This window comes from Nelusetta ayraudi, unplaced genomic scaffold (assembly GCF_046127955.1).
Source record: "Nelusetta ayraudi isolate G7.1 ecotype Tasmania unplaced genomic scaffold, CSIRO-AGI_Nayr_v1 ptg000017l, whole genome shotgun sequence".
NCBI lineage: Eukaryota > Metazoa > Chordata > Actinopteri > Tetraodontiformes > Monacanthidae > Nelusetta > Nelusetta ayraudi.
The window spans coordinates 1,827,919-1,961,399 of NW_027466067.1; the positions used below are offsets into that span (position 1 = coordinate 1,827,919).

General features: G+C 42.8%; 9 protein-coding genes across 19 annotated transcripts; 2 read left to right on the plus strand and 7 right to left on the minus strand.

Moving 5' to 3' along the window:
* The first annotated feature begins 1,379 nt into the window (after window positions 1–1,379).
* On the plus strand, window positions 1,380–3,539 carry LOC142887183 (thiol S-methyltransferase TMT1A-like). The gene is made up of 2 exons (XM_076024634.1): window positions 1,380–1,942; window positions 2,635–3,539. The coding sequence occupies exons 1-2, from the start codon at window positions 1,448–1,450 to the stop codon at window positions 2,866–2,868; spliced, it is 729 nt and encodes a 242-aa protein (XP_075880749.1). The 5' UTR covers window positions 1,380–1,447; the 3' UTR covers window positions 2,869–3,539.
* Window positions 3,540–3,678: 139 nt separating this feature from the next.
* LOC142887185 (thiol S-methyltransferase TMT1A-like) lies at window positions 3,679–6,270 on the plus strand. The gene is made up of 2 exons (XM_076024639.1): window positions 3,679–4,246; window positions 5,582–6,270. Exons 1-2 carry the CDS (start codon window positions 3,758–3,760, stop codon window positions 5,816–5,818), a joined length of 726 nt encoding a protein of 241 aa, XP_075880754.1. The 5' UTR covers window positions 3,679–3,757; the 3' UTR covers window positions 5,819–6,270.
* A 27-nt stretch (window positions 6,271–6,297) lies between these two features.
* On the minus strand, window positions 6,298–13,346 carry atf1 (activating transcription factor 1). Of its 3 annotated transcripts, none has more exons than XM_076024638.1 (7): window positions 13,163–13,346; window positions 10,978–11,100; window positions 10,753–10,850; window positions 10,565–10,677; window positions 8,941–9,114; window positions 8,332–8,485; window positions 6,298–6,786 (listed from the first exon to the last, which is right to left on the minus strand). In XM_076024638.1, exons 2-7 carry the CDS (start codon window positions 11,098–11,100, stop codon window positions 6,642–6,644), a joined length of 807 nt encoding a protein of 268 aa, XP_075880753.1. In that variant the 5' UTR covers window positions 13,163–13,346; the 3' UTR covers window positions 6,298–6,641. The 3 variants fall into 3 exon arrangements, with proteins under 3 accessions (XP_075880753.1, XP_075880752.1, XP_075880751.1); XM_076024637.1 differs by lacking the exon at window positions 13,163–13,346 and adding an exon at window positions 12,250–12,471 and having other exon boundaries at window positions 8,332–8,479; XM_076024636.1 differs by lacking the exon at window positions 13,163–13,346 and adding an exon at window positions 12,250–12,468.
* Window positions 13,347–14,043: 697 nt separating this feature from the next.
* dip2bb (disco-interacting protein 2 homolog Bb) lies at window positions 14,044–58,830 on the minus strand. 4 transcript variants are annotated; one of them, XM_076024629.1, is made up of 39 exons: window positions 58,315–58,830; window positions 40,919–40,990; window positions 39,617–39,769; window positions 36,752–36,877; window positions 35,804–36,220; window positions 35,037–35,162; window positions 34,331–34,450; window positions 32,579–32,776; window positions 31,528–31,619; window positions 30,639–30,749; window positions 29,961–30,084; window positions 29,610–29,719; window positions 29,416–29,518; window positions 29,275–29,339; window positions 27,984–28,077; window positions 27,403–27,522; window positions 27,205–27,319; window positions 26,963–27,102; window positions 26,180–26,316; window positions 26,010–26,090; window positions 25,787–25,914; window positions 25,182–25,296; window positions 24,092–24,293; window positions 23,883–23,995; window positions 23,364–23,387; window positions 22,818–22,898; window positions 22,573–22,696; window positions 22,352–22,473; window positions 21,508–21,619; window positions 21,166–21,275; window positions 20,727–20,857; window positions 20,447–20,615; window positions 19,730–19,900; window positions 19,547–19,608; window positions 19,000–19,057; window positions 18,835–18,909; window positions 18,544–18,718; window positions 18,318–18,441; window positions 14,044–17,167 (listed from the first exon to the last, which is right to left on the minus strand). In XM_076024629.1, the coding sequence occupies exons 1-39, from the start codon at window positions 58,397–58,399 to the stop codon at window positions 16,915–16,917; spliced, it is 4,938 nt and encodes a 1,645-aa protein (XP_075880744.1). In that variant the 5' UTR covers window positions 58,400–58,830; the 3' UTR covers window positions 14,044–16,914. The 4 variants fall into 4 exon arrangements, with proteins under 4 accessions (XP_075880744.1, XP_075880743.1, XP_075880746.1 ...); XM_076024628.1 differs by having other exon boundaries at window positions 35,037–35,171; XM_076024631.1 differs by lacking the exon at window positions 23,364–23,387 and having other exon boundaries at window positions 58,315–58,829.
* Window positions 58,831–60,737: 1,907 nt separating this feature from the next.
* atf7b (activating transcription factor 7b) lies at window positions 60,738–68,914 on the minus strand. Of its 5 annotated transcripts, none has more exons than XM_076024625.1 (12): window positions 68,725–68,914; window positions 67,718–67,779; window positions 67,214–67,310; window positions 66,998–67,125; window positions 66,728–66,865; window positions 66,421–66,581; window positions 65,933–66,029; window positions 65,407–65,526; window positions 65,089–65,244; window positions 64,595–64,783; window positions 64,072–64,177; window positions 60,738–63,778 (listed from the first exon to the last, which is right to left on the minus strand). In XM_076024625.1, exons 2-12 carry the CDS (start codon window positions 67,763–67,765, stop codon window positions 63,501–63,503), a joined length of 1,518 nt encoding a protein of 505 aa, XP_075880740.1. In that variant the 5' UTR covers window positions 67,766–67,779; window positions 68,725–68,914; the 3' UTR covers window positions 60,738–63,500. The 5 variants fall into 5 exon arrangements, with proteins under 5 accessions (XP_075880740.1, XP_075880738.1, XP_075880741.1 ...); XM_076024623.1 differs by having other exon boundaries at window positions 66,986–67,125; XM_076024626.1 differs by having other exon boundaries at window positions 66,421–66,578; window positions 68,725–68,913.
* Window positions 68,915–69,798: 884 nt separating this feature from the next.
* Window positions 69,799–80,351, minus strand: larp4ab (La ribonucleoprotein 4Ab). 2 transcript variants are annotated; one of them, XM_076024632.1, is made up of 15 exons: window positions 79,888–80,351; window positions 78,281–78,422; window positions 77,701–77,935; window positions 77,449–77,585; window positions 76,847–76,950; window positions 76,553–76,663; window positions 76,288–76,341; window positions 75,589–75,804; window positions 75,327–75,445; window positions 73,937–74,152; window positions 73,805–73,856; window positions 73,546–73,710; window positions 73,342–73,460; window positions 73,081–73,252; window positions 69,799–72,620 (listed from the first exon to the last, which is right to left on the minus strand). In XM_076024632.1, the coding sequence occupies exons 1-15, from the start codon at window positions 79,888–79,890 to the stop codon at window positions 72,252–72,254; spliced, it is 2,214 nt and encodes a 737-aa protein (XP_075880747.1). In that variant the 5' UTR covers window positions 79,891–80,351; the 3' UTR covers window positions 69,799–72,251. The 2 variants fall into 2 exon arrangements, with proteins under 2 accessions (XP_075880747.1, XP_075880748.1); XM_076024633.1 differs by lacking the exon at window positions 79,888–80,351 and adding an exon at window positions 79,764–79,860.
* A 1,186-nt stretch (window positions 80,352–81,537) lies between these two features.
* Window positions 81,538–83,627, minus strand: pfdn5 (prefoldin 5). Its single transcript, XM_076024640.1, has 6 exons — window positions 83,508–83,627; window positions 83,085–83,187; window positions 82,840–82,871; window positions 82,377–82,451; window positions 82,180–82,285; window positions 81,538–81,887 (listed from the first exon to the last, which is right to left on the minus strand). The coding sequence occupies exons 1-6, from the start codon at window positions 83,571–83,573 to the stop codon at window positions 81,802–81,804; spliced, it is 468 nt and encodes a 155-aa protein (XP_075880755.1). The 5' UTR covers window positions 83,574–83,627; the 3' UTR covers window positions 81,538–81,801.
* Window positions 83,628–84,386: 759 nt separating this feature from the next.
* On the minus strand, window positions 84,387–98,552 carry espl1 (extra spindle pole bodies like 1, separase). Its single transcript, XM_076024641.1, has 31 exons — window positions 98,158–98,552; window positions 97,654–97,956; window positions 96,823–97,554; window positions 96,394–96,495; window positions 96,182–96,293; window positions 95,954–96,081; window positions 95,592–95,785; window positions 95,235–95,477; window positions 94,831–94,975; window positions 94,531–94,690; window positions 94,270–94,409; window positions 93,874–94,008; window positions 93,658–93,774; window positions 93,052–93,223; window positions 92,284–92,412; window positions 91,995–92,151; window positions 91,540–91,649; window positions 89,983–91,136; window positions 88,950–89,355; window positions 88,710–88,823; window positions 87,913–88,126; window positions 87,617–87,810; window positions 87,240–87,367; window positions 87,037–87,159; window positions 86,767–86,916; window positions 86,514–86,681; window positions 86,275–86,379; window positions 86,081–86,196; window positions 85,460–85,543; window positions 85,062–85,226; window positions 84,387–84,867 (listed from the first exon to the last, which is right to left on the minus strand). Exons 1-31 carry the CDS (start codon window positions 98,236–98,238, stop codon window positions 84,666–84,668), a joined length of 6,483 nt encoding a protein of 2,160 aa, XP_075880756.1. The 5' UTR covers window positions 98,239–98,552; the 3' UTR covers window positions 84,387–84,665.
* Window positions 98,553–100,497: 1,945 nt separating this feature from the next.
* pfkmb (phosphofructokinase, muscle b) lies at window positions 100,498–108,513 on the minus strand. The gene is made up of 22 exons (XM_076024642.1): window positions 108,345–108,513; window positions 106,787–106,860; window positions 106,228–106,305; window positions 105,882–106,071; window positions 105,360–105,525; window positions 105,241–105,285; window positions 105,023–105,131; window positions 104,836–104,931; window positions 104,664–104,756; window positions 104,440–104,565; window positions 103,959–104,023; window positions 103,810–103,873; window positions 103,376–103,522; window positions 103,190–103,260; window positions 102,304–102,391; window positions 102,046–102,198; window positions 101,787–101,951; window positions 101,616–101,677; window positions 101,427–101,538; window positions 101,215–101,314; window positions 101,005–101,110; window positions 100,498–100,703 (listed from the first exon to the last, which is right to left on the minus strand). The coding sequence occupies exons 1-22, from the start codon at window positions 108,427–108,429 to the stop codon at window positions 100,562–100,564; spliced, it is 2,337 nt and encodes a 778-aa protein (XP_075880757.1). The 5' UTR covers window positions 108,430–108,513; the 3' UTR covers window positions 100,498–100,561.
* Window positions 108,514–133,481: the final 24,968 nt, after the last annotated feature.

The window sequence follows — 133,481 nt, forward strand, 5'->3', positions numbered from 1 at the left end:
GTGTCCTGTGTGTGTGTGTGTGTGTGTGTGTGTGTGTGTGTGAGTGAGTGAATGAGTGTGTGTGAGTGTGTAAACACACAAATGGAACCACCTGGCACACAAACGGCAAACACGTGTTGCCACACGTGCACACACGTGCATACTGAGTACTACACATAAACATAGTGACACTTCCGCCAGCCTTTCAAATCATACACGTGCACATGACAGAAGGTCACTGACCAAAACTCCAGTATCCGGAACATAAAGTTGAATTTGAAGATAAAGTAAAAATGTTCTTAGAATGTATTAAAAAAAATGATAGGGGAGGGTGGGGGGGACCATTTATGAAGACAAAGTGTGGCGAAAGAAAGAATCTTGAGCAGACACAGAAAAGTAGAAATAGGGAAAAGGACAGTAAAATAATAGATGACTAATAATAGAAACTGTTAGTGTATTGAGACTATCAACTTTTAATAAGTCACTGAGAGGGAGAAAACGCAGGTGTCCAAAGAAAACATGAAGCCATTGCTGCCAGTTCAGCGTGTTTATTGACCCTTTCACCTGAGTTGAGCTGTCAGCTTTCCATGCTATGCAGGACTCTCAGGTGGTAAGTAGCTTAATATCGACACGCTGCCTCACCCTCATTCTCAAACAAACACACCGACCAGGACAGGTGATATCAGTCAGGCAACCACTTTGCCCCAGTGACACACCCCGCTCACACACACACACACACACACACACACACACACACACACACACACACACACACACACACACGCTCTCTCTCTCACACACACACACACACACACACACACACACTGACACACCTCCACACAGACACTCCCTACATGACAAGGTGAAAAGACACAACTCTGCTCCTACAAATGGAACTTAAGTATTGATTGTTGGCTTTGTTGTACTATTTTTGAATTATTAACACAGTTGAAAGAATGTCTGATCATCAGACAAGACTGAAGTTTTTTTTGTTTTTTTTTTAAAGAGAGAGAGAATAAATTATTATTATTGTTGCAAACCTTCAACTTAAAAAATTATGAGACCTAAAACTTTAACTGAGGTAGGACAAAATGTTGGGAAAAGACGATAGAATGGAACAAAAACGTTACCGCATAATAGAGAATAAACAATGGAAATGGGATGGAGTTGTATTTATTAAGCAGACAGCTTAATAGAGGTGGTGCAGGAATTATTCCTTCCATTTTATTATCAGGTGTCATTTAACTGTATCTGCACTCCACGCCACAAGATGGCAGTATTGTACTTGGCCGCTTGTAGCCACCTGTTTCGCACAACCACCGCCACATGTGGTTACATAACAAGAGAAGAAGAAGAAGACGGTGGCCAAGGAGGAGTGGCTGCGTGTGTGCGTGCGATAAAGTTGCAGGGGGCTGCTGCCGTGAAGCGAGTCAGGCTGGTTGTTTACTGGGAGACGACGGCCGTCAAAATGGCTCTTATCATGCAGTGCTGCACCTTCGTGGTCAACGTGCTGTGCGTGCCTCTGCACCTCATCGACGCTCTGGGCCTCTTCAAAATATACAAGCGCATCTTCCCGATCATCCTGAACGGCTTCGCCCTCTCCTACAACAAGAAGATGCACGAGGAGAAGAAGGAGTTGTTCCGCTCGCTGTCCGACTTCGCGCCGGCCGGCAGGAAGCTGACGCTGCTGGAGTTGGGCTGCGGCACGGGCACCAACTTTGAGTTCTACCCGGCGGGCTGCAAGGTGATCTGCACCGACCCCAACCCGCAGTTCCAGAGGTTCCTCACGACCAACATGGCGAAGAATGACCAGCTGGCGTACGAGAAGTTCGTGGTGGCGTCGGGCGAGGACATGAGTTCAGTCGAGGACAACTCTGTTGACGTGGTGGTTTGCACCCTGGTGCTCTGCACCGTCGGCAGCGTCCCGCAAACTCTGCGCGAGATTCACCGCGTCCTGAGGCCTGTAAGTCACTCGACGAGATTGCAGGGATGTTTCTCATTTTCCTGACAAATGTTGCGACCGTCTACACGCGTACTGTAAGCTGCTGCTGCTGCAGCGATGTGCTGTGCCACTGCCCCCCCCTCAGGGTCACTGAGTTGTGCACACAATTCAGTTCAGTGCTGTGTGTGTGTGAAGAATGACCTTTGTATCAGAAAGTGTGCAAGAAAGTAATACTGTTGTAATTCACCTAAAAAATGTAATTATATTAATAAAACAGTTCAATATAGTGTGATGAATAAAAAAAATATATAATATTGATATATAATAATAATAATAATAATAATAATAATAATAATAATGTGTGAACAGCAACCTGCAGGTAACTCAACCACTTGTTTCCCCCCTAAAGATTCTATGGTGTTTTTTCCCGAACAATTTTAAATGAGAGGTGTGTGTGTGTGTGTGTGTGTGTGTGTGTGTGTGTGTGTGTGTGTGTGTGTGTGTGTGTGTGTGTGTGTGTGTGTAAGGTGGAGATAACGTCTGCATACGTTATGTAATACTTCAGTAGACCGTGTTCATTGCGGTCGAATAGGAGTCATAATTCACAGAGAAAACTTGTATGGACACCTGCTTTTACTGACGGATGGAAATGATCGATGGATGTTTTTCCGTTATACAAGTTGTGCACATTTAACACAGTGATTATGTTGCAGGGTGGAGCCTTCTTTTTCATTGAGCATGTTGTGGCAGCACCCTCGACGTGGACGTTCTTCTTCCAGCATGTCCTTCAGCCAGCGTGGTACTATTTTGGTGATGGATGCCAGATCGTCCGGGAGACCTGGAAAGATCTGGAGGAGGCTGGTTTCTCCGAACTCAAATTGAGGCACATCCAAGCCCCACTTGTCGCCTTAATCAAGCCACATATTATTGGCTATTCTGTGAAATAGATTCAGACTTTGCTTTGAGCACATAAACAGTGTGCAGTGTTCTCCACGACTTAGTGCCAGCGTCAGGTTTTATGCAAGAATAAAATCTCAGTTGTATAATTACAAAAGAAATAAAAAACAAAGTGGCTGAACTTAATGAGCACCTATTAAATGTGATAAATGTAGACACAGAAGAATACATACGCAACATTATGGAAGGAGTTGATTTGTAAATATATGCACAAGTTACTTTTTTTTTTTTTTTTTCGAAAAAACCCAACAACTCTATGTAAACCTAAAAAGGTAAGTCAACAACTATATTTTGTACAGTTGCCTGTGGAGTCTACAAAACAGGTGCAATTTGTTTTATTTTTAGTTGTATGCATCTTTAAAGCACAGGCATTGGTGATCACTGGTGATGAGTATTTCATAATACCACTAACATTCTCAATTAGTGTGCCACCATATTAGTCTGAAGAATGCACCAAGTGGTATAATCACCGATAATGATCGCACCTCTCACTGTGATACTTTTATTTTTGTAATAAAAGGGCTTTTTGCCTTTGGTGGAGTTGAAAAGCTAACTTGATTGCAGTTTCTTTCACTTATTCTAGTGCATATCAGCTATTTGTCAGCGTTTCCTGTGTGCTGTGATTTTGTAAGTGATTAAAACTTCAATGATGATAAAAGCACGACGTCTCCCTCTGTAACTCTTTACCATGACTAGATTCGATCTACTAGACTTGTGAATCCTATTGGGGGGGGGGACCCTTCGTCCAGTGGTAGGCGAGAGCGCGCCATCGTGTGGTGAAAACGAGCACCGTCCTTCACAGCTTTACGTGTCGTAAATCTTTTGATCTTCTCACGTCGTCGCTCTTCTACCAGACCTACCGGATCGCCGCCAGCTACGATGAGATTCTGTCTAATGGTGATATGCAAACTTATCTGCCACGTGATCACCTGGCCCCTAACCCTCGTGCGGGTCACAGGTGTATACAGACGCCTGTTTCCCGCGCTCGCCTACAACATCACGTTCTCGTACAATGAGAAGATGCACCACACGAAGAGGGACCTTTTCCGAAGCGTGACCAAGTTCGCGAACCCGGACGGGACCCTCCGCCTGCTGGAGATCGGCTGCGGCAGCGGGGCAAACTTCAGGTTTTACCCCTACGGATGCACCGTGGTCTGCACCGACCCCAACCCACACTTCCAAAAGTACCTGCGGCGCAGCATGGACGCCAACGCGCACCTGACCTACGGCGACTTCCTGGTGGTGGCGGCAGAAGACATGCCGGCGGTGGACGACGAGTCGGTGGACGTGGTCGTCTGCACTCTGGTCCTGTGCTCAGTCAGGGACGTCCGGACGGTTCTGCAGGAGGTCCGACGAATCCTAAGACCCGTGAGTTTGGCCAACCTAAAAGCTGCCTTCACAGGCTGTGGGAAATGTGAAATGGGTGCGTTTGCAACTTGACGTGTGTGATTGACCACAAACCGTAAGCACTGTTCCAAAGTAGTCTGACCACAAAGACAATTTCACGACTGGCTTTTTCCATGGTAAATGCACCCGGGACAAGGTCATGGGTCATTACGCTCCAAAAAGCCTTATTGTAACAGAAACACTACAATACAAATTTGTCCTTTTTTCTTAAACCAGATACCCTGTTTAGGTGTTGCAAACGCTCCTTTAACAACCCAAATAGTCCAAATGTAAGTATTATATTTAATATGACACGGTGGTAATTGATTCATTCCATCACCTTTCACTGCTTCTCCCACACTTTGGGTGGTGGGGGCTCTGGACCTGGTCTTTTCGTTAGAGCAGGGGTCACCAACACGATGCTCACGGGCACTTGGTAGCCCCCCCCCACCAACCCCCTCAAGGACCACATTAGTAGTCCACAGGACATCTTGTTGATGTGCTACCTCATTTTAACCAACCTTTTATAGTCGTTGTTGATAATTATTGAGAACTCAGTACCGTGATCGTTGTCTTTACATAGATCAGGATCGTTAATGATCACATACAACTCAAGGCTAACTGAGTTATTACAGGAGAGTGTAGCAAACTGGTTGCCCTTCATATGACTCAGTACTCATGAAGTAGCTCTCAGGTTCAAAAAGGTTGGTGACCCCTGGGTGAGAGCCTCCACTGTTTATCATACACAACACCATGATGCCTTTGGCCAATTTAAAGTCACCCATTAACTTAATATCTGTGGGAAGAAGCTGTGCATTATTTAAGAAACAAACACATTCATTTCAAAGTTTTTGCAATGGCTTAGTGTATAAAAGTAATGATTCTTGTGTCTCAGGATGGTGACGTATTACACTGATAGATTTGCTTTCACAAATAAAGTGCAATTCTTTTTAAAACCAGCCAGCCCCGATTGATAGTATATAGGTAGATTGATAGTATTTAATGACTCTTTACCCCCTTTGTGGTTTCTATTAAACCTTTTTAAAAAATAACTGATTAAATGTAATTAGAGAAACTGTTTTAGATGTGCACCATATACAGGGTATACATGTACCTGTATATACGATCTTGTTTTAAAATGTGAATCTCTTCTTTTTGCCTTTTATAAATGTCACCACAAACTGAGCGTGTTTCTGTAGTTTCTGTGCACTGCAGCAATAATTGAGAGGAAAGAGGAAAAGGAAGAAAGAAAGAAATCACAGCCACTGTGGTCACAGTTTCATGATGAAACCTCTTTTTCTTGGCTGCGTCCTTCAGGGAGGGGCCTTCTACTTTCTGGAACACGTCGTTTCAGATCCATCGACCTGGACATACTTCTTCCAGCATGTGCTGGAACGCCTGTGGTTCTTTCTTGGGGACGGATGCGTCATCACCAGAGCAACGTGGAAAGACCTCCAAGCAGCTGGTTTCTCTGACATTCACTTAAAGCACATTGAGGCGCATGATGTCACCTTTCTCATTAGACCTCATATTATGGGATACGCCATTAAATGACTGGTTGGAGAGCGAAGTGCTTCGTAGACTTTGCAGCATTTTTACAGAGAAGAAAAACAGATATGTTACAGCAAACAAGGATAATTGCCACGGTGCATTTACTGAGTAAAAATATATTTATTTACTTACAGAATAAGCAACAATTCACTGTTTGTTCTTCTCCCCTACCCCACCAAAGATGTACATAATAAATATTACCTGGACAGTGTGTTTGTTTTTTTTTTTCCCTGATTGTCTAAGTAACTGCCGAGACACAATCAAACAATCCACCTTTCGGTTACCCTTTATATTCCATTGCACAAAAATAAGGAATGACAATTGTAACATCTCCTGATAGGGGACTGAGGGGAAAATGTTGGTTCACAAAATAGGGAATAACTTCTGTGTGGTAAATATACAGGCAAAACTTCACAAATGCTGGTAAAGGTTTTAAAAAAAACAAAAAAAACAAACAGCACTCTGAAGCAGCATTTAAAAAAAAAAAATGCATTGAAAAAGAAAAGGGACACAATACGAAACTGAGACTCGAATTTAAAGCCCACAATTTCAAAACCCTCCCAGTATTAAAAATCTATGCGGCTTAATGTTAAAATATCTGTTTTTAAAACTGCAGGTGGAAAAAAATGGCCAGTTTTGTTTGCTGAGTATATTTTACTGCCATTACAAGTCACTTTTATATCAAACAGTAAAAAAAAAACGGAAAAAAAACAAAAAAACTGGAGAATCTCAGTCTGGATTACATGTTCCCAGAAACCCAGTTCATGTCCAAATGACTGAGCTTTGCTCCCACGTTATGTCTCAATACTCACCCCGTGTTCAGAGTTTATCCTGTTTTAACGCAGTAAAGGTCCTTTAAAGTTTTGAGTTCTTCAATCAGTGTCTTGTTTTGGTTTTCGAGGACAGCAACACGGTTTTCCAGGCATTTCACATATTCCTTTTTCTTCCGCCGACATTCACGGGCCGCCTCCCTGAAAATTAGGACATAAATATAAAATAGAAGTCAGGCAGGGAAGTTATGAAACAAGGACCAATGATTAGCCACAACACAATATAATGACATTGTAGTGTCAACGCATGCAATATATCACGTATCTGAGAACTGTTGAGAAGTGTGCCTAGCAATAGGTTACATTCAGTGCACTATCTGATCATGTTTTTGCCAAACAAAATATAATGACAATAATATTGTTGAATATATTTTTGAAACATTAGATGAAACACTACAGTCCTAGGAGGCAGCCACGCTTGGAGACGCTCGAGGCAAAGGCGAGTGACAAGTGACTTCAAGGACAGAACGCTGAAATGATGGGGAGGTGGGGCATATTTTCAGGTGGCATTATAATGATCTGTGTTTAATGAATCAAGACACTATTGTGTCACGTGACCAAGGTATATATCAGGGTTTTAGTTTTTCCTTTTTTAAATGTATCACTCAATTGCAACATGCTTATTGTAGACTACTGCATGTTCTAATATTGTGTAGCACTGATGTTCCAATGACGACATACAGCAATTATCTAATGAGCCAAATGAAAGAAGTCCATTTTAATTGAATCCAACCAACTGTCTCAAACTGCTGCTGTGAGAATTATACATACATATATGTATATATATATATATATATATATATATATATATATATATATATATATATATATATATTTGAACCTACTGACGAGCAAAGGCAATATTGTAGTGTAAAAATAATTAAAAGTACAGATATAATCAAACCACAAACTATAATTAAAAAAAACTTGTGCACTATCAGTTCATATTAAATATAAAGTTTATGACTATCCAATAAAAATAAACAAAATTACAGCCGAGTCAAGTCAAAATGGGATTTTTCTCTCTTACAAATGGTGAAATATTTATTTCTTATATGTTGAAAATAAATTTCATATGTATATATACTATTACACTTGTTAATATTGTCGTCTCAGCGATCTAATGTTAATAAGTTAGTTAAACGCATAGGTTACGTACTGCATACGCCCCTGACACGGATGTCATGAAAGCGCCGAGCGGCACCACAACAAACACAGAGGAGAAAGATTAGAGAGTTTTAGGACGACTGGAAAGAACTTTGAATGGTTCTGTTCTCTTAGGCTGCAATATTCTACTACTTGTTTGCCCAAACAGAGACACTCGGGTTAATGTGGTAACTGCGTTAAGTTATTGTATTCTGTTGGTTGTTGTTTCATGCACTTTGCACTTGGAAGTGACATTCGCCTGCTGAGGCTGTTTGCAACCACCTTTTTTGACAGAATAAAAGAAGCCATGTTCAAAAATACAGTAGTGTATTTAATGACAGTGGATTGTGGGCTGAGGCGGGTTGTGATAATTGATGTGGTTGTGCGGGTCAACAAGTCGTGCATCACCAGTCTCAGCTCCTGACTGGATCCACTGACACAACATGCGGTTTTTGATACAAGTTTTGTGACTGGCCGAAGCGTAGCGAAATACCGCCGGGTGCCGTTGTCTACCGAACCACTACAGAAATGTTTCACTACCTGTTCTTGGCAAGTCTGATCTCCCTCTTCATGGTGGGGTCATCAGTCTTGCCTGGAGTCAGTCCCACAGAAGACGCCATGACGACAGTTTGGGGCAGCGAGCTGGACGCAGACGCTGTGCGGATCTGGTATGTTTGCAGCTCCCCTCCTGCTCCTGGCAAAAACACCGCAAGCTGTATGTGCCTTCATATCGTCTCCATCTCACTGGTAGTTGTTGACCATAAACATTAACAGTGAGTTTTGCATAAGGCATTGAAAACTGAGTAAGTTTAGGCTAGAATAAAATCACCTGACAGTGAAATGAAGAACACACACAGGAAATGAAGAACAGGCTGTCAAACCAGACAGTCTGAGGCTGCATGCTGGTATTATATAATGTGTTTTCTTGCTTCAGTGAACTGTTGCACAGTCAGGGTCAGACTCATGTCAAGAGCACGCATGACGCTAACAATGCAATGCAATGCAATTTCCTGAGACATTACTGATGAAATGCTCGACACCTAAAGAGGGAGTCGATAATCTGGACCCAAAATTCTGCAGGTTGTGTGGATTTTTACATTTTTTCTTCTTTTTTTTTTTGCTCCAGAGAGCATTTCCGAGTAGACTGACCTTGTACAACGACCTGATTGCTGGGAACAAGGATCTGTTGACCATCGGGTGTCTGTGCATACTGAAGGACGGTGGTGCTCTGCTGGGCTCCACCAGTGGTGACTGTCTGCAGACCCTGGAGGCCTTCAGATCCTGGGGTTGCCAGCTGGATTGTGCCATTAGCAGAGATAGTAACTAAAATGAGGAAAATAAAGCATAGCATAAGCATAATAAATGACATCATCAATAATGCTATCATGACCCCTGTCATCACGAAATGCAAAACATATATTGGCCATTCGCTATTGATCAGTGTTATAAGCAGTGTTGGGAAGTAATCTTTTACTAAGTAATCCAATACTTAATTAAACTACTTTTTAAGTAACAGGGTAATGTAACTCCATTACTGTGGCAAAAACTATAATTATATCATACTTACTTTATGAAGTAACGATTTCGTTACTTTTCCAAAATCTTCTTTTTTTATTCTAATTATTTTAACACTATGGGCTGTGCAAAAGGCACCAGTGCTGTACATGAGTTTGTTCTGTGAAATATGCAGTTTGTGAGCAAAAATTCATTCATGTTAAGAGCACAGAGGCAATATTTGCAATTGCAAAATTTGCACTTTAATAAAGTTCATTCCAAAGTACTGAGCAACTGCTAATTTAACTTTTTTTTTTTAAATTAAAGTAATCAGTAATGGATTTCTTATGAAACAAAGTAGTTAAAGAAGTAATTAGATTGCTTTAATAAGAAGTAATCGGTAGTTGCATTACTTTTAATGAGTAATCCCAACAACACAGGTTATAAGTGTATTATCTGTAAGTTATGACACTTAAATCACTCTTACAGTAAAATAAATAAATAAATAAATAATAAATGCTGAATTTGCTGATTTCTCATTCACATAGACAGGGGTTGACATGTGGTCAAGCTCATCTCAAATTGCACAATCCCTCACAAACTGGGCTGAGTGCATCATGTGGTGCTCTCTGCATATCATCGGCACAATCTATGTGGTAAATACAGTCTTGATGGTATATTTTGCAATGATAGTAAACATGTTGAGTCTTGTTGATTTTACATAAAACCTAATAAAACAACCTCGAGTTAAGGCAGCTGGCACCTATACCTCACTGAAGGGGGCGTGTGTGAGCTCAAAGAGAGAAGGAGCTTCTCCTCTGTGCAGAGACAGCAAGGGGCCAATGCACTCTGCTCTACTCTACAGCTAAAAGGCACAAATCTCTCCAGACTGCACTTTCAATCAAAACAGGAGGTGAGAAACACAGACGAAGGTTTCGTGCCAGGTCATCATTTCTAAAGAAACAGAGACACTTTTCAAACGACAAGAACTTTTAGACAAAGTCACAGAGATTCACAATGACCTTTCTTCACAGTTTGACATTACTCACACAAGAATAGCAGCTTTCACAGTTAGTTTTCTGGGAGGCTCAGCAACATAAAACTGCAGAGTTATGATTAATACATAAACCACTGGGCCTATCCCAGATGTGCTCTCTATAGAATAAGAGTCTAAAAAAATCCAATGTAAATGGTGTACTGTAACTGTAAAGACATGCCAGTGACCCCAGTTTGGAGTTCATTCTCTCGTGTGGGTGCAACAGAATGCAAAGGTTCATACAATACTGCCCGCCGCTGGTCTGGTAGATCTGGGTCGTGGGGACTGTAACGCCTGCGGAAGCCGGGCTGCCGTCCTTTCCCAACTCCTCAGATGAAAGGTCGTTTAGGATTTTTCTACAAGGTTAGAATGAACACTGTCAAGACTCCATTTCACAGAGGCTGCCTGTGGACGGTCTGCAGGTGTGTTACCTGTATGACGGCCTTCTAGCCAGAATTTCTCTGGTCTTTTGGGCGCTGACTCCACTGTCCGACGAGTCCTGTGAATCTTCACTGTCTGTGCCAGGGGCCTTAACAGAGCACAAGTCGGTTTTATCAAAGCAATAAGAGGCCGATGTTCAGCAAACGCAGCAAAGACGGTCATTATGCGGAAGGCGATTGATTCGTGTCAGTTTTAGGAGAATCAAGTGGACTAACTTGAGCAGCTTGCACCTGCGGGGACTGAATCACTGAAGACTGTGCAGACTGGATCACTCCCTGAACCTGAAACTGGCCACCTGGAAGCTGAACAACAGCCACAGAAGAACCTCCCAGTGACATCTAGGGGGAAAAAAAAACAGGTAGAGACGCACAAAAACAAATGTCCATGAGGATGAATGCATTCAGCTTAGACAACAACAACGCTCTCAACAGAAGTAAAGAACAGATGGCTGAGCGAAGATATTTCACCAAAACTGGTGGAGTAATAAAAATCTGGCTTCGTCACCTGCAGTGATACTAACTGTGCTTAGAATTAAGATTTCCACCGCGATAAAAAAGAAGACATTCAAAAGTGCTGATATAAACAGAATATGTGAACAGATTTTTATTAATACTTCACAAGAGCAAAAGAAAAAGAAAAAAAAAGCCTTCATTATCAAATCCTTGATATAAAAAAAATAAATCTTAATTCACAGAAAAATTAAAGTGAGATTTTAAATAAAAATGTACAACAACAACTTTGCATTTAACTGAAAACATCATCTTGTCAAGATGATTACGTATAAGTCCATTTACATGCATTTTCCATTTCCACACATACATTTCTGGTCCACTAACAGTACCTAAACTGTCACAGGAGACCAGAATCAGACAACGCCCTGATTTGACTGACCACCGCATTTAATCTAAAATGTATGCTTGCGCTGCTACAGGATAGCAGCAATCGACAACACAAAGGTGCCACCAGGCTGCATTACATACAGTATAAAGTTCAATCCATAAGGTCTCTCCTTTCACCATGACATTGATTTAGACCAGGCATGGGCAAACTACAGCCCGAGGGCCATATGAAGCCCGTCAAAAATTGAAGAAATTATATTAATATTAGACAAGTCATAAAATAGCTGTATTTCATCCATCCCCCCCCCCCCCCCCCCCCTTTGTGTTTTCAGTCATTTCAATAAAGAGCTAAACACCGTGGGGCTTCAAAGACATATTTTGTTGTAACTTTGCTTTTGTTTATTTTCAATTGATATTAAAGCATATGTTTTCCCACATATCCCGTGATAGTTTCCCGTATATATATATATGATCCCGTATAGTTTCTCTCCTATGAGATGGGTCACCATCCATCTGCTGCTGTTCTGGCTCCCAATGAATTCTGTCAAATTTCGCAAAGTTTGCCCGCCATCCGATTTTAGACGATCACCTTTTGCGAGTGTTTATGCGACTGTTTTCGACTCGGCGAATACAAAGTGCTCGGTTTACCTGTTGGACTATCTGTGACAACCGAGAGCCTGTGAAGGTGCTGGGCGTGACGGCTGCCTGCGACTCGGCGCCGTCGCTGCCCTGTTGCGCTTCCCCCATCAGAAATCTAGCAGCAAATAAATCAATGCGACCGTTCCGCACCAACTACCGACACCGCGCCGTGGCTTTGCGTCTATGGCGTCTGCAAAGTAACCACACTAACTAACACTCAACCTGTGGCCTGAGCGCAACTTATTAACCTCTTTAGGGTTCAGACACAGCAGCGCATTCAAATGGTCGGAACGGAGAGATAATCCCTCCAAAAGAGTGTCATTAATAAATAGCGACTTCCTCGTCAGTATTAGCTAATCCAACTAACGTTCACACGGAGTTGCAGGACAGAGTCTAGGCCCCGACACTATATAACGGCAACTTTCACCGTTTGCGAATTGAATATTTATAAACGTTTTCACGACGCATACGGCTTCGGCCCGACGTAACTTTGGCAAGTGAAATGCAAAGTTGCTCCGAGTCGTTGACGCTACTTTGCCCGCAGTTCTCAACCCTCAAGCAACCGGATGACTGCTAGTCAATGGCAGCTAACAATTAGTTTAACGGCTGTGAAGCTGTTGGTTTTTTTTTTTTTTTTTTTTTTAAACCGATCAAAAATGTCATCTTCAAAGTGCAAAGGAGAGTTCCATTTCTCTCCCGGTCGGTCGGGCTTTTGTCTCTCAGTGAGTAAATATGTGTATCGCTGTCACTAGCACGCACACTTGCCGCGTCAATAGACGTCAGCGGTTACGAGGGAGCCATTAAGCTAACTACACCTTCCCTTTTCGTAGAACGGCGAGGAGTTGACGGAGCAACAGCCGCCATTAGCGCCGCCGCCGTAGCGCAGAAAGTAACACTCGGGGCCAGACACGATTCATTTTACCTTCTCGAAGGCCGCGATGTCGTTCCCGTTCACAGCGAGGAAGTCGCGCAAGTTGCTTTGTACACTTCCACCCCCAAGACAAAAAAAAACTGCCTCGAAAACTTACTTAGCAATAACGGCTAACAGCTAAAAATACAAAGATGTCAGCTAAAAAATAGCACTTTTTTTCCTTAGAGGAAGTGGGCGGGGCTGGCTGGAGAAGACATTACGTAATACTCTCATTCGGCCTTTATGATTGGTGAGAAGAGTTTGACTGGAAAGAGTTGAAACACACAAAAAAACTGGAGTTGCAAAGTTATCTTGTCGAAGACGGAATAGTTTGTTTATAAAAGAAAGCGTTGTTTTCTCCTAAATCAATAACAACAAAAACAACTTTATTTTTGTCGCTTAAATTGCTTTCGACTTTATACCCTTAAAAAACCAAGTGAGAACATGATATATTTGCCATCCTGAATACAGTTGAGGGTCCTTCACAGTTTAATGTTATTCGTCACAATATTTTTTTTTTATATTGCTGGGCCCTCTGAGTTTGGTCGTTTCCCTGTAAACAAGCCCTGTGACTAATGCTTCATATTATGTAATATTTGCAGTCGTGTAACAAAGCACGGAGTGTTATTTTTGTCAGACCAATACTACATGTTTTTTTATGCAGCAAAATATATATAACATTTCAGAACAATATTGATTGTAGGGTAAATTAATATTTACACGAGTTTCCGAAGTATGATTGCTACGCCATTTTGGACCATTATGTTTTTCTGACAAATTCTTAAATGATTGATTGATTAAATGAGTGACTGTCAGCATGTTTGGAATCTATTCTATAGGACTGACTAACTAGAACATGAATAACAAATGTCATTGAAATCAAGAGACATAAGTTGATTAAATGCTTGTTTATTCTGTATTACTTTTACATACAGTATAAAACAAAGTTCAACAAACCAAAAATTTCAGATGAGAAAAACAAAATGGGAAAGGGTGTACCACCTTGATTTCTCAACTATATTAGTTAAAACATTAAAGATTTTTCAGTGTTGTACACCTTAATGGAACAGTTTAGAATACACAAATAATTCATGTTCAACATACCAAGAGTGCATACACAAAATATTAGAGCTCAAGAGTATACTATTTGTAAAATCCTATCAGTCCGATCTTCTGAATCAATACAAAATGTATTAGCATATATATATGTATGTATATATAGATATACATACATATATATGTATATATATGTATGTATATATCAATATATAACAATATATATATATATATCTCAACCAGACTGTGCAAGCTTTGAAATTAAATTGCACTGTCATCAGAATTGCATAGTGTGAAACTAATGGAAGCCATCATGAGCTTCCCAGCCAGTAAAGCAGATCAATGGACACTTGCTTGTCTTCGCTATCTCTTTTTGCTCATTGGGTTAACAAGGGCTGTCTTAATTACAAGGTTTGTTTTGACAAACATCAACATTTTATGGGCATTATTCACAGATTGCACCAAGGGACCACCTGGTCCATCCCTGTCTTATGAGTTATGCTCCCTGAATATTAAATTACATAGATTCCCCCAGACACACAAGTGTGCGTGCTCGCTAGCTTGCACACACACACGCACGCACACGCACACACACATACACTCAAGCCTGGAAATGAGATATGCTAAGAGCTGATTACTGTGCTTGGCTGAGTCATGCAAACATTCTGCAACACGAGTCAATGTTAAAGCTAAAATGAAGTGCTATTTGATTTGTTCTCTCAAGGTGGACTTAAAACCTGGCAAAACAAATTGTCAAGCGTTATTTATTTATTTTAAATTATCACATTTAATGTTAGATGAAGCGGGAATGATAGAATCATTGGGCCCCAACAGTAGAAACCAGTTTCACCAGTGCAAAGTGCAGTAATTCAATGTTTTATCCTAAAATGAGTTCATATCTTTCTCACGCTAGTGTCTGTGTTGTAACTGAACAATTGCAAAAGTCAAAAAATATATATATAATTATTTACAAGTTAACATTAAGGGTTCAGTGCTGAAATAGAGTACAACCCAGATCAAGAACCAAGAACCTAGGAGTTATGGCAAAGAGCACAGGGAATGCACATGATACCAGGAAACCAAAAACATTTCACAACCACATCTGGATTTTTTTTGTACCCTTTTTCTTTTTTTTATACACTCATTTTTAATGGTCAATTGATGTGCAGATGTGGCTTAGCTTTGCAACTGCATTCACAAACGCTTTTACATCCAGTGACTAAACACAATAAAAAAAATAAAATAAAATAATAATAATAATAATAAAGAGACACAACTGACATGCCTCTGCCTCTGATTACAGTATCAACAGTAAGCCTGCTGGAATTTAAACACATTTTAACACTGAACATAGTTTAAACACAGTTTCAATGAAGAGAATGCATGCATATTAAGCAATACCAAACTGAGAAGGGGGTGGGACGACTGACTGCTCAGCAACACAAATAACAATGGCCATGATATTAGATGACGGTTGTAGACAGTTGTAGGGTTAGGTTTTTACAAAATCACCCCAAAGGTTGAAAACAGTCGTTATCATAGTAATAAGTTTTAGTCTTCTTATACTATTTCCTATTTCTGGACATTTTTTTGAACAAAAAAAGGTCAAATTCCTGACAATTAGAGTGCAAGTCCTCCCAGTAGACACTCCAAACTTGTCGAGCAGGAATCCTCACAAGAGTTTGTACCTGAAGCCTTTCTCTGACAATGCCACACGCTCTAATAAAATAGACATGTTTCTGAGGAAGTGCAATTTTACATCTTAACTGACAAACAATGCTTTGACGTTATTCACGTGATTAGCTAATATTCCTCTTACAATTATTATCAAAGCTGTTGGATGTCTTATTTACATGTTTTTTCTGCTACTGAAGCTCCCAGCTGTGTTAACTGTCCAGAAGCCATCAACCAAGGTGACTGATAAGTTGTTGTTTTTTTTTTTTTTTACATTTTTACAAATAAAAATATCTTTACAGTAACATACAGTATCTAAAATACAAGAGGCTAATAATAATAAAGGTACAGTACAGAATATGGCCTCTTTTCTATTTCATTTCAATCCCTTTGGATTCGGTGGGGTTTGCACGACAAGCCAAAACCAAAGGGGGATAAACAGGTGCTCATCGCTGATTCAATTAAAAAAAAACTTGGACAGGAATGTTTGGCTAAAACTTCATAAGGCAGGAGATATATCAGAGCAGGAAAATTGATTTGGCTTTATCATTATGAGACAAGATGAGCTTTCTAAATAAGCAGATAGGCCTTGACTGACTGACTTCTCTTTTAATGTTTTGCTTTCTTCAACGCCGCTTCCGCGTCAGCGAGAAATGGCTGAACTAGTGCATAATTACTGCTATGCAGGATGTGTGCACACAACTAAATATTTGTAATGTATAGACTGAAAAGATGGAGCACAGAGAGAGAAAGCGCTTCTCTCTCTCTGCTGCTTCTCCCATTCAACCCAAAAGTGCAACAGGGGCTTTTTTCCCCAATACGAAGCACATTGTTTGCAAAATAAAATGTTTAAAACACAGTGAAACAACTGGTGGCGGCTCCAATCACAGACATGCAGTGGCCGAGATACGCTGGTGATGCAGAGCTGGCTGGCAAACGCGCGCTGCACGGTTGCCTCTTGTTGCACTATGTGCTGCAAAGACTGCAGAGTGTGGAGGACGACTGCCAGGTGAGTCAAGGCCGCAGTGGCCCCCTCACATGTTGTAAGCCACGTAGATGGGGTCCAGCTGGTCGGCCAGGAACGAGTCCCGGAGGTGCATGCGCTGCTTCTCCCCCCTGGAGTTGATGGGAATCACCCCGGGGTCCACGATGACCACCACGCCTACGATGAGGTGGTGCTCCTCCAGCACCACGTTGGTTATTAAAGGGACCAGGTCCAGCGCGTCCTGCTCCGAGCCGCACAGCTCCGACACCACCACCAGCAGGTTGGTCCAGGTAAACACAGCACTGTTGGCAGTCGAGAGCACAGTGGCGTTACACAATCCAGGCCGACGGATGTGTTCACATCTCTTGTTGTGACTTAGGACAAATGACTTCAATCCTAATCTCGACCCACGTACATTTAAGGTCAAGTGTGTAATATTTGGCCTGATTTTACGATTTCTATATTGGTAAAAGCTTAATAAACAGCCTTTAAATACATTAATAAAAGTGTCTCGCACTTTTATTAATGTACAATAGCAGTACAATAAAAGTAATTTGGTTTTTTTCATAGAATGGTTCTTATTTATATATAACAATAAACATAAAACAAGGGTCTTGCTCCCAGTTAGCTGCCATCTTAGACTGCCATATTTCAGTTTTTTTTTAATATTTCATATTAACATTTCAAATAAAACAAAGAAGGCAGGTTGGTATCCTGGTTTGGGTGCTCAGGTCACCGTTCAGAGGGAGAGAGACGGAGAGTGAAAAAGCCAAGCAATCTAAAATGTAACCACTTGATGTCGCTGTTTCTTCTCAAAAGCTCCAAATATTACACACTTCACCTTTAAATACGAAACTTTGTGGGGAACTTTTGATTCCTTGGCAACAATCAGATATGATTTCAATCAGTAAGCTTTGATATCTGTTCAATAATCATGCATAGATGGCAGAAAATTGCAGGTACTAATGGCAGGGGTACGGAAAAATGAAACTGCAGTGGCCAAATTTGGCCAAATGGTGGCGTCTATCAGAGGAACAAAGTCTTGGAACACACTGCCAGCTCATGTTAAGAGACTGTGACATTAAAGCCACCTTCGAAAAGACTTTGAAATAGTGGCTGTAAACACGCTAGACCTGCTCTCATGAGTAACCTCTTGGTCTTTTCTATTTTTCTATGTAATTTTAGCTTTTATGTGATTCTGGACTTATCTTTCATGTAAGATTTCTCCATGTTTGATCCATTTGTTATGGTGTTTTGCATGTGTGTTTTTTTTTGATACCTGTCTTGGGACAGGAAGGATGAAATCAAGCGACTGTGCTACCGCCGGCATTTTAACAATGATGCCTTTCGCTGATATGTCGATTAATGCGCATTGTCCTCATCAAATGAATAAATAAAGTCAAGTCAAGTGAAACTAAAAATGTGCAGATATGTATGAATAAATTATGTCACCTCTCAGCGATACTGCGGTGAGCTCGGGACACTGAGGTTTCGATGTCAATGGGGTGGTAGCGCAACCCTCTGAGCTCCAGCGTCTCGTCCAGCGAACCCACCACAAAGAGGGCATCGTGTCGGTCTGAGCGGAGGAAAGCAGCAAGGACAGAAGCATTGAGAGTGGACGTCGTTTGGAGCTTCATTGTTTGTACAATATCTTTTTTCTTTATATTATTTTCTTTACCTCCACTGGCATCCAAGAGATCAGTTCTCTTCACAAAACCCAAGTACCCTGTCCTGGCCCATAGCGTCTGCGGGTCACCAAAGCTGAGCTTGGTGTTGAAGTGGTTGGCCTGAAGGCTCTCCTCTCCGTAGATGGTGTAGTAACCACTGGCGTTGTGAGGGCTGTTCACCCAGATCTAAGAGGAAAGTGGTCGAAAAGTAATGTGCACCACATTACAGACAGCTTTGCTCTTCACATGACAGCAACACATGTCCTTCTGAAGGGAGCGTCTGCTCAAGACCATCACCCTACCTCTCCAAGGTGAGAGTCCCCCAGCGGGCCTCTAGTCTCTGGATTTACAATGATGACTCTCACACCTGGCAGAATCTGCACGGATGGAAACACAAACCAATGAATAAACATGAACACAACTGAAAGATGTATTTAACCAGCTGGTAAACACAAGCAAATGCTCACCTTGCCAGACTCCATCAGAGGGAGACTCTGAGGTGCTCCCCTTTCCACCAGCCTGACTCTGCAAAACACATTGTGGCTTTTACAAAGCAAATCCTTTTGGTTTTGTTGTTCAAAATATCGTTCAATGCACTAAAACAGCAACAACTCTTTGGTTATTGTCCAATAAACCTGCAGAGCTTCAGAGATTTATTGAACAGCTTTCTTTTAAAAATGATAAATTCCTTGGATGTCTCACAAGACCGAGCACAGTAACACATCCCACAATCTTGTCAGGAAACCCAGCATCATATCCACAACCCCAAATTGCACCAAGTGCATTTATCTGGCATCTGTCAACACTATTGGTCTGGTTAGCTGCTTTATCTATTGCAGATTTGATGTCTGAACAGAATATTTTCATTGACTGCTCATTAAGAGAAATTTAATTTGAAGACTGAAGTTTCTGTACACTGTGAGATAAAAATGAATTCCTACAGATTTCAAAATCAACCACACATGAACCCTACAAGACCCTCGGCTTCATCTGTGTGAATCCATGTATTTGTACCTGTCATGACGAAGGGACTTCATGTCCACATACACCGTACAAGGATCGGGACCAGTAGTTCCCTGGAGCACGCAAAAAAACAAACAAACAAACAAACATGAAAAAACAGATACACTCGGGTTCTATTTTTCCACTTCATGTTGCAGGGCAGTATTTGCATTGGGGTCACACTGTTGGCTGTACCTGCAGACAGACAGCCAGGTTCACCCTGGAGCCAAAGGCGGTGCTGACTGCTCTGGGCGACAAGCCCACGTCTTTGAAGAGCTTAGAGAAGGAGTGCGTGAGGGCGAGACGGGGCCGCTCCTCTGCTATCACCACGCAGCTTCGAACACACGACAGGTTCACTCCACGGGCCTGCAAATGCACCCACACAGGTTCCTGGTGAAGTGCTCACACTGACTGCATTGCACTTGCTTTGACCAACTTCTAATTATAGTCAGTAGAAAAACACTGAAAACACTGCGCAGGAGTTATGCTAACATTTAAAAGTCTAGTGTGTAAAATTTGGCTTGATTTATGTTTTTTATATAGGTGAAACTTAATATACTGCTTGGTGTACTGCGATTGGTACATACATACAGTACACATATATATATATATATAATATATATATACACATAAACACACAAACACACACACAATTCAGGTCGCCTGACAGCACATTTCATCATTAGGATGAATGCTCGCATTCTTAAATAAACCAGCAAAGAAGAAGGTGGACGAGGCAGGTAGTTCACTGGCGAGCTCGGGAGAGGGAGGGGGAGTAAAAGAGCGCAGCAAAATGTAAAAAAAATGTCAAATGTAACCACTTGATGTCGCTGTTTCTTCTCAAAATCTCTAAAAGTTACACACTGGACCTTCAAAAAGGGGATGAATAACCTTTACCATGCGCCTTCCTACCTTGAGCAGCTCAGTTTGAGTTCCCAGCCCTTTAGTGCAGAGCTCCATGACAGAGTAGGAACAGAAGGTGTCCCTGATGCGGTACTGACTGAGTGTGCTCAGCCACAGTGGCAGGCAGCTCTCCAGCTCGAAGGGAGGAATCAGGATGGACTGGTGACCTGAGTAAACACTGAAAGGCGAAATGCAAAAGTGTGTAAAACAACAAGGCAAGGAACTGCAGAGCGGAGATGATGGAGTTTTATGTGTGGCGTGGCAGTAACAGTGGGGAGCGTTGGTTCACCTTGCGAGGCACCACAAAACAAAACCCAGACCGCAGTAGGGATCCAGGCAGATGGCTATTTGGCGGGACGAGTAGAGTTCACACTGCAGCTTTATGGAGCGACACAGTGCACTGACCGCTGCATGAGATATCTGCAACACACATACCCGAGATAGGAGCTCAGCAGCTGGTATAAGTGACTGCACATAGCATAAAATAAAATAAGACACACAAAACTGGCTGCTGCAGGATTTTTTTCATTTTAAAGGATTTTGTTTATTATTAAACCGTGACTAAAATATTTATACAATCAGGTTTTTTTTTCTTCTACAAAATAGAAATATATTTTTCTTAAAAGGGAAAAAAAAGTTTTTGCTGGAGAAAACAAATATGCAAATAAAGGTACCAGATTAATCACTGAATCCCTGTCATGCTTTAAAGTGATAATGATGTGCCTCACCTTTACACCAGTCAGCATGCCTGTCGTGGACACACTGAAGTCCAGATAGGCAATCATCTCTGCCGTTGGCGGCTTGTACATCTGCGGAGGCCGACGACGTGGAAGATCATCTGTCAACCCGAGCGGTTTTAAAGAGAGCACAGGACAAAAATATTATTCGCCAGATAGCCACTTACACTGGAAATCAATATGCAAGCACAAGTGCAGCACACAACTAGAAGCTAAACCATTAAACCACAAGTCTGCCTCTCCGCTGCAAAGCAATGATGAGAACTGTGAGGAAGCTTCTTACTTCCTGTTTGAATGCAAACTCAACTCAGCAACACTTTGTTGCTGTCATACCTGTGTCAATAATGGTCGGCCATGTCTTAATGTTGACGGAGGCAGCAGCCTCTTTGGAGCGAAGAGTCCTCATGAGGTGTTGAGTGGTTAGGATGCACGCAGCTTTACTAACCTATGAATGAGACAAAACAGTCTTCAGAACTTAAAATGTTAAGAATGCCATACAACTACAGGTATATGCACACATACTGCCAATCCATACATTAACTAATGACCATGGCCATAATCTTTGTGGTTTTGTTTGATTGCCAAACTTTTTGGGAGCTAAAATTCTTCAATCAACACTTGGTGACTGGAAAGTCTGACTTTTAAAAGCCAGAACCAGTGGAGCATATTTTGACGCTGGAGGAATAGTCATGTATTTGCTTTTCAGGCAAATTTGATTCTATATGAAATTATGTGAAACTTTAGAAGATAAAAAAGAACCAATTTTCAGAGGGGTTGATTAAAAGTACAGTGGTGGGAAAACTTTTTGGACACCTCATGTATTTGTGATGTACTGTATTGCACTAAGAATCCGTCTTAAGTCTCCAAGTGCAGTTGATTTTAGTGCAGTCAACAGCACTAACCAACATGCTGCATGTGCACTGTTCCATCCAGCTCTGCTTGCAACACATCCAGAGTACAAGAGTGCATGAACTTCAAGAATTTAGTTTTCTCTTGATGGACAAAAGAAAATGTATTTATGTGTTTTTTTGAAACACATAAAAAAAGCCCAAAATTCCAAAATATATAAAATGACAATAAATGTGATTGAGTACTTTTTAAATTTTATTTTTGGTCAATTAAAATATCAAACATGCCAGACACAATAGTTGTATCCCTGACAATGCCGTGAACTCACATCAATAATCATGCGGACGGTCGGCAGCGTGGCTGCGAGGTTCTGCGGGTGCGGAGGTCTGACGTTGACCGGAACACAGCCGACATAGAGGCAGCCGTAGAAGGCTGCAACCAAATCAATCCCTGGTGGAGGGAGACAAGCACACAAGTCGTGTTTAAAATACAGTGGAGACGAGCGTCGTAAATTTCTGGGACAGTTGGACAGAGGGAGGCAGAGCCCACCGGGGGGGTAGAGCAGCACCACGTTCTCCCCCGTGTTGATGCTGCCTTTCTCGGTCAGCGCCGCCGCAATCTTCTCCGCCCGCTTGTGCAGCTGCACACAGGTTGCTGTGCTCACTGCCACCCCCTGGAGGACGGCGGCGGCGGCGGGGGGAAAAAAAACAAAAACACCCGTTAGTTACAGTCAAATGGAGAGGCATTGCCTTTTTCTTTCTGAGGAAACAAGGAATTACTAGAATTATTATTACCTTGGCATTAAGCAGCACAAAGAGGACATGGTCTGCGTCCGTCTGCGCCCTCCAGTGAAGAGCCTCCGTCAAGTACTGATGCTGAGGAGAAGAGGAGGGAACGCAGGGTGATGGACGGTAATGCTGCAGCAGAGCATCACACGGCACAACTCGGCCGTCCAAACTCAATGTGACAGAGAGAAAATCACAGCGGAGGAACACTGTGACACCCTCAAAGTTTTACCACGTCACCATAGAAGCAACTGGGGAGAAAAAGTATCCATGCATGCAAACATAACTACAACATCTCAGCCAACTAAGATTGTTGAGACTGGGAATTTTATAGTGAACAGTGGGTTGTAAGGTAAAGGAAAGTACACGGCAACACAGCATAGCCTGAACGTGCACATTTTTACGCTATGCAATCCATTTTATCACAAGCACACGCACACACACACGCGTACACGTCAAGATAAAAAAAGAATCAGCATGGTGACGATAAACCAATAACGAGAAGCCACAACACAACGATGAAGGTGTAGGGGAGGGAGGGGCCATCGTTCTTACCATCACCGTTGGCCACATACAGAGCTACGTCCGCGAGAGCAGGAAGAGAGAAGATTTCTTTTTCACGGTTGCAAAACCAAGCAGTGGCCAAGGCTTCATATCAAGATACGCAGTCGTCAATGATCCTCATAGTTCTGATGGCGTCCTTTACTTGTGCAGTTAGTTAATGGGGGTCTACGTTTAGATCATGATTGCAGATTTGTTGGTTTTTCATTTTGAAAATAATCAATAACCAAATAACGCGAGACTTTTTGTTCCAACAGCTGAGCACATCTGTTCACTGTGGTATTGTGAGAAAGGTAATTTCTATTCCTTCGTATGTCTGGTACATGTGGAGAAATAAAACTGAACTGAACTAAACTTCAGTCTTGCCAACAAAAAAATCTCCTGTTTGAGAATTTCATAAGAATCTGACCCACTGCTGATCAGCACTTTGGGTTTCCTGCCATAAACTGCATGTTTTGCTTGCACACAGTGCACAGCTGGTGTGTGAGTTCCTATGTTTGTGCTTGTGCTCACCTTCCGTACGAGATCCTGGTCCTCAATCACGCCGAGGTCCCTGCCCGCGGCCTGGGCGATCCTCTTCCCCGCCACCAGGTTGCCCACCATCACAGAAGCCGGACCGACGCCGACTACAGGGCGAGGAAAAGAGCACGAGAGGTCTGTGAGATCTGTGAAATGAAAGGAGCTCAACTCCACTGTCTGAGCTGTGGGTGCGTATCTCCTACCAGGCTGCTTCTGGCGAGGTTTAGGCAGGTTTGTGACGCACGTGTGTGGACACATGAGGATGTTGCAGGGGTGCAGGCTGCCGTCCAGGAAGGACTGCTTGGCGTCAGAGATGTGGATGCCACCCAGAGGCGTTTTAGGGAGTGTGTTGGCAGGAACCAGGGAGAGGCAATACAGGCCCACCTGGTGGATGCTGTCGATAGCCTGAAGCCAGGATCAGATGTGAAGGTCAGGGGAAAACACAGCGAAGACTCAGTACATTTTTATACACAAAACATGGGTCGCATCCCAAAATCCCAAACATGTACTGCACACTTATTTAAAGGTCCAGCGTGTAATAGTTAGCTTGATTTGTGATTTGATTTTTATATTGGTAAAAGTTAAATATACTGCCCATAAATACATTAATAACAGTGTATAATCACAATACAATAAAAGTCATTTGGTTTCCTTCATAACATGGCTCTTATTTTTATATAAGAACATACACAGATAAAGGTCTAGCTCCCGGTTAGCTGCCATCTTGCACTGCCATATTTCTAAGGAAGCCTGGTTTGGACAATCCAGGTTGCCTGACAATGTGTTTCATATTTTAGGTGAACACTCGCGTCCTCAAACAAAGCAACGAAGAAAAAGGTGAATGAGGTATCCAGGTTCCAGTGTGCAGGCCACCGTAGTTCACAGGGAGAGAGGAGGGAGAGTGAAGGATGCTACAATCTTATATGTAACCACTTGATGTCGCTGTTTCTCCTTCAAAATCTCAAATCATTATACATTTAACCTTGAAGGGATAATTCAATATTTCACTTGTTTACTTTTCCCCTTGATGTCAGCCCTGGCAACAATTCCTTGCAACGACTGGCAGAATGGAGATTTATTTTGCTTGCTTGTTTGTTGGTTTTTAGAGTCTTTGGCCTCAATAGACATCCACAGAGGTGGAATTCTACTTCCATGACACTCAAGAGTGCTGTTGTGAATTAGAAAATACCACCATACCCTAAATCAAGATTGTGGTGAGCAGCTAATCTGCAATTTTGAGTGAACTGTCCTTCACGTTTAGTTGAATTGTACACATCTACTCATGAAGCTCACCTGAAGCACCCTGCTCATCCACTGGAAGCTGTCCTCCTCGCTGGCATCGGGCCTCTGCTCCGCCACAATCACAACCCTCTCATCATAGAACACAGTGACTGAAAACACGGCAATCCTGAGAGACACACAAATTAAAAAAAAAAAAAGCTTCAGGCTGTGGAAGATTAAGCACTTTTATTTTTATCTTACGTGGGCGTCTTCACATTGACATTATGCCTCATTTCAAACGTGCGAGGTCTCATTTATACCACCAGGTGTCAGTAGTGACCCACAAGTGTAGCCCACCATGTAAGAAAGCTCACTGTATTTGTTACTTAGCTGAGTGTAAGGTTCATTATTCAATAGAATAGAGTAGAATGCCTTTCCCACATTGAGGAACTTTGCACAGCTACAGCAGCATAAACAGTGCAAAGAAAAGAAGAAAATATTATATTGCATGTATTAAAAATAAATAAAATAAAATGAAATATTTATAGAGTAAGACCGGAAAAAAATATTTACATCTATTTGGATGGTTTGATTATTTACAAATTATTTACATAACATTGAATACAAATAAGTGTTTTATTGCACTTTATGAAAAAGTAGTGTTTGTTTCCTCTCACCTTCCTCGATACACAGTTTTGACCGGCTCCACGGCCAGAGCGGTGGCCACCAGGTCGTCGGCGTTGTGCCGGCGCCCGCTCACCATGAGCAGGCCCTCAATCTTCCCCACCACAAAGATCAGGCTGCCCTACACCAGGCAGAAGAGTAGGTCATTACACCACCCAGTATAAAGCTATACAGCATTAGAACAAAAACCCTCCGTAGTGAGACAATCTGACTTACTGGGCCGACAAACCCCAGGAGTCCCGACCGCACGAACGGAATCTCTCCGATGGGAACGCCGTTGGCATTAACGGGGATCACCTGAAGAAGACGAGCACGACAGGACACAAATGAGTGTTTGAGTTTGTATGGGGTTGAGTCAGAGCACACTGCGGTTGTGACAGACTTGCCTCAAAGGTGTTTTTTGTGACTCCAGGCAGCCCGTAGTACATGTTGCCTCCAGCACGAGAGTTGACAATAATCTCTCCGATCTCGTCGGTTTTACACAGCTGGGGCGGCCCGTCGGGCTTCACGATGCACATCAGAGCTGGAGACACACAGAGGTATTATTATTATTATTATTATTATTATTATTATTATTATTATTATTATTATCATCATTATTATTATTATTATTACATTATTATTAAGACATGGTATAGACCAACATGGGCAAACTACGGCCCGGAGGCCATATGTGGTCCGTTAAGCTTTTTAATCCGGCCAGCCAAACTTGAAGAAATGAAATTAATAGTAAGTCATAGAATAGCTGTATTTCATCCAATTTTTTTCTGTGTTTTAAAAGTCATTTCAATAAAGAGCTAAATACTGTGGGGTTTCAAAGACACATATTTTGTTGTACGGTAACTTTGCTTTTGTTCATTTTCAATTGACATTAAAGCACATGTTTTCTTCATATCCCATGATATATTTTTCCCTCCTATGAGGTGGGTCATCAAAACACTCCATCCATCCGTTTCTGCACAGGCCCCTCTGTCAAATTTTAGAACCCATTGTAGTCCACCAGTCAAAACGTTAGCCCACCTCTGGTTTAGCCAATAACCCTGATGTCCCAGTATGGTTAAAAAAAAAAAAAAAAAAAAAAACATAAATAGATTTTGAGGTTCAGGTTTAAGAGGTAGACAGATAGCTTATTTGTTTTGCCAAATCTTGCTCTCCCTTCTTCTGCTCACCTCCAGGCATGACGTGTCCCACGTCTTGTACAGTCAAGGCAGAGTTCTTGTCCTCTGTGTTGACCCTGATCACGCCGTGACTGAGGCCGCCCATGGACAGGATAGCACGAGCAGGGAGAGGAGCACCCGGGACTCCCGGCCTACACAAGCGCGTGATCAACAAATAACATTTCTTATTTATTTCTTACTTAAACTACATGATCCTAGTCGTGAACAACAGTGAGTGTGTGCCACAGACATACCTGCGGATGGCGACGGTCATGGCCTCTGGAGAGGTGGCACAGGGGCAGATGACCTCCGGCTTCAGGCCGTGGGACTGGAACACGTTCAGGAAGGCGTCGCAGGAAGACACTGACCCTGAAGATGTGACATTGGAGGTCATTAAATCTCGGCTATTTTCTAAAATATGGACAAGAGATTGGAGGACAGGAGGCACTCACAGGGGTTAGCACCGTCGGCAACGATCAGCATGCGTAAGGAAGCCAGGCTGATGTCCCTCTGCTCCCGATGAGCCATCATGGCCCAGTGTAAGTCCCGGCATTTGACCAGAGCCACACGAGCTGCACAGAAATCACACCGGCGTGTGAACCGTCAAGTGCGGGGGTGGTGAAAGCTTCGGCCCGGGGGCCATAAGCGGCCCGTTAATCTTTTTAATCCGGCCCGCAGAACTTGAAGAAATTATATTTATAGTAAGTAAGTCATAAAATCGCTGTATTTCATCCATTTTTTCAGTGTTTCAATCAAGAGCTAAATACTGTGGAGCTTCAAAGACACATATTTTGTTGTCACTTTGCTTTGGTTCATTTTCAATTGACATTAAAACACGTTTTCTACATATCCCATGATGTATTGTTTTCTCCTATGAGGTGGGTCACTAAAACACTCCATCCATCTGTTCCTGCTCCGGGCCTCTGTCAAATTTCAGAACCCATTGTGGTCCACCAGGATTGCCCACCTCTGGTCTTGTGTGTTGTTGTTTTTTTTTTCCTGAGAGAACTTCAGCTGGGTCACTGTGAAATACCTTTTTGGACGTGGACCCTCTGGACCCAAGACAGGGGGCAGGCCTTCATGACTGCATAAGGAACACTGATGGTGTGTATCCTGTTCATCACAGCCTGCAAACACAATGGTGAAAAAACTGAGACAAGTCAAATCAAATCAAGACCATTTGATAATAAGAAAAATAAGCAGAATCAGATCCTAGTTGGTTTAGTTGTGAAAATAGAGGGAAGTAAATGCTACTCTATATTCAATGACAAATGCTTTCAAGTGATCAATGACCAGATCAGTCATTGATCTTTGACCAGATCAGTCATTGATAGATAAGCAAAAAAACATACATTTCTATCTGAATAAAAAATATGTAGTCTAAAGCCTCTTCTCGACTAAAATTAGAGCGTTGTCGCTATGTTTTTTGAACGCGGGACGTCGCGCAATCGATCGGCCCCTGCGCTTTCACCGCTGCGTGTCAGCTGACGTCATCGCGCTGAGATCGCGTAGACGAAAGGTGACAGAATTCAGGAGTCCGGCGGTGGCCAGTGTTCTTAGTTGTTGGGCACTTTTGGCTGTAGAATGGTGTCGTTCACGCCAGACTTGAAGCGGCGCGTGCCTCCGCGGCCGGCTCGCGGCGTGCAGCGATCGTTTCGGCGTTTGGTCCATTCTGTGCGCGAGCCGCGAGCGAAAAAGCCAGCGGACAATGAACAATTATCGAGCGCTGATGGAACGTGATAGGAAACTTTTGCATCAGTGCTTGATATACGCCGCGACTGGCGCGATATTATGACTTAGCGAACGCTCAACGTCATCCTGTGCGGCAGGTAAAAAAAAATGTGGTGATGTCGCGGGTGTTCCAACTAAGTGAGTGACAGTAAAAGTTAAAAGTAACAACAGCTCAGCTGGACGACACCAGGCTATAAAAAAAAAACACACATGAAAGACGTCATTATGTATGAAGCACGTTCTAAGGTTGAAATAAACTAATAATGGTAAATGGTCAGTTATCAGTGACATAAAAAACATGAACTTCAATAAATAGCTTTAAAAACAAATGTAAAACTTCCAAATAGTCCATACGAACTGTCATCAAGGTCTTCAATAAACATGTATTAATATTTATTTATTTAACAGACCATAACAAAAATACAGACTCTTAAGCTTGCACTAATTAACAAGCATTCTAATCGGGCAGCAGGAGAGAAAAAAACAACAACTTTGCTGTCGCTTTAGTCTGTATCATCCCGTCACTGAACGGCCGACAAGAGTCAATGTAACCAGCTTTTCTCCTGCTCGTGAATTAATCCACACAGGCTTACCGTGAGAACTCCATGCCACAGGCCAATATCCTTTTTAAAGTCCAGGACATTTACCAGTGTTTCTCCTAAACATGGGGACGGGCAGAAACAGCTTTAGAGTGAAGTTGTAAAAAGATGCTGAGAAGTCAAGTCTTGACTCACCCTCGCAGTAGTTACAGGCCTGAGTGAGAGCTTGGCAGTGGGTCAGCATCGCTACTTTGGACACAGCCACACCCACTACAGTGCCATCTTTACTGGCCTTGTACTAAGCAAAGAGGAAACAAGGAGAAGAATATTTAAAAATGTATGTATTTTTTCGGTGTGTTTTTTGCCAGACAGCGGCTGTAAGCAGTAACCTCAATATATGCAGGGTCAGTGTTGGCCGTAGGGATGTGAGGCTGCCAGTCTTTGGAAGGCTTGGTTAGGTATTTGGAGTCTGTCACCACCCATTTTAGTCGAGGCCAGCCTGTTGAAAAAGACAGAATGGAGAATATTATTATTAAAATGAAAAATAATATCCTTAAATTATCAACAAAAAAAAAAATGCCAGGGCGTCAGAAATGCATTAACATGCTCTCTTATAACAACTGTTAAATTACCTGTAGCTAACTCTAAAACACTTTGGGGCATCATTTCTATGTGTAAAAAGCAGTTTAAAAAAAAAAAAATCCTTTGTGTTCTAATGATTTCTGAAAGAGCTTCCTAACCTTTGTACTGCATTATCTCCCCAGTGGGTGTCTTGGGTAAGCCCTTCAGACAGATCTCACTGGTCAGAGCCAGTCCGACACCACAGCTGCCCAGCAGGAACCCCACCTGGCTGATACCGGCGTCCTTAAAGCAACACCATTGAAAACAGTCACCAATCATTTTACAACATAACAGACTCAGTCAGAGCAAAACCAGGCGTGAAAATGTGTCAGGAGTGAAAAAAGTGAGAATAATATGAAGCTTATACAGAGGTCTGGGAGGTATGGGGGGGCGTTCCAAAAGAAAAAAATGTTTGAATATTTCATATTTAATAGCATCAATCTGATGCATTTTGATATAAAAATCAAGCAGAATTACAACACAGCATGAATGTATAATAAAGTGTGTATCTATTCAGGTTAACATTATGACGCGCGCACACATACACACACACACACACACACACAGCCTCAGCATCATCCACATGTCCTAAAAATGAGTTGCAGACATTTTGGAAAGGAATCAGCGTTAATCACTGTTTACTTTTCAGCTAGCTAACTAGCTTTAATCGCTATTAGTTTACATTATGAAAAAAAAAATTCTCATTGTGTCTACACGAAACACGTGGGTCACCAATTTTGCCTTCAAAACTTTGGCCAGAAAGAGGAGTCACTATCCTCCCTGTGCGAAACTGGTACCTTGCGAGACAGTGGAACTTCAATGGGGACAGGAATGACTTCAGCCAGGAGGCAACCGTAGAAGGCCACCCAGAACATTCCAGGGTCGCTGTTGGGGTACACCAACGCCACCTACACAGGCAAACAGAATGTTGATCAGAGACAATACTGCATTTGATGAGGTGTGGCAGTAGCTCAGGAGGAACAGTGGGTCAACCCACAAACGAAAGGGTTGGCTGCACTGGCTCCACCCGCACTCGTGTGAATGCGAGTGAGGGGTCGGAGAGATTGTAGATCTGCCCCAGGGCAGCTGTCTTATGATATGTATCTGGCCATCACTAGTATGACTGTGGTGCATAAAGAGCAGTTGCTATGTGAGCACCTTTAGTGCCATGAAAATAGTGATAAAATAAGAAATCTAAAACATTGATTTTGAAGCAAAATAAAATAAAATCAGCAAATTAAAAAAATTTGCTTGCTACTTTTTTGGCTTCAACACTATAAAGATCCAGTGTGTAAAACTTGGCTTGATTTATGATTTTTATATTGGTATAAGCTTAATATGCTGCCCATAAAAACATTAATAACAGTGTATAGTCGAAGTGCAATATCTGGTTTTCCTCCTCATATATATAAAAATGTACATACAACACAGAGGGTCTTCCTACAGGTTAGCTCCCATCCTGTCCTAAATATCAAATGCGCTGTCCTTTCAACGAGGTCGCTGAAGATGTTTCCATGCACACATTTTCAAAACTACATCAGCAGAGTGAGACGTAACTTGCTGTGAAAAGCTGCATTCCTTTGCAGCAAATGAATGAGTCAGGATGACGACCCAACAGTGCGCCTGGTGTGTGTGTGTGCGTGTCGTGAGCGTATCTGCTTCCTGTCAGCGTGTCGGCGCTCTCACCCGGTCTCCAGGTTTGAGGATTTGTTCGTTCTTAGTGCCAAGCTTGTTGAGGAGAGTGTATGCCAACTTCACGCTGCGGCTCCACAGTTTCCCTGACGGACAGAAGGTAGAGCGGGACGGGGGTTGGGGGGGGGTTTAGATGGACGGTTATGTGTCCTCTCGTGTACATACAGTGCAGTTCCTTCCACCAGCAGGAGGAGCAGTGCTGGGAAGATTCCTTGTCAATGTAATTGGTTAATATTGCAAGTTACCCTCTTGAAAATGTAAAGGTTATAATAGTTAATAGTTGTGTTTTACAGTTATTTTATCAAAGTAATAGTAACTAATTACATTTGATTACCTTTTCATTGCTTTTCTAAATTTTGAATACAGGTTGTCAACTGTTTAGACCTGACAGTGTTTCGCTTCCAGCGGGACTCAAAACAACAACAATAACAAAACAGCCATAACAGGCAACAACAGGCCATAACTAACACTTACTGTGAGATCATTCTGAGATACAGAAGCAGGGCAGCATAATCTACTGTATTTTAAATTAGCAAAATCAATGACATTTTTGCAAAGATATGCCTGCTAAACCAACCACTTAACATTTTGTTTAGCATCAAATGTAAATATAACTGCGTACATTTTTGCGTGATTTTCAAATGCGTGTATGCTATCTCTTTTTGCCAATTTCTTTGCGGCAATTTCAAAAATGACAGGAGAACCAATCAGAAGCATCAGAATGGTATCAAACTGTCATCTGTGGAAGGACGGCGCTCGTGCTGGGCCAATGGACACAAAAACTAAGCCAAGCAAAAGAAATAAGAACGATGAAGCCCAAAAAATTGCTTGTATGAAATTAAAATTGTAATCATGAATAACTCCACAAGTAACTGTAATTTAATTACACATTTCTTCCAGTAACGTAACCAAATACAATCATCTTTATTTTGTAATTTCAATTACGCAAACAACGTAGCATGCAGCTCGTTACTCCCCACCAGGGGGCACCAAGTGTGACGTCAGCGCTAGCTGATTTGAAGCAGCTCGTAGCCTCTTTACTCACCATAGGTCAGCGTGTACATTGGTTTTCCCGTGATGTCGAGAGCGGTGAGGGCGGGGCTCTTCCCCTGTGTGGCCCCCCAGCGCGCCAGCGCCGCCTGCAGGGCCGGAGGCCAGTTGCTGACCACGCCCAGCGGCTCCCCCTTGACCGGGATGATCTGGCGGCCCTCCGGCTTTGGCGTGTTGGGGTCCGGCTGCGGCACTGAGGAGGCACCACAACGTAACGAGAGATATAAGATACGAGATATGACATCGCTGCTGTTATTCATCCGTGACTTTGCCAGTGGTCTCAAATACGTTTGTACGCTATAACGTATACAACGGCTTTCATTTTAGATTTATTGACTGACTACCATGAGCAACAGCATTATGATAAAAAAAAAAGATGCCTAGGATTATGCAAGCTGCAAAAACCTCTCAGAGAGCCGTATACAAACAAATTATGCTAACCACTTTTTACTCCCTCACTGTGCAAACAATTTATCCCCATGCTGCTTGCAGGATTCCCGCCATAAAAAACTGGTATAAACAATGTCAAGGCCAGTGGCCACATTCAGCAGTTATTTGATCCTATGGTGAAGAATCACTTGTTCAGCTCCTCATACACCCCGACGACCTCACAATGATCCTCTGATCCACATCAAGCGTACGTACAGAATATAATGAGTACAACTCCTTAAAAAAAACAACCTGTGATTGTACTACCTATAGTGACATGTTCCTTGAGAACAAGTGTTGACTTATACAGTGTTTTTTTGCCATTTAAATTCTTCATATTATGTACATACCGGTATATATGTATATATATAAATTCTTTGTTTGCTATTTACTGTCTGTTTTTTTACTGAAGCTTCTTTGTTTTTGCTATCCACTTTGCTGCTGTAATGCTGGAAATTTCCCCACTTTGGGACTTGTAAAGGATTATTTTATTTTATCTTATCTTATCTTATCTTAAAAACAGACTTTTCTAGAGACACTGAAGTAAAGTTAAAGCATGCTCACTGCAGCTGTGGGCTGTGTCCTACTCTCAGCTCAGAAAGAGAAAAGAAACAAGCAAGCAAAGCACAATCACATCTATTTGGCCACCGTCTCAGCTAGACTGTTGTTCCAAGTTGGGCCAAGTTTAAGCATCAGCATGTTCTGGATGCAGACAACTTCAAAAGCAAATCCGAAAAAAGTGACATTTCATTTGTTGAAATTATTAGAAAATTCTAGATTTTTATCCCACGGTGTTACTGGAGGACTTAACAGCTGTGTGGAATAACAAGTGTTTTTACATTGGACAGGCCTTCCTTTGTACAGGCTTGGTGAGCGGCACGAAGTGGAGGATCATGGAGCACCCCCTAGAGGCTGCATTTTTGGTCTGACCTGGCAGGGAATTGAAGACTTCTGTTTTATTTCATTTTCTATTGATTTTCATATATGACATTCTTCAACAATGTTAATTTTCTCATGGTATGTGCTCAGTGATGTTGCGTGAACTTCACTAATTGGCTGGATGAAGTCACACGGTCCTGCCCCTGCTTTGGGAGAAGTGGGGACATCTCTCAAATCTCACTGTAGTTCCAGCCCTCACCCTCTAAAGGGTCAGCATGACGTCACGTGTTAACCTCTGTGGCTGGAGTTGATATTATTACAGCGATTTAAACATATTGATGGGTTCCAAACGCACCACACCTTTTGTACTCTAGGAGCGTTTGATGCAGCACTGCCATAATGAGAACACATAATGGGGTGAGAATTTGCCCTCAGGTACCTTCCACGATTTCCTCCGAGTCGTCGGTGAAGAAGTCGCTGAGCGGGGGTCTCTTGGGCCTCTTCAGCGTGTTGAGCAGCTGCTGGATCTTGGTGGACACTCTGCTGCTGACGGGAACCCCTGCAGTCAGGAACCCAGTGGGAGAGTGACCGACCAATCGTGGCACGGGACAGCCACACGGCTGACCATCTTACGGTCTGCTGCTCTTCACCCCCCCACCGTGTTACCAGACAAGAGGATTTGTTTTGAGGTGGTCTTGGTTATCTACTGGGTTGTGGGGGTGAAAAGGAGCACACCTGGGTGGCAACAGGACGAGGAGGACACAGTGAGAAGTGGGGTGGAGGATACGTTTGTTTGGGGATCGGACGTGAGGATTGTCTGCGTGCGGCAGTCGGCCTTGCGGTGATTTCCGCAATCTCTGATTTGAAACAGGAGGGACAGCAGGGGCCGGAACAGCAAACACACCAGGCTACAGACACTAAATAGATGAAGGAGTTTCCTTACTCTGCAAATTACCTCTCGCTACCAGCCAGTCAAACAAAACATGTGACAGGGTGGAGAAAGATCGAGAAGAAGAAGAGATTGTGATGATTAATTTTCGCCTTGATGTTGATGACAGTTATTTTCAAATGAAAAGAGATTGTGTGAGGAGAGTCGGTCAAACGCTGCCCCGGATGTGCAGCAACGGGAAGAGGTTGGCGGTTACCGTCAGCGGTCTCCATCATGCTGGAACGGCTCTGGCCGCGGCTCATCCCTCGGACCGTGGCGTCCACCCGGGGGCCCCGAGCCGCAGGGGCCACGCCCGTCACATCAGGGGCCTGGCTGTTGTTCTCTGAGGGTGCTGAAGGTAAAGCCATCAAACTCAGCTCAGTTTAAGCGCAATGGGTTTTTTTACCTCCACGAAGGGCAAATGGTTTTGCAGCGAGACAAACCAATGACAACTGCCTGCTGAATATAAGAAAACTGGACAGCAAAGTATCTTTTAAGAGCCTTCTGAGAATGTTTTATTTAAATTTGTCTGATTAAGTGGGGAATGGACACATATACTGTATGAATGTAATAATAAATGCATTGCTGTAATAACTTATTTTGAATATTTCTATGTTGTTTTATAACGTCTTCAATGTTTTACTACTTTTAGATTTTCATTTTTACGGGATCTGTTTTTATTTTTCTCTGTCTCTTCCTGTGGGGCCAAGGAAGATTAGCTCGTACATCTTCTGCGACAGCCAATGTGGACCCTTTTAACTAGGGATACCCATACCAATACCGGTATCAGGTATCGGCACAGATACCGGGGTTGAGTATTCGACTTGTACTTGTAAAATATGTGCCAATACCACAACACCGATACCAATTGTATGTGTAAATGCCTATTTTGATACATTTTTGTTTGTACTGCAGTGACGCTTGGAACAGTAACAGTAACAGTTAAGTAATATTATAATGTGTAATACAAATATCAACTCTCACCGATGCGGCTCTGCGCTAGCATGTTGGTGACGGCAGCGGCGTGCGGGTGCTCCTGCTGCTGCTGCTGCTGCTGCTGCTGCTGCTGCTGCTGCTGCTGCTGCTGCTGCTGTTGCCGCTGCTGCTGCTGCTGGCTGTGGTGGTGATGCTGCTGTGGCTGGTGGTGCGGCTGGTACAGAGGCTGGTACTGAGGCTTGTACTGCGGCTGAGGCTGAGGCGGAGGGTGGCTTGGGTGCTGCAGCTTGGCCTCGCCGTGGGAGAGGGTGGAGGAGGCCGAGGATGAGGTGGACGAGCCCTGGACGGTCCGGTTGATCCAGGCGTCGGGGCTCTGCAGGCTGGAGTTGAGCTGAGGGGGCGGGACGACAACAGACGAGTGCCGGGGCACGGCGGACGTCTCGTCGTCAGAGCCGGAAGACGAGTCTAAGGTGGTGGAGGAGGAGGAGGAGGAAAGAATGATTGAATGAGCTATGCTTTACAGATTGAAAGGCAAAGAGGGAAACGGAATGAGCTATTTGGGTTGAGTTATACAAGGCAGACCAAAAAGTGAATGCAGCACCTCTTCTATTTTGTGGACCGGATTTCTTATTATTTGGACTCTTATGTTTGTTTACACGGTACAAACTTTACGACACGTCATGGATGTACACATCAAAACCAAAACAACTCATGGACATACACTCGCTATGTTCCTTAAAAGTGCTGTGTGTAAAATTCTGCCACACAATGTGAACAATTCTGCAATCTAGTGGTCAGATTTGAAGTTGCAGCACTCATTCGCTCACCCTCCCTCTCCCGAGCTTGCCAGTAACCTACAGTGGCCTGCGTACACAAACCTGGATACCTCGTCCACCTTCTTCTTTGTTGGTTTATTTGAGGACGTGAGCCTTCACTCTAAATGTTAAAAGTGCTGTCAGGTGACCTCTTTTCAGTCAGCAGCTCTTTGCGTCCTACCTGGCGGCGTCCGCGTCTCGATGGGGGACGGCACGTAGGTGGAGCGGCGCTTGGTGGGCATTGGAAGAGCCATCTTCTCTTCTTTATGTTTAGCCAGGGCGGCTTGAACAGCTTCTGTGTGGATGTCTGTAATAAAAGGAAAAACACAAACTTCAGTTTGATTTTGGGGACACAAAGTCGAGATGCCGGAAGCCAAAGAGTGAAATCCAGCAGCAGTTCGGGGCCTCCATCAAATCCCTGCTGTCAGCTGCCACAAAGGGTATGTCAGGTGTTTATCAGGCTTTTTTCTTTCTCTTTCTTTATTATTGGGCAGAAAGAAAAACAATGAAACAGATGTGTGGTATTTTGTGTAGTTTAAGAGCTAAAAGTACACATTAAACACAGCAGTTTTTTAAATTTTGCTCAGATTTTTTGCTCCTTTGATTTTGCCTCCCACATTCTGTTTAGAATGCGGGAAGCAGCGCCTGGAAGAGCTGCTTTGATTCATTCCTTTTCCTTATCTCAGCTCATACAGAAGCTGTAAAATACGGCCAGAAAATAAACATCACATTTAGTTGAAGTGATAATAAGCTGACACGTTTTGGTGGCCGCTGTGGATCTGTGTGTGTGCAGTGTTTGCCAAGACTGTGACTTCTCCATAACATGGGGAAGTGACAAATTAGCCCCCGACCCACACACACACACACACACACACACACACACACACACACACACACACACACACAGACTGTGAAAAACGCCAGGCACTGAAGATAGGTGGCGCCCACTGACTCGTTAAAACAGACTTGCGCATGTGAACGGCCAGGCGCTGAAGCCACGCAACCGAACACGTGCACCAAAACAAAAAAAACAAAACTACCCAGTCGCCGACGGACCCATTTATTAACACCGTCGACACCAACAAGGAGAGCGACGCATCTGAATAAATGATAGAGCTCGGCTCGTTACGCAGCAGCAACAGCAGCAGCACCAGGGGAGCGCCGTTACGCAAGTGGCATTATGTTTGGTCTGAATCATCCTGCCTGTGAGCGCAGCCCCACACACTCACACACACACACACACACACACACACACACACACACACACACACACTCTCACACACACACACAGGTGGGTCAGAGGAGGCCGTTGTCTGGCGTCTCAGAGAAGACTGAAGGCCTGAGTGGAGGGGAGCCGGTAGAGTGTTACACCTCAGCTCCACCAATCAGCTCTGGGAAAAAGAGAAGTTGTCAGGGGGAATAACGAGACAGCCTGGGGTAGCTTGAGGACAGGAAGGAAAAAAACAAACGCTGCAGCTCATAAAAAACAAGCATTTGAATTGCTTGCGTTTCTAGCTGCTGCTGTTTTCTTCTCGCTCTCAGTTCCTCTGACCTTTTATTACTCGTTGCGCTTTAAGGCTTTTTTCTTCTTGTTTAGCTGTGTTGGCGGCATTCTCTATCCAATATTTAGCCAGTAGTAGATGAAATACCATCGCAATTAACTTTAAACATTTGTAATGTTCCTTTGAGATGGATACCAGGATCTTAAGGGATGGAATCCTTCCCAAATTAGTTACATTTGTAATATGTCCTTTCGTTTTTTTGGGCTTATTTTAGTATAAGACAGAGGACAAATGCATAACAGCATGCAAAAATGTGGGATGTGTGTGTAATATATTTATATTCATGTTTTGTTGATTAATGTTTTGTTTTTCAAGCTGCTAATTGGCTGTGAGTATCTTCCAATTGTGAGACCTCTTTTTTTCAAAATAGATTTTAAATCCCTCTGTAACACAGTCAACAAACACATTCACAATGCTTGTGCAGAACAGACATCATGGCCATACGCCATTACAGCATCCAAACAGAAATGCTTCATCATTTTTCCAACTTTATTCTACAACAATCATCATATTATCTGCATCGGTCAGCATCAAGTATTTTTTCTGACAAAAAAATGACCTTAAGAGGTTAAGCTTGTCCTCTCCCATCCTAAAACTTCCTCCTCTTCACTTGGGAACTTGTGTTGAGGCTGAACAATTTGCAGCTTCCTTTATTCGTTCATTGTACATCTGGTGTGAAAAAAGGCTTTTGAGTCTGGAGTGCAGCACTGCAGACTTTGAGGCAAATTTGGGGTTTATGCTCATTACAGCTCTGCTTCCCTGCACACTGCAACTCTGATCCTCTCATTCCAAATCCCTCTGACTGGTCAGCTTTTCTCCGACCACCAACTCGGCTAAATGACGGTTTCCAGACTTCTGTTTAACACGGATTAGTAGGCCAGGTATTTTTTTTTTTACAATTAAAAAAAAAAAAGGGATGGAGAAGTAAGAAAGGATGAGAGCTGGAGGGGGGAAACACTTTCACAGTCTGAAGCTAATCTCCCTCACATGTTCGCTGCTCTTTCACCTCCTGCTCCACTGCTCTGCTTTCTTCATCCTCGGATCTCACACACACATACACACACACACACACTCCCCTGTAACGCCTCTGAGCTGCCACTGTTCTCCTCACACATAGCCAGTCGTTGACATCACTCAGGTTGGGGGTCCTCAGGAAGGGGCTCCCCAGCTGCAAGACGCTGCACAATCATCTTTCTCTCTCCCGAGCCTTCACACACACACACACACACACACACACACACACACACACACACACACACACACACACACACACACACACACACACGGACTGAACTTGCTTTAATTAGTCCCTTTGAAACAACCCAGTGTCTGAACATGGAAACCACTTGGCCATTCTAATTAAGACAGAGTCCACAGTGTCAAAAATAAAACTGTTACTGAGAAACTGTCCACTCAAGAGTTTCTCCTCAGCCACAGCACCGAAGCAGTTGAAGGAGTGACTGTATAACGCCACGGAGGGTCACCTGATCTGTAGCGGTCGTCCCTGGTTCCGCCACTGCGATGCGTCCTGCGGGAGCGGCGCTCTCGGTACCGAGACGAGCTGGAGGGGTGTGGTGCGTGCCTGGAGGAGGAGCTGGGAGCCTCAGGGGGCGCGTCATTCTGACGGGGCGGCTCCACTGTCAAACACATGGAAAATAATTCATTATTAAAGGAAGAAAGAAAGAAACAAAAGGAGGAAAAAATAAAAGGCTGCACAAATCAAACAACAATTTGCGCAGTAGAACAGAACAGAAGACTAATGGGGAAAGGAAATAATCATTGCCAAGTTGTTTTTAAGCATTCTTATTTTAGTGCTCAAATGTTTATTTTATAAATAGCCAATAGTTATAAGAAATTAAGTACAGCATACAGCAAATTCATTAGAATAGTTGACATATAGGTTTCACTTGTTTTTGTTGAACTGGCCATTAAAGAAAATATATTCAGTCATCATGATGTTCTATAAACCAGAGAAGAGATCCATCATTTTCCTTTGCCTCTCATCCAAGGGGCTTCTTCAGTTTGCCTCTCATCCAAGGGGCTTCTTCAGTTCAGATCTGAACTGAAGAAGCCCCACTGAAGCCCCCTAAGATCTCAAAACAAGTCCAGTTGCCCTAACTCAACCCTTCTATCTCAAGATGTCCTGGATGACTGAGAACCTTCACAGACATACTTGTCTAATCACTGTCAGGTGTGCTTGTTGTTGAGTTAGTAGTGATGCAATAGTCTTAAGAAACAGATGTGTGGTTATAAATAATTCTAGTCACACATACAGTATGTGATTACATAACAAATGTTTAAGTTGAAAGTATATTACAAAAAAAAAACAGTCTGCCGAACTTAATTTGTTGTTTGTTATTTTCAGAGCAACATCTGCAAGTTCATATAAATTCATGATTTGGAGGCAAATATGCTATAATGATTTTGAAATTGCAAGGATTACTTGGAATATGTAAGATAAAGTGTATGTATTTATGCTCCTCAATTGCAAAAAAGGTAGGTTCATACTACCACTAGGAGGCAGCCATGAGTGGCATCAGGTTTCCATTGTTATTTACATTACCGCCATCAACCACTAGTTCACCATTAACCAGGTGTTCCGCAAATTAGTTATATTCACTAGACTGACAAATACGATCCAAATTTTACAGGCCAGATTTGAAATTAAATTACATGTAATAAAAATAAAACATATATCAAGCAGGAATAGTAAACTCATGTCTTGACAGTCTTATTTTAACATTTTTGGCAGAAGTAAACAAAATGCAGGCCCGGGAAGCACGCACCTGGAGTGTGGATGATGTAGGGAGCCAAGAGCTTGGTCCTCTTCTTCTCGTAGCCCTTCTGTGTGATGTCACCTGCAAACAGTCCACAAGAAAAGATGAGACTTCACAAAAGATCAAGTAAAGATCTTGGAACAAATGTCTTCCCTTTCACTCTACAACTACATGGTGCACACTCAATAGAACATGAATCTGAGTATCATTACGTTTGATCAAAGTGTTCAACAGTGAAAAGGAACAACTGAGCACAGTGTGAGATGATTCAGACAGAATCACTTCCACTCTGATTTGTATTTTTTGAACATGGCAGTTAAACTGCTGAGATTTTAAGTCCAAAGTCTGACACAAGCATCTTGAAAACTCTTTGTCTGGATTGTCTTCGGACAGCTGGAATAAATCCAGGCCAATCAGCAGGATTTTTTTCAGTAACGGACGGGGCCTTAATTGCAACAGAAACTGCGAGCCGGCAAACAACGGCTGACGCAGCGTGGACGCTGCCAGGACAGCAGTTTCCTGAGAGTTTGGATTTATTCATTAAAACAAAGACAAAGAAGAACTGCGGAAAGGAAAGAAGTCTGCTAACAAAGCGTGGAGCACCGAGGCTCACTGCTGCGCCACTCACGCCAACGTCACAATAGTGATGAAGGAATCAGATTGGTTGGTGCTGGGTATGACACGCTGAGGGTTCATCAAATCAGCTTCCAGTCTGATTTCCCGAATTTTTCGCACACACTTCCTGTTGGAGTCGAAATATTAATTTTCTTGCCCTTCGATTTTTTCAATCGTTATTATTTAATTAGCTCATTAACCACCGTAAGCAGGTGACTGTCAGTACCTGCACGATACAGGAGGGGCTAATGATTAATTAATCAATCTCTTTTGTGGAATGCATCCGTATGCTTTCAGATTGCTGTCAAGCGTTTCATTTGGGTTATGGGTTTTGGAGTTTTGTAAAACAATTTTTTGAGATTTCATGGAAGCAATCCGTGCCGCATTGGTTAGAAAATGCCGGATTGCCGCAGAGTCCAGAGTTTTTGTACGGCCCGTCGCTAGGGGGCATCAAACTGAACTGAAGAGCAGAGCCCGATGTTTTAATAGGGAAAATTGGGCTTTTACTGCCCGCACCTCTTTCCCAGATGTCTGGACAAGTGGAGTGAGCCCAGTGCTTGATGTGTACAACATGAAGTGAAGGAAGGCGCTCCAGCAGTCACGATGACACTGAGGCAGAAATGAAAACAAAAAGCTAAATTTGTAAAGAAAAGAAAAAACCATCGGAAGTGTGGGCGGCGAAAGGATGAATCACGGAGGAGAGGTGGCGAGGCGTCGACGAGGAGGTGGGAGACGACGAGTGTGCGAGGGAGCGTTTATATGAATTTTCTGAAGCGGTAAGAGGGTATGATGGGTACGATGATGTTCCTCTGATTGTGTGTCCTGCCCCCTGCTGGCGTCCCATCTGCAGCCTGCTCCCCTCCTCCTCCACACACAACACCACCCTGCATCCAAACTCCTCCGTGGGTGAAGCCCTCATACGTTCACACCAATTTGGCTGCCAGCTGGACATTCACTGTTTTTTGTCTGTTTGTTTGTTTGTTTTGACCAATTGTGTCTCCAAAGGAAGATTCAGCCAGCATTTCAGGAAGTTTTATCCACTTCATGATGGCCCACCAATTTCAGCAAACCACTGGAAGATAAGAAGACCGCTCGAGAAGGAAATGATGAGGTGATCCAACTCGGTTGGATGACCGTGACGACTGTGACTGCCCTGCAGATTAAAACGTCTTAAGGTTGCTCCGAAATTGAATCCCTGATTAAAGATTCGGCACCTTAAATACGCAAAGGTAATGCAGTGACCATCTGCTGCCCAAGTGGCCTTTTTGCAGCGCCGCGAAAGAAGACAGTAACAGATTTGACTTCACTGCCTCTACACACAGACGTCACCTGCAAGGATCACTGGCACACGTGTGTTACAGAAACAAGGAGGCCAAATTCTAATAAACTCTGATTCAAACAGTCCACTTGCAAAGAGTGTCTGAAAAGTGCTCATGGCACTGGGCTGTAACTGAATGTTTGCAATGGGCTACATCTCATAACCTGACATGCATATATATATATATATATGTATATATATATATATATATACACATATATATATATATATATATACACATGTATACATGTGTGTGTGTGTGTGTGTGTGTGTGTGTGTGTGTGTGTGTGTGTGTATATATATATATATATATATATATATATATATATATATATATATATATATATGCATATACATATGCTTGTGTGTATATATACATATATATACACAATATACATATGTATTATTATTAGTAGTAGTAGTAGCAGTAGCAGTGGTAGTGTAGTATGTAGTATGGCATTGTATTGTCTTTAACACTCACACCCTTTCTTAAGTTTACTTTTCATTTCTTTTAATCCCTATATTTGCTATTGGCACAGCAACATTTCTTGTAATGTGACACGTAATGAAATCCTTGAATGTTTCAACTTGGCAGACACAACCATGCAAAGAAACGACTCCGAGTGACAAACGACATCTGCTGAGGAGGATCCTGGGATGGCGGTGCTCCAACTACAAGGTAAACAACAAGGCTTCATGTGAGCTGATGCACAGGAAGGCAGCAGCAGCAAATCACATGCCGTTGTCACAGGACTGCACTAAGCCAGGCTCACCCTCCTCACTGGCCTTCACTTCTGGAGCCCCTCTGATGGATGAAGGTTGAGAAAGCACCGTGCAGTTTATATACTTTAACACAAGTGATTTCACAACTCATTGACGCATCTGGCTGGCCTGGTTCAGCATTATGGAACTTTAGTTGTCTGCCTGAGAACACAGCCGTCCTCGTCCCTTCTGCACCTCCTCTTTCCTCTTTTGCACCTGCTGAGACGACCTTGTCTTTGGTACATGTAGCTTTCAAAACAGGCTAATGAGCTAGCTTGTGACGGGAGCCTGGGCGAGAGGTGTTGCCGTTGGTTTGTGAAGTGTTGTCATTGCTATCATGCTATTGTGCAGGAGTGGCAGGCAGGCAGCCAGGCAGGCAGGCTACCAAAGTTACACAGTCCTTTATCAGGCCAGCAAAGAACACTTGGTTGACCCGGCCAGGGTGCTAATCTGAAAGGCCTTGCCAGTGAATTGATAAACCAAATAATGTTGAACACAAGAGAAAAAAAAATGTCACGATTAGATCAAAGACTAAGTTGTAATAAAAGTATAAATATAAGTATGTTTGGGTTTGTAAACCAGGTTGTTTGAGTTCATTGTTGATATTGTTTTGCTGAGTTTTCGTTTTGAGGGAGCTGAGCTTTCAGTTCTCCAAAAAAAAGATGAAATTAATAGAAATGCGCAGAAAAACGGGCCAATCAACAAATAAGCTGATATTCACCAGGTTTGCTGCTTTTGGGTTGGGGTGAGACAATTACACAACTAGTACAACTAACCCATGGCTGGTGGTTAGCTAACTGTATGGTGAAGATAATATTCATGGAGCAGCTTGAAAAAAAAACCCTGTGGATTTGGTTGGTGTATGCAGCCAAGAGGGGCTAGAAGCGATCAAATGTGGGGATATCTGGACTGTAAAAGATCATAATGGATGGATAGTTGGATGGATGGAAGACTGAGATTAATAATAATAATAATAACTAAAGGGTCACTTTTGGACAATGCAAACAATTATTGTTTTGTTGTTTCTTCACATAAAAAAAACTGACAACATAAAAAATAAAAAAAAAATAAAAAAAAACAGCACTGGTTTTAGGAACAGTGATAACCAGTCTCTCAAATTGAGGCAAACACTTCTGAACAATTCAGATTTAAAAACAAACAATTGAGGCCCTTTTAAGTTTTTAGGACAATAAAGCACTCAGGATGGGCGCAAAATGATCCAATTAAAATATCTTTGATCATGCAAAACAACAAGGAGATCCAACCCCAGAGGCTGATCGACTCTTTAGTATCTATCACCACTAATCCTCAACTGATCCCTCAACTCATCTGCAAGGTGGGGGTCCAGGGGTGGGGGAGGGGCGGGCGGTGTGCTCCCAGCTGTCAGTGGGTGAAGACGGGGTTCGCCCTGGAAGAGGCTCCACTCATCAAACGACTGACATATGGAGATTAAAAAAAACAAATCCACCAATGGTCACATCCATAGCTAGCTACCGCTTGACATTTTGTTTTGTTTTTTTTTTTGGGGGGGGGGGGGGGGCCTTGGGAACCGGAGGAAGTGACAGCGCCCCCGATGGGGAGAACATGCTAACGTCGCACAGGCGACCCAGCTGGCAGCCAAAGCCTGCAAAGTGCACATCCACAAACTGCTGACACACTGAAGACAAGCTGACAGGAGAGGGGCAGAGAGAGAGAGAGAGAGAGAGAGAGAGAGAGAGGGAGAGAGAGCTGCTCGTGTCGGGAGGATTTTGCCCGACAACTCGGCCCAACACAATATCTACTCTGGGAGCCGGGGCTCGTTTTTTTTTTTTTTTCTTCCTTTTTTTCCCGAGGAAAGAATGGAAGAAAAAGCAAACACTTCCATAAGTAATGCATGAGCGGTACAGTTGGCCTCACTCAGTCACATGATTTATTTTTAGCTCATGTGAACAGGCAGTTTCTCTGCAGAAAGATACACAGAGGAAGAGAGGGAGGGAGGAGGGTGGGAGAGATGCAGTCAGTGATGGGGGAGGGGTTCTGGCACGGTATTAAATGGAAAAAAAGCAATCACCCTTCCATCTGGACGATATATGAAATGCATCTGTTTCCATGGCTGGACTGAGAAACAGTCGCAGCTAAAGGGTTAAAAACTCCTCATGAGGCAACTGGCTGCAGCGTCTCGGCCAGGAAATGAAAATAAGGCAGATTTTTTTTTTTTTTTAATTTGTCTGAGATGTCGATCAAGCAGTGAGTGAGAGTGATAGATAGATAGATAGATAGATAGATAGATAGATAGATAGATAGATTTATCCTGATGGAAATTCATTTTCTCGACTGCACAGTCATTCACCAGCAAATTAGTTCATTATAATACAGCATAGACAATAAGAGCATCATTAAAATAAGGAATCCCAGGTGATGAATTGTCATTTGAAATCCTGCACAGAGAATCTGTTGCAAGACGAGTAAACAGGAAGACCTGTTTAAAAGGCAAAGCACATCTCTGCAGAGACGACGGACTGACGGACGGACGGACGGACAAACAGGGGCCTCTCTCTCTCCCTCTCTCTCTCTCTCACTCCCTCTCTCTCTCTCTTTCCCTCTCTCTCTCTCCTGTTAACCCACTTTCGCACGCTGGGCCAATCACGTCCGTCCGTCCGTCCTCGCGCTACGAGTCGCAGTCAGGCTGTCTCGACTCGTCCGACACGCCGCAGGAGTTAAAAATCAGATGCGTGTTCCCCCAACAGCACAGCTGTATTTCTGTTTCCACAACACTACGACGAGAGGGACATCAAAGCTTCCCTGTAAGTGTGCGACATCGCTCTCTCTCTCTCCCATGCTGGTTAGACCAGGATTTATTTGAATTGCAGCCAGACAAACTCCCCACTTCTGCCCCACAGGCACTTTGTCGGAATAGCAATTAGCTAGCGACCTCTATTCCCTCCCCCTCTAGAGTTTCTCCTCTCACTTTCCATGTCATTTAGCTGCTTTCTCAGATCTGCTTTTACCTTTCAATGCATTTTTTTTTTTTTTTTTACCCAAAAGCCCTCCTCCATTTACATTTGGTATAAATCTTTAAGTTTACTGAAGAACATCATGGTCCTCATGCAGTTTAAACATCTCATTCTCCAAGACGACTGTTAGTATTTTTCTTCTTTAAGAGACACACAAATACTTTAGATCTATTTTCTCTTTCTATTTCTATTTTAGATAGTCTAGTTTGTACCTTTGCATGTAAAGCATGTAAAGGTACGACGATAACATCTAAAACATTATGTTGTCTGTTATAGAAGAAACATCCTAACAATTGTAAATATTAAATGAAGACACAATGATTCCCGTTCAGTTTTCTCATCGTTCTCTTCCAGTTTCACATGGACACTTTGATGAGAGCAAATGAAGAGCGAACTCATGTGTTCTTAAGCCACATTTCTATCAGGCCTCTTGGCGTTGGCTACCAAGAGGAACCTTTAGCTATCATCCGTTTTGTCTTCTTTTTTTTGAATTCTCTTTTTCTTTAATGGCTCTTGCCGCTGGCTGGACAGTTTCGTCTGTTTTTTCAGCCACCTCATCTTCCCGTCACCAGCTTGGAGCCACGAGACGTGACTAATTTATCACCCCAGAGTTTGTAGTATGTGGAATGGACTTAATCTGGTGGCCACCAGAACCCCTGCATCTTCCTTTCATTTATGCAATTTCATATCATTTCACTTGATCTGGATGTCTACCCATCCCAGAGAGAAGGAGCCCTCTTCTGAGGTTTCTCCTTTATTCCCTGTTTGGGGTGTTTTAGTTTTTCAAGTTCAATTCAGGACAAAGGGTGTAAACTGTAACTGCCTTTAAGAAATAAGGCTATCCAAATAAAATTGGATTTCTCCCCAACCAAATTAATGTGTCTTTACGTCTGTGCACCTGTAGATACTGTTTATTGGTCAATTGGATGTCATTGAAAACACCCAACATGCATTTTAAGAGTCCAGTGTGTCAAATTTGGCCTGAATTAAGATTTCCATATTGGTAAAAGCTAAATATACTGCCCATAAATACATTAATAACAGTGTGTACCCACAGTACAATAAAGGTCACTTGGTTTTCCTACCCTTACAATAGTTCTTATTTATAAATAAGAATATACATACATCAATAAGGATCTTACTGTATTGATCCTCCTTTTTAGCTGCCATCTTGCACCGCTACTATTTCTAAGGAAGCCCAGTGTGGACTGGCCTGACATTACATATCGTAATTAGGGTGAACACTCACGTCTTCAAATAACCCAGCGAAGAAGAGGGCGGACTTGGTATCCAGGTTTGTGTGCACAGGCCACCGTAGTTCCCTGGCAAACTCGGGAGAGGGAGGGTGAGAGGGTGGGTACTGCGATCTAAAACGTAACCACTTGATGTTGCGGTTTCTTCTCAAAATCTCCAAATATTACACACTTAACTTTAAGAAGCAGTAGCAGAATGCAGGTTCTCTTGCTACGACAAATATCAGCACATTAATGACATTGTATCAACCAATCCAGAGGAAACATAACTAGACTTCAGTGAAAGAAACAGGTACCATGGTGGCAAACGGGTTTAACTTAAAGCTGGAGAATGCACACTCCTGGCAGTTGGGGTAAACTACTGCTAAGTAAACTACATCCATGTGACGCTCTTGTACCTGTTTCCTGTGCCGAAGGGTGAGATAATGTTGTCCAGCATTCAGATTCGCATCCAACTCCATCCAACATTGCTTTCCCACTGATTTGGCAAAACAATGCCAGATATGTGTTTTGTTTTTGTTGTTGTTTTTTTTTACTATGCAGAGCTAACCAACCAATCATCTTTTCCCCTACCAAAAAAAAGCAGCTGCGCGTCTGTGCACGCATTCGCATGCTGCCCTTTTATGAGCCAACGGTTCAAACCGCACGTCCAGACACGACTGCAGAGGGAACATAAGACAAGTATGTAGTAAGGTTATAAGAGTGATCTGATTTCACACTTTGAAACATGGCTCGCCAAAGGCAACTGTGCTAACTTGAAAACTGTTCCACTCTAGTGATAATAAGCTTTGAATGCATTTTCACAGCTGGATCACAAGAAATGTGGGAAACGCTTTGTAAAGTTCCGCTGTGCGTCTTCATTTGAATCTTTCCTTCTTTGATCAAATATTATTTGAAAGCGACAAAGACAGACTAGAGGAATAAAGAGGAAGCATTCTGCAAGGGGGGGGACTTTCACTACTACTTTTATGGCTCAATGATAGCAGTGTATGATGCCAAAGGGTCAGACTGTGTGACCAAGGGACAATGGCACTGTGTCCCTTTGACTCACTTCAAGCTCTTGAACTATAGTCAAGCGTGCTTTGCCAACCTGGTGCGGACAAAGTTGACTTACAGAGTTCTTGTTTTTTCGACCGACGTAGCCAATGAGTGACCAAATACAGTGAAGTATAGAAAAAGAAAGAGTCTCAACATGCTAATGTCACTCAATAGTAAAGAATGAAGATTGTATTTATTAACCATGATCTTCTTTAGAAGGACTGACAACAGACGTGCAAACAACGACTCAGGCCAAACTGGTACGACGGGGTCTATATGGGGAGTAAACCACTAAAGAGTTTTCAAGGCTGAGGACACACACACACACACACACACACACACACACACACACACACACACACACACACACACACACACACACCCACACTCAAAGGTCTCAAATGATTCTCTTTCACTGAAATAGCAGCAGGTAAGGTGTGGCCAACCCCAGGTAATGTACTCCAGTGTCAACCCACTCAATCACCTTAAAAACACAGCCAGCTGCTCACTCTGACACACACACACACACACACACACACACACACACACACACAGGTAATCCAGTGATTCAGCCGCCGGCTCTCCTCCATCCGTCAGTGTTGAGGCTCTGCTCCTTGTATCTGGGGGAGTGAGTGAGTGTGAGAGGAGGTGGAGGAGTGGGAGGAGGTGGAGGAGGAGGTGGAGGGCCTGGCCAGCCGACACACCTGACACCCAACACTTCACACTTCACACTTCACGCACTTGAGCAGCGAGGCCACTTTCACACCGCATGAAACAGGCAGAGCAAATCCTCCTTTTTTTGCGCTCCACGCGACGCTTCCACGGCACCGCATGAGGTGATTCACCTCAAGAGAGATGAACACAGAGTTTCTTATGAAATAATGTATCAGTACTGGCAACTGTATTATTCCTCTTTTATCTTTAAGTAAGACTTTAGATATGAATCTTTCAGGGACTTTTAAACATAAAGGAAGTCAGTAGCTAAACTGTGATAATGGTCAGATAAGATTCAGAATTAGGTCACATTTTCATTTTCTTCATGATGTGGAAAGTGTTAGAACGCTGAAAGGGAACCTTTTGTTTCCTCTGGAACGAGCTTAACGCTGCCAGTGTGGCTCCAGCGTGTGGCCGCTGTAATCGAAAAGGGTTTATGGAATATTGGCAAATAAACGTGCAAGGGGTTGGGTGTGTGCGTGCTGGGGGGTGGCGGGCAGGCCACAGGGGGCTCGGCCATGGCAACCCGGGACATGTGGGAGGCTCGACGGAACACGAGAACAGAACAGCATGAAAATGATGCAGGCGAGCACGAAGGTGTAGAGTTTGACAGTGAAGTAAGGATGAGCCAAGGCTTAGGTAAAAAAAAATAAAATCTGAATTTGTAACTTTTACAAATTGTTTTAATCTTTGGGCAACTTTGTTTAACAAAAGAAATGAAACTGAGCGCTCTGTTGTTAATCAGCAACAGTTTAAAGGTCGAAAGTGGAAAACTTTTCAGGATCCCTGGTATTTAAGGAGGCCCACCCGACCGTGCGTTGTGTATTTACAACACTGTCAGACCGGCTTCCTTATAAAAAATGATGGTGGCAGCTAACTAGGAGTAAGAGTAACAGTTCTAAAGGTCAACCAAATGACTTGACTAACGTATTTATGGGCAGTATCTTAAGCTTGAATCAATATAAAAATAAAAAATCAAGCCAAATTTTACATTCTGGCCCATTGACGCACAAAACTACTCAGAGCATGACATAAAAGCAAGCCCATCTGTAGACATAATATGAAAAGCAAAGTAACTGGTGTGCACAAAGTGCAGCACGTGCTGCTGGCAGCTACTTCCACTTGGCACTTTTCAATAATTCAGTGGCCAGTGCGGTGACCAGTCGTCATCCCCGCCTCGCCAACTGGCTCTGTCATCTCTCTGAGTGCTACTACATTCAGCCACGAGCTGCAGGAAATAAAAGAACAAACAGATCAGGGCTGATTGATTCTGTTTTTATTGAAGCTGGGCTTCAAAGCCGTGTGAACCGCAGAGCCCACCTGCAGTTGGCTGTGCTCTTCACCCAGCCACAGTGTCTGTGTTTCATCTAAATTATTCAGCCTGCTCCAGCACAAGAGACTCCAATAGCCTTCATGTTTACGGCTGCGCTGATGGGGCGCAGGGGCAAAATAAGATGCGAGGGATGTTACATAATTTAGGACAATTAAATACTATCTGGTTGATGTGAGGGGTTTGTTTGTAGAGAGTGGAACATGAAGTGAGAGGCCTGGAGTGCTGGCTTCTTCTGAGGGACATTATGCACTTCATTCAAATACTAAGAGGCTACATGAGTGTCCATCAAGCTATAACTGAAGCTGGCTGAACTCCTTGGTAACCTTCATGTCCATCCAAGAAGCCCGACAGGACAAACATGGTGGCTAAATTTCATGTGTACCTGACCTGTCGTAAACAGCACCAAGAGAATCACTACCTGCTGTGCATTATTCCAACTGACAAGTATTGCGTGTGCAAAGGACCAATCATAAACTGTTTGAAGAAAAGATAAGCTAGCCTCGTTTTGTCACAAAAAATGTTAACTATCCTCACAGTGGTGTGGAAGAAAGTTTCTGGACACTTTGTGCATTAGTGATGTACTGTATTGCGCCAATAATCAGCCTCAGGTCTACAAGCGCAGTTCATTTTCGTGCAGTCACCAACATGTACCCACATGCTTCACGTGCTGCACTGTTCCATCCAGCTCGCAACTGGATGTTTCAGCAAGATGACGACGTCCCTTTGCAACACATCCAGAGTGCAAGAACAAGAAATTTGGTTTTCTTATTTGGTCTTAACAATAAACAACAAAATGATTTCCATGTGTGTGCCTCTCATGCAAACACAAATATTGTATGACAACAATTAGGACGAACATTTTAAGGTTGGTTCTTCAAACTTTTTACCACTACTGTGGGCCACAACAAAAGAATGGAACCTTTCAGTGAGTCAGAAATGGTCAAAACTGTGAAATGCTTTCTGTTATTTGTAAAAGAAAGTCTTTTCCTTCAGAAAAGGGCTTCAAGCCCAAAGCCTACGTGCAAATGGCTTCTATTCATACCGTGTTGTGATGAAGGCATCGGTAAAACACTACAAAGACACTGGAAAACCGAGGTTATGTTCTGATATGTAAAAGATGTTTCACTAGACGACGACCAAGATATAAATTCCATGATCTGAACTGATTATTCTAAACTGCACGTCGTTACAATCTTACTAAACCTGGACTTGGCGGTGACATCCATGTCAGGTTATGTAATCACCACTAAAAAAAAAAAGAGCATTTAAAAAAAAAAAAAATAAAGACAAACAGTACGAACATGAGGTTGATGAGCAGCAGGGGTGCTTGTGATGATGGGAGAGAGAGAGAGAGAGAGAGAGAGAGAGACAGAGAGAGAGAGAGAGATCCCAGGCCGCTGTGACTCACTGGCTAAATGAGCCAGGCGTGTTGCCCCCTGATGCTCTGTGACCTAGATTGACAGACACAGGGAAGAGCGTAATCTCTCATTCCTCCACTACCCTTCTGCTCTTGTGCGGAACAGAGGCCCAAGATGAGCAGCTGAGATGAAAGGACACGGCCGCCCTCCTCCTCCTCCTCCGAGAGGAAAGAGGAAGAGACCGCCGGTCAGTCAGTCAGTCAAAACAAGATCCAGCTCGACCTCTCGGAGGCAGACAGAAAAGGAAAGTGTTTGCCGCGCGCCAGACAATCCCAGGCTGCGGGCACATGCGCGCTGTCGGGCTGCGCAAACGGCCGGAATCATGGGAGAGCAGCGCCGTGAATCACTGTGACATCTACAGCTGCTGATGCCACCGCGTGCTGACTTCCATTTGTTCATCTTCTAGCGTCGAGCAGCGAGGGAGCGACAATATTTACTATGGTTTTGCATCATGTCAACAACGATAACGGGTCCTTCAAATTGAATGTTTCCACGTGAGGTGTCGAAGACCAGACGGTGTAAACAAATTCCACCCTGTGACATTGAAGCATGATTCTGATTCTGTTGTGATTGTGATTCTTCTGGAATGGCAGGGCTGACAAAAACACACAAAGCCGCCGATGGTGTTCACGTTAGCCAGCTTGCTGTCAACTTAAGTTAACATCCTATGTGCATGGTCACATAAATAACACGCACATAAGCGGTGCCTATGAGACAGAGAAGGTTCTTGCTGTGTGGCTTTTTTACTAAGAACTTAAAGGTCCAGTGTGTAAACTTTGGCTTGATTTATAATTTGGATGATTTATGATTTTTATATTGGTAAAAGCTTTACATACTGCCCATAAACACATTAATAAAAGTGTATACTTGCAATACAATAAAAGTAATTTGGTTTTCTACCCTCGGAATGGTTCTCAGATATAGAGCAATAAAGGTCTCGCTCCCAGGTAGCCGCCATCTTGCGCCGCCATATCTTTAAGGAAATTTGGCTGACAGTGTTCAAAATACGAAACACGCTGAAAAATGACTTCATTAAAAAGCGATATCAAACATCCAGCATTGATACCCTGCATCCATGTACACACAAAACAAACCCAGTGAAAGTCAGTCAACTGAGCCGCCGTTACGACCGTCATTAAAAAGTTTATTGTATTTACTACTGTGGTCGGCGGCGGATAAAACCTCAGCGCTGACAGCCAACCTTTGGCCTCCACTGGGCAGGCTGGGGTGTGACAGACGCCAGAGACAGTGGTGCCTTTCACTGTCACAGCACAGACACATATGCTTGACGGTTGGCAATTGTTTTTTTTCCACAGTAGAGCAGTCAGGAGGAGGTCGGCGAATATGATGTCATATCGAAAGAACATTCATCTCCCCCCCCCTTTTTTTTATATTTGCGTTTTCTAGCTGATGTCATTTCCCAGCAGAGGTGGGAAGTAACAAAGTACAGTAGATTTTTCAAGTATCTGTACTTTACTTGAGTATTTCTTTTTTTGATGACTTTTTCTACCTAGATTTGGACACAAATAGCTGTACTTTCTACTCCTTACATTGGAAAACATGCTTTTTACTGTTCTGTTCAAAGTAACTCACTTATTATTTAATACAGATGCGTTGCTTTAAGTAGAGCTACTGGCACTGTTGTGTAATTCAATACTAAAATGGATGATATATTACGGGGAGATTATTTGAGAGTACCTCGGCTTTGGGGTCACAGTTCAGTACTGTTTCAGTACAGAGAAAAATAAAACATTTTGAAAATGACATTGATATTTGTAATAAGTGTAAATATCCAATAATGGTTCACTGGTCATAACTATGACTGAGTTACAGTTTGGTTGTGCTGACAAAGAAAGCAAAGCAGTTAAAAAGTATCCATGCCAGTCATTTCAGTCCAGATTATTCTTATAACTTTTTCATTTTTGCAATCAACAAAACATTTTTACTTTTTACGTAAGAATGTCTCAGAAACTGTCCTTTCTTACTTTTTCTTGGGTAAAGGAGTTGAATCAGAACTTTTACTTTTACTAGAGTATTTTTTTTTTTTACATAACTATCCATACTTGTAGTACAAAATGTGAATACTTTCACCACCTCCGTTTCCCACTTCTCACTGTTGTTTTGTGAGTTTGTAACTCTTACCTAGTTTCCTTTGTTGCACAGCACTGGGCTACTCTTTAAAAGTAGCCAGACAGTGAGTGACGGATGATTGAAATAATACCTACAGAGCTGCTCTCATGGCTGCAGCAGAGTAACACCAACTGAATGAAAACTCGTCGTGCACTTGCTGCTTCGGCCCCGCGTTGAATCAGCATGTGGTGGCTGCATGTGCACAACCAAAAACCGAACATTACTCCAGCCGGAGCTCAAGCTATGAGCTGCTTATTCAACAATCATTCAAGAGAAACAAACTCCTCAAATCTAAAACACTTGCGATCAGCAATGTTTGGGAGAATGATGAAGAGCAGCTACAAGGCAACGTTGAATAGAATGAATATAGTATTCTGAAGCTGGTGGAGGGTGGTGGTGGGGGGGGGGTGCATTCTACCAGGGTGTGGACAGAGTTGACCCAGAGCCGTCCATCACTGGTTCGCTCGCCCACCACTCACATGCATGATAAACACTGAGGCAGCTGAGCCGGCAGTGCCCACGGGCTCCTGAGCTGAGCAGCTTAAACAGTTGTAGTTCAGTGCTCCAAATTCCAGTCGGGCTCAATCACCAACAACACTTTGATCCCCTCAATAGCTTTCTTTGTGTCCTTACAGTCACGGAGGTCAGAGTTTCTCTCTCTCTCTCCTTCTCTCTCTCTCTGTGTCTCTCTCTCTCTCTCTCCCCGTCGATCGCACTGCACTCGAAAACAGACTCGCGCTCATCGTTGCCGTTAAGAATTCATTGATGCACATTTTCCGTCCGCTCGCTGCAAACACGGCGGTCCCATGTGTCAGGACAAACAATGCGCTGATTGTTTCCTTGTAAAAGATACCCATGAGAACATTAAGGGACTTATGGGGAAGCCAGCTGCCGCTCACTCTGCTCCGTCCCGTCAGCGCTGCGTGTCGAGCCGCCGTTGCAAGCGGAAAAGAGCATCATCGCGCCGGATTGGATGATGCGGAAATACGAGCGCAGCAGCATCTGGACGACGCAAACCTTCATCATTATTGAGACTTCACCCACCACTGAGCTCTGCCTGCCATCCCCCAGAGGCCGAGGCCAGAGACACTTTACCTCTCGCCCTGCCCGGCTGCCGTTGGGCAGTGTTGTTGGGATTACTCCATGAGAGTAATCCAACTACTGATTACAGAGTACTCCTTACAAAGTAATCTAATTACTTCTTTAACTACTTTTTTTCATAAGTAATCAATTACTTATTACTAATCACTTTAGTTAAAAGAAGCAACAGTTGCTCAGTGCTTTGGAATGAACTTTATTGCAAATATTGCCTCTGTCCTCTTACCATGAATGAATGTTTGCTCTCTGAACACAAACTCTACATTCCACAAAACAAAGTCATGCACAGCACTGGTACCTTTTGCCCATATCGTTAAAATAATCTGCGACATCGCTGTCTTAGGTTGTTTTTCTAAATTTCAGACATTTTGTAGATAATAAGACATTTACAGCTTGCAAAATATTTCGGAAAAGTAACGGACACGTTACTTGATAAAGCAATTATGATATAATTACCATCTCGCTACACTACTCCGTTATTGAAAAAGTAGTTTAATTACAGTCGTGGATTACTTAGTAATATATTACTCTCCAACACTGCCGTTGGGAGGGGAGGTGGTGGTGGGGGTCACATGACTTTATGAGAATTCTGGCACAAGTCATCTTGGAAAACTCAGCCAAACCTGTAAGACTTCAGAATCCAGCTGTAATCCAACCTCAAAAGCGTCAAACCCTCAGCAATCGTGTAATTGTGCCACAGGCTGTCTGCGTCTCCAACTGCCATTAGCTATTTTAGTTAAGTTGTTTTTTTTAGCTCCTTAAAAATGGAGTTTATAAGCTGCTATGTTAAATCAATCTTAGATGAAATAGACATCATGAAAAAGAGCCCTACAGCAAAGTATTACTAAGTATTATTTGGTTATTAAGAGAAAAAAAAAGCACATGGTTTTGTTGAAACGCTAACAAAACGTTGTGACCCAGAGGGATGCAAATACATCACTAGATCCTGTCAATAGTGGAGCTGGTTAAAGCATTTCAACTACCTGTGCTTATGCGTAAACAAACCTATGATGCTTTCATGTGATTTCCATAAGGAACCACGTACTTGCTGATTTGTCCCCCCCTTCGCGCTACCTTTCAACCCTTCCTTTGCAACGCCTTCATCCTCTCAAACCACAAGTGTTTTTATTTCCTTGTAAATGTGTGTGATTGATGTGGGACAAACGTGGTTAATGACTGATAGCACTGTCTGCCACTATCAAGTGCACACTTGATTGCGCCATGATTTCCCTTCAGCCACTGCTTCTCACTCCCCCTGTGCTGAGCGGAGCGTCAACATCCCAGCCTTCATTAACTGCACTCATTATCACGTACTTAATTGCTGCCTATTATTACACAAAAACCTTGAAATGTAGCAGCAGTTAAGGTCAAACCGCAAAAAAAAAAAACCTTGCTAGACTCCGATCATTGACGAATTAATTAAAATATATTTCCTGGGGATTTTTTTCACAGCTGAGTCGTCGATGTGTTGCAATTTCGACAATGCCCCACTTATTATGTGGCTTCTTACTCTAATGTGTCTTAATGAGTCCGAGAACATTATGGGTCGTGTAAACACAGGCCCACAGGCCCAGGCACAGAAAAACAATATGTTTTTGCTGATGTATTTTGTATTTATTTTAATGTCAGGCGACCTTGAGTGCCACGTAGTGCCCTACAAATAAAATATATTATCATTATCATTATCATTATTACTGTAATATTGACGCATCTGTTCCTGGAACTAAGTGTTGTGAAGAGGTTGAACAAGTGGAGGTGGATGGTGCTGACGACCTGCGTCCCGTCTCAGCAGGAGGAGGAGCTCCTTCACCTCCTTTCAGCTGAGGGTCCCATCGTTTCGCTAGCTCTTGTGCATGCGTCTGAGGGTGCAAAAGGGACGCTGGCATCATCAGTAGCCAATACAGCCCCCCCAAACACACACACACACGCACCCCCCACCCCCCATCATTTGGCTATCCATGTGAAGTAACATTACTCATCCACCCCCGGGCACCTGAGAGCTGCACAGCACCAATCAAGCTGCTGTTGCTGCACTGTGTGATTCACAGTGCGAAGAAGAGGGGACTTGCATAACAGTCGGCACCATATTCCCATTTCTCCACAGCCATCCTCATCCTCATCCATCCTCTTCCTCACCCTCATCCTCATCATCCTCAGCAGCCAATGCAATGTGCAGCAGCTTCAGGACTCGGAACAGTTGAGAGCAGCAGCACCACGATGCTGTGGATAACGCCAGCCACAGCATCGATTAAAACACACACACACACACACACACACACACACACACACACACACACACACACACACACACACACACACACTATGCTGTCAAGTTATGGCTTTCTTTTAAACGGCTATGTGAGCAATTCAGGTACATGATATGAATCAAAACAACATCACCGAGGATTTAAAAGTAAAGATAAATATGCCAGAATAATAATAATAATAAAAAAAAAGAAAATACATGTATTGAACTAGCATACGAAGCCATCTGCTACCCCGTGTTCCATTAAGGCAAAAGGCATCGCTATGTGATGGAGGTATGACAGCCTGGAAAAGGAGGTCAGTGGGCTTTTATCGCCCGCTGGTCTCCCGTCCCGTCCCACTGCTGCAGCTGCAGCAGCAGCAGCAGGAACAGGACACTTCACACAAGTACACAATCCAAAACTGAACTTGGTTCAAGCAGTCCCTCACAGACGCCGCTTCCCCATAACCGAGTCCCAGCCAGCTTACCTTCGGAGAGCTCCAGATCCAACTCGGCCAGCTGGTCTCTGACCTCTTTAGGCAGAGCCGACAGATCGACGCCGCGGTCGGCCATGGTTGTTGCGAGCAGCACGGCAGCGCTGCGGAGGGTTTGCGACGTCTCGGGCGGGATGACAGCACGGTAGAGTCCGGCAAGGTAGCGGAAGAATACAAAAAAATATAATCAAAAAAATCAGGACGTCGCAGTGTTTACTCCATCTTCGTGACTCCCCGACACCGCCATGACTGTAGGAGATGACGGCGGGGTGGCGGGGGGAGGGAGGGAAAAACTGGCCAGAGGAGTATATCAGTCACATGACCAGGGCTGATGGAGATCGTTGTGACAGTGGTGGAGTGAAGCAGACTCCGTGCTCCATCTATCGATGGGTTCTCAAAGCTTAGCAGGAGAAGCAGCGAGAAGCAGGAGTCCCAACAGTCAGCAGCAGACAAGCAGTGCGGCAAAAAAACAACAACAATTTAAGCTAGCTAGAGGAATTATTTCATTCAAACTCTGATATTAAAATTATATTACCTTCACACATTGGCTTTCTGTTCTATACTGAAAGTATATCAGGGATGGCGAATGTTAAAAAAAAAAAATAAAATAATAATAATAATAATAATAATAATAATAATTTAAAAAAAATAATTAACCTCCCCTAATAAACGCTTTGCTATGGCATGTATCCGAAAGGACTCCGTACTTTGCCACCCGAAGTGCAACCCTTCCTTCCTTATCTCCCCACAGTTCGGGTAACAGCGCGAGGTAAACTGTAATGTCCGGGCTGTATGTGAATGCAGCAGGAAAGCCCTCCCTCGCCAGACCAGAAGCTGCCTCGTGCACCTGTATTTCTCTGGGAGGCGTTTTTGAATGTGTGCTTGGTGCGTTAGTTCGTAAACACGACAGACCACTTTTGCTAGCAGGCGAATGTTCTCTTTCCTGAATCACCCTCAAGGGTGGCGCAGTCAAAAAGGATGTAAATATTAAGCAAAGCTAAGGCAAAGTTTTGTTGAAAGTAGACAAGAAACCCAAGTAAACGTCAGAATGGTCGGAATGACAGTCAATTTGTTATTACTAAAAAAAAAAAGAAAAAAAGTTTTGTTTAGTTTTTGAGGTTTTTTATCAAATAATTTTTAATGAAAAGACAAAATAATGAATCATTTTTTTATTTGCACAAATGATGCTAAGGTTAAATTGTAAAAAATGAATAAAGAAATAAAAAATAATAAAGTTTGCTTGCTTTGCATGTGAATTTTCATTGCTGAGCAACTACAGAGTAACAATGGTTACTGTTCAGGAGTTGGATGACTTAAAGTTCCCAACATGAGTTGATTTAAAATCACTAAAGAAAGTTTCTTTAACACGGCCCCTGATCACTTTTTTTTTTTAAATTCAGATATCTGACTTTTACCATCACTGCATGCCAGATGGAGATGAGTCCACCTACTCAGAGTTAGTAACATCCTTGGTGTCATGGTGCAAGACAACCTTCTGTTTAATTGCAAGCAAGATTAAGACAGTTTTGCCTGGCAAACTGTTTAGGAGGCTCCAGACATGAATCAACAGGCCTCTACCCACAAACCGCCAGGCTACTGTGTTCGTTAAATATACTTGCACATAAAGACTCACTCAGGCACGCAAGACACGAGCACTAATGTAACTTGACTCCATTTTAGTCAGACTGCCATCTTTGAAAACAAGATATGGTACTTGGAGTGGCTGATCACTGCGTAATTATAACTGCCAGCTGCACAGCAACGGTCTGTGTCAGACAGATTTAGTGAATCAGCCACTGTGGATACAATTTGGAATAGGATCAGACCTTTTAGTTAAGTTTGGTGGGGTTTTTTGTTTTTTTTTGGCATTGTAAGAAAGATTTCCTCAGAAGAAGAATGGTCAGAAAAACAAGAGGGTCCTGGCAGCTCAGGCTGCTCAGACAATGACAATGATAACGATTATTATCATTGTTTATTCAGATGGTTGGAATTATTGGAAATATGAAGTATATTCCTTTAAAGAATTTTTTTTTCATCCCCAATTCTGAATGAGCTTTTCTATATTGGTTGTGTCTACTCAAAAAAATCCCATAGGACCTTTTGAACTTCTGTTAAACATAAACAAGTTGTTCCTGTATAAAACCAAGAAAAAATACAACCATTTCCAAAAACAGGGACAAGTGAATAAACAGTGGTATATTGGAAACATAAAGCCTGTCAAATATTCCTTAAAGTATTCAAAAGTAAAATAATTATTTGATTGTTTGTGTTTATTACACAAAATGTACTACACACTATGATTATTAGAGTAAGGTGTGTTTGATCATTTCATGAAAATAGTATTGACGGTTTAAGGCATCACTTTTTGTTAATTACCTCACCTTCAAGGTTAAAGGTTAAACTCTGTAGGCGTTGGAGAGAATGTGTGTCATTTATTCATTGCATTCAGTTTTATTTACATTTACACTGTGAGAGGGTTTGAGATGCGAGTTTTAAGGAATTAGGATGAACAAGTACAATTACAAAAAAAACAATAATAATGGACCGGCTTGATATGGCAACAGAAAAATAACATCGGAAAAAACTATGAAAGGAAAAAAACATTGACAAATGGTGGGAGGTGTGTGTGTGTGTCGGGGCGGGGGGGGGTCTCGACTGCCTTGGAAGTACATTGTGGTACAAAAAATTTCCGCGTTACAACACGTTTCCAAATAAGCACCTGGCATAAGTCTATGTCATGACACGTGATGCAATTTCATTTCATATTTGAAAGCATCCAAGATCAGATGTGTAATTCCCGACACAAGTGCACTACTCGCAGATCCTGTTCAAAAAAAACAAAACAAACAAACAAAAACCCTCAAGTGCATAATTTCCTTGGTCAATATGACAAATTGAAATTAAAAGTGAAAAAGACTAGAAAACATCAAGAAGCTCCTGGCAACACTTCAGTTGAGAGCAACTGCATTGAGCGACTGTGGCCCATTTTTATTAGGAGAAGGTTGAAGCTAATAAACATGGGTCAAATAAAGCTGCACTCCAAACTGCAGGATTGGCAGAAGGTTCTTTATGTTTTTAGTCCTTTTATTTCCTTTTTTTTTTTAGTGTACATGCACCTTGGAAGCTGGTGAAGCCGAGTGCAGAACCACGGACCCTGCCTTCCAAAGTCAAACGGCTGAACACAGGAAGAATGACATTTAATAGAAAAATATATCCAACTACTTTTTTCCTCAACTGAAATGCCGGGGAAAACTGTTTAAAACCTAGAAGGCTCCATTACGGTCGTTAAAGGGCCTCTCTACAGCTAAACCATGTCAAGTGTGTTACAGCAAGACCACGGATAAAAACCTTTACACGAGCACAATTTCTGCATCAGTAATTTCATTCGAGAAAAAGGGTGAGGGGGGCGGAAAAAGAAACGATGGCTGGACAGTAACCGTAAAACGAAGCGCACGCAAAACAAGTGGTATTTTTCAGGCTCGCCGCACGATTCTTGTGTTCCATGCAGTCCGTTGGGTTTGATACGTACACGACTAAATGTTGACGCTCACTCTAGATGGCTTAAAAAACGGTGGTAGAAAAGTCAGGCACACACTCACAAGGTAAACTATGCACACAAACGGTTGATGTGCTGCGGCGAGGGGTGGGCCACCCGCCCCACGAGAGTCACTCCCAGCAGCTTCCCAGTCGGGCCGCACTCTATTCGCCACCCTTCAGAACACACACACACACACACACACGCCACTTCCCGTTGTGTGATTGTTACAAATGCAAATTGTAATTTATTTGCATTTGTCTGCAATCTTTGTATGGCAAAGTATTAAACTGTGACGACCAAAGCCAATTTTTTTTGTTCCCCTCCCCAACCGTGAAACCCTTCTTCAGTTTAGTGTCGCGTTTTCAGTTACATCAGCGAGGGTTCCGAGTTTGTCAGCCGTCGTAGGTCAAAACCATTTATGCTTTTTGTTTAAACACAAAAAAAAAATTTGGTCACTGCTATTTTTTTATTTTCTTTTTCTATGTTACAAAACTGATTCACTCGTCGCATTGCCCGACCCTAGCGCACTAAGAAGTCATTTGAATTCATGGGAAAATGAACACTTGACGTAAAAGAGGAAGAACTAAAAAGCAGGTAAACGAGAGAAGAGCACAAGAATCACTTCCCAGAACGCCTCTGGCGGAGACCCAGCAGACAATCTCAAATTACGTCATCGTGTGATGTCAGTGACCAATATCTGGATTTTTGTTTTTTGTTACAGTCAAAAAATACAATTAAAACCGTCAGCTCGAACAACAATCAACCTCACAGAGCTGGAATGAAACAGCGTCACTGGGGTGAGATGAAAAGAAACAAAGCAGATTTTTTTTTTTTTGAAACATTCACATGATCCATTCCAATCTACGACCTTTCACAACGAGACACCAACCCCGACCCTGCATAGCAAGTGTCTGCCATGTTGCTCATATTTACAAACAAAGGGGTGGAGCTTCTCAGAAAAGGTGGGGTGTGAAGTTGGTGGAGCAGCTGTGAGTGGAGGAGGACCATCTCCAGCCACCTTCTCAACAGTCCAGCTGTTTCTCACCTGCAGACCCTCCACCGAAAAGACCTCCGAGATGTCCGAGAGAAGAAGAATCTGATGAAGAGCTCCCCGGCTCCTCCCGCCTGCTCCCCGTCCTAGCAATTGTCTTGCTGCCTGCAGCTTTTTTTTTTTTGTCCCTCTCCCAAAATGACAAAGCTAAGTCTCCTTTTAATACTGAACGAATATACGGTTTTCCGATACGGAGGTTTAGCTCAGCTCCGGGATGCATGTAGTGTGGGAGGGAGAAGAGACCGATTCAGCGGCGAAGGTAAAACAAAAAAGAATGAAGAAGAGAGGGAGGGGTTGGAGCAGGAGGCTGGTAAATTTGGCATTAAATAAAGTGTATGGATGAGCGTATGTCACAACAACGTCCCCGACGACACCAGCCAGTAGTACTGCCTGCAGTGGTAAGGAGAAGCACACCGAGGGTTCCAGGACACACATTCAGAAGTCTTTGATCAGGGCCGCTTCCTCCCCCCTCCCACCCCTTCCCCTTGTGTGTGTGTTTGTGTTTGTGTGTGTGCCCTTTGAGTTCACGTCCATCCGTCCATCCGTCCGTCCATCCGCCCATCCGCCCGCCCGCCCGCGTCTCGAGGAGGATCATCTCAGGGTGGGCTGCGATTGGGCCAGAGGCACGTCGATGATCCCGCCCCCCGGCTGGCCCGAGCCCATGCCTGCCAGGACCGACATGGCCACCGCCTCGGCGGCGCGAACGCTCAGCCCGTTGATGGTGGCGGCGGCGGAGGCGGGGGAGGAGACGGCGGTGGCCGGGCTGGCGGCCGAGGCCGGGGGCGACAGGCCGTGCCGGATGACGGCCGCCGGGGAGCCCAGCTGCTCGGCCGCAGCGTCGCGGGACGACTCTTCTCCTCCTCCTGCAGCTTGAGACACACAGACACAGTCACCCTTCCAGAGGTGAGCGGGCGGAGAGAGCAGCGTTAGAGGAGGCGGGATGGCTGATGGGATCGTGACTAGACGCACGCGCACGCACACGTGCACAGACAGACAGACAGACAGACAGACAGACAGACAGACAGACAGACACACACACACACACACACACACACACACACAGACACACACACACATATAGACAGACAGACAGACACGTGCACACACACGCACGCGGACAGGTGGACGGACGGACAGGGTGAGTGGTGGTGATGGTGGTTACCCAGGTAGGCTGCTTTCTTCTGCATGGCGGTGACGGGACAGTCTTTGTGGGCCAGCAGGAGCTGCTTGAGCTGCGCCACCTCGCTCCTCAGCAGAGTCACTTCATTCTGCCGGCGGCAAAAACAAAATCAAACGAGAATAAAATGTCTTGCTCCCAGTGAGCTGCCATCTCGGACTACCATATTTCTAAGGAAGCCTGGTGCGGACAATCCAGGTCGTCTGACAGTGCGTTTCGTATTCAGGGTGAACAATAAACCAACGAAGAAGAATATCCAATTTTGGGCGTGCAGGCCACTGTAGCTCACTGGCAAACTTGGGAGAGGGAGGGTGAGAGGGTGAGCACCGCGATCTAAAATGTAGCCACTTGACTTAACCTTTAAAGAAGCCTGTCTGACAGTGCCAGCAATACAAAGCACAATGTCAGGCGAGCTTCTTGGAATATTTTACACACTGGACCTTTAAATCATGGAGGGACAGTGCTGTGGAGGGGGTGGGGTGGTGGTGGTGGTGGCAAGAGGACTTACAGACAGGGAGACGTTCATGCTGACGAGATCGTCCGCCTTCTTCTCCAACGAGTTCACCCACAGCTTCCTTTTCTGCCGGCATCGGGAGGCGGCCGCTCGATTCCTCTCCAGAAAACGCTGCCTCCGTTCGTCGGGGTCCATTTCCGTGGCCCGCCGTCGCCGGCCTCCTGTCGGCTGAGCAGGGGAAACCTGCGGAATGGTGGGGGGAGGAGAGCAGTAGGAGAGCGGGGTGAGATCGTGGTGGAACGTGCGTTTGGTCAAAGGCTTTCAAACACTGTAAGAGCTGCTAGAAGACCAATAGAGAGAAAATGACGTCCTAAAACATTCTTGTGCAAAGCAGAATAATTCACAACCATTTCTTGCCGTTTCAGTGTTGATCTAAGTTACAATCGGCAGTGACTGTGTGTTGGCGACACAATCAAAATCCAAACTTTAGTTGCAATGAAACGGCAATTAAAAATTAATCAGAAAAAACTCTGCCGATCGTGTCTTACCTGCGGTTGTGCAGGCGACGGTGCGTCAGAGTTCTGAGACGGCTGCTGACTTTGCTCCGGTCGCTGGGGGACAGCAGGGATGGGGGAGCCCGCCGCCGCCCCCCCGGGCCCATCTTGTGTCCCTGTTCCTTGATTACTCAGAGCTGCTTTGAGCCGCTGCAAACAACAAAGCGTGCAGGCTGTTCAATCATGAGGCAGAGTTTCAAGAACCCGTGAAGATGACGGTGCGTGCGCTGGGAGAATACTGCATGAAACATTGCGACCTTTAGAAAAAAAAAAAAAGAGAAAAAAAACAACAACAGGATGACAAGATCTCACCAGCTTGGCTTCAGAATGTAGGCTATACCCAGATGGCGAAGATGAGCCACTGCTAGCCCCGCCCACTGGCGGCCCTGGAATGCCAGGGATGTTTGGCACCGAGTTTGCCGGCCTTGCGAGCTTTGGATGAAAACAGTGAACATGAAGACCTTTAGAAAAATGCAGATATATCACAGGGGAAGCAAAATTAAAAAAAAAGAAAAAAAAAAAGATTGGTGAACACCTCCTGGCAAGAAAGTAAGCTATAAAAGCAAAAGGGGGTAAAGAGGTAAGTAAAGACATAAGACATACAGCGTACACAAGTGTATTGGCAATAACCTGATAAAGTAAGTAAATACGTCCTTTTGTGTTCCTAGGTTAAAAGGTATTTGTTCCATCACAAAGATACTGTGCACAACATCAACCCATTCATTTATACTACAGTGAGTGTCTCCCTCTTCAGCCACTTCTTAGATAAGTTTTAAATGTGTGTGTGTGTGTGTGTGGGCACGTGTGCAATTTCTTGAAGCTTTTAGAAATGACTTACTGATATCACAGAGGTCATCTGCACAGGACTGGGCAGAAGAGGGACAGTCTGTCCATTCGGTAGGTGTCTCACCAGAGGATAGGAGCTTGTTGGGGAGCTTCAATTGGGACAAGGACAAAACAAAATATCATCACATACTTTCACACGGCTGCTGTCACAGTCTTAATGTTAAAGGGGCAATAAGCAACTTTTTTCATTGTGCAATTGAGCACGACACGTAAACCAAAACAGGGGCCACTGAGCACTACCTCCTCATTAGGATTAGCATTACCATGCTGGACATGCTAAAGTTAGCATAAATTATGCATGATAATTTCATTCGGTCAGAGCGCTCCTTTCCGCATAAATCCAGAGTGTCGCCTACGGCACAATGTTGTGTTGCAATTTCTGTTTCCGATGGATGGCAGGAGGTGGAGATTCACAGGCGCGGTCGAAAAGTAACAAATAAACAAATGAAAGATAAAAAAACACGCTCGTTTGCAATTTACCTGAGCTGTCTGTTGGAGGGCGGAGCTTGCGTGATGACAGATGTCGGAGACGGCATGGTTGGGTGAAGCGGGTCATTGCTCAGGTGAAGGGGAAGAGAACCTGGGCGGACGATGGTCGGGGTGGGAGTCGAGCTCGCCACCGGCTTCGCAATGATCTCCTGTTAGCAAAGCACACGTTACAAACTAGCTTCTATTTAAATATGCACATTGCCTGCAAAAATAGAGACACGCGTTGATCCAGAAACAAGCCAAAATCAAGAGTGAATTTGTAAAACCAGCTCTGTGTATGTGTGTGTGTGTGTTCTACCTTGCTCCACACCCTTGAGTCCTGGCTGTCATCAGACATGCTGGACGAGGACTCTGGGCTTCCAGGGGAGGACAAATCCACTTGCAGCGGGGCCTCATTCTCAACTTTAATTTCAGATGGTGTTTGTAAAGGAGGAGCCTGAGAGGGAAAATGATGTAAAAAAAAAAAAAAAATGCGGATGAAAAAACCTTTTCCCACATTTCTAATAACTTATTTGTATTTTTAATTATAAAATGAAAATTAAAAAAATACATTCACCTGTTTTCTTACCGAGTGCTTTGTCCTCTGATCATCTTCTTGTGCTTTGCAAAACTCGTGTTCAAAAGAGGTGGCTAGCTCATTAAACAAGCCAACCTCCTCACAATTCTTCAGGAAACGTGTTGGTGTGGGTGTCTGATCTGCAAGATCGAGGACACAACATGAGCCATCATTCTCATCCTCGATTTTCTCAATGCAACAAATTTTCTTACAAAACACCACGGTTACCTGCAATAATGACAGAGTCTGTTCTGGCAGGTCCAAATTTTAATGTCATTTCATGCTTGTGTTTGTGGACTGACAGGTGGTCTTCATTTGTGAACCTCTGGGGTTTTAAATGAAAAGAGCAATTTCAAAGAGTAAAATTGAAAATACAGAGACAAATTACACTATTATAAAATAATAACTCACAATGATAGATGATGATAATAAATAATAATAATAATAATAATAATAATAATAATAATAATAACATTCCGAGATTGTTGTCAACGTAAATAAATCTTAGCTATTCTACAATTCAATTAACGATGATTCTGTATTTGCTGAATAACCATGAAATAAGCACTGAAAAGTAAATGGTTACAGCAGTGCTAGAACAATTCCTATTGGATGTTGGACTGGATGGAGGCTTAACAAACATTGAAAAAATGTAAAAAGAAAAAAAAGAAGGGAAAAAAAGAAAAAAGGAGAGAAAACTCAGGTGTTGAAGGCAAAACCACAAGCACGTACCTGCCCACATCCAGGGGCAGTACAAACAAATGGTCGGTCATCCCCCATCTCAGGCAAGTGTTCTGAGACAGGGAGACAAGAAAACTGAGCAAATGAGTTGCTGACTTTCCACATATTTAGATTCACATTGAGAGAAATCCTCACTTGAGGTCAGCTATGTAAAGGCCTGGACATTGAGTCAGTCTGGGCGACATGTGTAATAACGTACACCTGTTCGGATAATAAGCAACGTTAGCACTGACATTTCCCTCTGCTGGCGTGTATTACATGACCACAGAGACACATGGTGACCCATGAATTGTTTTTTAAGTGCAACACCTGGAGATGACCAGGCCGTCCACCAGCGGCCTGTTTGTGAACGGTTCGTTGTCAGACTCGATCGCGGATCATCGGTGACGGGCGAGAACGATGAGGCAGCACATCCAAAGACAAGCAATCGCAGCAATTATATCGTTCCGAACGACGGCACCACATTCACGCAGTCACACGCTGCTGTCACACAGCGATCAGCGCAGCTCTATGACTTTGCAGGCAGGTGTGCAGACTGCGGAGAGAAGCTTCTCGAGTGACACATTGACACATAAATGGTTACCTGAGACTTTATGAGAGAGAGAGAGAGAGACGGGCCTTGTTGCTCGCTAGCACAACCTTATCGCTAGCGACAGCAAAAACGTTTCGTTTCCCGAAGCTGACAGTTGTGTCACTTTTAAAGAGCCACAGGCGAGCATCGTAAAAAATGTTTACGGAGAGTAAAAAGTGAAAAGAAAAACGAGTGGCGAAGCCTCTATTTTAGAGAAGCTAGCAGTCACAACACGGCTAGCTGAGCAGCAGCATGCTAAATGCTAATGGGAGCTTCGCGTCGCCTGTCTTGTGAGTTCGCGCAGGAGGAGGCAGCAGGCTGCGCTCGGCGACTCAACTGTGGTTGTGTCATAACGCCGCGTCCCGCTGTCTATTTCGTCCAAGTACGATTTTAAACGTTAGACGATCCGGTAATATGGCTAACTTACCGACGCCTCGAGAGCCTCTTCACTCCTCCCTCCCTCCCTCCTTCCCTTCCCTTCCTTGCTCCGGGACAGTGTGTGGTGCTGCTGTACTGCCGTCTGCCTGCTGCTTGGCCGTTGTTGACACTCTTGACACTTCCATTAGAAAAACACCGCTAGGCCTAACGCTATTACGCAACGGGATTGACGTCGGCAGAAAAGTAAACGGTGATGTGAAAACCTCACGTGTGACGTCACATTTCTCCTGCAGGTTATGTTATGTCGTGAGGTGGTGACACGTTAACCTCATGCGCGCTGATGTAACCTGATATCATTTTAAGTAAGTAAGTAAGTAAGTAAGTACAAGGTGATAGTATGGCCAGTTTTTATTTTATTTGAAAAAAGATCAATTAATTATTGAAAATTAATAATAGAAAAAGTGCGGGTACAATTTGTGTGATAGTAAACATGAGAAAGTGGTTTTCAACGTGGTACACTTAATAAGGATCTTCTGCAATAAATACCCATACTAATGCAGGTTCTTTCAGGCATTGCTGCTTCATTACAAACACACATAATCACGTGGCGAACCACAAGTAAATAAGTTTGGTTTATGTAACATTTCAGCAACTATTAAATCAATCGTTTTCAAGCATGCACAGGAAAATAATTTGTACCAATTTGAAAGCCACCCAATATTATAGTGACGGCGGTCATACCGGTTTACTTCAGCAGTCTTTGACTTATTCTTCAGTAGCAGGCTAAATTAATTAATTTGCCTTTCAAAATTTTTTGGATCAGAAAGTTACCGTCATGAGCAAGGTGTTGGAATTGTTCCCTGAGAGAGATGGTACATTGCGATCCTAAGGGTTGGGTACAGTCAGTCATGATAATCAGGTATGCATTAATACCAGTACAACGCTCAGTAGGTGCTTTAAATATTTTTGGTCCATTCTCTGAGATCTCCCAAAGGCACCAGTAGCAGATTTTTTGCATTATATGGGAGCTTTATGTTCAGCATGCTCTTATTTTACTCCTCTGTGACCACAACTGAAGAAAATAGCATCAGTGCGTGTGATCGTTCACAGTATGAGACACAAATGTTTCAAAATATTTATTTCCATACATCTTCCCAGCAGTAAAATCTTTGTTTCACAAAACTCGTGTCAACGTTCCTGGAAACGGCAGTCTCATCTTTGATTGTGACAGTCTGAAGCAGGATTCTGATATAAGACTTTAACTAAGAATAATAAACAATATACGCTCATAATAGACAAACACGCATGCACACACATACACACACACACACACACACACACACCCACTGGTGTACCACCAACTCAAAAAAGTTCAACTTTGAGCCTGAGATTTACATAGTAGAAACCAACTGTTGCCTACAGAGGTTCTAAACAGAATGTGATACATTAGCAAACCGTCTAAAAGCTAGAATCAGTGTTACTGACATGCTTACACTTCTTGGAAATGAAATACCATTAAGGCACTAAGTAGTTCTAAATTAGTCTGAAGCTACACGATGCCATATTGTTACACAAGTCAAGCATATACGCACACATTTATTACAGTAGCGACTGAGTCCAGACAATGCGGTCTTTCCTTAAGAATGGCCCAAAACACAACCTGTTCCCCTTCTAATCAAGGAAAGGAAATAAGAATTTAATTTCAATTGTATCATTTTACAAAGTCAGAACATTGGAACATTATTTCGGTTTAACCTCTTGTCCCATACTGCTCCTATAATCCAATCAATTTATCATTCATGTCTAGGGCAGCAGGAATGCAGTCTGATGCAAACCCTGTTCAGACCTAAAACAAAACAAAACAAAAAAAACAGAATAAAACAAAACAAACGCACAATACCACAGTGGGTTGATTAAAATTGTACAGTTCTAGCTACAAACGAATGCATTTAAAATCAGACTCTCAGAGCAATAAACTGGTCTGGGTGGTCTTCAAGTGTGAGTTTACAGTTCTGGGGCAACTGCCAAACGTTAGTTCTTTTTTATTTACCCTATTGTTACAAATGTGGGATACATGTTAAGATCAGGTGTAGACCAGACTTCAGCTGCCCATCTGTGGGATGATATTTATAGAAAAGGTGAAGAGGCTCCTATGATCAACATCAACATTACTGCTCTGAACTGCCCGTTTACAAACACAACAGAAAGATTTTCATTCTAAAAGAAAACAAATTAACATAGGACATAAAACAAAACTCATCTGCAAAACACAATAAACCGTTGAAAGCCCAGCTTTAAGGTAAGTGAGTATACACAGACCTAGTATGCAAGAAACAGGTATGTACAAGGTGGCGGGACAAGCTAACAAGTTTCAAAGTGGTCAAAGTATCCCCACAAAAATGCTTCCGCCTTCCTGAAATCCATCCTAACACACGTTTCAGACAACCAGGCTCATACAATGGCCACTGCTCCCGACGCATGATATTAACATGGTAGACGGCCCCCAACCCACTCATCACTTTAGAAGAAACACATACAGTAGTTGCCACTCACAGAGAGCTGATTGGCCCAGAATCTGTCTGTCATGCCTCCAGGAAAATACCGAGATTTGAGAACTGATCAAGTCTTAATTTTTAAAACATAATCTGTGGATGATCGTTTGACACATAATCTAAGATTAATAATTAGTCTTGGGTAAAAACCAACTACTCTGTGCAGACGAATAAAAAAAACCTTCCAAGTAACATTTGAAACGGCTGCCTGGTAGAACTTCAACGATAAATAGTTTAGAAACACCATTTAAAACAGCTAAGCTTCTTCAGATATTTCAAAGAAAACTATCGCATTTAAAACAATTATGATGCTAACTTACGCAACGTAAGAGAACAACAAGGTGAACAACAGTGATTAGTCACATGAGCTTAAACACCCAAGATTCCACTAGCGTGAACATTTCTTCCAAAATTTGAAAATTTAAAGCAAAAAAGCTTTTGTAGTTTGTCACACATATGGTAGTTTCAAAAATATGCCATTGGTTTAGCTGTCTATTTTCATTCTATATATATATATAAAAAAAACAAATCTTTGATTTTCATTTCAAACAAGTGATTTTGACAAGGAAATAATACTTAGAATAGAAAATACGCAAAATCATAATCTAAATATTACCTAAACAAAAGACAGAAAACTACCTTGCCTTGCACATGTTAACGAATCATAAAAATGACTTGCTGAATCTTACGACGCATTGAAAATCCATGGAGCCCACTCGAGGACACAAACAGCTCATGAAAACGTGCGACAAACCCAACGGCACGTTTTGACGTTGCCATTTTAAACTGCGACAAGTTTTTCAATCTGCCTCAAACTCTGTAGGTTTTACGAGGCAGATTAGAGGAGGGAACGCTTCTTTAAAAGGACTTAATTACAAAAGTTAAATATTAATGTCTGAGACAGTGTTAGAAATCACTGAGATAATGTGAGGAAAAGTGTCAAATGAAAAAAAAAGAATAATCTGTCTTATTTACAAATATTTACATGCAGCTTCTAGTTGTGCCGCAGCTAGCGGCTGACTCGTCATTTCGGCGACCTGGGCGGAATGTTCTGTTCCTTGCCACTCCATCTGGCTCCCTGCCGGGGCGAGAACGTCTTGCCTCTGTGGTACTCCCGATTTCTGGCGGCCGGGCCGGCGAATCGTCCCTGATTGTTTGTTCCCTTGAGGGAGTGCAGCGGCTGGCGAGGGGGACGGTTGTCTCCTGACTTGTGTGGCCTCTCCGCGCTGAACTTTGACCTGGGCCGTGGCTCCTCCACCACCCTGTTCACCTTGACCTCTTGCAGGGGCTGCACGGGTGAGGTGGCAGGCGGAGTGGGGGAGGGGGCGTTGGCAGGCGGCGGGTCCTTGGCCAGCTTCTGGCACACCTGTGCGTAGCTCAGCTTTTTCAAGCCCTGGTTAAAAGATTGAACACTTACTTTAAACTTGTGTCACGTCAGATAAATGCTTTAAAGGTCCAGTGTGTGAAAAATGTAAGGAAGCCCAGTGTTCAAGGAAGCCCACCTGACAGTGCATTTCTTATTCAGGCCACTGTCAGGAGGCTTCCTTAAAAAGATGGAAGTGCAAGATGGCAGCTAACTGGGAGCAAGTTATTGCTCTATGTTTATTCTTATGTGTAGGAGAACAGTTCTAACATAGGAAACCCAAATGACTTTTATTGCACTGCGAGTAAACACTTTTATTCATGTATTTATGGGCAGTATGTTCAGCTTTTACCAATATAAAAATCATAAATCAAGCCAAATTTTACACACTGGACCTTTTAAAAACATTTCCCTGCGTCACCAAAGAACTCGAAGTAAAGGTTGATGGCAGGGCCATCAGAAAAACTCGTGATGAGTCAGGCGGCCTTACCAGGTCTGGTGTTAGGTCTGTTAAGGACGAGGCAGCGGCTTCTGTGGGAGTGGACTGGCTGCTGGCGGTGTGGACGTGTTCAGCTGGGGGAGGAGACGGCGTGGACGAGGGAGTCACTGCCTTTGAGGCCGGACGTTCTGCAACTTCTTCTTCCTTTCTGGGTGCCGGTGCGCTAGAGCCACATAAACAAAACCCCTGAGCTATTCACACCGAAATCATGAGGATGAGGGAGATATTTTGTTTGCTTAAAGTAAAGAGTACCTTGACTGCGATGACGCAGCCGGAGCAGAACAGGCAGCCGCTGTCACCGGATCAGGTTTCCCAACAGGGGCGTCGCAGGGATTTACGAGTTCGGCCTTGTTCGCCTCTTTGCTGGCAGGCTGCGAAAGGTCCAAGTCTCCAATTTAGAACATGCACTTGCTCGCGTGTGGAGCACAAGTCACCAAACCGGGCCGGGTTTCTTACCTTGTTTGTCGCCTTCATTCCTCGTACGACGTCGGAAAGACGCATTTCCGTTGTGGTTTCTCCCTGCACGCTGACCACGGATCCTGGCAGGGGCGGGAAGTTGGTAGCGGCCAGGTCGAACTTTGGTGACTCGGGTGCGGCAGCTTTCATTAAGGGGGCAAGCCTCTGTGGGGTTCATCACAGCAGAATAAGGAATGAGCAGGTGAGGGAAGACGCTTCCAAACTCCAGAACCTCCACAGCTCAAAGTACTTCACTGACCGTGGGATGTTCCTCTTCTCTATTCCGCCGCTGGTTCCTGTGGTTACCTCTCCTGTGGCAAAGACAGCTTTTAGAACGGGAAACAATGCACATCACAGAACAGAACACGTCTAATTAGGCAGATTCCCTCACCTTCCAAACATGGGAGCACTCGGACCTCCGCTGGGTGTTTGTTCTTTGAGGCCAAAGGAAGGGATGGAGAAAGACACTGGTGTGGTGCCAGTGAGTGACTCTGAGTGGAGGGGATGTGGACTCAAGGTAGCAGGCAGGGCATCCATCAGTGGCGTGAGAGCTGAAGGAGGAGGAGGAGGCACATCTCCAGGTTTGGGGTGACTCTTAACATGGTTTCTGCAGGACACAGGAGATTTAAAGTGGTTAGAATTTAGTCGTGACATTTAACCAGGAACACTTCAAGCAAAATTAAAGCGATTCTGGATTGTGGCTGTTATAGTTTGAGTATAATGGCCGAAAATCAAAGCGAAAGTAAAAATATATGGACGCATTTTCCTGCATTGTCAGATGAAACCACAGCAGTGTCTGAGGCAAAGCAGGACAAATCAACTTTTGTACTCTTTTCTTCACAATGAGGAAGACTGCAGTGCTAAAGTATCTTTGCCCTCACTTGTGCAAGCAGTTCAGACCACCACCCCCCGCCCGCCATTATCTATATCACAGTCGCCTGGTACCAAGATAGCTGTGCAGCTTGAACCCTGCTGCTCCGTATCGACAGTTCTGCTGAGTCGTTCCTTCAGAGGGAAACCAATATACAACTATGATTATCACTAAAGTAGGCAGATAACCAAGTATACATGTGATAGGCATAGGCAATGATTTCCAGGGGCAGGAGGAGGATGCGCCACTGCAAACACCCTGCAATGTTTATGATATGAACTTTCTGTAAAGCTGAGGCAGGAGTTGGAGGAATAAGTCAATGTTCTTGGCCTCTTCAAGCCCTATCGCCATTATTATCATTATTATTATTATTACTATTATTGCTATCTAGGGCTGCAACCAACAATTATTTTTGTTGTTAACTAATCTATCAATTATTTTTCAATTAGTTGATCAGTCACGACTATTTTCTTCTTCACACCTGTGTTATACTGTGTTATCCTCGGACAGGGTATGTTTTTAAACAAATATATCAAAAATAATGACACACAAAGCTTTTATATGACATAAGTGTTATATTTTTCAACGCAAAATATCATAGGTATATTAAATCACGATTTAAACGTTATATGCAATGTTTATCACAGTTAATTACCTTAAACATATTTTTTAAAACTTAATATCAAATAAATTTTCCCTAAATTCGACTAATTGTTGCAGCCCTACTGTTATCGTACGGTATACAAAATGTTCATTGGCTGAACGCTTTTGGATTTCTGGACCCTGGCACCAAGTTGTGCCTCTTACCAGGGGTGCAAAGGCTGTGGGGGTGCGATTTAACCAAACTTGTAATGGGTTAGAATGGCTTAGTATTAAGGCTTGACGTTAGCAGGCCACCGTTATGTCCTACCTGCTCCTGTTTACATTTCTGAACATGGGGTCTTGCCCCCCGCGTTCCCTGAGGGAATTTCCTTTGTAGCTCCCAGGACTGCTGTAAGCATTGATGAATCCACTGTTGGGATAGGGTGCCTGCATGTTACGACAGGAGAGAGAGAGAGAGAGAGATCAAATAACGGCTGTTAGAGAACGAAATTAAGGTGCAAAATCTACTCCTGACCCTTTGGATGAGATTAAGCTGAATATTATGAGAGGAAAAGCTGTCCAGTTCTTACCATTGAGGATTCAAAGTAAGGCATAACTGAGGGGTTCCAGGAGGGAGACACCACTGGGTAAACGGGGTACTGCTGCTGCTGAGGGCCGTACACCTGCTGTATGAAGACTGGCGAGCCATACTGGGTCTGTTGTTGGGCACTCTGATAGTACACACTGGAGTCCACGTTGCAGAAGCCGTTTTTGCCAAAAAACGTATTTATGGCTTTAATTCGAGCCTAAAAAAAGGGATGATGAGAAAAAGAAAATGAGACTGGAGGTGAATAGAGGGCTAAGACTGATGCATGCAACTCAAGATCATTCCTTCACTATATTATCATTATTATTCCAGTTTTAAAATCAATAACACAAAAAAGGGAAATAATAGAAGAGGAACTGATGGAGAAAACTACAAAGACTAACAAACAGTTTACCAAAAAAAAAAAAAAAAATCACTACCCGACAGCCTTGTTTGTCAAGTCAAGAATAAAAACGGATGTATAAGATAAAGTACATGATAAAGGCAAACATCACACTGTGACAACCTCGGCACTACGACCGTCCTGAAACATGAGCGTACGACAAATGCAACGCTGCAAATCAAGTCTCTGAACAAATACGCGTCAAAGTTTAATCTATATAACAGAAGAGCTGGTGCGGTACTGATTTACACCAGCTTGGTTGGTTCACACGAGTTTAGGCATTTCAGGGACAGGCCTTACCATGATAGGTTTCCCCTGGAATGTTTTCACTTCCTCTCTGAGGTATCTGAAAGCCTGATGACAACACAAACAAAATCAATTGATGACAAGATATACTTTCTTTCACTTTACCTAACTTTTAAACCAAAGACCTGGTATTGTTTTAAAAACTTACATCTTACAATAAGTGATATTCTTGCAATGAATTAACTAAATCAAAATGAAGCACAATGAATTTCAGCCTAAGAACGTAAAATGTGGATAAAAGACTCCGATCGGGACGTACCTGTTGTGCATCCATGTCCGACTGAAATGTAATGTACCAGTTGCTGTTGTGTGCAAACTCTGCACTCAATACTTTTGGACAGTTGTCACCTTTAAAAAGAGCCTCCACTTCCTGTGAAAACGGAAAATGTAGAGGGCATTGTTGAGGCATTTCTGAACTCCTGTCAAATCGGCATATCAACCTCTTGTTGGCAGTGGTGTGTGACTGCAGCACAAGCAACACAAACTGATCAAGGAGGGTCGTGATGGGCCCAACAACATGCGGCGCACAAGGTTTTCATTCTGACAGTCTTACCTCAACAGGAGTGGTCTCTGGCACCTCTCTGAGGATGATGATGCAGCGGCTGTGGTTTGGCCGAACCTTCTTCCCACTTTCATCAACTTGCACCATGGGAGAGGCTGCAACAAAAACAGTGTTAGCACTGTGTGTCGTTACGGTGAAGCAGCAACCTTACAGCACCTTAACTTAACTTTTATTTAACACTGAGGTCCTGTTTCCAGTTTTGCTGTTTATTTTGGCCCATCCCAACATTTGAAAAAACCCAAACAAAATCTAACTTAGAGGGCAGATACAAGTATCTGTGCTTTCAAACCCATCTTTGGACACAAATACCAACGTGTTGCATGTGCTGTGTATTACAATTGAACATTCCTACTATGTTTCAAATAATTTTTTTAAATCCCGAAAGGAAATTTCTACAAGATCAAAACAAATTATTGCAATTTGAATAACTGGAATTTTAAAAAAATCTAACATTTGCCCAACTCAATGTAGGCTTCAGTTAGTTTGTGTGGAAAGCATTTACTTTGCACTAAAACAAAGCATTTTATAGGAACTAGTCTGCCACCACTGAAAGCTCTGAGCACCAGAAAACAGACGAGCGGCAGCGCTGATACCTCGCAGCACATCCACAATGAGGTCCACGTCAGCAGTGAGTGCTTTGATGTCTTCCATGCAGGCAACAGCCCAGATGGGAACAAAGTTATCGCTGTCCATCTGAGACATCAGGTACAGGTCCTTGGACAGGTTCTCTCTGCAACCAACACCAGACTTGTGTAAAATTACACCGTCTACTTTTTAAGGCTGTATGCTTACGTTATTTGCCATTGTGCCGTAAACAGTGACCTGAATGATACTAAAATGCTCACCGGGAAAAGAGGAACTCAAGCCGTTTCTGCAAAGCCTCCCGGACACCTTCTCCAGATACTGGCTGCTCACTTGGAACGTTTCCATCCACTGCCGGCTCGAACTGTGGGTCGAGCACCAGGTAGCTCAAGTCTGCCTGCTCAGTTCCGTCGACGGGAACGGAGGCGTAGTCAGCAGCACTGTCGGGGAGCTCCCAGTCAAATCCCTTCCCCTCTGAAGAGGTAAGGCTTGAGCTACCTGAGGAGACCAGATGGGGGCAAGATGGTTATTAAGGTTCATGTTTTAAAACCGAGCAGACAAAAAGGGGTTTGTATGTTTGCTTATGCCCTTAGGACAAAGTCACAAGGTTCTCAACAAACATGCTGTTATGCTAAACTACCACACATCTATGACTCCATCAAGTTGGCAACAATACCAGTTATTAAACTGCATGATGACATCCCTGTTACATCAATCGTGGATGCATCTCTTCACCTGGGCGCTATGATAATTTTACATGCATTAAAATAAATAAGGTGGACAAGCCATATCTATTAGGCGGTCTCCACACTTAGCAGCAGTTGTTTTTTTTTTTAAGATTACCATCTGTCATTTCCGTGGAAGAAGGGTAAGTCAACAGCCAAGGTGCATCATCATCTGTCCACTCGGGAATGTTGCTCTGGTCGGCAGGAATCTCCTGCCAAACTTTGGCATTGGGGTTCAGACCTGCTCCCTTTGTGGTCACCTGCACAGTGTTATGATAAATTTTAAATGGTTAAATCGACAATGCATTAACATTAACTTCTTTAACAAAGCAAAAAGAGCGAAAACATCTTTGAAACACAGGACGTTTAGAAAAGAAAAACATGGCAATGTGTTTGACATTAATCGTCTAGCAAAATTAAAAGCATGTCTTATATGAAAAAACAAAGGTCATCAGGAAGGTCAGCGTTCAAGGCCACAGAAAATAGTGAAATATTTCTAATACTACATAAAAGAATAAAGCTACACAATAAAATTTATCATTCAACGAAGTATGGTGATTAAAAATAGAGCAACCCAGAAGTTACGCTGTGTCAGTGGAATGAATGAAGCAACTTCCGATAGTAAACCTGGGATGCAGCTTTTCCACTTCCCAAAGGCCACAGACAGACCTTTCAGCCTTCGAACAAATATGCATGACTCTCAACCTCCATTGGCTGCCGTCGGCCAATGGCTCCGCCTCTCAACCGGTCACGTGCTCATGTAGTTTACCATATACGGCACACGGTTGCCGTTGAGCCACAGCGTGACTGGAACAAGGCATTCATTCTGAATTGTCAACAACTTTAATGCCGTCCAAACAATGATCCCGCTATGGCGTGTATGTGGTCAGCAGGACGACGCAAAGCACCCACAAGTGCCCAATCCAACTAGTCGGCGTGATTTAAAAGAAATACACATATCGACATATATGTAATATACAACCGACTGTCTTAAAAGCACTTCTTCGTGACTCGGGAAGAAAGGAGCACATGGTGCCGACGTGACTGAAACTTAAAGGGCGACCATTTGCGCAGCCTGCGTTCAATCAACGCAGCTCCGTGTGTGTCGACTACCGCGGCTAGTTAAGCTCTTTTAGTCGCACACTGTTCTCGTGAAATGTTTGCCAAGGCGAAATATAGCCCATGACCTTTATTCCTGTAACGCTGACAGCCATTTGGCTGCGGTTGTATAACACGCATCACGTGTTGTAGTTTGCTACACATGCAACCTAAGGAGGGATTAAGTTATACAATTAAGTCAATTGCAGTTTAACGCTAATTGTAGACGACTGCTGCATCTTTATCGGACAAAAAATAGACTACTCATAGTCGTCGGGTAACGTTGAGACCTTGGCTTCACGGTCTGTGAAAAAAACCGTAAAAAAAAAACGTTATCATATCCAGCGTTTGGCTAACCCGACTAGCTTCCATTTATTAGCAAGCCGGTAGCTCTTTACCGTTTTTTTCTTAGGGTTTAAAAGCCACAATCGTGGGATAACAGCACCTATTAAGTAGTGGCTCAGAGTATGAATGCCGAGCCAACAATAACAGTGTACGCTTACAGCAGGGAGTATAGCCGTGTGGCCGAGCTTCACAAACCACGAGTCAAACACAGCGAAGGACGCAAACAGGTTGCCGCATGTTAGCTAGCATGACCCTCTCCCCGGGCCAAAAAAAAAAACTCACCATGCTGCTCTTCGAATTTTATCGCTGGAGTCCTCCCAAGGGAGTGAGTGGGTAATAATAGGTATCCCGATGTTATTCTCCCTCGAAGGCAAAGGCTGTTCGAATGACCACACTTTGGAGCGAGCGAGCGGCTTTACGTCTTAACTTGGTTACCGTCTCCCCAGTAACGGCAACGTGCTCTGGGGTCGGTTACGAGCGGCGCGACGCAGAGGACCGCAACTTTCGGAGATTCGAACTTATCCGACTAGCGAACCGCCGTGCCGTTGAATGATCGAAAACACCTTTCAGTTCGATGGATTGGTTTTCTTTGTTTTAATCTCTCATCTCGCGGCTCGGTTTCGATGTAGCGCCCATCCAGTGTGTGACAGCTGAGTTCTCTGCCTTCCTTCCTGCCGCCGTCCGGGGTCCGTCCCGAGTCGACTGGCTGAATGTACTCCGCCTCCGACACCAGCCGCCTCCAGGGCAACAACAATGCTAACACGCGCGCGCGCGCACACACACACACACACACACACACACACACACACACACACACAACTCAGAGTAGCAGCAACACAATGACTGCTGTTTGAAACTATAGGTGCAAAGAGCTATGATGATAAGAGTGACTGATGAATATATCATATATTCCACTTTGACTTTAATAGTATATATATACATTTTTCAAAGTTATATGATTAAGTGACTGTCAGTGTGTCATAAATCAACTTAGATGTCATTCAGCAGGTTATTGCGAACAAACAACAGTCTTGTCTAGTTCCTGTTTGTCTTTCAAAAATAGGATATGAATAGAATGGAATGCATACCTTTGTCCATGCACTGTTTTTTTGTTTTTTGTTTTTTAATGGCTCTAACATTGCATTTAACATTAATGATATGTATGGCTTCTTAAATCCACAAAGATGATAAGTGAAGGTTGTGTTTTAATCTTGGCCTATATCCATAGTTGGTTGAGCATAATGAGCATGTCTCAGTAGGCACAAGTCTTTCCTGGCTTTAAGTTTTTGGCTCTGAGATGTATGTGGGAAGGCATAACTACCATCAAACAACCACTACCAGTCTTTCCTGTATGTGCTAATTTGACTTAAAAAGACACTGGTCATTTCACCTGTCTGATTAGACCTTTTGCGTAAACTTGCATGGCTGTGTAAACACTGGCTGGCGTCCAGTCACCTAATGACCAATCTCTGCAGTAAAAATGCAGTGGAGTTAGAGCAAAAGTAATGACACCATCTCACTAATACTTACCAGCTGAACACAAAGATTTATGCCTAGTTGGCAGTGACAGAATTAAAAGATTGTTCTTACAAGTCTCAATAAGAGACAAAGTAAACAAGTAAATCATTGAGCCACTATTGACGCACAGATGCCTCTACTATGATTTGAATGCAGGAAACCCTAATAAGTTTCATCTGTAGATTGATGCACTGTGGCAGGAGCACTTGTCTTTGTTAAGCCATATCAGAAGGGCTGTTGTGGAGCAGCTAATGAGTCAAAATAAGGCAAAACACCAAACGTGAGCACACAGAGCTTCAAAACAAGTTCTGAAGAACATTTATATCAGTATTTGTTTGTGTGTGTGTGTGTGTGTGTGTGTGTGTGTGTGTGTGAGAGGACAATTCATACATGCAAAAACAGACAACAATGACCCCACATTGACCTCTTTAATAATGAAAACTAACAGAACATCCAAGTAAGTTCATTTGACACGTGATTCTTACATGATTTGTTGTGATGTTTAATTGCATTCATTTAATTTACTGGTGAAAAAGACCTGTGCCACTACACCAAAAACCTATTTTTTAATCTCCTAATTAAAAATTCTGTTGGTGGTGGATTGCATTATTGTCCTACAGCAACATGTGTACTTAAATGCGCATAAACATAAAAGTCTTCAATTATTAAGCATTCTCATTAAGCCTTGGTGGTCCCAACCATCTGCGATGACTGCTGGCTCTGTTGTAGTTGCTGGATCTTCATGTTCATTACCTCAATGACAGCTACGAGACAGAATACCACGCGTGAGTACAAATGCATGCAATATAGCTTGTCGAAAAAAGAAAAACAGTAAGTGTCATGGTGATAAATATGGCCAGAAAAATTTGGTCATTATTACACTATGTGGAAGAACACTAACAACGTGTACATTTCAACTGTGTTGGTAAAGGAGAGAAGCACCCACTGTATTTTTATCACTAAGGTATCATCAATGGTTAATTTAATTATTTAGGGAACACTAAACACAACAATGGGAAATCAACTGATATTTACATTCAATGAAGCTGAACTTACCTTGTTTCATTGCGTGCTTTTCCTGAAGGACTGGCTGAATTTTTTCAATCTGCTTGGTAAGGAATTCTATTTTGCGTTTGAAGAAGGCCTTTGAGTCCCCAACATTCTACGGGGAAGGACAAGTTGAGTTTAGTGCATCGTGGTGCTTTATAAAATAATTCAGGTACTGATAGGCTTCAAATCGTAAATATGATTACCTTTTCAACGTAGTATCCTGTCCCCACATTCACAAAAACATTTTCTACATCATTTAATTTACCGGGGACATACATCTGTGGAGAGGAGATGTCAAGGACAATTATATATTATATGTGGTGGAAAAACTGTTGTAAAGAAGTCCCAATGTTTTACCAACCCTTGCAAAGGAACCGGTAAAGCGGAGTGGCTGACAGGAGCTGACAATGTTTGAAAGTAAGGTTTCTCATAACATCCTACTTTCACTACAGGGTTTAGGAGTACATACACACTTGGTCTTACTCGACCACTTTAATAATTATAACGGATTGGATTTTATTTAGGGCTTTCTGATAGAAGGAACAGTTTGAACAAGAAGCAAAGGCATTAGAGGAATGAGACAATGGTTTCTCTAATACAGTGCATGTCAAAGTGAGTCATTATTTTTTACTATACACGGGAGGTAGTGACTTGTAAAAAGGATACAGAACTGGTAAGTGGCACCAGCAATTCTTTTCCTGTGGGAGTGAGTGAGAGAGAGAGAGAGAGAGAGAGAGAGAGAGAGAGAGAGAGAGAGAGAGAGAGAGAGAGAGAGAGAGAGAGAGAAAACATGTTAACAAAGCAATGAAAAGTTTCCACTGTTTGCCTTACACAAATACATTATCCACTGAGAAGAAACATGTCAATACAAAATTTAGAACAGACAGAAATACTATAATACGCTGGCTCACCTTTATTGTTTTCGTTTAAGACGTTCAAACTGTCCTTGGCGTCGACATACTTGGTCTGAGCCACTTTGAGCTGCCCTATCGATGACGTGAAGAACTCGATCTCCTATTTAGAAAAACAACAATCAATACATCATTATGAGCAAGGACATCAAGCATCAACAAAGTACTAACTCGGCTAATATACACCATAGCGACAATCGAACCTAGCCAGAATGTTACAAACTGGCGCACGTAAAGTAGCATAGTCACAGTCTATTTTGATCACGTTTGTGAGCTAGCAAGCTAGCTACCTAGCAGCTAGCAACCCACTCACCCACCACTAGCCTCTATTCAGAGCGACTATTTCCAGCCGAAACGAAACGTAAAAGTCGTGTATATATATATATTTTTTAAAAAGATATGTGTGCTAGAACATTTCCTCACTTGTTCTAGTTGGGTTTTCAGTCCCTCCAACTGCTGGAGGGAGAGGTCTGTGAGGTTCACGGCCATGTTGGAAGCGCAATGCAGGCGCAAGTGACCCGTCAATGATTGTACTTCCGGTTGATGGATATTAGTCGAAAACATCGCCCCTCAGTGGACAGAAATATTAATGCTTTGATTTAGGCCGTAAACTGCCTGTTCCAACTGCAGTGCACTCTAAGCGCGACAGTAAAAAAAAAACAAAAAAAAAAACCCGTACACCTCACGTTTAGGCGTTTAATGAAAGATCTAGATTGGTATGATCACGTTGCTTATTGTTTGCAAGAGCTGTACTAAAAATCATCACGTTTTACCTCACTTTTTAAAACCAGAAGTACAGGTCTGCAATCTCCTCAGTGCGGCACCCTCTGTTGGTCAACAAATGCCCATGATAGCGGAGGCGGACCCTCAAGGAACAATTACAGAAAGATCAGCCTGAAATGATGACTGTCTGTAAAGTGTGTCAGAATTTTAAGAGTATGTAAATTAAATAAACTACATTCTGTAATATACTTACTATTGTTGGATGTTATTTTTCAGTTCATGATCACCTGCAGCGTCTTCATATTTTGTACATACAAAATAGTTTACCCCCACTAGTTTACCTTGGACTAGATTGCTCCAAAACAACTATGATACTATTGTAAAAGCTGTGGAAAATGTCTAAAATGTTTTGACCACACTCGGCTGTGATAAAACATAACAGAGACAAATGATCAGTTTTGCAAATCCCAAGTTTTGAAAGCTAAAGAAGCTTGTTTTAAAAGAGCAATGTGCTTAATCTTTGCCACCACAGCATCAGTGCCCGTTTACAAATCAACTTTAAAAGAGAACACACAGACGACATGTCAAGACATTTATTCAAAATGATTCTTTCATTCACACTTTAAAAGCGCTTTCAAAAATGTACGACAAAAAATTCGTATAGACAAATTATTCAAGCTATGTGTGAAAGATTGAACTAGCGTAAATTAAGAAAATGCAGCATTTCAAATTTCGCAATGACAACAATTTAAATTAAAAAGGGTAAAATAATATAGCTGAGCTGGAACAATACAACTTGGTAACTTCATAGAGTCCAACCTTGACACACCGTTAATAAAACTCAGACAAATAGTCCAGCTACCGCAGATGGACTGGTAATCCATAGACTATGGGAGCAGCTCCTACGAGATGTTTCAAATAAGTAACTTGTCGTGATGGGCCCATAAAATGCAGCAGGGGAGCTCCCGGCTCGGCAGAAAACCAAGACTCCAACAAGGCTTTAGTGAATCGGTCCATGTCCCGATCTGTCACATCCCACAGGTTCCCCAAGATAAAGGGACTGATGAGAGAAGAGAAACCATAATGATTAAATCTGCAAAGACCTGATACACAAATGCAAAAAATAAATAAATAAATAAAATCACAACATTGCTTTGCACTACGAGAAATCAAGCAGCTGTTGTTTTACTTTACCATAGACTAGACAGACACAGAACAATCGTAAACTCAGATTGAATGTCAATCACGCCTCACCATCCTGCCATGAGGTAGTTGAGAATGATGCCGTGCCCTTCCTGATCCCCTTGCGCTGCCAGAGCGGCACTGCTGCATCCAAAAAGCAGAGCGGCTGCTCTCATCTGCAGGTTAAGGAGCGACTGGCCGTCAAGGAATCGTACACCAGCTCCGTGGCCCACATAGCTGAGGGTCCCCCGAGTGAGAAAGGGCCACAGTGAAAGAGAAAATATACTTTAAAACAGGCTAATGGAGAAAACCTTGTAATATAAAATTACAATGAGTAAAAATAAGCTCCACAACTCCCAGCTTAAAATATGACAAAGAAATTAACCAAGCTTTGTCTCAAAATATCTTATAAAATCTTACTTAATTTCACCACTAAGCTAAACAAAAAACGAATTCAAAATCAAACTCACATGTAGAGATCTTTTGTTGAAACGGCCTCCTCCAACTGGCCTGAGTCAGGGACAACTCCGCACACGCCCTCCCAACCTGGTTCACTTCAACGAAAAAAGTCAAAGATTAAGTGTGTAATATTTGGAGAGTTTGTCGTCAAGTGGTTGCATTTTAAACCGCAGCGTCTTTAACTCGCTGCCCCCTCCCGAGTTTGCCAGTGAACTACGGTGGCCTTCATACCCAAACCTGGATACCTTCTCAACTTTTTTTCCTTCGTTGGTTTATTTGAGGAGGTGAGCAGTCACCCTAAGTACTTTCAGGTGGGCTGGATTGTTCATATCCCGCTGCCTTCAAAATATGATGGTGCAAGATGGCAGCTAACTAGGAGCAAGAGCCTTGATCTATGTATATTCTTCTATACATAAGAGAACTGGGGTAGGATAACAAATTTACTTTTATTTTACTGCGATTCCACACTTTTATTAATGTATTCATGGGCAGTATGTTAAGCTTTTACCAATATAAAAATCATAAATTAAGCCAAATATTACACACTGGACCCTTACGTGGAACTTGGAAAGAAAACGCAGCAAAAAAAACCCCCAAAAAAACAAACAACTGGGTTTTCTGACTCCTCTTACCTGCTGAACCATTCCTTGAAACGGCCGCGGGACTCTGCTAAATTGCCGTCAGGGTCAAGCACATAGAAAGCCTGCTTTCGATCCACACCTTGCTGCTGGACCGACAGCGAGTTGACCTTGAACGAAAGATAAACTGTAAATACAAAAGTCGAGAGTGGGAATCAGCTGTGTTGTCCACAGATGCCCAAACTTACCTCTTTTCGAACGCACAGTCCAATCAGTGAGTGCAGGGACGGCATCCTGCTGACGGAGAGCGACTTCAAGACGCACATGCTCTCCCACGGCAGCTTCTGAAGGTACTACAAATGAGACAAGACAGAAGGAAGTATAAACATTTTGATTTTATTTTTTTTAACAAAAAAAGAAAAAAGAAAAAAAAAAAGAAGACAATTTCTATTGAGATTGCTCCACCTTTCAGTGGTATTAATCTAACCTTGTCCAAGATGAGTACCACGTGCTCTTGTGGCTCCTCTCTGTCAGTGACCTCAGCGACAGCTGCACGAAGAAGACGGTCACACTCCACATCCCAGTCTGGAGACAACCCCCAGGCCAGCTGGTCCAGATCTTCTTGGGTCATCGCAGGAGAAGCAGACAGCACAACCTGAACGCAGAGAGACACCGTAAGAGGTTGTTGCTTATGTGTGTGTGTGTGTTTTTCTAATGTGCAACAGAGCAGTGCGCCAGACCTTCAACATTTCCTCGCTGACTGTGACGCCTTCAGCTGACAAGGCCCTGCAAAGCTGCTGAGCCTGTCTGGGGATCTCTGGATCTGATGAAAGCGGCAAAAGAACGTTTCTCCAGCATCCCAACAAGGTCTCCATGTCTTTCAGCAGTTTCTGAAAGTTTTCAAGAAAATTCTCAGTCACAAGGTGGTCAGAACGGTTCTTCATACTTTTCATTGGCGCGCCTGGGCATCGGTTGCTCTGCAGCGGTAGCCTTTGCTCTTTGCAACTGACCTCCACGCGAGAGTCGAGCGCCCTGCGGCCCTCCCACCACTTGGATTTGTCATTTCTGCAGCTCACAGCTTTCTGTTCCACCAAAATGCTGTCCATCTCGTGCACCAGCCCACTGATGGGGTTCTGAAACAGAGGGTAAATCGCCGTCAGCACAGATCACACCCCCAACTTTGTGTACATATTCAGTGCAACAGCAGGCTCACCTGTTGTTTAGAGGTGGGGATGTGAACAGTGAGTGGAGTGGATCCCTTCTCCAAACGGGTCAGTATGATGCTGTCGCCCATCTGCCCAGGTTTGACACGGACCACCGACATCATGCAGACCGTTAACCCTTTTTTTGAAAGAGAGTGCAAATGAATGTGAGAAATCAGAAGCAGTGTGTAAGTAGTGGAAAAAAGTTTTCAGACAACGTAAAAATTTTACTCATTCCGAATTATTTGTCATTAAAGATTTGTTTGTGCGAGTTTCAAAAGTTTTGTCTGCATAAGACTATTAGCGCTTCACATCACAAATGCATGAGGTGTCAAAGAAAACTTCCCACTGCTGTAAAGCCAATGGGTCGCAGCGTGACGTGGTTCACCTTGAGGGAGGTGTTGAATCAGCCGTCCGAACTCTTCACAGAGGCTGCTCGGGAAAGAGGAGGAGTCAGTCGCCGGGAAGGAGACAACGTTCTCCAGCTGTGACAAAATCTGCGATGTGCACTGCTTGGACTTGTGGGCACTGGCGTCGTCCACGCTCAGGGAAGCCATCTTGTTGGATTCCTTTTTCAGCTTCCTGCCTCACACGAAATGTCAGCGAAGACAACGCGGTGTCAATCTCGAGTATGATCACATGACTAAAAACAAAACAAAACCAGGAAGACGGAAATGTTCTTGCCTGAGGGAGCTGGCTAAATGCCTGATGGAACGATGGCGACTTGTGATGCCCAGAGACTGGGCGTGGAGCATGGCTGTGGTGACGGGGCTCTGCTGGCCGATGGTCAGAGCCAGAAGGGAGCAGAGGATGGTGTAGATGGTGGGGGATGGGAAGTGATTGAGATCCAGCCAGGCTGAGAGAAGCTGCGACTGGATATCGTCCACAGAAAGATTGTCTGGGAAAGACAAACAATTAACAAAGAGAAGCAATCAAAGACAGTGAGATTCAGATTTAATTTTTTTTCCTTATAATGAAGTCGTGACTCAAATTTAATCCACAAAAAAAAACAAAAAAACAAAAAAACAAAAACAAAAAAAAACAGCCCACTTTCTGTCATGCCTAGTAAATAAATTATTAAAATTGTTGAAATTATTGAATTGAATTGTGTATCCTGCAGGGGTGTGAAATTAATCAAAGGCTAATGCAGCAACACTGACAACGAGATTACTGCACGACTTATTCATATTTTGTGTAACTGGTACGGATCAGTTTGATTCCTTTGATTCAATTAAAAAGGTAAAATAAACAATGGTGTGCGTGATAATCCAAGTTTCATCATTTAGTTGTAGTGAATTGCAACAAACAAATCCAAATAATGGTAAATAATACTAATCTAGACAGCTACTTGTGCTGTCCCTGCCTAATAAAAAACAACACTCAAGCGACTGTCAAGACAATATAGTGGATGAAAGATAAAATAATATCAGAATGAGTCAAACCCAGGACGTCATTCCAAATTGCAGCAGTTTAAAGCTCACCTGGCCTGGTATCCACATGAGACAGGTGGTTTTGTAGACGTTCAGCTCTCTTCAGCTCAGACACGGTGTTTCTCTCCACTTCACAGTTGATGTCCCGCCTCAATACCTCCAAGTCTTGATTAAGAACATGAGGGGGAAAAAAAACAAACATATACATCTTTGTCGGCTGGATATTGTGCGCAGTTTTGCAGTTTTTGCTGTTCCTAAATCCCATAGTTTAACTGTGCTCGAAATACACACCGGTGTTTTCTTTCAAAGCGTTGTCTTCCGTCTCCGTGTCCGACATCCTCAGCTGCTCAAAGCTCATGTCCAGAGCTTCGACAACATCCTCCTCCATGGTCCTCATTTTATCCGGCTCCATTGTTGAGTCTGCCGGTGCCTTGGCCTTGGATACGTTTCTCCGAGACGTTCTTGTCCTGGTTGAAGCAGCCTGACGGGCCGGAGCGGCTTCGTCCTCAGAGCTGGGCTGAGGCTGCGCTGTGCTCTTCTTACCCCTGGCCTGCCTCTTTGGTAAAACTTTCTGCACGGGCGGCTCTGGGACGGCTTTGCTCTTCGGGGCAGCTTTCCGCACTGCGGAACCCTTTTTGGCAACGCAGGGTTTCTCAGAGGTACTCTCCTCCATGTCGCTCTCCTCACTGAACTCCACCTGCCATGGCAGAAATTTAGTCAATAAAATTCATTCATTCAAACAGGTTACAATTCATAAGTCAGAAAAATAGGCCGTACTAATTAGATCTGTGGTTCTGAACTGGTGGAGTCTCAGGACCACATTTTTTCCCTCATCGTAAAGTTGCGACCCAATTTTATTTCACAGCACTCAAATTTATTCCGCAAAAATAAAAAATACTAGCCCACTTTCTATCATGTCTAGTAAATTATTTAAATTATTGAATTTAATTGTGTGTCCTGCAAAATAAATGTCCAACATTTTCTCTATAAATATTAGGGGTGGGAGAGAGAGAGAAAAAAAAAAACTTTTCACGCAAGTATCGCAATTTTTTGTTTCACGTTTTTTTTGTTCAAAAATCTTTTTTTCTTCCAAATTCAAACACTTCATTTTAGTCTGTTGAGCCCTGTTGGAAAAAGTTACCTCTTTTCTCCAGCAGGGGGCGAAATGTTTTTATTTAACTTTTCTGTTCAGAAACCTAATCATTCAACGGTTTCCCTGGTGTTAAAAATGCAAACTGAAAATTGAGAAAATCTGCAATATCGAAGAATCGCAACTTAAAATGCCCACAAAGTCGAGCCTCAATCCATGGATTAGATCACCCACCTTGAAAATGGATTTCTTTGTGCGTTTGGGAGCGGCGGGCACCGGTCCGACGTTCCCCTGGCCCGGCGACAACTCTTCGTACACTTGAAAGAGCAACTTGGAGGTGGTCCTCTGCGTCTTCTGCACAGAGCTCGGGGCTCTCCTGGTCTGGACTGGAGTGCAGGCAAACACGGGCACCTCCGTGTTGAAGTCAAACGCGTCCGGCTCCCTGCCAGAGGGCTTCGATCGAGCCGTCATGGGAGTCATGGGAGGCGGCATCTTCGTCGTCCTGGTCCGAGAGCTTTTCGCTTCAGTCTTGACCTTTGCGACCTTGACCGTCTTTGTTGGCTTCTCCGCTCTGTCGGTGGCCTCTGAAATTTTCACAGCCTCTTTGGTCTTTTTTTCGAGCGAGGGCAAAGGCGGTCCGGACTTGTGTTCTGACTTCAGCCGTTTCTTTGCCTTCGGTGGATTCCAGGTCCAGACGGTGGAGAAGAGCTCCTCTGGGGGGCAGCCTCTCTGGGCGGCCAAGGTGACCAATGACACGATGGCTTTAGTCGCCGCCAGGTTGGCTCTAATGGGCCTTAGCGCAGGAGACGGCGAGGAATTTGCAAATTTCATGCCCGCCTCCAGTATCGTCCACACGCCGCTGGCCTTGCTCTGCCTCAGCCTGAGCTCGGACAGAGCCATGCAGAGGTACACGCGGCCCACCACGTCGTCCACCAGGGCGGGCTTGGAGAACTTCTTAGCGGAGCCACAAGAGGGCAGCATCCGAGACAACTTTGCCCCAAGTTTGGTGGAAATGCGTTTGCAGCGATCGAGCGTCGCCATGTGCAGCTTGATACTGGCTCGGTATTCGGCGGGGTCGAGGTGGAGGAGCAGCTCGGCCTGCACGGCCGCCCAGCGGGCGGTGGCTCTGGCCAGGCAGGGCTCGGCGCAGCATCGGCACTGGCAGCCGGAGTCGTGCGCCAGGGAGGAAAGCCAGCGGCGGGGCGCAGATTTCAAGGGTGGCGAGCTGGTCACATCTCTCGCCACAGCTTCTTTTGCAATCCATCTGGTGGTCAAAACGCCCTTCAGGTCATCCTCCGACTCGCGAACGGGCGACTCGGATTTTTGGGCCGGCCGACCTTTCCGAGGTTTGATTTTAACCTCTGCCTTTTGCACCTCGCTCGGGAAATCTAGAGAATTCAAGAGTTTAGAGTTAGAGTCCAAATTAAACAGATCTTGCAATTTTGAACGCCACACAGCTGCATTGCATACAGCAGTGGTCAACAATGTGAATGAAATTTATTGGTGCAATGTATGCAATGCATAAATTGCATACATTGTTGCAATGTATGCTCGGTTGTTATTCTTTTGGAACCACACTTGCCTTAATATAGATTTGAAAGTGACAACATCTTAAAAATCAAATGAAAAAGATTTTACATGTACATGCATACACATGAAGCTTAGGAAAGTTTAGGTGCACATTTCAAAACTGTTCAATTCAAAAGTGTGTTCATGAAATGTAACAGATGTAATTTTGTTAGACATGCAGATGCCTGGATACGGCCAACATATATAAAGAGTTTTCCAAACCTGAGCAAATCTCAAGAAGGTTTCTGACTTTGTCCAAATCCAGTCGGCTCTCTTCTATCGCTCCTTTCATCAGCTCCAGTTCTGCCTTCATCACAAGCAGTTCGGCACATCTAACAAAAAAGAAAAGGTGGTGGGGGGGGGACAGCTCTTTTGTGTCAGTGTTAAACAATGCGTCTTGACAAAATGCTTTTTCTCTGCAAATGAGGGGAAAAGTTTGATGAACATGTTTCTCTGCTCTCTTCTCCTATCAAGTGTTGAGACATGCAACTCAATTCTGGTGAAGGTAACTCAGACAAAACCACATTGGATGCAACATCCTACTTTTAATATCACAACACTATTAGTTCTGTAAAAACAAATTTAGTTTATTTTTTCAAAAGCCTACAAATTCTGCATAAATTGGGTAAAATAAAAATAAAAATAAAAATAATAAAAAAATTGCAATATGTACATACAAAGTCGGTGCTTGCAGCTTGACAGCGAGTTTGAGGGCCTCTAGACATTGGAGCCTGGCATCATTGATGGTCCCACTGCTGCTTCGCACGGCAACTAGTTTCTTAGAGCAGTCCAAGAGCTCTGAGAGCAGCTGCCACTTCAACACCAGGTTGTCTCCTGCTCAGTGAGAGGCAGAAAAGGAATCAAAACAACAACAACCGTGGGGTTAGAAAACAAAAACACCATTTAAGGTGTTATGAGGCTTTCTCAATGCATCGGCAGTCAGCGTCATTGTGGGGAAAGTCACACCTTGATCGATGAATCTGGTTTCTGAGGTGCTGCTGCTGCTGGCGTAAAGGGTTTTCCCTACAATGGTGACCAGCAGGCTGCTTAGAAGTTTCGAGCTCTCATAAAGGCCAAAATCTGGACTGTTTATGCCTGAGACAATAAAAAGAAAGAAAGGAAAATACATGCATTATTCATTTTAATTTAATTCTGATTTTTATTCATTTATTTGGCAAAGGTTAAGTGTGTAATATGTGGTGATTTTTTTTTTTTTTTTTTTTTTAAGTAGAAACAGCGACATTAAGTGTTAGTGCTCTTTCACTCAAGTCCCGTTAGGGACTCTCTACACTCCCTCTCCTGAGCTTGCCAGTGAACTATAGTGGCCTGCGAGCACAAACCTGGACACCTCATCCACATTCTTTATTTGAGGACACAAGCGTTCAACCTAAATAAGAACCGCGCTGTCAGGTGGGATGGATTGTTCACGCCAGGCTTCCTTAAAATACTGCTGCGCGAGATGGCTGCTAACTGGGAGCAAGACCTTTGATCTATGGATCGTCTTATATATAAATAAGAACCACTCCAAGGGTAGGAAAAGCAAATGAGTTATTGTACTGAGAGTGTACACCTTTATTAGTGTTTTTTTGGGCAGTATGTTAAGCGGTTATCAATATGAAAAACATAAATTAAGCCAAATTTTACACACTGGACCTTTAATTTAATGACAAAGGATTCTCAGCCCCCAGCGGTAGGCTGCAGACCCCTGACCTGTGAACCAAGGCGCCAACTGACCATACTGTGTGAGGCAACTCCGCTGGGTTTGTGGCAGCGCAGTTGAGTCCAAAGCCAGATAGGAGCTGCAGGTGCTGAAGCTCCGAGCGCGAAGCATATACCAGCTCTTTGTCTGCTTCTGTTCGGGCAGCTCTTTGAGCACCTCGCACAAATACGGCAACCCAAGATCAATCTGACCAAACAGGAAACGGAAAAAGAGAAAGACAGAAAGCAAATGAAAAAAAGTTAATTCAAACCACAGCTTTTTTGGGCAACAGCAATAAGTTATTTTTTTTAAACAGCTGCATATTGAGATTATTTTGTAGGCACAGATCCGAGTTGGTCCATTGATAATATATGTGCTGTCGTTTGGCAACTTTCGATGCCAGAATGGAATAAAATTTTTTTGAAATAACTTTTGTCAATTTCTGCATAGTGTAGTTCTGATCTACATTACCAGCAATCCAAAATCAAAACATCACTGTTTAAAACTATTATTATTAGGATCGCAATAAGTTTTTATGTATACTAGTCAAGTCATAGATCCATTGCAATATTTAACATACTACATCATCCCAATATGACGCAACCATACACAGAAACAAAAACTAAAAACCTGTGACATACCTGGCCAGTGTTATAGTAACACTGAGCTTTTAACAGAAGCACAAAGAGAGACAAAGTTGAACGTTCCTCAGTCGTGGATTGCGGTGTTAGGAACTTTTCTCCCTCCTCCAGCTGATTCTGAGAGAAGAAGGCCGAGGTCATGTGACATGAAAGTCCTTACATGAGAAAATCAAAATCAAGAGGTGAAACACGTTTGCTGTAAATGACTACAAATACCATTGCAAGTTGAGGTGCGCCCAAATCAAGGAGGATGCTGGCTGACTGACACAGGGCAGTGATGCAGTTGTGGGTGTCGGCAAGTTGTCGAGCAACTCCAAGCATGAGCTGGTAGGATCCCAGAGCCTTGAGTGGCTGCGAGACATGGATTGAATGGGTTTGGACACCATGTGGCACACATTACATTCAACACAGAGTGGTTTACAAGAGGTTTCTTACATTTGATCCTTTTCTGTCATAAAGAAATGCTATAAATTCCTAAAACGTACTAAACAAAAAAAAAATAACCTCTTAAAAATCCTCTTGGAATATTCTCAGGTTTTTAGAGAAAAAACAAAAAAAAGCACAATGCAAGAAAGTCTCCTGGACAAATACAAGGACATTGTTTGTCGTTACCTTTCCCATAAGTTTGAAGAGAGCTGCCATGACAGCGATGGCGCTGCACGTCTGTTTGGGATTTCTGACGACATTCACTTTGCCACTTTTCAGAACAGAAGACCATTCGTCCATCGCCCTCTCCAGAGGCCTGCATTGTTCTTAAAGTAAAGTGGTGTTAGTTCATCATCTTTCACAGAGACAGTAGAAACAAATCAGCAATCTGTTCTTGCAGTAAAGAACTGTAAAGAAAAAAAAAGAAAAAGGAAAAAAAGTCTCTACCATTTTCTGACTCCAGGTTAAAACACAGCCCCTCGTAGATGGAGTTGCTGTCCTGAGCCTTCTGCTTGCTCTCAAATTCCAAATCATTGGTTCCTACTGGATTGGCCGCACTCCACTGCTGCTCACGCAACCTTCGCCGTTCCCGATCTTTGTCAATAGCCTGACACAAAACACACACAATTGGAAATGAACACAATAGACTACAATGCAAATGATCCAGTTAAAAACTAAAACGCATAAATACTTTTTGTTCACTTTCACAACAGTGATAATTAAAAAAACAAACAAATGGTTGCTCACCTCCTGAAGCTTCTTCTCCACGTTGCAGATGTAGTGCCACAGCAGGGCGTGAGCCTTCTCGTCCTTTAGCCTGTGAGCGTTCTCTGCCGTCAGTGGCTCTTCTTCAAACAGCCGCAAAGCTTCATGGGTAAAGTCAGTGGCTGCGCTGTGATCACAAGTGAAAATTATGAAGACACGCTGGTGCAATCGTCCGCATTTTCTTCTTCCCATTTAAATCTATACAATTATTACATGTTTTCATTAACTTTAGAGTTTATTCATCAAAAGCCCCTCCCGCCCCCCAATATGTCCCTTTTCCTACTAATACAACCTGAAATACGTTAACTTTTTATTACTCTGTTGTACATCATCATATTCTTGAAAAAAAAAAAAAGATGACCCTGGAAGATTTTTCTTCTTCTTACCAGTCAGTCTGCTCGCTGAAATCCTGGTAACAAACAACTTTGGCCATCTCGCACAGATAAACGGCTCTCAGGTGGGTGTGGGAGCTTTCCTCGTGGCAGATGTCCAACAGATCACAAAGCGTATTGTAGCGCTCCTGGGCTGTGTCCCCGGGCACCTCCTTGTAGGCACACAGTTCCTCCTCCAGGAGGCACAGCATCACTTGTTCATCAGGGACGTCCTGGCCAAAACCATCCCGCAGTGTCCTGGCGAAAGGTTAACAAGACTACATTTTGAAAGTGATCTTCACACAAATCTATTTTTCAAACCATTCCACAATTTGAAAAAAAAGAAGAAAAAAGAGCAGAATTGCTCCGTACCTGAGACGGACGTCCTCGTCGGAGTTGCGAGCGGCGTCGGCCTTTGTTTTCGCCCAGAGAGAGACCGGTTCAGACATGTGCTCAGTGATTTTGTCCCCAAGAGCCTTCAGCCACAAGATCACCCAGTCCAGCGCTCTTTCCAGCTTGCCGGAGCGTCGGGAAGTTTCTACGGCGAGCATGAAGGCGCGGCTCAACTGAGGAAATTGAGCAGGTGACAAGAAATGAGAAGAACGTCCCGCTTTTTTTTTTTTTTTACGAAAGTAACAAATCTGCTCGTAAGATATTATAAAAAGTGTCGAAAACAATGGAATTTGCAAGTGTATTTACAGCCTTGACTCAATGTGTGAATATAAAGAGCTTACCCTATCCACCGAGAGTGAGGTGTGGCCATTTCTGAGGTGGGATTTACAGAGAATCTCAACAAGTGTGAAGGCCTGGTCGTAAAGACGCCGATTGTACAACCCACAAGCGAAGTTGCTCACAGCAATCACTGGAAAAAAAAGAAAGAGGCAGAGTTGTAAAAAGTGAAAAAAATGTGTACAAAAATGTATGATCCGACTGTAGCTTGCAGGTTTGAGATGAAAAGTTACCTGCTTGGATGAGGAAGACTTCACTCAACAGCTTCTGCAGCTCAGTCATCATAAGCCCAACTGTGGCCTGACAGTAAAGAACCACTCTGTCTAGTGTGTCTGCGTCCTCCAGCTGAGACAGACAATCACGTGACGCAGAAAATGTTACTTGTTGATTATTACATGATTTTTCAGCTTCAAATCAATGCACATAATAATGAAAGCCGGCTCACCTGTGAGGCAACCATGCTCTCCTGGGCAAATACGAAGCCCAGGTAGACGTTGTAACAGAGGGTTTGTTGAAGATTACTGGCCTCGGTCTGGGGAAGTGAATTCTGGACAGAAAGTAAAGCAAAATCAAAATGAAAGGAAGCTGATAAAAACATGCAATCTCAAATAAATATATTAAAGAGGTGCAGGGCCAAGACAATGTGATAAAAAAAAAAGAAAAAAAAAGAAAAGCGTCCATCTTAAAAGATTATTTAATAATTGGCTCACTTGACAGGCATGTAGGACCAAACACAATTGTTTCAGATGGGACACTTAAATGTTGCTGGGCGTTTTTCTTTTTCTTTTTTTTTTTAAAATCAAAACCAAAATGAAGCCTTTTAACAAACAAAACCAATCACAGCAACTTCTGGAAATTCAGCAACTGCACTTGCCTTCTTTAGTGTCTTTAACAGCAGTTCTTGGTGCTCCTCCAGAAAGGAAAACCAGGATAGCAGCATCGGTCCAGTTAACTTGTTGCTGTGTCCACTTTCGACAACCCACACCACAAGTCTGCAACCCTCCAGGACTGAATGCGCTTCTTGATCTCCCAGGTCGGATGGCAAAGACCTCAAGGCTCTGGCACACTCTGTCAAAGCCTGGCAATTATCGCCACCGCTCTTTAATGCAGAGTGAATTTTCACCGCCTGTTTGCCTAGAATGATAGCTGTGCACTGAAAGTCAGCATATTCCTTGGCTCTCCTTTCAAAGTCAGTCGCTAAGGTGGTGCCACGATGATGAAGGCCAACTTTACAGAGCAATTTGAGGAAAGTCAGCACCATCTCAGAGAGCACAAGCAACCTTGGCGATGAGGAGTCACTTTTCTCATGACTTTGATATCCAGTCAAGCATCTATTTATGAGCGTTTGCATTTCATCCACAAGGAAGGCGGCATCATCCTCGGATGTGGCTCTGCAACAGTTCTCAAATTCTTTGATAGCATCGTCTGCATACAGGGGAGCTTTGCAGATGACGGGACTTGCACCGTCTGTGTTGAACAACAGAAGAAAGCTCAGCGCTTGCATCTGGCCGTGGAGTTTGTCATGAGGGTTGATGTATGTTCTGCCTTTGTAGGCATTCCAGAGACTTGGGAAGCAGCTTTGCACCAGGACATAGTAATGTTCAGTCTGAGGGCCATAGGAAGAAATGTTACCATTGACACAGTGCATCCAAACATGTTTGGATTGTGCAATAAACAAATGAAAATGAATAAATAAAAAGCATACCTGTTCTGTTAGGAGGAGCCTGTTATAAAGCAACTCGCCTACATGACTGCAGAGCCTCGGCGTTTCTCGTGAGCTTAACTTCTTGACAATGTGGAAGATGATCTTTTCCATATACAGGGGGCTGCTCTTAGTGGCGAGGGAAGTGGACATGTCGTATCCACGAAGGGCGAGCTCCACCAGCTCCACCAAGGAAGTGACATGGTCCAATTCAAGAGATTCAAGTCCAAGTTGATGCAGACAGGCTCTGATAATCCGGTCATACAGCGTGTGACCAAAATGGCATGGTTGACCGTTAACGTAGGCCTTAAAAAAAAGAAAAAAGAAAGAAGAGCGAGATTATTATAACAAAATATTTTGTATTAAATATATAAAAATATAGACATCGACGTTTCTGCTTTGTGTGCATATGCGCATTTTCATCGTGAAGCCAAGGGAAACAACTCGCGTCTGAATCAGACAATTCTTGATGTTCGGCACTGAGTCCTTCGCGTTATCTGTGCTTACCTGTACTTCTTGAATTAAAAGCTTCGTCTTTATCACGGACGCAGTCCGCTTGATGAATTCCTCAGCTTTCAAACACTTCATGTCGACAGTTATGAAAAACAAGCTAGTTTCTTAGTATTTCGTTTCGAATTCCTTAAGAGGAGCGGTCGCGAGAGAAAACGTTAGCAACACCATGACAAAATTCCTTCCGTTAACGTAACCGCCGGGTAGCGTAAGCGACAGCGAGCAGTCACTCACTCTGGTGCTCGTTTGAACAAAATAATCACCAAACTGAAAAACGTTGAACAATCTCGGGTCGGGACAGTTGGTGATCAACAAACCGTAAGGGACATACAACTTTCCGCTATCATGAGAGCAGCACACCCGCGCATGTTTTTGAAAGGTTTCTGATAACCAATCCGATGCTACATCCGCTCCGAGCCGGAAATAAATAGACTGCTGGGTATTATAACCGTAAAACATAGTTAAACCCACAACGATTTATACGATGCAAAACTCTAACATAACGGGCAAGAATAACCAGAAAAGATTGAATAAAAACTGGGGAACGTAATTCTTCACATAATAGAAACATAAGCATAGCTTGTACATAAAACCCCAAAACATTTCCAGACCATTACCACCAGAGGGCAATAATTTCCAATCGCTCGTTGTTGACCGCAGTGTTGTACAGTAGATGATGCATCTTCTATGTTTATAAGTTGTTTTTTTTTTATTGTTTAAGTTTTTTGTGATTTTCAAGGAACATATAAAATACAAGGAATAAAAAGAAGAAGAAGAAAAAAAGGTGCAGGTTCATAATACATACATTGTTTTTTTTTTGTGAACATGTCATAAAAAAAAAAATCATACCATGCAAACAAAAATAAGAGTCCAAAAACGAAGAAGTCTGGTCCAAAAATAAAAGAAATAAAGTGTTGCATTCAGTTTCTGGTTTGTCTTGTACAGCTTCAAAAAAAAAAAAAAAAGTCCCATGAGCTCGCTCTATGTTCTTCTTTGCTTCTCAATTCATGAAGCATAGCTTCATAGGATGCTGTCTCCACCATAGCGTCCAGCCATTCCCTTAGATTAGGGGTTACATTCGTTTTCCACTTTCTTAACAGTACTCTGGAGGCAGTCGTCAGACCCACCATAAAAACAGAGAATATATTTTTTTTTTTGACACATTTGGTAATTAAAACCTGTCAACCAATAAACACATAAAAGGAGTCAGGGGAATAGTTAAACCAGCCCATCCACTCAGAAAATCCACAACTTCGACCCAAAATTGAGCTACTAATGTACACTCCCACATACAATGCAAAAAAGTTACCACTCTTGTTTTACACTTCCAACACTTATTGTCCTTTAACAGTTTCTTTCTATGTAATCTTACAGGGGTGTGTGCTTCTCTTACATATTTCCCACAGCCTGCTAATATATCAGGCCATTTATCCTGCATAAGATTTGTTCCCAGATCCCTCTGCCACAACAACTTCACATTAATAGACCCCCCACTTACTGCAAGATTTGTTAGTTTATAAAACTGTGAAGCTGTGCAGCGCTCCAATGGCATATGCATATAATCCATAATATAATTCTCTGAAGAATTACAGACAGACAAAGATTTGAAACAATTCCTGATATGTAAGTATCTCCAAAAATGTTGTTTCCCTTTAAGTTTAAAATGACACCTTAACTCTTCAAGAGACACAAATTGCTCATTCTTGTACAGATCTCCTATAGTACGTAGACTGCTTAAGTGCCACTATTTCCAGTACACAGATACCTTACCAACGCGAATAGTAATGAGGCATATGGCTGTACATAATTTGACACTTTGTGCATCCGGTGTACTTTGGCCCATATTTCTCTTGAGTGAATCAGAACTGGATTTGTTGCATCGCTGCACTGGGACAATTTCTCTTTTGCACTAAAAGGTGAACATAGCTGATTTTCAATATCCATCCAATCTAGAGTATTATCTGTCAATTTCCAATATTTAGCTAATTTGGCCATTTCAAAAGACATGGCAAATAACCTTGAATCTGGAAACCACAATCCCCCCCCCTTTCCTTTGGTTCACAAAGTTTGCTTAATTTGATTCAAGGTTTCTTCCCCTCCCATAAGAACTGTTTGACCACATCATCATACTTCTTAAAAATAGCAGATGGTATTGTAATTGGCAATAAATAGTTGAATTGGGGAGCTATTATCATTTTGAATATATTAATGTTGCCCCAAATTAAATAATATTCTTCAAAATACACAATTAGATTATTAGAAATTAAAAATATAGAAGAAATTGAAAAAAGAAAATAAAGGAGATCGGAGACAAAGGAAACAAACAAGTCAAAGCAATTTTCTTTGAATTGGATCACAGTTTTATTTATTTGAAGCTGCTCCTTTTAATTAAAATGAGAGGCTACTTTGGGACTTGGCCCCTTTTCTTGATGACGTGTTCCATCGCAGTCTTTTCACTGGTATCCAGATTGATTTCATATTTGGCCAGAATTTTAAGGATGGGCCTCAGCTTTACCCACCACTGGACTTTTGGAATACGGTGTCTGAGAGAGAGAAAAGACAAGTGGAAAGAAGAGAGGGACAATAAAATAAAGATTGTTAAGATATTTCAATATGGAGGATCATTTCTCACAACTGAAATAACATTGAAAGGCTTTGTTATTTTTAACTAATCTATTAGCATAAACATGTTAATTTCAATTTTTTGTGAGCACTCAAATCAAACTGTAAATTTTAGACACATACAAAAGTTTAACAAACATACTTTACCTCTATTTTATATTTTGAATTATTACAAAATTATGCTGAGGCAAAAAAAAGTCCAATTTAGAAATGAATTCTTACTCGAAGTCAGTGAGCTCGCTAAGCTCTGCCAGAGGCTGAAAGACCAAAGATCTTTTCTTCATGCCCAACACGCAGGCAGTATCTGGAGAGTTTGCAAATATACGACCTGAAGGACAAAAAATTTACATTAGCAACATGAAGCAAGGGACACTGACATACACTTTTTGTTTATGCAACATCTTTAGTGCTTTCATTAGGCCATGTCCTCACCGTGTCTGTAGCATTCTTTCAGTTTGTCAGTCAGCCATAAAATGGACTTGATCCCCATTTTGGTGGCAAAGTTTCGGTCAAATGGAGTTGGTGTTCCACCCTGATGGCATTGATTTTTTATTATTAATATATTTTCCATATGGAAAATAGTAGATGATGTATCTATGTTTACGTTAATGAATTGTTAAACTCCATATGGTCGCTTATTGTACCTGCTGCATATGCCCAAGCACATTCTTCCTGCAGTCGAACACACCCTTGCCTTCCTCAGTGTACAGGTTGAAGATGAAGTCTGTGCTGTAGTTTGCATTGCATTTCTCATTTCTGAAACAGATATGGAAAATTCCATGAGTTAACCATGCTGAGATGAAATCTAACTACTGACACAAGATTTTACAAACCTCAGAATAAGTCCTCGTTTGACAGTGGTCTTCATCTTCTTCACAAGATGATCAACATTGACCTACAGAAATTTCAATGGCGGACAACTGAGTTTAAAAATAGAAATCCAGCTGTTCTTCCCCGACTGATGTAACCTCTCTATTTCTCCTTTGTACTTAGCATGTACCAACCTGTAAGTCATGAATGCTGAAAGGCTCCTCATAAATATAAACAGCATCAGCTCCAGAGGCCAGGCCTGCCATTGTTGCCAGGTATCCACAGTATCCTCCCATTGTTTCCACGATGAACACTCTTCTTTTGGTGCCAGCAGCAGATTGTTTGATTCTGTCACAGGTCTTTAAGAGAATTAAACAGGAGACAAACATGAACACGTTTGCAAGCAAAAATCAAATATAATATTATGCAGTTTGTGTTCTATTATATGTTCACCGCTGTTATAGTGTTGAGCGCAGTATCTGTGCCAATACTAAAGTCAGATCCAGGAACATTGTTGGAGACAGTGGCAGGGATGACAACAAGGGGTATACAAAGCTCTTCATACTTCTCTCTGGCCTGCACCATCTGCAGACCCCCGACAAATGCCTGCGATAGGAAGGAAGGAGGAATTCTGTGAAATATTGCCCACACTGTATTTACTGTATGTTAGGGACTGTGCTTAGATGGCCGTGAAACGTTTGATTAACAAACCTCAAAACCTCCAATGATGATCAGCGAGTGAATGTTAAACTTTGTAATGCTCAAACTGATCTCCTCCAGTAAGTCCAGTGGCAGAGTTCTTCAAAAACACCGATCACAGACACCAATGTTAATGATAGGAAATAAGTAATTGGTCAGTAAACCTGTTTCTTCAAATACTGGCTGTGATAGATTTTCTCTTATGGTCATTTGACAGTTACCACCCTGTTAAAAATTGTAATTATTTTTTTGAGCAATTAATCAAAACTTGTACTTGAATTGTTTTTGAGGGGCAACTGCAGAGAAAGCCATGCCTTGTTCTAGAAAATGGAAAGATTCTCTCTAATGGAAATGACTAAAGAATATTCTACTCTTTCACTTCACTTCACTTTTTGTTCTTAAGTTAAAGGTGAAGTGTTTAATATTTGGAGATTTTGAAGAAGAAACAGCGACATCAAGTGGTTACATTGCAGATTGCAGCGTCTTCCACTCTCCCTCCCTCTCCTGAGCTTGCCAGTGAACTACGGTGATCTGCGCACCCAAACCTGGATACCTCATCCACCTTCTTCTTTGTTGGTTTATTTGAGGATGCAAGTTTTCACCTTAATTATGAAATGCACCGTCAGGTGACTGGGATTGTCCACACCAGGCTTGGTGGCTTGAAATATGGTGGTGCAAGATGGCAGCTAAGTAGGATCAAGACCAAAAACTTTGACTCTTATTGTAATGCTATTATACACTCTTATTAATGTATTTATGGGCAGAATGTAAAGCTTTCACTAATATAAAAATCATAATTCAAGCCACATTTTACAGACTGGACCTTTAAAACAACCCACTCCAAAATACATTTTTTGTATTATGTAAACAACAATGGTGATGTGTTGAAATAACTCACCGTTTTGTGCCAAGATTGGAGCCTCCCTTTCCAGTCCAGCCTGCCACTCCAGACCAACCAATCGGCTCAACCTGTATAGGGAAGGTTCCACGTTCAGTCCAACTCTTTTTCCTTGAGTGACAAAGCTAATCGACTACCATGTAGTGAATTCATCACTATGTTTATTTTAGTGCAACGAATATTTACCAATCCATGGGCCAAGCCATCAAAGCCGTCATGCACTGCCAGCATCTGGTGGCCTTGGAGGATCCCGATCCTGACAGCTGAACGAACTGCCGCATTCATCCCAGCGCATGGAGCTCCCACATTCAGTATAGCTACGTTGATGTTGCTCTGGGGTGAAAGAGTTCACAGAGACAGTTGTCACTAATTGGACTTTAAGGATAAGATAAGATAAGATAAGATAAGATAAGATACTCCTTCATTAGTCCCACATGGGGAAATTGCAGTGTTGCAAGCAACCGAGTTTACACAAAATCCAAGGTTGAAACAAGAGTACAAAGTGCAAAATAGAAAAAATAAGAATAAAATAAGATTACAAAAAAAATACAAAATAGATGAAAAATAAAAAGTGCACAAGAGAAACACTCAATGTAAACAAAACAGCTTCTCTGCATTACCTTTGTCTCTGGGAGGTGCACGTGAGCCAGCATTCTGTACGTGCTCCAGTTGTTCTCAAAGCTCCTGGTAGCAAGATTCCGCAGAGATACACATTTAAAAACTCAGTAGAAGGTAATAATTTTCTGACGCAGAACCAAAAGGACCTTACTTTCCCCTGAGTTTGATTGCATCTTCATATCTCCCTTCTGCCATGGCTGTGGTGACGTCTTTCGTCTGAAAGAGGATAGCCGGAAAAACAAACAAAACGCTTAATCTCTTAAAGGTCCAGTGTGTAAAATTTGGCTTGATTAATGTTTTTCATATTGGTAAAAGTTCAAGATACTGCCCATAAATCCATAAATAAAAGTGTATACTGACAATACAATAAAAGTCATTTGGTTTTCCTACCCTTGGAACAGTTCTCATGTATATAAGAATATACAAAGAGCAATAAGGGTTTTGCTCCTTGTTAGTTGCCATCTTGCACCGCCATTTTTAAAGGAAGCCCTCCTGACAGTGGCCTGAATACCAAACGTACTGTCAGGCGGCCTTCCTTAACACCCATCATGCCTTCTGCTGACGCCCTTTTCATCTTACTCTAGAGGATGGTGGAAAGTCACACCCGCCAATGACAAAAAGGTGAGACTCACCACTTGCACGCACTCCATGAGAGGCAGCCGGACAGCCATGTTCCCAGACAAGCTGACCACGCAGGCAGGAGTTTCTGGTGTGGCCTCCAGCAGAGCCATCACAGCCTCCACACCCATCCTGCTGGCCTGAGGTGCAGTTGACGAAAGAAGACCAAGAGTGGGCACATTTTCCTTGTACATGAATAATGCGGGTTTCAAAGTGCTCCAGACATATGATTCATTACCAGGATTCTGTCGAAGGCCGAGGGGGTCCCACCTCTCTGGACGTGGCCCAGGATGGTCGTGCGAGTATCGAAACCGAGTTTCGTTGAGACCAACTGCAAAGAGAGTTTGTATGAAAAGATAAACTCCTACAGGGCAACCTGCACAGGCTCATATTGCTTTGACTTTACTGACCTGCTTCACATCTTCACAAGTAATAGGTTTACCGCTGCGGTCCGTCGCTCCCTCGGCAACAATGATAATGTTCAAGCGGGAGCCGCGGCCTCTTTGCTGGAAATGACAGGTGAGGGATTAAACACACAGGGTTTTTTTTCAGATTCAAACCTGCTGATCAACATCGGCCCCACGGCCAGACTCTTACATCCTGGAGTCTCCTGCACAGATGCTCCTCCCACTGCTCATCTGGAGGCATCTCTGGAATGAACACCCAGTCGGCTCCACAGGCCAGAGCTGCCACCAAAGCCAGGTATCTGTTGTTGGAAAGAGTCATTAACTTAAAATACAAATTTCTTTTTTATGAAAAGAAAAGAAAAGGAAGAAAAGAAGGGATGGTAGTTTTAAAGAAATGATTTTCTTTACCCACAGTGCCTGCCCATCACCTCCAGTATGAAGGTCCTCTGGTGACTGCAAAATGACATTAATTGACATTATCAGCCTATCAAGGACAAACAAAAGATACAAGTGAAAGCTCCAAGTACCTCTGTGCTGTGGTTGTGATGGCATCCACAATCTCAATGATGCGATGCAGGGCAGAGTCCGTCCCAATGGTCATGTCAGTGCCACAGAAGTCGTTGTCAATGGAGCCCACCATGCCAACAATGTTGAGGTGGGAGGAAGACTTGGCCTCATTGGATGTGATTTTACCTGAGCACAGATTCAAACATCAACTCCTTTCCAAATGTCCAGTACTACTTCAGTGTTCACCTTTGGTTGGGAGAAATCACTTTTACAGTATTGCTTCCATCTAATTAGCCAGAGAAGCTTACATTGGGCCTGCAGTGGAGATGTACAGTACTAAAATATGTCTCTTGTTTCCAGCCCTTTGCAGCAACTGGTCGTTATTTTTCACGCAGTCCAACAGTGTCAGTCTCAACGCTACACTTTCAGTGCTTGCTTTACATAAATATGAAAGAACCCTAACAGTCATGATACATGGAGAACATACATTCCAAGGACATTTGACATTTAAGGAGACTGATATTTAGGCTCTTGGCTCTCACCGGCTTTGACCAGGTCTGCGAGCAGCTCTTGCCACTCTGTCCTGAACATGTTGGCACCTGTCAGACTGCCGTCACCTCCTACCACACACAGGTTGGTGATGCCCAGCTTCACCAAGTTGTAAGCAGCCTTGGTTCGTCCCTCCTTGGTGCGGAAGTCCTTACAACGGGCACTGCCGATCACAGTCCCACCCTGATGTCAAGCAAGAATTGAAAAAAAAAGTTAAAAATGCAGAAATTTGAGAAATGCAGTGCAAATGATGAAGAGCTGCTTTCTTTTCCAGTAACATCAGGGCATGAGAAATATGTAGGTTTTGGGGGCTTTTAGATGTTTAGGATTTGCTCTCACCAGCTGTAGCATCATTGAGACACTCTCCCAGGTAGCTGGGCAGATATTGTCTCCTCCATCTACCAGACCCTGGTAACCCTGTCAACAAGGGTGAAGCAAAAATCACTTCTGTGTATTTCCAGATAAGACCCTCAGTCCCATTAGCTGCCATGTGTTTCCTCATGTATGTTGTCTGTTGACATCCTTCAAACAATTTCAGTAAAAAAAACATGACCAGTCTGTACGTCTTTGCTTTTGTACATACCAATGTGAAAAAATGTGATATTTCTTTGGTGAGGTTTTGGAATTGGTCAGTACATAAAAGTATGAATAATGTTTTTTAGACCTTGAGAACAAAAATCCTAGACTAGTATGAGGGAATAAAAGTTTATGTTGTGTTTCAGTATGTTAATCAACACTTAGTTCAATCACACATCTAAATGTCTTAATATGAGGCTAAACTTTAAAAAAGAATGAAAAATTTCTCTTTTATTATCATTCATTTACACTGTTTTACTTTATGCATTATACAGCTTTCAGTATTTATCAAATGCTCAAATAAAAAAAGCTACGTATTTACCTCATGGACAAAAAACACTTTGGCTCCACAGTAAAGCCCCACTCGAACTGTTGCTCTTACGGCTGCATTCATGCCTGTCGACAGGGATGAGATTTTCATGTCAGTTTTATTGACGAATTCAGCAAAGCAGACAAAAAAATGGGTTCCATGACATCCCTGTATCTAGACCTGTCTTATTATTTTTCTTAGCGGCTGTTGAACATGTAGTGAGTCCTCTGACAACAGAGTAACAGGTAATCATAACCATGTCAGTTATCTCTTTTTCTCATTTTGCTTTTATAATTTCATTGTAAGCAGCGGCCAGACTGTTGCACCAAATGCCACTGAGCTCTCAACAGCGTCAGTGACCCACAAGTGAGGTGAAATTAAATTTTGGGTGCCAGGAGGTTCTCCACTTACAGTGTAAGGGAGTAGAGCACATGAGCAGTAGCTCAGTGCCCTTATGCACCATAACACTTCACAAACACGTGATAGGAGTAACCCCACTAAAATTAGACCTTGTCGCGGATTAAGTGTTTGGGACAGGTGATGGCTTAGGTGGTTGTACTGGTAATGAAAGGTTGCTGGTTTTAAACCCAACCCGCATTGTCAATATCACTTGCTGGACCAATCAGTGAGGGAGATCATGTGTGAAATGAAACTGCAACTGTGTGAGTGGGTGAACGGTGACTTGTAGGTGTAAAGCATATTGAGTTTAGCACGTATCATGAGAACATGGAACCACCACACAAATTTTTTCCATTTCCATTTGGTATTTATTTCCAATGAGGAACTTAGATGCAAAAACACAAGTGAAAATAAAAGACTAATAAAAGTCTGAATTTGGATAGCAAATAAAAGGTTGGGGTTTGCATGAACACACTTCACTCTCCATGTCCAGATGGGCAGTACAGACAGATAGATTGCTCAGTGTCTCACACCAGAGTGTTGTATGGGGTCACTGACACGTTTCCAAAAGGTCACAGTGAAGATATTCCTCATCAAGTTAAAGGTCAGAGGAGAACCTGTCTGGCTGCTCCTGGCAGCTTTGGGTGAAAGAATTCACAATGACCTTTTGATTAGCTTAATTCTATCTCATAGCTTGCTAGCTATCTTGCTAACTATATTGGTGTTACGCAAGGGAGAAGTCATTACAGTGAAGTCAGAAAGTTGTCAGCAATTTGAAAAAAGTGAGTGAGTTGTCACATTTGACTTGAATGTTGCCTGCAGTTAAAAGAAAGCAGTAGGTATTGTAGGTTTGCATACAGAGAAAAAAAAATAAAAAAATAAGATTTTTTTTTTTTTTTTTTTTTTTTTTTTTTAAAAAAGCAACAGTTCACTTTCTGAAAACAAATACAGCCACTCAACACTTTCTGAAAATAAGTACAGCCACTCAACATCCAAACGGATACACTTACTCAACATGTAAACAGCTCCAGTATTTGCTATTTAAACTCTGCATGTTATTTACTATGGGCCATTGTCAGAGTCCTGTGACCAATCCAGACCTCCGACACCATACATGCAATGTCAAGGCTTTCCCCAATCACTCACCACCCTGCCATCCTGGCATACTCACCCTGGGCATCGCCTCCCGAGGTGAGCACTGCGATGGCCCTACCTACCCCCATCTTTGTGGGATCAGTGGGTTTTGGCTGAGCCATGGTTGCGGAGCTGAAGCCGGCTGTGGGAAAGAGGCCGAGAATGAGACAAAACTCTCCGCCAGTCTGCTGCACAGTGCGTGGTGAGAGGGAGCCCCTCTGCTTTAAATCCAGCTGCCTGTTATGTAAAGTGTGAAAGAGCACAGTTGAACTATCTTCTTGGATGACAAGTGAGGCGCGTGCTCAGATGTGCGTGTACGCACACACAGACACAAATCCACACAGTTAGTGTTTAATTTTTGAAGTACAGCAAAAAAAAAATCCATATAATGTTTTCGAGCAATAAAATTTTGTATGTAACAATATATGTTTGTTTGTTTGTTTGTTTGTTTGTTTGTTTTCTTATTGCACAACAGATCCGTCTAAATCATCAACTATTGCTCCACTGTGTTTACCATGCCTTACCCCTGTTTTTGAATTTTCTGGTTATTTGTATTTATGCTTTTCACGATGTTTTTGAGAAGTAGGTTTTATCGCCCAAGGCGAAAACAGTGCATTAGTTATAACGAACAAGGACCATGTCAAAACTTTCTTCTATACAGTTGCTTGTTTAAATTCAGTTATTTATTAGCTTGTCTTTTTAAACAAGGTTCTGACTGAATTACACGCACACACACGTGATGACAGCGCCCCTATATTTAAATTAAAAACGCTGCACTGAATACATGTAATTAATTGCAGCAATAGTAAATCATGACAAGATTTGACCCGGCCATATGAAGCATCAAGGACATTCTGTTGTGTGTTCCGACTTAATTAATTATACAGTCTACAGTGCCTGTGGGCTGTTTGGGCTTTCAGTTGCACTTTTTAAAACCTTAATAGCAAACAAGCAGCCCTTGTGCAGGGATGGCTGCAGGTGTGGGATTTTTTTGTGCACATCTGTGTGTGTTTATGTGTGGGTGTATGTCTCATCTCTAGTTTCTTCACCACCATACTGCCATTTGCAACCCCGTAAGACCTTCATACTGACTGCACAGGTCCTTTAATGGCAAAAAAAAAGAAGCCATACCAACATCTCTGACTGGATGACCACAGGAAACTGTGCTGCTTCTGACCTCAGACGCTGAGGAGTCATCACCGGCTAAAGAGGAGGAACACACAGACACAAGTTACCCACAGTGAGACTTGGCTCACACTGGAATACACACTTCCTGTTGCTGACGCCAAACTTTCTGACGACTGTAGTTACTCTGCTCCAATCTGTTCAAACTATAAGAGGAACGCATCAGACTTACATGACAGCCCTCGTCTGCAAAAGTCGATACACTCGAGCATCGTTCATGTTTTCCCTGCGGTCTTTGTTTTGGTATTTAAAGCACAACTATCACTGTGGCACTTACCACTTACCTTAGCTGACGGCCATTGGTCTTATCATGTCAGTGTGTGCAGCCCGCCTACACTGAGGCAATGCATCAATTTTCAAAAAGCAAGCTTTCTTAAAAAAAAAGAAAGTATCTACAAGATGACCACAGAGTCTTCCAAACAAGAGAAAAAAGACAAACTTAGCATTTCCTCTTAATTTTTTAGTTGTTGCTCACAAGCTTTTAAGCCAAATGTTCTTTTATATTCTACATATTCAGCCTATGAAGCATATTCAGCCCATCCAATTAGGCTGAATATTCAGTCTATCTAATTAGTTTTCTTATCTGCCTCTGCGCAGTCATAAAGATTTTTGCTGTTACAAAACACTTGATCAGTGACACAATCGATACATCACATGACATTGAGTCAATAATTCTAGATGAGGAGATTCTGTTCAAACGCTGTGAATGGTCAGTGGTGAGGGTGAGAAAGGCAAAGACTGAGTTGTGAGTGAGCCTGAGGCTCCGGTGCTGCAGGCTACATGTTGGACGTGCCTTTAAATAGATTAAGAATTTTACAGCGCTGGCTATCTATTAAATCACACAGGGGCCACTCCCCCACAGCATTAGTGTGAGGGTGCGGCGTCACCCTCAAAGCAAATCACGAGCAAATATTAGGAGCACTTGAGCGCCTCAAAAATGTGCACATGTCCAAATACTTTCTATTACAAATACTTTAAATTCGATTCAGGTGTATGCTGATTAAAGCCATGACAGTTGGGGCTCGTAAAAAGTGAACAAACAGCAGAATATGATGATGATGATACGAAACAGACGAACACTAGAGGTGCCTACCTTGAACTTTTGTTCTGGTCCAGGACAACAGGCAGGCCAGCAGTGTGACCAGCAGGAAGAACAGAGCTGTTGAGATCACTGACCACATCGAGCTCACTGCCTGCAATTCAGCATCTGGTCTATATTAAAACAGATGGCATCACCGCTTTAATTGTGGACTAATGTTCTCCTTGTATCAAGCAAGCATTTTGGGTAATCAGATACACACCACCAGCAACTGCACTCACTATGTATAGAGTTGTAATAGCATTGGCAAACTTTTTGTTTTGCAGATAAATCTGACAGGTTTCAAACAATAAGTTGGTGCTGCAAATATTTACGTGCCATGATGTGGTTTTGTATGAGGTTTCTCAAAACGTCACGCTTGAGAGCATCTTTCCAAAGCAAACCGACTAGATCAGCACTTGAGTCAAATTGGTTATTAAACTTAAACTGTTTTCATCCCTGTTAGAATAGGGTTTTATAAATAATCTTTATAATTATTTATTAACAAACAACAGTTAGTCAAATATAGACTATTGTATTGAATTTGAATGTTGTTTGCTGTTTACATGCAGGCTATTTTCCGTCATGTGAACTGTTTCCATGTGATCTACTTTAATCTGGTGTTTAATGTGTTGCTGCATTTATTCAAAAAGGACTTTCTACAGCCACACGTCATGCGCAGACAATCCGGCAGGTCTGAATAATGTAACCACGCAACATTCTGTTTCATCGTTTACATTACAGAATTTTACTTTTGATCGATTTGGGCAAAAAATCAAATTCTATCCCTCTGAAACTGAATGGAATGATATTCAGATATTCTTCCGTCCTGAGCCTGTGATCTTGACCATTCTGACAAGGTCCCTTAAAATCTAATCCTGATCCTCAATCAGCTCCTAAAAAGTCAGGAAGCAGAAGGAGCAATGCAACAGTGTGGAAAACAAAAAGAACAATTCCATGAACACACACACTGCCAGGAGATTTGTCCGCTTCCGTTGTACCTGTGAAGGTCACATGTCTTCCGCCTTTAATGCCACGGCACCTCACCACCAAAGCGGCCTCCACAGCCAGTGTATCACTGTGGACAAAAGGCAGCTTGTTCTGAACACACGTCCCAGGAGGCCTCAGTCTGCTGCCTCCTTGTGCTGCATCTTTCCGACACAGTGCGCCCCCGGTGGGTTGAGCAATGTGTAGCCGTCTCCTGAGGCAGCTCCCCAATCAATACAACTATTTCCAGGTAATCCCCATCCTCTCTTCTCAGACAGTATTAACACTCACATAGGCCACGAAAACAATATGGGTCGATACAACAGCAGTCCAAACACTTCCAACTGAGCTAATGCAGTGAAATATGGACTGGATTGGGCTCCAGGCTAACCTTCACTGTCTCCCATCATGTGAAAATGTGACATTTTTTTTTCTTCAGTTCAGTGTGACATTGAATTATTTCTGCTAGTGACAAATATGTGATTACAATATCTGTGGACAAAGTTTCCTACACCTATCTTTCATGCACATGTTCCCCCTAAGTCTCCATTTTCATATAATTCCACATTTACTACAATGTCAAAAAGAGAGTATGGAGTTTAGATGGATTTTTTATTTGTAATTATTTTGTTCTTTTTTTTTTTTTTTTAATCAACTGTCAACTCTATGTTTATCCTAAAGTGATTATTTCATGTGCAGTGGTTTAATCTCAGTAAAAATAAATGTTTATAATAATTTTTATTTAATAATTTTGAAATGTACAATAGGAAAAAAAATGTTAATTTCATTCACTTTGACCACAGCTGGCACTGACCTCTGTTTTGTTAACAAGTTAATTTCTCTCTCTCTCTCTCTCTCTCTCTCTCCATGTGTGTGCGCACGTGTGTGTGTGTGTGTGTGTGTGTGTGTGTGTGTGTGTGTGTGTGTGTGTGTGTGTGTGTGTCCTTCCTCCATGCACATGAGGCTAATTGGCAAGTTGACTGCAGGTGTGTGGGTGCAAGTGTTAGAGGTTGTTACCGGTTTAGGGAGTCAAAGTTGGAGGTGATCTGGGGACTCGTCCCGCCCTGTAGACATGTGAGTGGATTTATTCGGTTGCCAGGTTGTGAAACTCATTAGGGAATCATTAGGCCGAACGTTACCCTGGCTCGTGGGATGTTGCCTCAACTTGCAGTCTGGACAGTCTCGGCTCAGCATGGCTGTGCTGTGAATGAAGGTTGAATAGCCTTCTCAAGGCATGATGCATCCTCTCTGGTCAGGATGTGAATGTTTTCAATAGAGCGGCTGTTTCCCCAGAACCTTTTAGTAGAATTTAAGTGGACTTTTTGAGGTCCAACTCAACATTTAAAGATTATGCCTGATTCCAAATGATGAATAAAAAAAACCCCAATAACATCAAAATGCAGCGTGAAGGTTACGCAAGTGCTGCAGTAGGACAAGGCCTGGACTTCACCCCAGGCCGCCAACAGGTGGCAGCAGCATCTGATCTTTCTCAACTCTTGCGTTTATTGGGCATGGAGAAGCCCTTCCAGTTCCTTGTTCCAATAAATCACGCACTGAAAGTGTCAGTGCAAATTTTGTTAGATTTTATTGCAGTTTAATCATCTCAATGAAAGCTTTAATAGGCTGATATTTCAGAGGGAGAAACGCAACATGGTGATAAATTGTGGTGAGTGAACCGGATCCCCTCCTGCATTCCTACCTCCCTCCTCTTGCCTTTTTCCACCGCAGAGATTATCTTGAACACAGCTGCGTGCCCACTGATAGGTTTATGTTTTTTTATCTAAAATCCGAATATGAGCAGATTTAGTTTGTTAAGGGGCCTGAGAAAATTGAAAGCTGCCGTTCCATCTCCTCCAGAGAGGAAAATAAACCTTTTCCCCCCAGTACAGGCACTGCTTATTTTGTCGTTTCTCTTTCCTCCTTTTTCTTTGTGTTTTATGAATTCATCAGGTTGGACCACCAGACCCCACCTTGTTCTCCGGCCTCCACCACCATTTAACATGTCTTTCCCCCCTCACCCCACCCCTTCTTTCCCTGGGGATTGCTCTATCTCGCCATTTCTCATCTCCTATCTCACGTTCCCATTATGTACATATCTTAATCTGCCCCCTTTCCCCTCCCTCCTCCCCTCCATTCAATCCATTCCTGTCCCCACACCCCACGCTCTTCCTTTAACCTTCAGCTCTCTCGCTTCATTATTCTCCTCAATTTATGTATTTCCTCCTTGTTTTCTTGACCGTATGGTGGCAACGGAATACAAAATCAACATGGCTGTGACATTTTGGGCATTGATACCTGGCTCTACCCCAGGGCTATTCTCCTCTGACCGGCGTGGATCTATGATGTGCGGTAAGACTCCTCTAATAAGGAAATGGATGGGAGAATGGAGAAGGCTGAGGGGCTGCAATTAAAGACCGAGGGGTCTCGCTGAATAAGTAGGAAGGGCGGGCAGGTAAAACTGTGGCTATGTGCAGCTGGAACAATAAATCAGCCTGCTCCTGTTGCCACCCTCCACACGATACCACGCCACAGCATTCAGCCCCACCACCCCAACCCACGCCCCCCCCCCCCCCCCTTTGCAAAAGCAATTCAGTCATGTCTTGTTAGCTCATTCGTCTTCATCAGCACCAGTGGGAGGTTCGAGCCCCTCCAACTCTGCAACCACGATTCACCTAAACCCCCCCCCCCCCTCACCCCCCCTCACACACACACACACACACACACACACACACACACACCCTACCATGCCAGGCACCATTGATCAAAAGGGGAACCAGCCTGTGCCATGTGTCATGTCATTCCAACACATGTTGTGCACCAACCCTCCTAGCCTTTAGGAAAAAAAAAAAATCTAAACGAAAAGGCAAAGCAAAATGGACATTGTTGGGCAACAGCTGAAGTGGAAACAACTGTTAGACTAATCATCTCAGCCTAGTCATGCTAATCCAGGTCGTGCAGAAATGTTATTAATGAACACATAATGAACACACACAAACACAGACACACAGACACACAGACACACGCTCACCACATGCAGTGTCAGTGTGCTAATGGCATCCAGGGCCAATTAGGGGATGACTAATTAATGAGACATTTCCTACAAGACTTATTGATATGTTAATTTGGAGCCATATAAATCACAGTCTTAATTGTACTGCTTTCACATAATAAGATTTTCATTACTTATGATGATGAATGGCTCAGCTCTTAGTTTTGTGGAAAGTGTGCAATTTGGCTACAGTAGCAATATTGCAAATATTTGAAAAGGCTTTTTCGTGTCCAGACAGATGTGATAAATTTTGTTTTTGTTGCGACTAACGTGTGTCCATCACCTGTGCACGCTGCAAAGCTAAAACACGTCTCACACTTTTGTCTTTGACCATTTCACCTGGTTGTTGGGATAAGATAAGGTGTGAGTCAAGTGTGTGCCTTTGATGCAGTTTCACTGCTGCTGTAAACAGGGGAGGCCTTTTTTAATACATTTTTTGCCCACCAAATTTTTTTTAATCTGAATTCCTTTTCGTCTGCAGTTCACGTGAATATCTTAAGTTTGAAATATTCATAATTTCTTTAAATGTAAACCTTGTTCCACGGCCACATTTAGATCTTAAAGATCTTTCATGCTTGCACTATTCAAAAATAAATGAAAATCCTCCAATATTTCTTTCTTTACCATATCAAGTGCAAAAAAGACCCACCAACAACACATTGTAGCAGAAATTGACATTTGTTTTAAAGCAGCTGACAAGAGAGTGTTTATTTGATATGGATGCTGCGCCAGTAGCTGTGTGGCAGTGGAGAAGAATAATGCGGATAATCAATAGATGTCTCTGCTCCCACACAGAGAGAGGGAGGCTGAGAAATCCTCACTCGTTTGCACTTGCCACGGGGGGAAAAAAACGGTCATACATCTGGAAGTGTTTGTAGTCTAGAATTAAAGAGCTCCGAAGGCCTGTCCAACGAGAGCGCAGCTAGATGGCTGTGTGCATCACACCTGGTCATCCATCATTTGAATACTATCTAAATAAAGCTAGTTTAAATAAATACTTTAAATTGTTTTAGATTATCAATGCTTCTATTAAAAAATGAATATCTGAAGAATTACCAAGAAGGAATATACAGTAGTAATAATTAAGGATGCACCAATACTGATACTAGTATTGGATATCGGTACCAATACCGAGGTAGAGTACTCTACTTGTAGTTGTAAAATACGAGCCGATACCAGGACACCGGTACCAGTTGTATATGTATGTATATGACAATTCAGTTCAATCTGTGTTTGTACTGCAGTGAAACTGGTGACAGTTGCACGTTCTAGAAAAACATGCTGAGGAATGGTGGTCAAATACCAGAACATCTGTGGGATAAAAAAAAAATCAAAGTAATTCTATGATGTGTAATGGCTCTATTAAACACTCAGTGTCGGTGAGTACTGAAAAGCAAGTACTCTACATACTCTACATACAACAGTACTACACCACAGTTTCTTATTGGCCACAATTTTTTGGTTGGACCAACCTGTGTTTTATGGAAATGCTCGACATACCATTGATGCGAGCAAACAGGAAGATGGTGACTGTCTGTCAATGATTCCCCCCTGTCACAGCGCAGCCCAGACAACTGACTGACAGCTGCCAATGAGACTGACGTGCAGCCGACTGTGGGGGTCAGTCATGGTGCCAGGGGGCCGCCAGTGTCATCTAAACGGGACGCAGTGATGTTGGGGGGAATTTCGATGGATCCACTGGGTTTCTCCTCTGCTGCGCCCTGCAGGGACAGACTGGAGAGAAACACAGAGAGACATGGAGTGAGAATGAGAGAATCTCTCCACCTCCCCGGTGCCGCATGTTCGACAAGTGACCAGTGTTGCATGGCACATTAAAAAAACAACAAGAGAAATCACACTAAATATTTCTCAAATGTTTGTCCAGCAACCAAACGGATGGGCAGGAAGAGAATGCAGCTCATGTCTCACTCCAGTATGATGAATTAGAACTCCCACTGATGCCCAGATAAACTGTTGCTGTTTTCTCTTGTACTTGTTGATGTGTTGGTTTGTTTTTTATGTGTCTTTTTTACTGTCAGTTAGATCTGACATTATTCTTTGATTTCGTTCTAAATGGTTGGGGAATAGCACATGGTCTTTGTCCAGGATGATGTTGCAATACAGCTTCACGTTCCCAAAGAGTGTAAAACAATGGCTGCTGCAATAGACAAGAAGATGTTGAAATACTGTAGTTCTAGTTATATCACAAATGGATTTTGTTGTTGTTTTGGTCGAGTTAGTCACAGAACAGGAAATTGATTTGTCTTTTTTTAACTACAAAATTGCTTTTGCAAGATTTTATTTTAGCTAAACCAAATGTTGTACAACAACCAGGCAGTGCATCTCAAAGATTTAATTTGTCTGCCTCTAACATCAGGGTTGTCCAATCATCTTCAATTTTTTACTTATTCTTTGTAGGCCCTCCTCTTTTAAATAATATTTTCTCTTAGGCTACTTATCTAGCTAGAAGAGTGATACATGTAATGAGTTTGGAAAATGACTCACCTTGGCCACCTTGAAAATTGTAAACAGACACATGATTGCAATATGGCATTTTAATTGTAGTTTTACGTCTTGTTCCATTTTGTACATGTGGTAAAACCTTTACACCTTCTTAGTAGTTATGTAAGTATTTTCGTTACTTGTGTAGTGTCTGAAGCTTTGACCCTGCTCCTGCAGGCCTCTTGCCTGTATTAGGCGAACAGACCCCTTGTTAGCGCAACTTCTGTATTAGGCGACCTGCCCTTGGAAGGTTGCATCTCAACTCCCTAGGGAGACTGTTAAGATAACACACATTCCAACTCTGGCCAGTAACTTTCCCATCCCTTTGTCTTCTGTGTTACAATTGTCTCTTCGTCCTCCTTATATGGTGTGTGCCTGATGACGAGACCTGTGGGTATGAGGAGGTGATGTTCTAACTATCCTCAGAAAGATTGTGAGAGCTTCTGCGCATCTGGACACACAACCTCTTCAGGCGCCTGTTTGATACCTGACTTCTTTGTAATAAGCCAGTTTATATGCAACCAAGTTGGTGTCCACGAGGATCCCTTCAACATCCACACTTCAAATGCTTCGGTTCTGCACACTAGACATCCTGAGTGTGTTAGTGGAAGTGTGGAATCTGGAGGAGAGTCACTGCAGCGTCTGTGCCGTGAGGGAGGTTTCAGCTAACACGACTACATGGCTTGCAGGGGGTTCAATGTTTGTCATTGCTAATGGATGTGGCAAAGACCTGGGAAAGACTTTTCTCAAGAGAGCGGAACTGACAACCTCCAGAATATAGGCTGGAGGTCAGTGAGCACACTGTGATGCCAGCGTGTTGATCCACATGTCAGTCAATTAAGTGGTAAAAGCAAAAAAATTGCCTGTTTGAAATAAAATAAACTATACTGGGGCTTTTTCTGAGAGACCGTTAGACTTGAGGATGACTTTCTTAATCATGAGTAATCAATTTGATCACCATTTCCTCTACGCATCAAGCTGCGATAAAGACTTGTGTTGTTAAACCTCTTTGCTCTGGTTAGACCTCAGCACAGCGGCTCCTCACAGTTCCCATCACAATGAGGCCGAGAATAAGAGAGAGCAATGAAAGGAGATACAAGACGAGAAATAGAAAGAAAATGGTAAATGGATGCAGGGCTGTGTGTGTGCTTTTTAAAGCAGGACTGCATTTTGGCCACCATCTCGAGGGTGAAAGGCAGAGAGACAAGCGAGGGAAGAGGGTTTATAAAGCAGCAGCAGCAGGAGGTGTCAAAAACAGACAGCTACATAGACAAAAGCAGGATGCTGAAAGTATTCACTTTTAAAGGTGAGGTGAATGGAGGAGTGGGGGAGGCAGGGAGGGGGGGAGAGGGAGGCAGCAAACAGACAGACAGAGAAAAGACCAATGGTGTTGATGACTGAGATTATTAAAAGTCGGACATGCACTAAAAGACTAAAAGAGAGAGAGAGCGAGAGAGAGAGAAGAGGGAGGAATGGGGATGTATTTGTGATGAAGATGGAGGGTGACAATGAGAGGAGGAGGAGGTGGTGGTGGTGGTGGTGGGTGTAACCAAGGCGCTGGAGTCAGGCTGCCAGGGCCCTTTCAACCAGTGCTCTTTGACCGACCTTTACTCTTAGTACTTTATATCCTCCACCTGATTTATCTCCACTTCCTGCAGCCTCACTCTTCCACTTTGGTCCCTCTCATTCACACACATGTATTCTGTCTCGCTGCCTGCCACTGACCATAGTTCCTCCCCTCTGCAGGGCCTCCACCTCTCTGGATTTTCCTCCACCTGCTTCCCGCTCTCCCTGCAGATCACAATGTCAGTGCAGACGTCACAGTCGGTGGAGATTCCTGTCTGACCTCATCTGTCAGCCTGCCCATCTCCGCAGCGAAACAAGAAGGGACTCCAGTCTCGGGTCCTCTGGCACACCTGGAGTTCACAACAACACTGTCCAACAGCTCTCAGCATGTCCTCCACCAGTCTAACTTACTTCTCTGCCATTCCAGATACGGCTTCCTTGTGCAATATCACAGTTAGACTCTTGGCACTCTAGTACCTACAAAGGCAGAATGCAGCTCCTTCTGACCCTATCTGAGCTTCTTTACCCACATCCTCATCACCAATCCTGCATCTGTAAGACTTGAATCTTGTCATGGAAATCACAGGACTGCTAGTTCAGCCTCCACTGCTCTTACCCTTAACTTTCTTTGTTGTACAGCTCAATGAACTTCATTCCCTTATAATTGCCACAACTACGGGAAAAGTCTGCCTTGTTCTTAAAAATCAGCACCAGCACTCGTCTCTATTCTTTAGGCACCTTCTCACGGCACTGCCACACTTTCATACGTCCACAAGTATATTGTACATTGCAGGTGAATGCATGAATTATTACTGCTATTCTTGCCAAACAAAATAGCACAAAGACTTGTCTTATCATGTCTGATTATAGTCATACAAATGTGTGTGTGTGTGTGCCCACACATTCACGCACTGATCAAATCAGTATCAAACAATGCTGTAATACCATTTTAGCCTGGAGGTCTATCAGAGAGAAAGTCAACACCCTCTGGTGAGATGACCCCATTTTAACACATACACATACATGTTCTTGCACACACACACACACGCACACACACAGAGCTTCCCTGTGTCGCCTTTTCCCAATTCATTATTAACAAGCTCTCAGGGCCTCATTAGCAGCAGGCCACAGACTGCCACTTATGCCAAACAAAACAAAATGCTCCATAACAGCAATTGCCTGCTTCCTCTACGTCTCCAACACAGGGCCTCCTTCTTTAGCCCACACCTGCTGCTGCAGGCAAAAACCTAAAATCAAAAAATAATAATCCATTATTGTTGTTGCGATGGCACAATTTAATATCTCACATACTGTCACGTGGGTCAATGTGCCTTGCTTGTTATTTTCACTCATCCTGTTTGCACCTGACACTTGAAGTGTCCTTGCTCGACGTGTTTTTCCTTTGCGCAAACATTAAGGAGAGAGAGAAATCAGTAAGATTGAAACAAACAAAACACTACAGTGTTTGTCTGTTTATGTGTGTGTGTGTGTGTGTGTGTGTGTGTGTGTGTGTGTGTGTGTGTGTGTGTGTGTGTGGGGGGGGGGGTCTGGAGAAGAACAACATTTGAGGAAAAATAGACAGAGGGGATGCTCCAGCGCTTGGCTGACATGCAAGGGGTCTCTGCTGACTGAGAGGATGCGGGGAGAGGAAGGTAAAGAGTGAGTATCCACCCCTCCTTCTTCACCCCCCCTCCCCCCACCCCACTGTGGTACTATATGCTTGGCTTCTCCTGCTTTCTTTAGCATTCCTCCCCATCCTCTCCCAAAGCCTCGGAGAGGACTGAGGCAGACAGCGGGGCTTGTCATAGTCACAGGCCTGCTTCCAGGCAGTGTGTGTGTGTGTGTGCGTGCATGTGTGTGTGTGAGTGTGTGTGTGTGTGTGTGGATAAAGTGCATATGCATTTCAATCTGTACTGTATGTCAATGCATGTCACGTGTATCTATATTTTGAACTGCATATTTGTTTGCTACTTCAACAATTTTTATTTGTGGTATTGACAAATTGACAAGAAAATGCTATTCTTTACAGTCACAGCTCTTGGAAGCTTTTGCACTCACTCTTTTCATACTATTCTATATTTCTGTTTGCCAAGTTGACACAATGTATCATTAGTATTTGAACTGCAGTATGAAGATAGACAGCATGTTAAGTGGGGAATCTTTCATTGTATGGAAAAAGCCTCTGGTGCGCCGTGTGTCTAGGTAACTCACCAAGTTAGTTAGTATTGAACCAATAGTTTTGAATTTTGCAGAAATCTCAATTTAAAAGGTGACGTCAGTTAGCCAGACCGCGAGGACTTCACCTGCTGTGTGTTGTGTAATTTATAAAGTAGAGATTTGCTGACTTTAATGGTCTGGGTTTGTTGTATTTTAATATGTTTTTGCTTTGACGATTCGATTGTTTTTCAGCTCAGAGCACTGTGGAAATGCTGAAGCAACAATGACCCAGTTAACCACAAACCTGCCAACTCCTTGGCTTCTGACACAACATGATAAAATTGTGCATTGCAGATATTGTAAATATTAGCGTCTAAAAAGAGCCAGAATTAATCAATGCTAATGCAACCCCTGCTTGTGAAGGAACAAAACGTTGTGTTGCTCTGCTACTCATGCATGTGTGCTGCCTGTCAATGTGAATAAGAAACAGCTCCATAGAGTCCAAACCCTCGCCTGATTTATGGAAGCTTAAAAAACTCACAGTACAAACTTCAGCTGGATGCACACGTCTTTGGCCAAATATCCTCTCTTCCTCCATCTATAAATTATTTACCAGGCTCTGACTGATGTGATGACTTTTTTTGAGAAATATGTCCCGGGGAGGCTTTTGGGCGAAACAGTGCAAGCGTAAAAATAGCCACTGTTTAATTACAGATGTAGAACGGACATACATGCAGACAACTGTAAATGCTTTCCTGAAGAGTGTGCAGGTTATAATTAGCACAGCACACTGGACAAGAGGAACAACTGAGGCTTTTGTTTAGGAAAGAAAATAAGGCTGAATAATGGTTCATCATTTTTGAAACATCACTACATATAAACACACCAGACAAAGTCAAAGCACATGTAGTGTCCTGCTCTCCTGCTCTCAGCACATTACACATTGTTTCCTTCATTATGCTGTTGGTCTAAATCAAAAACTGGACAAGAAACTTATCGAAGCCAAAAACCAGAATGCGACATCTTATTCAAATTTCATTCAAATTCCCTTCATTGACTTTGGGTATCTGTAAACAAAAGGGGGGATTATTCACAAGTACAATTACTAAAATGAATAAGAAATCTTCATAGTAATCTTTATATGGAGCAAGATTTATTTTTTTCTCCAGGGATTTGACCTCATAATGAGCAACAATGCTCTGTAGTGCCAACCACAGTCTAGCCTGAGTCAATAACCTTGCTGATTTCATATTTGTCATTCAGCATAGCAGCTGACTGCGATAATTTCAGATGCACCTTTACAAATTTGCGCTATATAGAACAATATTTACCCACTTTTCTATGATCAGAAAATGGAAAAAAGAATACTTTACCATTCTACACTCTTCTGTAATCAAAATGATTATCACTGGTATTATATCACTATCATAATTTGTGCATAAAAATAATTATAATACTAAAAGATCAAATTTCTACTATTGTCAGCAAAATAATTTAATTCGGAGTGTAAGAATCTCTTAACAATCTCTTCAATTGTCCTTGACTGGAGACTTTAATGTAAGATGAAATGTTTAATGTAAAGACATGTCATTGTATATTATTTTCCTTGTTAAGGTGGAATATTTGATTATTTCCATTGCTAAATGTTACCAGGTCATGACTACTGGGTCGCACTTTAGAATAACTACACACTTTTGGACTGCAGAGTGAAGTCAGAGCCTGAAGTTTGGCAGTGTGAAAGGCCAGACTTTCAGTTTGCACTTAGATAAGTGTTTGTAAATATTTGATTAATCATTCATAAAGCAATGTTCCTACATTAATACATGCATTAATTGGTAAGTATGTAAGTTATAAAGACAGTTACTCACAGTTACTGTTAATGATAGATTAAGGTTTGGTTATGGGACCCTAAACCTAATCTATAATTTACGAGGCATACGCACACAATCAATAAACACACAATAGATGTTCTTATTGTGTTAAGCGACAACAACGACTGTGGCATCATTCTGCCAAAACGGGCAAGAGACAATCAATATGATGAGGGAAGGATTAGAAATATTAGACCTTGTTGAAATCTCTAGCTGGAAACTTGGGCTGGTGTTGGTGACGCCAGTTTGGGAGTGGGGGGGTGGGGGGGGTCACTCCCTTCACAGACCTTCACTGCTGCTGCCGCCTTGTAAACCGAAAGGAGCCGCGGAGTCAAACAACCATGAGACGGCGCTCCAATGATACAACCTCTTGTCTGCCGCCAGTTTTGCAGGAGGACCAAAACAAACAGAGGAGCGGACGACACGAAAACACCGACGCTCATATTTTCCCCCCACCTGTCAACTTTCTCCTTCTCCTCCCAACAACCCTGGCACACCTCTCGCTGTCTCTCTCTGCTGCCTCCCAGTCTGGCCGTCATGCTCTCGTGGCTCCACTCTAAAGGTTACGCTGTGTACCCGCCGTCACTGCCTGTCACTCCCCTACCACCACCGGTCACACACACACACACACACACACACACACACACACACACACACACACGCACGCACACACTCGCTCCTCCTCAGTCCCTGGCCCTGTCAACAATATACCGTCCACACAATCACAACACCTACAGTTTGCCATTGCACAAAGGCCTTTATGGTGAACGGAAGAGGTGTAGTTTTCTCACTGGGTTAGACAGGATGTGGAAAAAATGGAAATGTGCTTTGTTCCTACACCGACTCTACTGGTCAAGGCCCTTAAAATCAAAATGCTGTTCAACTCCACACTCATAAATCGACAAGGTCCTTGGAGGCCTCGCCTCGTCTCCGCCTCTCACTCTCAACGTGGATCCCTCCTTCGTTTCTGTCTTATGGATTCCGTCAAAAATGGCTTCAAAAAAATGACAACATGTGAAACCAAACCACTCACACATGATGTGAAAAGCACCGAATGTTAGACAGCTTATTGGTTTGAGTTCTGAGGAACTCCCAAAGCTTATTGTCAGTGACCGTAGGCTTCACTGAATGTGAAATGGGCAACAGGATTTTCCATCCGTCATTTACAGTTTCTTTCCCTTGTTTTTATTCTCAAAAATAATACCAGAAGAATTAAGAAATTACAAACATTTTTGAATCAAAGTAAAAGAAAAATAACATCAATAAACATTTTTCTCCAGTAAATCCAGTCGGTTATTTTAAACAAAAATGTCAACAAGAAATGAATATAAAAATTATGGTTAAAATGCTACAAATTACTTCATTAATCAACTCAGTTGAAATTTGATTAACTATATTACATGCGATTGATTATAATTAATGTAGTTTCTGTTTGTTGTTTTTTTTATCTGGAAAATTGACCATCCTCCACATTGCATAAATGGAAACTATGCAGGTCTGTCACTTCATAGCTGTTCTGGTCTACACAGCTCCCCCTTAAGTTTTGTAGTGTATTTCACAGTTGTAAGAACTTAGAGGTTTTTCGTTGGAGTAAATGTTGCATTGCTCCTTTTTAAACTTCCAGTAGCTTCTTGTAGGAAACCTTTAGTAGCCATACCCTGTGTCATCGCTTGAACCAACAAGCCTTATAATACCAAACCAGCATTCAAATAAATAAATAAATACATAAAATCCCTGAAAGGGGAACTGGCTGTATTTTGAAGTCTTAGTTCTGATTCAGTTCTTTCCATTCATCATGCTCCAGTCCACTGGGGAACATTATACATTCAGAGACACACACATGAATGTGTGACGTGTGCGTGCACACACACACACACACACACACACACACACACACACACACACGCACACACACACACAGATGTGTCTTTCACTTTCGCAATGGATGTAGCTGACTATAAATCCAGATTTCGATCTGAATTTAACAAATGCAAAGAGCTGCATGCAGAGAGCTGTTTCTATAGATGCTATATGAATAGATCAGATGCAACAAGATAAGCACCAACACTTTAAGTGAGTGTATTTTTTTAATATACAAATATATATACAAATATATACATATACATTTTTCTCCCTTATATTCTCCCTTTTTTTCTTTTTTATGTGCCATTCTACCAGCAGTCTTAAACATGCCGCAGTTTCAATGACATTTCATCTGGCCGTTCTGAGACCCGGTGGATGTGGGACATACTGGGCCGTGCTAAAATCAGCTGGTTTTGCATGGGCGCATGATCCGTCAAGCAAGCCCACACGGATGCCATCATTCAGGAGGCCTGACCAGAGTGCTGCAGGATATTCCGTCTACTGACGGAGCCACTGATTCAAGACGTCGAGGGGTTTTTCGTGTCGTGGCTTTCCTGCGACACACAGCTGCGTGTCCAGGCCGTTCTGTCGGCCCCGTTTCCTTAACAAAACGAGCGCCGCCACGGCAGTCCGCTCTAATATCTCTGAATCTCTCTGTTGTTTTAAACACATTTTGATTCATTTTCCCTCCAGTGTTTTTCTTTTCCTGCTCCTCTTCCCTCTCCACCCGTCTGTCTCTCCTTCATTCCTCCTCTCTGTGGGCCATCCGTGGAGCGTTCAGGCGCTCTGGCGACATGCACTGCTGACTTCTCAACATCTTGTCTCGTCACGGCAATTACACACACACACACACACACACACACACACACACACACACACACACACACACACACACACACACACACACGCACGCACACGCGCACACACACAACATTTAACATATTCAGTACACTCAAAAAGTGCCCCCGTTTTAAACAGTCCCAGAGTCACAAGCTTAATTCGTGATTCAAATTAAAAAATATATTCTTCTTCTCTTATATCCGTCTCAACCTTCCTCGTCCGGAAGATGACAATCACACACTGGTTCGCTCCCTTGGGAGTCAGACAGTTGAATTCAGGGCAAGTGCAAGAGTGAGCAGGTGGTCTGAGAGGTCAGGGCAGAGAATGGTCCCTTCTCCTCTCCACCTGCCCCCCTGCACCTCCCGTAAAAGGATGAGGGTTAATGATAGCAGACATTGATTGCCTCTGATGAATGATTCATCATTCTAGGGTCTGTAGTTAGTATTTAAAACTCACAAAGGGAGACAGAGCAAGGTGTGAACTGTGCGGCTCCTGTGGCTGCACCAGCTGAAACAGAGGCGGGCGTCTCTTTAGCCTCTTTAGCACCAAACTGACTGAACCTTGGTGACTGATAAACGGCAAAACGAGACGTGCAATGATGCAATGCCTACCAGTGTCTAACGGATGCAAAACAAAGGGATTAGAAAGGAAAATTGCCGCGGCAATTTCCTTAAAATGAAGCCACTGTGATGCACAGCCATTACTTGCCTGAGAGAGGAAGACGGAGCGAGACAGACGGGACAGAGAGAAATGTTTTAAGACTGCCTGGGAGAAAGATAGATGCACAGAAAGGCAGCGGGGGAATAAGTTGGCTCTGCTGAGATTTAGAGTCGTGGCTGTGTATGCAGCAAATAATAAGTCACCAGCTAAGCAGACTCAATATATTCTTAAAATCCATGGCTGTCGTGTCTTGGCTCTTTCTGTTTTTTCAAGCACATCTTTCGACTCCTGTTGAATCTTTACATAAACTGTGCCCCAACCCACAGAAAGATTTAGGTCAGGGAAAGTTGCCGTTATTTAATGGCTTGCAAAGGTTCAACGACGATTAAACTGTGAAAGGTCGAAATAAAAGCAACAAGTTAGGTCAAAGCCTATAAATTTTCTTCATAATCCTCAGAATAGAGTTAAATCCTGCCATTTTGATGATGCCGCTATGGACAATGCCCATAGGACGTAAGCAACATGTTCTGTGTCTATTTAGAGATTTATCCATACGCTGACCATTTGTCATATGCATAGAATACAATTCATTATTCATTATTCTTCAGATAAATATACTGTATATTTTCACTAGATGCTGTTCGATGAACGAGCAGCACTAAGACGAGATTGAAATTTAGGGAAATGCATAAACAACTGGTGAGAAGACAAGATCAAGTAATTATAGGGCTTTTTGCAAAAGCTAAAAATAAGAACGACAAGCAAGATTGCAGCTTTTTGGGCAAAGCACAAGGAGGAGATTAAGTGAGGTGAAAGAGGGAGTGCTTTATAGATAAAAATGAGTTGTTTATTAAACATTACGACATGCCAGGGATTCCGGTTTCTACAAAGTAGAGAAGATCTGTGGTCGAGAGGCAGATGCATTTCTAGTCAACGCAGTCTCACTCTCTGGACGTCATATATTGACGTTTGAGCAGAACGGCTCCAAGTCACAATATGACCAAAGGGTTCTCCCCCGCTCAGTCACGTGTATTTGCCCTGTCACGATATGAACAACGGGTTCACATTGACACATATAGCAATAGAAATCGTGAGTTAAAAGACATGATTGATTGCAACATACAACATACATCACAACCCAAATAAATATTTTGAGCATTTTCATACTAGCTTGATATTTTTCGGATTTGTCGAGAACGAGATACTTTTTTTTACTTTCAGTTTACGTCCTCATTCCTTGTGTACGCACTGACGTCTTTATTAGTGTCAATAAAGCTCTGACAAAAATACTTTATAAACTATTAATCAATAGATCTAACTGTCTGTCTATCTATATACTTATAATCTATATATCAATATCTATATGTCTATTAATCCGTCTATTGATCTATCGAACTATATCTGTGTGCATATCTAGCAATAGATGACATTATATTGCCTCCAGATATAAATATCCCATTTCCGCTTCTGCCTCCATAACACGATGTGGCTGTGCATAATACATTTATTTAGTTTCCATGAAGTGTGTTTCATTATTTGTATCGAATGTTATCGGAGTTGGTCCATCACGTTGTTCTTATCGATTTTATTTTTTTTATTATTATTATTGATTTCGCCTGTCATCAAATGACGTCCTTCCTCCCATGATGCAGTGCCGCGCCCGGAATTGTGAACGCATCCCTTCTGAGGGAAGAGGCCATTTTACTTTCTCTGCAGCATGTATGTAATAATAACTATTAAATACATGCACTTTGGCGGCTCTGTACTCTGTATACTGCCTAAGAGAAATAGATAAACAAAGCTAATTTTAGTCCAATCCCTGAACTCCGGGCCTGGGAGTCCCTGGACTCATGTCTAATAACGTGCTTTGAATTAGTTTCAATTTGGGGGTCCTCCACATGAAATACTTTGTGAACCACTGGACTGGATTAGTGTGATGTGACATGTTGTGAGCTTGTAGGTCTGCTATTGTGCCAGTGTAGTGGATTTAGAATTTCTGGATAAAGGCTGATTACTATGCTGAACAATGTAGTAGGGTGTTATTCTTAAACGTGTGCTTTCTCTTGGAGATCCTTCCCACTACCAACCCCAAACCAACCCAACACAACCAACAACAAAGGCACTTTTAAGAGCCACATTGTCTCTCAGTCTCTCTCCTTCTGTCTCTCTTTGACTGATTTGAGTGTCAAAAAGTGATGGTTTTCTGGCATTTAGGTCTGGTTCTATTGGTTATGGTGTTGGTTGAGCGGTGCTGAACCCTATTACCCAGAATTAAACTCTGTTATGTCTCCTACTTAAGAGCCTTGATGTATTTTTCGCCTGGAAACATACATTGGGGGAAATAAGTATTGAACACATCAACTTTTTTCTCAGTACAGTACATACATTTCCAAAGATGCAATTCATGGGACATTCCTTTCAGACATTGGTAATAACTCAAATGATCCACACTTGAAAGGAAATCACAACATTCAAGCCTGAGACTCGTTTAATACTTAGTGAAAAATACTTTCTTTGCAATGACAGCTTCCATACGCTTGTTGTAGGTATTCACTGATTGCCCACACTACTCAGGTGTGATTGCGGCATCATCCTCATCATCCTGGTGGATGGCAGCTGGTCCATATCAAGAATTTTCCAATACATTGCCCCATACATTGCTCCTTATTGCTCCATCAATTTTCTGCCAGGACCACCACGAGATGGGAAAATACCCCATGCACCACAATGTTTTCACCTCCAAACTTCACTGTCGGTATAGTGTGGTAGAATTGTCATGTGACTACTAGCAACATTTGAAGCATATTTAGTGGGAAAAAGCTGATGCATTCAATACTTATTCCGCCCTGTGAGTTTCTTTCCTTTAACATGTGAGTGGATGGCAGTTTTGAGTTTTGTATCCAAAAAGTGTGGGCTTACCCCCACTGATCCTTATATTGGTAGCTTACATGGTTTCCTATGCCACCAGTGTGCGTGAATGGGTGATGGTAAAGCACATCATAAATCACTATAGATTGATATTAGCCTTGGCAAGGCTTCATTTGAGGTAGTTTGTTCTTGAGTGCATTGCCAATGTGCAGGCTTTCATTATTTTATTTTTATCCAGCTACAACAATCATTCCTATTTGCTTTCATCTACAGTATATGGTGCTTCATTCATAGGCAGATATGAATGAAGGCAGTTTCTGAAAATTTGACTTGTCTTCCCAGGCTAATAATCGAGCTGCCACTTGCCCCATTTAGACACGAAGCCGATTATAAAAACGCCTTTAAAACACAAGGTTAAAATTATTATGCAAAAAAATGTGAAATTAATGATGTTACTATATGTATAGGTACGTATAGGTGTCACCAGGTCTAAATGGGTTAACAAATAGGACATTTTAGTCTTACAAATGCTAATATGAGTGGGTTTTTTTTTTCTATCAACAGCTGGTCCGAGTCGGAAGGCTGATCCTGTTTCCCTTCCTAAGACGAAGAAGAAATGGAAGACTGAAGAAATGCAGATTTACTCTATTGCCTGAAGTCATGACACCAAGTCATGAACAGATTCTTAATTAACGTCACTATTATACAAATCTTTTAAAACCACCTTTAGTTTTGCCTTTGTCAATTGGCCACTTGAAATTCAACGCCTTTAATAAATATTTCGATTAGCGAGGCTGTGCGCAACTTGAAATCACAGAGGAGAGTGTGCAACACGGCTGACGGAGCTGGTCTGCCGTGTCGTATCATATGTTCAATCCCCGGATACAGCAGAATCCGACTTTTCCCTTCCATGTAATGACACAGCGCTTTCGGAGAAGATTGTGTGTGAGTGTGTGTGCGTGTGTGTGTGTGTGTGTTAAATAGCATTGTCCGGTATATCAGTTGGCCCCTGTCATGTTCATGTCGCCGTGGCAGGGTATAGGAGGTGTTCTTGTCTGTGAGTGATGCGATGGCATGAGCAGCTCGGTTTAAGAGCTAAAAGAAGGTCATCAATGTCTCGCTTGGCTATCTCTCCCTCCTTTTCTCTCCTCTCTCTGTTGCCCCTGTCATCCCTACAGGATGATCCCTGGCTCTCTCCTCCACCCCGCCTGTCTTCCTGTCCTTCGTCACGGGTTGCTGTGCTCCATTTTTTTTCCAACCCCCCCACCACTCCTTGCATCCCACTCCACATTGGACTTCAGTTCTTTAGCTATTTGCGCCTGATTCCTGGTCCATGGAAAGGACTGTTTGTTAACTGTACATGTCAAAACTGCAAGATGTCTATTATGCAAAGAAAGACAAAGAGGTCTGGAAAAACGGTTGGGTGGAATCTGCAAGTTTTTTTTATTTTATTTCAAGGCATCACTCACATGCTCAGAGCCTCCAGCAGGAGATTACATATCTGCCTCTGTCGTCATTTGCAGAGGCTGTTACTGCTGAGCAGATTTTTTTTTTGTGTGTGTGCGTGTGTGCACGCGCGTGTGTGTATGTCAAATCAAACTTGTAGGCTTAAATGAACTGTTACAGCCAACTGCTGCTGTCCTCGGTGACAGGAAATCAGATAAAATTGCACCAAATCGGGGGATCTTATTAAAAGCATCTACATCTAGCTGTGTTATCCGTGGTCAGATGTGCAGCCAGCTTATCTGGAATGACATGGAAAGTCGGTATGCTGTACAAGAATGAGACCCTGTACATGTCTGTCCATGAAGAGGACAGGAAGTCTGGTGGTGGACCTGAAGCCACAGTGTGTCTTATCACCGGGCATCTTCAGAATCAGGAAATCTTGAACATGTATGCTTAGGTATTTCCTTCCTATATGAAGCTGCCATATCGTCATGCTTACAATCAAAATGTGAAAAGTTACATATAGCCCCTTTTCAATGCCCACACTATGGCTGCTACTGCGGATTTGTTATGACTTGAAACATCAGCAGACGGAAGTGAGGTTTTGCAATAATTGCGCCGGTTTATTTCCATAACTCACGAAAATAAGTCATAATACCGGACATCAACAATAACGATAACTCACAATATATTACATAATATATATGTTGCATTAACAAAAATAACAAACAAAGATGATCCACCGAACACACAGGGCACAGTCGAAAACTGTTTGCTTCTAATCAGCGGCAACATCTGCTGCCAGGTACACCTGGATCTTACACCAGTTACATATACGTATACCAACATTTCTTTTCTTTTTTTTTATTATAAAAAAGCTAATTATCATTAGAACATATGAAATATAACATTCAGATTCATGATTTCTAAATAAAAAAACATTAAGGAAGTTAGGTTTAAGGGACTTATACAGGCAGGTAACTAAAGTAAGCAAATAAAAGGGGGGCATATACAGTTTTTAAAAAGTTGTTGTTTATGTTTAATGACAATTTCTGTCTCGGCTGAACACAAATAAACATATGTAGAGTTCAAATAGTAAAATATTGAATAGTGCTTGTATGAAAATGCCCCAATTTGACTTTCAGTGACATTTAGAAGGACGTTTTAAATCTTCTCCATATGTGTTTGGGTTTGAGTCAGCGTGTCAACGGCAATCACCCGGTGCTCCGGCTCAGTGTTTCGCCTGCTGGAGAGATTCACAACACAGATTTCCTGGTGTGAGCAGCAGGTTGTTGGAAAAGACCGGGGCTTTAATTAAAGCGGAGTGGAGGATTTCTGAAAGAGTTGCTCAGTGGGGATCCAGCCGCCACTTCTGATGCACTGGTAACGAATAAGCTGTATATGTGGTTGTTTTGCCTCAGGCCACGCTGAATGAATTTCAGCGCGCTAAGACAAAAAACTGCAGAACAAACTGAGACGAACTGTAGTGAGACTCCAAACTCATACATTTGGCTGCAGCTAATGTAATTACAAGTATAACTAAGATGACATGATAGAAAGAAACTTGCGCTTTATTTATTTTTCTAGAAAAACAAATGCTCAACAGTCACGGCAATTAAATAGCATTAATTACAGCAAACCAATAAGGGCATGAATTGAAGTCGTGAATCATTATTTACCGATGTGAGAGAGCTTACTTAACCTTGGAGAGCTTGCTGAATTAAAATGCGGATTTAAGGGGGGAAACCCACTCAGTATGCTGGCCGTGTCATAGGAGGAGACGAAGGCGTGAGTGCAAGGAGGGGAGGAAGGAGTGCAAAAGCTAAAGATCGAGCTACAAGTAAAGAATGTCAGGGAAGGGAACAGGTGCAGGTTACAGAGCAACAGAGAAGGCAGCGCAGCTTCCTTTTGGAGAAGTTGTCGAGTGGGAAGGAATCAGCGGCAGCTGGGCGGTGAGAGGCAGGTGGAGCAGGGGATCGCATGCCTTGGAGGCCAAGCATTGGGGAGGGAGATGGGGAGAGAGGGAGGAGCAAGAGGAGGAAGAGGAGGAAGAGGAGGAAGAGGAGGAAGAGGAGGAAGAGGGTGGTTGCTGGAGAGCCCAAGATGGTTGACAAATTGTGATTAATAGATGGGGTCCGGGGCAGCAGTGAGGAGCGCAACTCATTAATAGAGAGAATTAGGGAGGCTGTGCAACTCAATCTGCCCACTGTCACTCGCAATCAAGGACCATAATCAGATTTGCACACAGACAGGAGTAGATGTATGAGTGGAGAGGGGTGGGGGTTAAGGTATGGGGGTCTTTCTCTCTCTCTCTCTCTCTCTCTCTCTCTCTCTCTCTCACACACACACACACACACACACACAGCAAGAATTTAGGCCTGAAGATTGAAAATATTTTATGAAAAAGAAACAAAGTAAAAGTGATTAGAAATGATCCAAATTTCAGTTTAGGGGCGTATCTATCTATCTATCTATCTATCTATCTATCTATCTATCTATCTATCTACCTGTCTACCTATATACCTATCTATGTGTCGACTCTGAGTTGTATGCCAAAGTGAGAACAGTATTTCAGAACACGCTGACAGTTATTCCTTCTCTTGACATAAATGCAGGTGATGCGTAATTACCCTCACATTTCCTGCCACACTGGAGGGAGTTGTTATATATGCGCAGCCCTTGTCAAAGGAGAGCAAGGGTGCATTAAAGATGATTTTTGGCACAAAAAAAAGAGCCTCCGTTCCTGTATTTCCTGATAATGTTATGCTATGACTCTTGACATTCCAATTAGGTTGTATTCGGACCTTCATCATCTCACCTGACCTCACCTTCCTTCTTTCTCGCTCCCTCTTTGACCGATGAGATGAAAGGGGTCAAGTGAAGCGCTTTCTGCTGCCTTTTGCTTGTTGTGTCGATGCTTTTGCCTTGAAGGCATCAACACAACCCTCACCTCCATAACTTGATCCCCTTAATGAAACTGAGATACAATAATTCAATTGAATAAAATCTCTTTTGGGAAAAAAAAAATGGATGAATCCACAAAAACACGTTTTCTTTGTCTTTTGGGGTTTGTGTATCCTGCTGTTTGTGGTGCAGATGAGA

Excerpts from the sequence above, each read along its gene's own strand:
- LOC142887183 (XM_076024634.1), top strand. The coding sequence starts at position 1,448 with ATGGCTCTTATCATGCAGTGCTGCACCTTCGTGGTCAACGTGCTGTGC. Across the intron at positions 1,943-2,634 it reads TTCACCGCGTCCTGAGGCCT|GGTGGAGCCTTCTTTTTCAT; the intron begins GTAAGTCACTCG and ends ATTATGTTGCAG.
- LOC142887185 (XM_076024639.1), top strand. The coding sequence starts at position 3,758 with ATGAGATTCTGTCTAATGGTGATATGCAAACTTATCTGCCACGTGATC. Across the intron at positions 4,247-5,581 it reads TCCGACGAATCCTAAGACCC|GGAGGGGCCTTCTACTTTCT; the intron begins GTGAGTTTGGCC and ends TGCGTCCTTCAG.
- atf1 (XM_076024636.1), bottom strand. The coding sequence starts at position 12,348 with ATGGGGGAAGCGCAACAGGGCAGCGACGGCGCCGAGTCGCAGGCAGCC. Across the intron at positions 10,851-10,977 it reads CGCAGGTGCAAGCTGCTCAA|GCCCCTGGCACAGACAGTGA; the intron begins GTTAGTCCACTT and ends TGCTCTGTTAAG. Across the intron at positions 9,115-10,564 it reads GACCAGCGGCGGGCAGTATT|TTACTATCTCTGCTAATGGC; the intron begins GTATGAACCTTT and ends TCCTCATTTTAG.
- dip2bb (XM_076024628.1), bottom strand. The coding sequence starts at position 58,399 with ATGGCCGACCGCGGCGTCGATCTGTCGGCTCTGCCTAAAGAGGTCAGA. Across the intron at positions 39,770-40,918 it reads CTACATCATCCACACTCCAG|TGGAGCCGCCCCGTCAGAAT; the intron begins GTGCGTGCTTCC and ends TGTGTTTGACAG. Across the intron at positions 22,697-22,817 it reads TTGTGCTGCTTAATGCCAAG|GGGGTGGCAGTGAGCACAGC; the intron begins GTAATAATAATT and ends GCCGTCCTCCAG.
- atf7b (XM_076024623.1), bottom strand. The coding sequence starts at position 67,765 with ATGGGGGATGACCGACCATTTGTTTGTACTGCCCCTGGATGTGGGCAG. Across the intron at positions 67,311-67,717 it reads CTGCCCCTGGATGTGGGCAG|AGGTTCACAAATGAAGACCA; the intron begins GTACGTGCTTGT and ends TTAAAACCCCAG. Across the intron at positions 67,126-67,213 it reads AGACTCTGTCATTATTGCAG|ATCAGACACCCACACCAACA; the intron begins GTAACCGTGGTG and ends TCGATCTTGCAG.
- larp4ab (XM_076024632.1), bottom strand. Across the intron at positions 77,936-78,280 it reads TTCCACGGAAATGACAGATG|GTAGCTCAAGCCTTACCTCT; the intron begins GTAATCTTAAAA and ends TGGTCTCCTCAG. Across the intron at positions 73,857-73,936 it reads AGTGCTCCCATGTTTGGAAG|GAGAGGTAACCACAGGAACC; the intron begins GTGAGGGAATCT and ends TCTTTGCCACAG.
- pfdn5 (XM_076024640.1), bottom strand. The coding sequence starts at position 83,573 with ATGGCCGTGAACCTCACAGACCTCTCCCTCCAGCAGTTGGAGGGACTG. Across the intron at positions 82,872-83,084 it reads CTTAAACGAAAACAATAAAG|GAAAAGAATTGCTGGTGCCA; the intron begins GTGAGCCAGCGT and ends TCACTCCCACAG. Across the intron at positions 82,452-82,839 it reads TGGTGCCACTTACCAGTTCT|ATGTATGTCCCCGGTAAATT; the intron begins GTATCCTTTTTA and ends TCCTCTCCACAG.
- espl1 (XM_076024641.1), bottom strand. The coding sequence starts at position 98,238 with ATGAAGTGTTTGAAAGCTGAGGAATTCATCAAGCGGACTGCGTCCGTG. Across the intron at positions 94,691-94,830 it reads TGGAGAAGAAGCTTCAGGAG|GCTATTGACAAAGATCGGGA; the intron begins GTGAGCAACCAT and ends GTTTTGTGTCAG. Across the intron at positions 92,413-93,051 it reads GAGTTGCCTCACACAGTATG|GCATAAACAGTCCAGATTTT; the intron begins GTCAGTTGGCGC and ends TTATTGTCTCAG.
- pfkmb (XM_076024642.1), bottom strand. The coding sequence starts at position 108,429 with ATGGCTCAGCCAAAACCCACTGATCCCACAAAGATGGGGGTAGGTAGG. Across the intron at positions 106,072-106,227 it reads TCTCAATGATGCTACAGCTG|GGTGGGACTGTGATCGGCAG; the intron begins GTGAGAGCAAAT and ends GCTTGACATCAG. Across the intron at positions 105,132-105,240 it reads GTGATGGGCAGGCACTGTGG|ATACCTGGCTTTGGTGGCAG; the intron begins GTAAAGAAAATC and ends TTCCAACAACAG.